This window comes from Salmo salar, chromosome ssa09, assembly GCF_905237065.1.
Source record: "Salmo salar chromosome ssa09, Ssal_v3.1, whole genome shotgun sequence".
Classification (NCBI taxonomy): Eukaryota; Metazoa; Chordata; class Actinopteri; order Salmoniformes; family Salmonidae; genus Salmo; species Salmo salar.
Window position 1 is genome coordinate 24,281,082 of NC_059450.1, and position 132,965 is coordinate 24,414,046.

Consider the following 132,965-nt stretch of genomic DNA (forward strand, 5'->3'; position numbering starts at 1 on the left):
TGTCCACTGGTTTCAAAAACAATGATTGATAGGCAGCTGAAACTTCTTGAATTCAATGATTATTGGGTTCAAATACACATTTAGATTTGTGAACAGCCATCCACAACAACCCCAATCCGTGAGGCACAAATAGCTAAATGAGAAAGCAGCAGTGTGATTCACAGCAATGCGCTATGTAGATATCAATAATAAGTGATATCCGTATATTAAATTTTAAAAAAAAACATCTTGGCAATCTACACACAATATCCCATAATGACAAAGCAAAAACAGGTTTTTAGAATTTTTTGCAAATGTATTATAAATAATAAACAGATACTTTATTTACATACGTATTCAGACCCTTTGCTATGAGACTCGAAATTGAGCTCAGGTGCATCCTGTTTCCATTGATCATCCTTGAGATGTTTCTATGACTTGATTGGAGTCCACCTGTGGTAAATGTAATTGATTGGACATGATCTGTCAACTCTGGGACCTGTCTATATAAAGTCCCACAGTTGACAGTGCATGTCAGAGCAAAAACCAAGCCATGAGGTCAAAGGAATTATCCGTAGAGTGCCGAGACAGGATTGTGTCAAGGCACAGATCTGGGGAAGGGTACCACAAAATGTTTGCAGCATTGAAGGTCCCCAAGAACACGGTGGCCTACATCCTTCTTAAAAGGAAGAAGTTTGGAATGACCAAGATTCTTCCTAGAGCTGGCTGCCCGGTCAAACTGAGTAATCGGCAGCGAAGGGCCTTGGTCAGGGAGGTGACCAAGAACCCGATGGTCACTCTGACAGAGCTCTGTAGAGTTTCTCTGTGGAGATGGGAGAACCTTCCAGTAGGACAACCATCTCGGCAGCGCTCCAACAATCAGGCCTTTATGGTTGTGTGGTCAGATGGTACCATGGACGCACAGGAAAATTGAAAGCATGCTTCAACCCTCGGCCAAAGATCAAATACATTTTCCTCTGCGGCGAGGCATATTGATGCAAGCGAAATATGTGGGCCTTATTGAATGTTTTGGGACACCCGCCCCACCTCGCCCAAAGTGCTTACACACTCACGATACACCAGCAGCCAGCCTAGGCTATCTCACTTGTCCCTCACATTGGTAAACACTCTCATCTATAGTCAGAGCTGCACATTACTTAGACGTGTAGTCTGAGTACACACACTACACCTCGCAATCCATTTGGAAAATCTGACCTTAACGCTATCCTCCTGATTCCTGCTTACGAGCAAAAACGAAATCAGGAAGTACCAGCGACGCGTTCAATATGGGGTTCAGAAGAGGTCAGATGAAGCGACTGCTAAGCTACAGGACTTTTTCGCTAGCACAGACTGGTATATGCTCCGGGACTCATCCGTCAGTCACCGGCTTCATTAATAAGTGCATCAATGACGTCATCCCCACTGTGACCGTTCGTACATATCCCAACCAGAAGCCATGGATTACAGACATCAACCACACTGAGCTAAAGGCTAGAGCTGCCGCTTTCAAGGAGCTGGACAATAACTCGGACACTTAAAAGAAATCCCACTACGCCTTCCGACAAAAAATCAAACAGGCAATACAGGGCTAAGATCGAATCCCACTACACCGGCACTGACACTTGTCAGATGTGGCAGGGCTTGCAAAAGCCACGAGCTGCCCAGTGACGCGAGCCTACCAGACAAGATTAATGCCTTCTATGCTAGCTTCGAGGAAAGCAACACTGACCATGCAAGAGAGCACCAGCTGTTCCGGATGACTGTGTCCGTAGCCGATGTGAGTAAGACCTTTAACCTCTATGGGCTAGGTGGGACGCAAGCGTCCCACCCGTGGTGCACTCCATCAACAGCAGGTGCATTTCAAGAGCGGCAAATTTGAATCCAAATAAATGTCAAAATTCAAATTTTTCAAACATACAACTATTTTACACCCTTTGAAAGATAAACATCTCCTTAATCTAACCACGTTTTACGATTTCAAAAAGGTTTTACAGCGAAAGCATAAATTTAGAGTATGTTAGGACTGTACATTTACAAGAGTTGTGTGTAATGTTTTGTCAATTCAAAGACAGGGTCACCAAAACCATAAAACCAGCTAAAATGATGCACTAACCTTTTACAATCTCCATCAGATGACACTCCTAGGACATTATGTTAGACAATGCATGCATTTTTAGTTCTATCAAGTTCATATTTATATCCAAAAACAGCGATTTACTATGGCATTGATGTTGAGGAAATCGTTTCCCTCCAATAACCGGCAGTCAAGTCAGCACCACAAATTAAATAATTAAAATTAGAAAACATTGGTAAAATATTATATTGTCATTTAAAGAATTATAGATTTACATCTCTTGAACGCAATCAACTTGCCAGATTTAAAAATAACCTTACTGGGAAATCACACTTTGCAATAATCTGAGCACTGCGCCCAGAAAAATACGCGTTGCGATACAGACTAGCCGTCATGTTGGGGAGATCTAAAATCTAGAATCTAAAATACTATGTAAATAATCCATTACCTTTGATTCTCTTCATCAGATGTCACTTCCAGGTATCACAGGTCCATAACGAATGTAGTTTTGTTCAAAAAAGCTCATTTATGTCCAAAAATCTCCGTCTTGTTAGCACATGATCTAAGCCCGCCGGACTTCACTTCATGAACGAGGGGAAAAAATATATTTACGTTCGTTCAAACATGTCAAACGTTGTATAGCATAAATCATTAGGGCCTTTTTTAACCAGAACATGAATAATATTCAAGGTGGACGAATGCATTCTCTTTTATAACGTATTGGAACGAGGGTACCCAACATGAACTCGCGCGCCAGGTGTCTAATGGGCCATCATCGTTCCATGGCTCTTGTTCGGTCAGATCTCCCTCCAGAAGACTCAAAACACTTTGTAAAGGCTGGTGACATCTAGTGGAAGCAATAGGAAGTGCCAAAATATTCCTCAGCCCCTGTGTTTTTCAATGGCATAGGTTTAAAGGTAATACAACACATCAGGTATCCACTTCCTGTCAGAAAATGTCTCAGGGTTTTGCCTGCCAAATGAGTTCTGTTATACTCACAGACACCATTCAAACAGTTTTAGAAACTTTAGGGTGTTTTCTATCCATATATAATAAGTATATGCATATTCTAGTTACTGGGTAGGATTAGTAACCAGATTAAATCGGGTACATTTTTTTATCCAGCCGTGCAAATACTGCCCCCTAGCCCTAACAGGTTAAAAGGGTTAATGCTAACAAGGCCGCAGGGCCAGACAAATTACCAGGACGCCTACTCAGACCATGCACTGACCAGCTGGCAAGTGTCTTTACTGACATTTTCAACTTCTCCCTGACCCAGTGTGTAATACCTATATGTTTCAAGCAGACCACCATAGTCCCTGTTCCCAGGAATGCCAAGGTAGCCTGTCTAATTGACGTTCGCCCTGTAGTACTCACATCTGTAGCCATGATATGCTTTGAAAGGCTGGTCAAGGTAAGAATTTTCATGAGCTATTCTAACTCAGGCAAGCAGAACCTAAATACTTTTTTAATATTAGAGATTGAGCACCAGCTGTTGTTAACAAAGTGACAAACAGCCCCTTCTGAGCTTCCCTGACGCAACCGTTCTGTCCTGCCAATGTATAGAAAATTCAGCTAGATTTATATTTACCATGTCCTTGTTCAGCCACGTCTTGGAGAAACATAGGATATCACAGTTCTTCTCATCATGTTGATAGGATAGTCTCGAATGGAGCTCATCCCATTTATTCTCCAATGACTACACGTTCACCAATATAGTACCACAGTATGAGTCATAATACCCATAAAACCTAGAGGTCAAACATGGAAATGGTTCCAATCATTTTTCCCATAGGGAATTTTAGAAACACTTCCAGTAAGGGCTGTGTTTTGTGTAGGCTTACCCTGGCATTACGTTTTGATAACCATGTAAATCTCAATCGGACAAGGTGACTTTATCAATATATTCGGCTCTATTTACTCTCAGATTCGAAAATGCTAATTATCATCAAAGTATACATCATGCAAAACTAGAAATCCCTGCAAGCTCATTGTCACGCCCTGACCTGAGAGAGCCTTTTTATGTCTCTATTTAGGTTTGGTCAGGGTGTGATTTGGGTGGGCATTCTATGTTCTATTTTCTATGTTTTGTATTTCTTTGTTTTAGCCGGGTATGGTTCTCAATCAGGGACAGCTGTCTATCGTTATCTCTGATTGGGAACCATACTTAGGCAGCCCTTTTTCCCACTTGTCCGTGTGGGTAGTTAACTTTGTTTGTGGCACTTTGCCCTGTAAGCTTCACGGTCGTTTTGTATTGTTTATTGGTTTTGCTGGCGACATTCAATAAAGAGGAAAATGTATGCTCAGCACGCTGCACCTTGGTCTACTTCATCCGACAGACGTGACACTCATGCACATCGTCTCTAGCTAACACCTTTGCTAACAGGTATTGTGTCAATTTAAAACTTGCACAAGACAGTTCATAGAATTGTCTATTTAAAGAAATGTTGCAAATTTATTCATCACTACATTTAGCTAAATTAGATAGTTAATCCAGAAATTCTTACCTTTGCCTCGATTAGGCAGTCTCGTCCAGATCATCATGGCATTTGTGTGCCTTCACTCTGTCTGCCTCATCCCTGGGCCTGCTGTTTCAACATAGCACCGAGAACCTGTCTGTCTCCTTGCCTGTGTCCCGCTTTTGTCGCACTCTTTACCCTTTGTAGTGTGTGAAACAATGTCTTGCGGGAACCTGCACAATGTTATTACAGTACATTATTTCGATTAAAAAAAAGGTAATTCTGTATTTTTCCACACTCTACCCCAGCCAGGTGAAAATTGGGGGAGGGACACAATAAATAAATAAATAAATAGCTTTGGAGTGTGGCTCCTTACAACAATCAATCAGTATGGTAAAAAATTATCTCTGTTCAGAAGGCCTTAGAAATAATTTTTGCAGAGAGAGAATCTAGTGCAGGAGTGTCTTCCACTTTGGAAGATGAAGGATTTTCCCAATATGAGGATCATGTCTCTGACAGTGAGTTGGAAGAAGAGGATGAGATTGACCCTCAGCCAGCCCCAGGACCAGCCTGTCAGCAACCAGCTCATCAGCAGCCTGCAGGAGGAGAAATATGGATGTCAAATTGTTTTGGAATTGAATGGTCTTCTTACCCAAGGAATGAGCCGCCCCACATGGCTACCAATGTGATAAGGATGCTACCAGGGCTGACGAGAATGGTGGTTCCTCATGTGCAGGACATAAAATCTTCCTTTGAACTGTTCATCCCAGACACCATCCAGAAAATCATTCTGGACTCCACTAATTTGGAGGGAAGGCGTGTTTATGGAGAGAGATGGAAGGAGATGGACCAAACTAATTTACATGCATACTTTGGGGTTCTTAACATTGCTGTTGTTTTCAGATCCAATGGGGAATCCACAGAATCCTTGTGGCATGCAGAAACTGGCAGAGAACTTTTCCGTGCAACAATGTCTCTGGAAAACTTCCACATTATTTTCAGGATTATCTGCTTCAATAACCGTGTCACCAGACCAGCTCGGCGGCAGAAAGACAAGCTAGCTGCAATCAGGTCAGTGTGGGACAAGTGGATGGACCGCCTTCCCCTGTTTTACAACCCTGCTTCAATGTTAATGTAGATGAGCAGCTTATGCCATTTAGGGGCTGCTGACCCTTCAGGAGGTACATACCGGAAAATATGGAATCAAGATGTGATCATATGCGTGGAACTTGCAAGTGTATACGGGAAGTCAGATGGAGAAGCCCCTGAGAAGAACCAAGGGATGCAGATTGTCCTGGACGTGACACAGGGAGTCTGTAGCCACAACATCACATGCAATAACTTTTTTACTTCGCACAAGCTGGGACGAGCTCCTCGAGGGATGGGAAAATCTGTGGCCAGGAACATCAAAAAAATGAAATATTAAGGGATTACAGTGCCACAAAAGGAGGGGTGGACAAATTAGACAATCTGGTGACTGGCTACAGCTACAAAAGAAAAATCCTTCGCTGGCCACTTGTGATTTTCTTCAACATCTTGGACATCTCTGCATACAACGCGTTTGTCATCTGTAAGGCGTTGAACCCAGATTGGAACGGAGGGAAGCTCCGGGGGAGACAGCTCTTTCTCGAGGAGCTGGGCAAGGCATTGGTAAGACCTCAAATCCAGAGGAGGCAGCATATCCCAAGGACCCCAGCTTCTGCAGCCATCGTGAGGAGGATTCACCAGGAGGATGCTGGTGCTCCAATACTGGAAGTAAGTTTGAGTGACGTTGTTGCATGTGTGTGTGTCTGACTCTCCTGCCTTGGCCTGCTGTAACTATATATGTGAGCGAGTGAGATGTTAGTAAAATTCCTGAACTAAGTGTTTTCATCATTCTAGATTACAGCCGGTAGCAACAAGAAGAAGCGCTGCGATGTGTGTGGACCCAAGAAGGACAGGAAGACATAGTACACATGCATCAAGTGCAAGAAATACATTTGCAACACACACACAGTAAAAACTCTATCCCTCATGTGGTGTGTAGACTGGCCTTAATTTGTGTTCAATGGGGCTCATTTATCCTTTCCATAAAATACTGTATGTAAAATGTCTCCTTCCAGTTTGTTCAGTTCAAAGCGATAAACATCAATAGTGATGAAAACCTTGTTTAATTTATATTTGTTCAAGATAATCATTATTTATTCGAGCCGTGTCTTGATTATATTTGATTTTGTTTACAAAAATCAAATTTTATCCCCAAAAAATGAATAGCAATTAAATTGATAAATGTGATCTAACAGAAGTAAATGGCAAAAATTAAACATGTATGCTGTCTATATTGCTTGTAATTTATATAAGTCAACATCTAAGTATTTTTTACGTAAATTGTTATTGCTGTATAGTTTCAAAAACCCAATAATGTTGTGGGTCCATCAGACCTGTGAACATTGGGTGAATAACAAAAACATGAACACCACACAAGGGTTAATATAACAACATTAGCGTTTCCTTTTTGGGGGGTAAATAGAGGTTAATATATTGGTAAAAGTAACTTTGTCCTAGAGAGATTTACACATTTATCAAAACATCACACAAGGGTCAGCCTACACGAAACACAGCACTTATTTTAAGTGTTTCTAAAATCTCCAATGGGAAAAGTAAATGGTGGAAAACGATTGGAACCATTTCCCGGTTTGACCGCTGGGTTTTATGGGTATTAAGACTCATACTGTGGTACTCTATCATGACACCTCCACCCTGGGGCTCTATAGAACGGAGGATGGAGGCGATTTAAACATTCTTCAATGTAGTTTCATGTGAAATTTGTCCAAACGTGTACAGATTTGTATTATTTTTTTACATCTCATCATCAGAAATAGTATTCATTGGTTGAGTTTATTGTATCAAAATCGCTTTACAGCAGAGGCAACCAGATTGCAGGCGTCTACTCCCACATAGTGGCCAAGTCCATGAAGATCACCAGTCACTAGAGGGCCACAAGTGGAATACTAACAGCTGGAGCACGTGCTGTATTTGTCGTTCATTAGGGGGGTATGGCTTTTTATATATATATATACAGTCATCGGGGTATGGTTAGTGACGGGTTAAGGTTAGTAGTGGCTAAGATACCCAGTTAGCGATGAGTACTTGGGAGACCGGTGTCCCTCCAAGGAGGTTGCGTCTCGCTCGCCGTGAGACTTTTTTTTGTCCATCGCCTCATTCCGGCCGTCACACAGCACACCCGCCTTCACCTTCCCTTCTCCCGACCCACATAAGACGGCTGCCAGTCTATGGCAAAAATATTTGGGGTGAAAAGTAGTGCACTGGGCGTTTGCTAGTCCTATATTAGCGGACCGATATAGACCGTAGCGCTGGCAAAAACAACAAAACATTCTGCATCTCTGCTTTGGCAAAAAAGGTATGATAGTTGTATAATTAACAACAGTATCTTGCAAGATTCAATGGATGGAATTGTAAGACTTGTTGCCCTGTCCCTTTCTCTGCGATCATCATTCTAAAGGAATCCAGAAAGAACCAAACCCTTTCCTCAAACATCTACATCAAAAGGTGCAAAGTTATGGGCAAAGACCCAACACATCGACATCAAATTGAATATTTTTCTTGATCAAATAACATGGACAACCACTTTTTGTGCAGTATTAATTTACCATCCTTACAAACCCCTTAATGTCAATGTACATTACTGTATTGTACATAGGCTGGTCATCTAGGTTTGTACCTGTAGACTTCCCATCACCATTAAGAAAAACAATGCACAATACAGTAATTATTGGTTCAGTTGGTAAAGCATGGCATTTGCAACACTAGGGTTGTGGGTTTGAATCCCATGGGGCACCAGTACGAAAATGTAGGACCAGTATGCAAATGTATGCACTTATGTTGCTTTGGATAAGAGCTTCTACTAAAATGTAAAAGGAATGAATGAACCGTTTCAGTTTTCACATAGAAAAAAGTTGCATTGTAAAGTATCTCAAGAAACTGGAAAACATATATCAAGTATTTTTATATTCCACAAGTATTATCAGATTAACTGTTTTATACAGAAAATGATCAGACTCAAGTCACAAATGCTGGCAAATACATTGAGTTTACATTTTTCCACAAAAGTAGTCCTGTATTTGCGGACCAATATAGACGTCTGTAGCCCAGGCATTTTTTTCTTTCTGCATCGTCGCCCAACAGGGTACACTCTAAAAATAAAAGGTTCCTGGTGTATCCAGGGGTTCTTGAAATTGAAACTGTGGGGGTAGCCCTTTTAATGGATCCCTGGATAACCTTTTGGGGTACATTTAACTACCCCCTTCTATTATTATTCATATTTTTAATAGTATGCATAACAATAACACAATATTTTAGTTGTCAGTGTTCATTATGATTTTAGTACCAAAGCATAATAAAATATCAAAATATGAGGCAAACTCCCAGCAGAGCACCAAGTCCAATGAATTTATCCTCTGGCGTGTTGATGTTAATGTGCCAATGTTCTCCGTATCCATAGCAGAATGATTTTACAGTGCATGATGATCGAACAGGTTTCCTGTTACAGTCATCAGAGGTGTAGGGAGGGTGAAGTCTGTGAATCCCAAAAATCGCAATTATACAGATGTTTAATAAAACATGTACACAACAGTATTCATACCTTGGTTTTTTTTATTTTTTTTATTTCACCTTTATTTAACTAGGTAGGCCAGTTGAGAACAAGTTCTCATTTACAACTGCGACCTGGCCAAGATAAAGCAAATCAGTGCGACAAAAACAAAACAAAGTTACTGTCACGATGCACTAGAAATGAAGGAGGGGTGAAGTCAGGCGCAGGAGACCAAAGGTACGTAGTACAACATTTATTTGTTACTGAGTCCAAAAATGCCAAACACTAGGCAGGGAACAAGGAAACCAAACTGGGCAAAATCCACCAGTACAGAGTTGGGACACAGCCCAGGATAAACGTCCTTTCAACAAAATATAGGAGAGGAAAAAGATCCCCAAAACCCCACGACAGGAAACACAAACAATCCCGCACAAACCTAAACCTAGAAAGCCAGACTAAATATCCCACTAACGAACTCAATTCAAAACAGGTGATGACACAAGACAGACAACACCAAACGAAAATAAAAAGGGGATCGGTGGCAGCTAGTAGGCCGGCGACGACGACCGCCGAGCGCCGCCCGAACAGGGAGATGAGCCACCTTCAGTAGACGTTGTGACAGTTACACATGGGATAAACAAGCAAACAGTCAATAACACAATAGAAAAATCTGTAAACAGTGTGTGAATTAAGTAAGGAGGTAAGGCAATAAATAGCCAATAGTGGCGAATTAATTACAATTTTGCAATTTACACTGGAGTGATAGATGTGCAGATGAGGATGTGCAAGTAGAAATACTGGTGTCAAAAGAGCAGAAAAACAAAAATGGGGATGAGGTAGGTAGTTGGTTGGATGGGCTATTTACAGATGGGCTGTGTACAGCTGCAGCGATCGGTAAGCTGCTCTAACTGCTGACGCTTAAAGTTAGTGAGGGAGATATGTCTCGAACTTCAGTGATTTTTGCAATTCGTTCCAGTCATTAGCAGCAGAGAACTGGACGGAAAGGCAGCCAAAGGAGGTGTTGGCTTTGGGGATGACCAGTGAAAGATACCTACTGGAACGTGTGCTACGGGTGGGTGTTGCTATGGTGACCCGTGAGCTGAGATAAGGCGGAGCTTTACCTAGCAAAGACTTATAGATGACCTGGAGCCAGTGGGTTTGGCGACGAATATGTAGCGAGGACCAGCCAACGAGGGCATACAGGTCGCATTGGTGGGTAGTATATGGGGCTTTGGTGACAAAACGGATGGCACGGTGATAGATTGCATCCAATTTGCTGAGTAGAGTGTTGGATGCTATTTTGTAAATGACATCGCCGAAGTCAAGGATCGGTAGGATAGTCAGTTTTACGAGGGTATGTTTGGCAGCATGAGTGAAGGAGGCTTTGTTGCGAAATAGGAAGCCGATTCTAGATTTAACTTTGGATTGGAGATGCTTAATGTGAGTCTGGAAGGAGAGTTTACAGTCTAGCCAGACACCTAGGTATTTCTAGTTGTCCACATATTCTATGTCGGAACCGTCCAGAGTAGTGATGCTAGTCGGGCGGGCAGGTGCGGGCAGAGATCGGTTGAAAAGCATGCATTTCGTTTTACTAGCATTTAAGAGCAGTTGGAGGCCATGGAAGGAGTGTTGTATGGTGAATTGAAGCTCGTTTGGAGGTTTGTTAACACAGTGTCCAAAGAAGGGCCAGATGTATACAGAATGGTGTCATCTGCGTAGAGGTGGATCAGGGAATCACCCGCAGCAAGAGCGACATCATTGATATATACAGAGAAGAGAGTCAGCCCGAGAAATGAACCCTGTGGCACCCCCATAGAGACTGCCAAAGGTCCGGACAACAGGCCGTCCGATTTGACACACTGAACTCTATCTGAGAAGTAGTTGGTGAACCAGGCGAGGCATTCATTACAGAAACCAAGGCTGTTGAGTCTGCCGATAAGAATACGTTGATTGACAGAGTTGAAAGCCTTGGCCAGGTCGATGAAGACGGCTGCACAGTACTGTCTTTTTTCGATGGCAGTTATGATATCGTTTAGGACCTTGAGCGTGGCTGAGGTGCACCTGTGATCAGCTCGGAAACCAGATTGCATAGTGGAGAAGGTACGGTGGGATTCGAAATGGTCGGTGATCTGTTTGTTAACTTGGCTTTCGAAGACTTTAGAAGGGCAGGGCAGGATGGATATATGTCTGTAACAGTTTGGGTCTAGATTGTCTCCCCCTTTGAAGAGGGGGATGACCGCGGCTGCCTTCCAATCTTTAGGAATCTCAGACGATACAAAAGAGAGGTTGAACAGACTGGTAATAGGGGTTGCAACAATTGCAGCGGATAATTTTAGGAAGAGAGGGTCCAGATTGTCTAGCCCAGCTGATTTGTAGGGATCCAGATTTTGCAGCTCTTTTAGACCGTCAGTTGTCTGGATTTGGGTGAAGGAGAAGCTGGGGGGGGGGCTTGGGCAAGTTGCTGCAGGGGGTGCAGAGCTGTTGGCCGGGGTTGCGGTAGCCAGGTGGAAAGCATGGCCAGCTTTAGAGAAATGCTTATTGACAGTGTTTCCTATTCTCAGTGCAGTGGGCAGCTGGGGGGAGGTACTCTCATTCTCCATGGACTTTACTGTGTCCCAAAACTTTTTGGAATTAGTGCTGCAGGATGCAAATTTCTGTTTGAAAAAGCTAGCCTTTGCTTTCCTAACTGACTGTGTGTATTGGTTCCTGACTTCCCTAAAAAGTTGCATGTCGTGGGGAGTATTCGAAGCTAGTGCAGTACACAACAGTGTTTTTGATTTGGTGAAGGGCAGTCAAGTCTGAAGTGAACCAAGGGCTGTATCTGTTCTTAGTTCTACATTTTTTGAAAAGGGGCATGCTTATTTAAGATGGTGAGGAAAGCACTTTTAAAGAACAACCAGGTATCCTCTACCGACGGGATGAGTTCAATAGCCTTCCAGGATACCCGGGCCAGGTCGATTAGAAAGGCCTGCTTGCAGAAGTGTTTTAGGGAGCGTTTGACAGTGATGAGGGGTGGTCAGACCCACAGACCCATAACGGACGCAGGCAATGAGGCAGTGATCGCTAAGATCCTGGTTGAAAACAGCAGATATGTATTTAGACTGCAAGTTGGTCAGGATGATATCAATGAGGGTGCCCATGTTTACGAATTTAGGGTTGTACCTGGTAGGTTCCTTGATAATTTGTGTGAGATTGAGGGCATCTAGCTTAGATTGTAGGATGGCCGGGGTGTTAAGCATATCCCAATTTAGGTCACCTAGCAGTACAAACTCTGACGATAGATGGGGGTCAATCAGTTCGGATATGGTGTCCAGGGCACAGCTAGGAGCTGAGGGGGGTCTATAACAGGCGGCAACAGTGAGGGACTTATTTCTGGAGAGATGGATCTTTAAAAGTAGAAGCTCGAACTGTTTGGGCATAGACCTGGATAGTATGACAGAACTCTGCAGGCTCTCTCTACAGTAGATTACAATTCTGCCCCCTTTAGCAGTTCTGTCTTGACGTAAAATGTTGTAATTGGGGATGGAAATTTGAGGGTTCCTAAGCCAGGATTCAGACACGGCTAGCACATCAGGGTTGGCAGTGTGCTAAAGCAGTGAATAAAGCAAACTTAGGGGGGAGGCTTCTGATGTTAACATGCATAAATCCAAGGCTTTTACAGTTGCAGAAGTCAACAAATGAGAGCGCCTGGGGACACACAGGGCCTGGGTTAACCTCTACATCACCAGAGGAACAGAGGAGAAGTAGGATGAGGTTACGGCTAAAGGCCATAAGAACTGGTCGTCTAGTGCGTTGGGAACAGAGAATAAAAGGAGCAGATTTCTGGGTGTGGTAGGATAGATTCAGGGCATAGTGTATAGACAAGGGTAAGGTAGGGTGCGAGTACAGTGGGGGTAAACCTAGGCATTGAGTGACGATGAGATAGGTTGCATCTCTGGAGGCGCCAGTTAAGCTGGGTGCAGTCTCCGCATGTGTGGGAGGTGGGACAAAGGAGCTATCTGAGGCATGTTGAGCAGGACTAGGGGATCCACAGTAAAATAAAACAATGAGAGCTGCTCTAAACAACAGTATACAAGGCATATTGACATTAGAGAAAGGCATAAGCAACCACAGGTGTTGATTGGGAGAGCTAAGTGTCACGTCCTGACCATAGTAAAATGTTATTTTCTATGGTAGAGTAGGTCAGGACGTGACAGGGGGTGTTTTGTGTTTTTCTATGTTTTGTATATCTATGTTGAGGTTCTAGTTTTTCTATTTCTGTTGTTGTTTTTTTGGGATGATCTCCAATTAGAGCCAGCTGGTCCTCGTTGTCTCTAATTGGAGATCATACTTAAGTAGGGCTTTTTTCCACCTGTGTTGGTGGGTAGTTGTCTTCTGTTTAGTTTATGTACCTGACAAAACTGTGCGCTTTCGCTTTGTTATTTTTTCTTTAGTGTTCTAAGTTAACAATAAATATTCATCATGAGCACTCAACACGCTGCGCTTTGGTCCCCTCTCTACGACAGCTGTAACAGAACTACCCACCACCAAAGGACCAAGCAGCGTGATCAGGAATGGACCTGGGAAGAAATTCTGGACGGCAAGGGATCCTATACGTGGGAGTAGATCCAAGCTGGATGGGATCGCCTCCCGTGGGAACAGGTGGAGGTAGCAAGAGCTAGCCCGGCAAGAGCTAGCCCGGAACTAGCCCGCCAACAAGGCAAGCACAAGAGGCAGCCCCCCCCAAAAAATGGGGGGGGGGGGGGGCACATGGGGAGATTGGCAGAGTCAGGTTGGAGACCTGAGCCAACTCTCCGTGCTTACCATGGGGGGCGAGTGATCGAGCAAGCACCGTGTTATGCAGGGATGCGCACTGTGTCTCCAGTGCGCAGCTACAGCTCGGTGCGCTCGATGCAAGCTTCCCACAGTTGCCGTGCTAGAGTTAGCATTCATCCAGGAAGGATTGTGGCTGCTCAGCGTTCCTAGTCTCCGGTGCGTCTCTTCGGCCCAGGTTATCCTGCGCCAGCTCTACACATGGTACCCCCAGTTCGCCAGCACAAACCTGTGCGACCTGTTACAACGCCCCGCGCTTGCCGAGCTACGGGGGTTATCCAGCCAGGACGGGTTGTGCCAGCCATAAGCTCCAGACCTCCAGTGCGCCTCCACGGCCCAGTATACCCTGTGCCTGCTCTGCGCACCCGGCCTCCAGCGACGTTCCCTAGTCCAGAACTCTCAGCGACGTTCCCTAGTCCGGTGAGACCTATTCCAGCTCCACGAAAGAAGCCTCCAGTGATGATCCATGGTCCGAAGCCTGTAGAGATGATCCATGGCACGAAGCCTCCAGTGATGATCCATGGCCCGGAGCCTGTAAGGATGATCCATGGCACGAAGCCTCCAGAGATAATCCATGGCCCGGAGCCTGTAGGGATAATCCATGGCCCGGAGCCTGTAGGGATAATCCATGGCAAGAAGCCTGTAGGGATGATCCATGGCACGAAGCCTCCAGTGATAATCCATGGTCCGGAGCCTCCAGTGATGATCCATGGCACGGAACCTGTAGTGACGATCCATGGCGAGGAGCCTGCAGCGACGGTCCCCAGTCCGGAACCTACAGCGACGCTCCCCAGTCCGGAGCCTCCAGCGACGCTCCCCAGTCCGGAGCCTCCAGCGACGCTCCCCAGTCCGGAGCCTCTAGCGACGGCCCGCAGCCCGGAGACTTCAGCGACGGCCCGCAGCCCGGAGTCTTCAGCGACGGCCCGCAGCCCGGAGTCTTCAGCGACGGCCCGCAGCCCGGAGTCTTCAGCGACGGCCCGCAGCCCGGAGTCTTCAGCGGCGGCCCGCAGCCCAGAACCTCCAGCGACGATCTGCAGTCCGGTTCCTTCGACGACGATCCACGGTCCGGTGGTACTAAAGCAGAGGGATCAGCGGGTGGAGCGGGGGTTACGCCCCAAACCGGAGCCGCCTCCTCTGCTGGAGGATAAGGTTATGTGGACTGCACTAGAGCTGCCATAAACAGGAGTTACCCACCCTACCCTCCCTTTTTTGTTTTTGTTTTTTAGGGGCATTCGGAGTCTGCACCTTTGGAGGGGGGTGCTGTCATGTCCTGACCATAGTAAGATGTTATTTTCTATGGTAGAGTAGGTCAGGGCGTGACAGGGGGTGTTTTGTGTTTTTCTATGTTTTGTATATCTATGTTGAGGTTCTAGTTTTTCTATGTTGTTCTTTTGGTTGGATGATCTCCAATTAGAGGCAGCTGGTTCTCATTGTCTCTAATTGGAGATCATACTTAAGTAGGGTTTTTTTCCACCTGTGTTGGTGGGTAGTTGTCTTCTGTTTAGTTTATCTACCTGACAGAACTGTGCGCTTTCGTTTTCTCTTTGTTATTTTTTTCTTTAGTGTTCTGAGTTAACAATAACTATTCCCTCTCTACGACAGCCGTTACACTAAGACAACAACGGGTGAGACAACGGGTAAACGGGTGAGACAACAACGGGTAAACAGTTGGGACAACAACAACGGGTATATGGCGATGAATGGCCAGAGAGGGTCAGTTAGCTACACACAGAGCCTGAGTTTGAGGCTGGGGCAGACAGATAAACAAAATGAAGTACCGTGTTAATGGACAGTCCAGCAAGCATCGGCTGTGTAGCCGAGTGATCATAGGGTCCAATGAGCAACACTAGATGAAACGGGGAACAGTTCAGTAGTCGATTACTATGTTGAGCGAGCGGGAGACACGGCGTTCAGGGAGCTAGCAGATGGATCATCACCAAACATCCACAACGCAGAGGCCGGTTGAGAGCACATCGGCCGAGTTACTTCAGCAGACCAGTCGTGATGGAGCGGCGGGGCTCCGTGTCGACAAAGGGTCCAGGCCAATTGGCAAGAGAAGTGTTGTAGTTGGTGTACTTTGTTTGCTAGCCGGGAAATGGGCCTAGCTCGGGGCTAACTGGTGCATGCTTCTGGACAAGGGTGTTAGCCACAATAGCTCCTCGGTAGCAACTAGCTAGCTGCGAAGGATCCGGTGTAATGGTCCAGAGTTTGCGGCAGGAATCCGGTGATGTAGTGGAAAAAAGCCGTCCGATATGCTCAGGGCTGGTATCATGCTGTGCAGACTGGCAGGTATTATCCGTCTATCCAGGCTAAAGCGGCAGGAGTCCGAGCTAAAGACCGCTAGCAGAGGCTAACAATGACTAAATAGCTAGTAGTTAACTAGTAGTTACCTCCATTGAATTGTCTATTTTCTGTTTTACAAATATTTGCACAAATATGAAAAGATAGATGGTATCATCATAAAACAATGTCAATTTAGATCATATAAGGGACTAACCTTACCTTAAATTGAGGAGATCTTTACATTTTTCAGTTAAGTGCCTGCACCTGCTGTCCTTTAAAATTCAAATCCAAATGTAACAGTTGGGCAGTTAGGTTCATGCAAGAACCCCCACCAATTTAGGAGGCTCCTCGATGAATCCCACCTCCTATCGGGTTCTTGGAAGAACCTTTTGTGGGCAATTTCCAATGCCAATAACCCTAAGGTTCTTCCAAGAACTTTGAGGATCTTGAATCCTTGACTGTTGAAGCTAGTGGTTTAAAGTACTTAAGTAAAAATACTTTAAAGTACAATTTGAGTAGTTTTTAGGGGTATCTGTACTTTACTTCACGATTTATATTTTTGACAACTTTGACTTTTACTTCACTACCTTATGTTTGAATCGCACATAGTATTACACATGAGTTTAAGAATGTAGTTTTCGATTTTCGGACAATTGAGGATGTTGCACATCCTTGGCTGAACTCGATGTGCCACATCCTAAATTGTCAGAAAAGACGAAAATTGTGCTGGAAAGTGGTGTTTCAAAAAGAAAGGAGTGCCTTTGACGGCATGCACATCCGCAGTTTGGCGCGAGAGGACCGTTAGACCCGTCGTCTCACGCTGACGTGTTTCTGCATATGTGTTTACTTGGCTAACGTCGCCATGACATCGCCTTCAAGTGTGATCGGTGATTTCTATTGGAGAAGCAATTTCTGCCTATCTTCATACTGTACTCTTTGACTGTAATTTATGCTCTGAAATTCAACAGCGGAACTCATGCATTGAGTAAATTGGTCCATCAACGGGCAGTAAATACAGTGACACCGTGTCACATCGTGCTCATGAAAATCAGATAAGGTCTATTTTGCCGGGTAAGTGAGTCGTTTACAAGGTTACAGATATTACAGATGTTTTTTTTTGTATTTGTGGTTCATACTGGGCATTGAATAAAAATGTTACTGGAACGTTAACGTACTTTCTTTGGTCCTTCAATAAGTGAACCAGTCAAGAACTTTCCACTTGCAAGCTAGCAGACGTTTAGCTAGCTAATTTAGCGAGTGTTTTTAGCTAGCTAAGTTAGTCACTTTATTTGCTACTACTATAGTGACTTCATACTCGCCACCTTCATTGGTGACTAATATTAGCTAGGTAGGTATCAGCTTTTTAGGTATCAATCCAGACAACAGCTATAAGCTAAATCTGTTTGGCAGTAACATAATACTAACATAGAGGATAGTATTCACAGTTAGTTGGCTAGTGTTTCTAACAAAATCTTTCACACACAGTACTACTAACTTTAGAGATAGCTGCCTGTCATTGCTGTTGGTGTATGTTGTCTAATAGCCTAGGCGTTGTTTTTTGCACACGGAGTGAGTGCAACAAGCCTCACAAATCACAGTGGACTCTATGGAAACTAAGTCCCTTGGTTCTTTCTTGTGTTAATTTAGCCATTACCAGCCCCACATTGAGTTAAGTGAGTAAGTAGGTGTATGTTTTGTGATTAGATGGAGTTTCTTCCATATTACACCTATATTCTGCACATCTTCTCTATCCAGCTGGGTGTAGTTGCAGGAAGTTGCCATGGAGAGTCTGGGGGAGAAGTTCAAAGCTCTGTCCATCACTCGGCGTGTCCAGCCAGATGAGCCCACCTACCTGCTGGACCTGTCCCACCAGACTGTCTCGGGCCCAGGGTTGGTGGCTGTATGCTGCTCCAACCTCTCCATCCGTTTGCACAGTGAGGACAGCCTCAGCCTGCTCAGGGAGTACCAGGGACATAGTGATGCAATTTGTGGGGTGTGCTTTGCCCACACCTCCCCTGACCTGCTCTTCTCAGGCTCTGCTGATGGGACAGTGAGGACGTGGGATGTCCGCTGCCCTGGTTCAGAGGCAGCACAGTTGTTCAGGAGTGACTCCTCCCACCACTTCTGCAGCTTTGATGTGAGCTGCAGCGATGTGGTCCTATGTGCAGGCACTGAGCAGGTCGATGAAGATGATAGCTTCTTGGTTTTCTGGGATGCCCGCATGGCAAAGGAGAAGGGAGGGGTTCTGGGTGTGTACTCTGAGTCCCACAGTGATGACATCACGCAGGTGCGTTTCCACCCCCGGAATGCCGACCACTTGGCGTCTGGCTCCACTGATGGCCTGGTGAATGTGTTTGACCTGAGCCTTGGTGCAGAGGAGGAGGCCCTGCTGGCCACCTGTAACTGTGGCTCCTCTGCTAGCTCAGTGTGCTGGGCAGGGAAGGACTTGAACCAGCTGCTGTGCCTCAGCCATGATGAGGGCCTCCATCTGTGGGACCTGGGTCAGCTGGACACAGACAAGCCCCTCACACTCTTCAGTGCCGCTGACGCCCGCAGCCTGACCCCTCTCTCTGATGAAGTGGCCCTGGATTACTTTGTTGGCGGGACTTGGCTGGAGGAGGCAGGGTGCTTACTAGTACTAGGTGGGACAAACAATGGAGACATCCACCTTCTGGAGTGCAGTGAGGAAGGCCTGTGTCTGCTGAGGTCCCTCCAAGGGGGCCACTCTTCAACAGTGCGCTGCTTCCTCTGGGATCCCGCAGGGGAGGCCCTGCTCACGGGAGGGGAGGATGCACAGCTGCTCTTGTGGAAGCCAGGGGCGGAGGAATTCACCTCAGGGAAGAGGGACACCCAGAAGAGTGCCTCTGCCTTAAAACTCAAATCTAGACCACACAAGAAGCATGGCTCCAAGAGGGATAAGAAGCTAGAAGTGTGAGTCGTATACAATAGAGGGCTCTCAAAGAAGGGCAAGACTGCAGTCCCTATTTAATCAATCAATATTCCTCTTGCACTCACAGAGTACTCGTTTGGATTCATGAAATCAACAGAATTATATTTTTTCTTTCTTGAAAGTAGTATTATACTTATCCCAGAAACGGATTAATGATCTCTTTAACCGCTAGGGTTAAAATGAGATTGAATCGCGGTATTCATTTTTCAAATGTGTTTCTCCCAACATGTTTGGTATTTTGTTTAGCTAAAACCAACTGGTATTTCTTTAGAAATACAATTAGAATTATATCTAGTTGATCTAATGCATGCTCTCCTGTATTTTAACTAACATACTCAGTGGGTCACAAAGGCCAGGGTTCAGAACCAGAGCATTCAGTTCTTCATCATACTTCATATTCAGAGGAGCAGCTTTAATTCCACTCAAATGGCACAGAGTGGAATAACATGACAGTTGCTATGCAGGGACTCTGCTGCATATGTCAACCTGGTCTCAGAGCATTTCGTATTATTCTGTATGTAAATCTAAGACACACCATTTACTACGATATGCTAAGTTTCGTATGATATGTATTAATTTGTGGATGTCCATCACCCATTTTGTATGATATGTTATGAATATGCTGAACGTACAATATTTTATGAATTTGCAAAACGAATGCTATGTTACAAATTCTAGCTAGGTGTTTAACAGAAACTAGCTGGCTAATTTTCGCAAGGCTAGGGGTTAAGGTTCAAAATCAAATCAATTTTTATTTGTCACATGTGCTGAATAGAACAGGTGTAGGCCTTACAGTGAAATGCTTACTTATAAGCCCTTAACCAACAATGCAGTTCTAAGAAAAAATACCTAAAGAAATAAAAGTAACAAATAATTAAAGAGCAGCAGTAAAATAACAAGGTTAAGAGCCCATGAAACAGCAGCCATCCTCTCTGGTTAGAGTTAAGTTTAGGAGTTAGGTTGACCCCCTAAGGTCGATGTCTGGGCCCCACTGAAATCTAATTAGCATAATGAACAAATCCCCCCCAAAATCTGTCAGTTTAAGCTAGAGAATGCATCCGCCTATGTCGCACTTCCACATCTGCGGTGATAGAGCAAGAGCGGTGTTTATCAGACCATGAGACATCCTGAAAATCAGTCTTCTCACAAAATCATCTGTAGGCCTACAAACTATTATGACCACTCTATGGAAAGATGACTCTCACAAACACGTACATTGTTTTGCTCTAGGACGCCCACAGGCCTCAAGACTCGTCTGAAGGTCCCCCAGTACCAGTTGAAAAAAATTAATGGAGACTGTTTTAGTGCCAAAAAAATAAGGGGTTCAATACATGTTAAATTCCTGATTTAAAAAAAAAAAAAAAAAAAAAATAAATGTTTTTATACTGTATCTCTCAGATATAGGACAGACACTTCAGAACAAAATTCCTTTAGATTTTTTTTTTTGGGGGGGACTATCGTTTGTTCCATGTAGTGAATCTGTTATGCGTTTTGTATGGGCTAATAGCAGTAAGGGCAAATAAACCATTTTATATACAATACCGTTCAAAAGTTTGAGGTCACTTAGAAATGTCTTTTGTTTTTGAAAGAAAAGCTAAAAAAAAATAAAAAAATAAAATAACATCAAATTGATCAGAAATACAGTGTAGACATTAAGGTTGTAAACGACTATTGTAGCTGAAAACAGCTGATTTTTGTAATGGAATGTCTACAGAGGCCCATTTATCAGCAACCATCACTCATGCGTTCCAATGGCACGTTGTTTTAGCTAATCCAAGTTTATCATTTTAAAAGGCTAATTGTCACAGCTGTCAAAAGGAGAGGCCCAAGGTGCAGCGTGTGTGTAGTTCCACATTTTATTTTATCTGTGAAACTATGCAATACATCCAATAACTGAATAGACAAAACAAACCGTGACACAGAGGAGAAACACACTATTCAAAAATAATCACCCACAAAACCCAGGAAGAAAAACCCCTACTTAAGTATGATCTCCAATTAGAGACAACGAGGACCAGCTGCCTCTAATTGGAGATAATACCAAACAAACCAACATAGAAATACAAAAACTAGAACCTAAGAACATAGAAATAGAATAAACCCCCCTGTCACACCCTGACCTACTCTACCATAGAAAATAACAGCTTACCATGGTCAGGACGTGACACTAATTGATCATTAGAAAGGCCTTTTGCAATTATGTTAGCACAGCTGAAAACTGTTCTGATTTAAAACACCAGTCTCAAAGTCAACAGTGAAGAGGCGACTCCGGGATGCTGGCCTTCTAGGCAGAGTTCCTCTGTCCAGTGTCTGTGCTCTTTTGCCCATCTTAATCTTTCATTTTTTTGGCCAGTCTGAGAAGGCCAGCATCCCGGAGTCATCTAGTCACTGTTGACGTTGATACTGGTGTTTTGCAAGTACTATTTAATGAAGCTGCCAGTCGAGGACTTGTTAGACATCTGTTTCTCAAACTAGACAGTCTAATGTACTTGACCTCTTGCTCAGTTGTGCACCGGGGCCTCCCACTCCTCTTTCTACTCTGGTTAGAGTCAGTTTGTGCTGTTCTGTGAAGGGAGTAGTACACAGTGTTGTAGGAGATCTTCAATTTCTTGCATTGAATAGCCTTCATTTTTCAGAACAAGAATAAACTGACAAGTTTCAGAAGAAAGTTCTTTGTTTCTGGCCATTTTGAGCCTGTAATCAAACCCACAAATGCTGATGCTCCAGATAGCTACTCAACTAGTCTAAAGGCCAGTTTTATTGCTTCTATAATCAGTACAACAGTTTTCAGCTGTGCTAACATAATTGCAAAAGGGCTTTTTAATGATCCTTTAAAATGATAAACTTGGATTAGCTAACACAACGTGCCATTGGAACACATGTGTGATGGTTTCTGATATTGGGCCTCTGTTTGACTATGTAGATATTCCATAAAAAATCTGCCATTTCCAGCTACAATAGTCATTTACAACATTAACAATGTCTACACTGTATTTCTGATCAATTTGATGTTATTTTAACGGACTACAAAATGTGCTTTTCTTTCAAAAAGAAGGACATTTCTAAGTGACTCAACTTTTGAACGGTAGTGTATATTTTTTTACAAATATTTTCTTGATACTTCAAGGGATCTTAAAACTCTAAATAAAATAGCAAAATTATCTCTTGTATGACCTTAAAACAATTCCATATAACTTAGTAGAACCCCCTGCCACGGCTTAGACAGGGCTTGGACTCTTACGGGTTAATGTTAGGGGAATGATTAGCTAAAAAGTTTTGGGGAAGAGTTGGCTAACATGCTAATTAGTTGAAAAGTTGCTAAAATGCTAAAGTTGTCTATGATGAGATTCAATCTCGCTACCTTTAGGTTATACGCCCACCCATCCCAACCAACCACCCCACTCTTGGTTTTGCCTTGAACCAGATGGTTAAGTTAAGGCTTATGTAACCATACCAAATGTAACATATCATACTAATTTGTGATCCCGGATTTACATTTACTATGTTATGTCTAGTCTATGAGAGCAGGCTGCGTATGTCCCCTCACATGCAGACCTGAGACAAATTTAGTGTTAATTCCTTTAACACTCAATTTAAACATCGTATCCGTGAGTTCATCTGACTGGGGAAATAGATCAAGGGCTTCATTGCCAAAATTCCGAAGTGTCCCTTTTCATATGGGTTAAATTTCAAAGTCTTCAGGGGAGAAATGAGCTCCCATTCCATAGGTTTACTGTGCCAGCTGCTTCCGGTGGTGTGCCAATGTTTCTATTTCATTGATTATACTTACTTTCACCCTGAGTTGGAAATTCAAGGTAGAGTAATATGCTAGCGTTATATTTATCAGTCAGCTAATATCAGTTTTATCTTAAGTATCCCATTTCAATTAGATTAGAAGTCAAGTATACTTGATCGGACACCCCCCACTCACATACTTTATGTAACAATGATTTAATAATGTTTAATCTTGTCATTTCATTTATTTTTCATTACTAAACAAAAAAATGCAATATTGGCCTGAACAGTTTCAATATTACCAAAACTGAAGGGGGAGAAAAAAATTGTAAAACAATATGGACTTGTTTTGATATTGTTTAGCTACTTTAATACTATAGCTACCAGACAGTATGTCACTTGAAAATCAACTTCGATAACAAATGCTTGTATATTTTGAAATTATTTGTTTTTTGATTTCCATCCATCTGTTTTGGGATATTATTCTTATCCATAATATTGTTGTATTGTAAAATTTGATGTGGTGTACTTGCTGAAAAAGATCAGTGCCACTCTGGGTCCCGAGTGGCACAGGGGTCTAAGGCACTGCATCTCAGTGCAAGAGGCGTTACTACAGTCCCTGGTTCAAATCCAGGCTGTATCACATCAGGTCGTGATTGGGAGTCCCATAGGGCGGCGCACAATTGGCCCAGCGTCGTCCGAGGTAGGCCGTCATTGTAAATAAGAATTTGTTCTTAACTGACTTGCCTAATTTAAATAAAGGTTATAAATAAATAGAGACAGCTGTTGATGTAAGTCCTCTCCTCCTATCCGTAATGTTGATGTGCTCTTTAAATAATAGAACTAATGGAGAAGTAGTAGTTGCCTGTTCAAGTTGCCTGATCCATCCTTCAGTGTGGATCAACAGTAAATCAGGGTTGGGCCTTAACAGGTTTAGCTTCATGCCATAAGGGGAGGATTCCCCACCCACTAGCCAGGGCTGCCCAACCCTCTTCCTGGAGATCTACTGGACAGTAGGTTTTCAGTCCAACTCTAATATAGCATATCTGATTCAGCTAGTTAAGGTCTTGTTGAGCAGCTAATTAGTAGAATTAGGTGTTAAATTAGGGTTGGACTGAATCCACAGGACGGTAGATCTCCAGGAAGAGGGTTAGGCAGCGACTAAAGTATAAAATTCCACCTCGTCTTCAACCCAATAAACTTCCTAGTCCCATACTCCTCAACCTACCTTTTTTTAAATATTATTATTCATCTCTAGGAGCGACTGTGTTAGCGGAATGATGGACGTTACCTAATGCCCAACCCCATCCATTACGTACTTCGAACAAACCAATCACCATCGTCTATAATGCCAAACCGAGCATCAGGGTTGGTTGTATCTCTTATGTGTGCCATGGACTCAGCCCAGTAATATTGACAAAAGGGTGAAAAGAGATGTCCCCAAATTAAATACTGTCTACAGAAATATAACAAAAAAAGAGGTGTGGTGTAAACAAGTTATTTTTTTTCTTCTTCTCATAAATAGGGAATGTGATTGACTCCACTTAATCTTTTTATACATCTGTATTTTGTTATTAATGGGACTCGGAGGATTATTTCGTTAGAAGGTAAATAGGCACTCGTTGGTTTGTCTGTCTTAAAAAAAAAGCCAAAATAGCCTTCCTGCTGTTTTGTCGCTACTTGGAGAGGCTACTCTTACGCGATTGGAAGCGTTTTAGTTTAATATCGTATAATAGAGGATAACAACTTGCCACCGTATTCGTTCCGGACAACAGAGGATCAAGGTAACACGTTACGGCTCATTGTCGTTAATCTGAAGATGGCTTGTTTCTGGGTACCTATGTGTGATTCTAGCCAGTTAGCAATAGTAGCTAGCTTGCTTCCATATCGAGAGATGTGGGATTAATTTTCAGCTCGTTTACACAGCTTGACGTCAGAATAAATATATATTTTTGCAAAGTGAAATATTTGTTGCAACGTTAACTAGCTAGTTATAAATCCATTTAACACACACGGAGTATTCCTGTAACATTTACGTAACTCGATAACATTACCTAGCTAGCCTCTGACTGGCTGACTATCTAGCTAGCTAGGAAGCTATAATATTAGCATGCAGGCAGCATCACAGCTAACCGTTAAATAGTTAACTTTCTGTCGTTACTTGCCATTAACGACCATTTTATATTTTGTCAACATAACGACCTACATTACCAGTATGAAATAATATTATGCTAAGATAAACAGTATATTGCAAATACAGCTAGATAACGATAAACACTGAAGAGGACTTGTTTTTGGTGGAAATATCGGATGGCTACTGTACTAGCTGGCTAACTCGTTAGCCTGCTAGTGCACCAGTTACTGTGATCGTATCTGACGTGTCTTCACTAGCTATTTGACGTGTTTGCTAATCATAATGTCAAACTAGATGGAGAACTAATTTGCTAAGCCCAGCACCAACTAGATGCTAGTCACTACACCACTATTAGCTAGTTAACATTGGCATTAACATTGTATAGGTGTTGACAGAATGTCCCAACAAAGCCAAAGGTCGGTAGCTATCTTTGAGATGTATAATTTGTGGATTAGCATATGTTTTCACGATCAGACTAGACGAAATTTACACTGCTGTTCGAGTTAACCTGCAAATGCAGTAATTTTGTAGTGTTTAGTTCAATTTGCTAGTTAGCCATATTCCACCAAAGAAGGCATGGGCCAATTGGCAGGTCCATATGAAATATTGCATTTTCCACGGAAGACATCGTTAGATATAGGTATCTAGTGAAGTACATGTTTTTGTTTGATTTATAGCTAGTTAGTTTGAGTTTACCAATTGTCAACAATCGTGGTTAACCTGGTTTTAATATAGGTCTGTGGGCTAACCAAGGGTTTCATAGTTTGTTTAATCCGTTTGTTCTTGTGGAGGCTGGCCCAGAATGTCAGGTTCAGAGTCAAACTCATAACTACATTGGCCCTGTTTGGCTGGGGAGTACTGAGTCTTTCCGTTTGGAATGAAGACGTTGACCACCAGTGTGTACTGTTAGTCTTGTTCTTATTCACCATTGCACTGTCCTATAGGTGTACATGATTCTGTGATCTAAGCATTCTGCCAATCTTGCTGGAGTGGAAGCGCAAGGTGTGTGCCATTGTGTGAGTGTGCCTTCGTACACACTTAAGTCTCACCTGCACATTCTCAAGGGTTTTGAATGTCACAATGAGCAAGGTAAGATTCATGTCCCAGTCAAGATAACCTAGCATCCAAAGTCCCCAGTATTTATGATGGGAATGAGGGCCCATGTGCCTGTAATATAGCCCAAGTCACTGTTCCCCACCTTATCAGCCTTCTCTTGGTGCCTGTCAGCATGGGCTTGGTGCATTGTTTTATCATCTGCCTGAGCTCTACAATTGTTATATACTAAACAGAACTGACAGGGTCATCTTATGTCACCTGTAAGTTGTCATGATTCAGAATGCATTTGTTACTAGGAAAAGTTGAAGGCACATTGGCACAAATCCGAATTACTGTTTATAAAGTAGTAGGCTAACACATCTTCAGTTTTAATGCAGCATTACAATTAAACCATTTTAGTAATTTTGAATGGCAAGCTATCAAAATGGTTTTCTGGGGAACGAGGTTTTGTGCTTTCTAGATTTTGGTTTTGTTTGCCGTTCTAACGGACCTGTGAGGCTATGCAGGTAAGTAGGGCTGACCCATGATGAGGGGATGGTGCATAAGGAGTTTGTAGTATGGCACATCTGCTTGATCCCCTCATCACTTCTGTCCATCTTTACCCTCCTGTGTTGCGCGAGCGCGCTCTCACCCCCTGTGTTGCGCGAGCGCGCTCTCACCCCCTGTGTTGCGCGAGCGCGCTCTCACCCCCTGTGTTGCGCGAGCGCGCTCTCACCCCCTGTGTTGCGCGAGCGCGCTCTCACCCCCTGTGTTGGGGGGGCGAGCGTGCGCGCGCTTATTCTCTGTCTCCCTCTGCCTGGCCCTTTACCAGTTATAATGCATTAGAGACATTGTATAAATTTGACCTGATCGATGGATTCTTGTTAACTCTGCTGCAAACCTTCTGTCAGTGCCGTCCCTCACGCTGCTAAACTGTGGTTTTCTTCTTACACACACGGACTCTGAGACCTGTAGTAAATAATCAAATTATGAATTGCCTTAATTGGTGGATAAATGTGGCGCATATGCGCTATTCGCTTTAGTTGTAGTTCAGTGCAGTTGGTATTCACCTCTTATGAACGTGAGCAGGCGGTTGGTTGTGTACAGTGTGACTTTCCGGCTTCCCCTCCAGGGACTCCTAATCAATGGCTATGAGGCATAATCAGCAGCACACACAACTGGACATTTCCTTAGCTTCCTCACAGCGGTGTCTGTACTGTCTTGTGTTCGTGTGTGTTGTGGTTAGATGTTAAGCTGAGACCTGTCCTTGTCTCACCTCCTATAGCAGGGCTATGTCCTCGGCAGCAACCACACCTCCATCTGTGGACAAAGTGGACGGATTTTCACGGAAGTCTGTCAGGAAGGCCAAGCAGAAGCGATCGCAGAGTTCGTCCCAATTCCGGTCTCAGGGCAAACCCATCGAGCTCACGCCGCTGCCCCTGCTCAAGGGTAAGGATTTAATATCAACTACCTCAACTCTACTACTTACTTAGTCTCTACTCCTAACCCTCCTCTCAACCCAACATCAAAACTAGTGCTAACCTGTGAGTGGTGTGTTTAGTAGTGAATGTCGATACCAGCATGGTGGGAAGAGAGCAGTCAGCCTAGTTCCTGCTCATCAGTTCTGCCAGGTCATTTCTTCATGAAAGCCTGGGCCAACGTCAGTGTGTATGCATGCTGTTGTTTGTGTGACATGCATGACTATGGAATTCAACATGTTTGTATTGCTGAAAGTAGAACCAACGCGTTTTGGAATTTATCAGGGTTTTTACAGAATGGGGTAGAAAGCCCTGTTCTGTTGTATTTCTGTAAAAACCCTGATGAATGCCAAAACGCATTGATTTTACTTTCAGCAATAAATATTTAATTTTTTTAAATTGAATTCCATTGTCCTCCAGGGGTTGTTCATTCATTCTCCTGTCCTTCAGTTTGCTCCTCAATTCATGCACCTTGTTTGGAAAGCGAGGTAGCGGCAGTGATCCCTTCCCTGTGTGACCTGCATGCCCAGACAGGGAGGAAGCCTGCTGATTCACAGGCACGTCAGTCCTCTGCTTCAGGCCTGGCTCTATACAGGCTGTTAGTGAGACTAGAGTGACGTGTGGAATGCTCCCCAACAGGAGCCAAAGCCTGTTGGGGAGCATGAAAAACCCAGCAGCGTTGCAGTTCTTGACACACTCAAACCGGTGTGCCTGGCACATACAACCATACCCCGTTCAAATGCACTTCAATCTTTTGTCTTGTCCATTTACCCTCTAAACGGCACACACACCATTTCTCAAGGCTTAAATATCCATCTTTAACAGGTCTCGTTACATTCATCGACGCTGATTTGAAGTGGATTTAACAAGTGACGTCAATAGGGGATCATAGCTTTCACCTGGTCAGTGTGTCAAGGAAAGCGCAGGGGTTCCTAATGTTTTCTACTCTTAGTGTATACCATCCATGTCCTTATATTAACACCTGCATGATAGAAGGTGCAAATATATTGGCTACAATAATTCTAAATGTTTAAATGTAAAGATTGTCATCTTTACGCGAGTGCCTTTTTTAAATAAATATATCGGATTCCATTTTAGTGACAGCTTTTTACCTCATCGCCTCGATTTATATAACTCCTCAAAGGAGCACACCAAGTAGATGCATATCTAGGAGTCCAGTGGTTTATTAACTTGCTGGAAGTGTCTCATATCATGGCCTTTAGGGCTGGTCCAGTTAAAGGGATGAGCACACCACCACAGTGAAACGCAGCAGCAGAGTTTAAATGCATTGAAATGGTATCTACCTTCCTCCATCCTGTGAAGTGATCACAGATCTGACATGACTGGATTGATGAAAGCATTGTGAAACTCTTTTTATTTCACCTATCCATTCATGTTAGATCATTGCACACTTTCAAGGAGTAGAGGAAGGAAGGATTCATTTTCAAAGCACTGTATTCTGGTCTGGGACCATGTAAACCATATGAGGAAGTAGCTTTTGTCTGGCTGTGAGGGGGTGTGTGTGTGTGTGTGTGTGTGTGTGTTGTGGCCTGTTAGCTCAGCTGCAGGGCCTGGGTTAATCTATCCAACTAGGTTGTGGTGACTGGTGATGCCTCGTCCCTCCACGCTGCGCCGCCACATGCCCTCTTTAATCATCCACTGACTGACCTTTGACCCATAGGGGCAGAGTGCTTTAGTATGTACTCTGGAGAGTGGTGAGACTGGGAAGGAGGCCTATCAGACTTCGCCTGCTAGTCACAGCCAGGGAAATGATATGATTTTCCTGGAACTTTATCAGAACCTCCTAATGTTTCAGTTCTTTTGAGTTTTCTTGAAAGTGGAAAGGGGACAGATTTTCACTCCGCATCAACAATGATACACATTTTTATTTTCTAGACTGCAGAGCCCATGGCCTCAACAAGAGCACCTTTTTATTCCTAGATGTTGTGTTCCCGTTAGTTGTTCCAGGCCTGCATGGATGCCTTCGTCAGTGTGCAAGTCAGGAGTTTTGTTGTGGTAGTTCTTTTTAAGAGCCTCTACACAGAGCGTTAGAGGGGTGGTGATAGTGACAGAGAAAGGAGTAGTAGGAGCCTAACATGGCGCCTGGAGAAAGGATTAATGTGTCCTAATGCTCCATGGCAGAGGGACCCCTGGTACACCCTATCAACAGCAGGTGAAATATCAAGAGCGCCAAATTTGAAAACAATTCAATGTCATAATTCAAATTTCTGAAACATACAACTATCTTACACCCTTTGAAAGATAAACATCTCCTTAATCTAACCACGTTGTCCGATTTCAAAAAGGCTTTACGGCGAAAGCATAAAGTTAGATTATGTTAGGACAGTACATTGAAAATAGCTGTGTAATGTTTTGTCAATGCAAAGACAGGCGTCACCAAAAGCAGAACCAGCTAAAATTATGCACTAACCTTTGACAATCTTCATCAGATGACACTCCTAGGACATTGTTAGATAATACATGCATTTTTTGTTCTATCAAGTTCATATTTATTTCCAAAAACAGCATTTTACAATGGCGTTGATGTTGAGAAAATATTTTCCCTCCAATACCGCCAGTCAATCAGCACAACAAATTAAATAATTACTATTCGAAACCATTGGTAAAATATTATATTGTCATTCAAAGAATTATAGATTAACATCTCGTGAACGCAACCGCATTGCCAGATTTAAAAATAACTTTACTGGGAAATCACACTTTGCAATAAACGAGGTGGTATGCTCAGAAAAATAGGCTTGGCGATACAGACTAGGCTATCTTGGAGAGATCTAAAATCAAAAATACTATGTAAATATTCCCTTACCTTTGATTATCTTCATCAGAAGGCACTTCCAGGAATCCCAGGTCCATAACAAATGTAGTTTTGTTCGAAAAAGCTCATAATTTATGTCCAAAAAGCTCTGTGTTGTTAGCGCGTCCTGTAGGCTACTCAAAAACATGAACGTCGCCTGCCGGACTTGTCTTCACCAAAGAGGGGGGAAAAAAATATTTACGTTCGTTCAAACATGTCAAATGTTGTATAGCATAAATCATTAGGGCCTTTTTCAATCTGAATTTCAATAATATTCAAGGTGGACGATTGCATTCTCTTTTAAAACGTATTGGAACGAGAGTACCCAAACATGCACTCGCGCGCCAGAGTCGTATAGGCCATCCGCTTATGACCAACTTTCCAAGTCTCTTGTTCGGTCAGTTTTCACAGTAGAAGACTCAAACCACTTTGTAAAGACTGGTGACATCTAGTGGATGGCGTAGGAAGTGCTCAATGTATGTTTCAATGGCATAGGCTTAAAAGCAATTCAACACATCAGATACCCACTTCCTGTTAGAAATTGTCTATGGGTTTTGACTGCCATATGAGTTCTGTTATACTTACAAACACCATTCAAACAGTTTTGGAAAATTCAGTGTTTTCTATCCAAATCTGTTAATAATATGCATATCCTAGCTGCTGAGTTGGTGTAGGAGGCAGTTAAAAATGGGCACATATTTTTTTCAACATTCTCAATACTGCCCCCTAGCCCCAACAGGTTAATGCAACCGCTGTGCCAGATTTCAAAAAAGCTTTACGGCGAAAGCACACCATGCGATAATCTGAGTACAGCGCTCAGTGACCAAAACAAGCCTTACAGATACCCGCCAAGTTGTGGAGTCAACAAAAGTCAGAAATAGCATTATAAATATTCACTTACCTTTGATCTTCATCGGAATGCACTCCCAGGAATTCCAGTTCCACAAATGTTTGTTTTGTTCGATAAAGTCCATCATTTATGTCGAAATGCCTCCTTTTTGTTCGCTTTTAGTTCACTAATCCAAATGCACAAAGCGCGGGCACTAAGTCCAGACGAAAAGTAAAAAAAGTTCCATTAAAGTTCATAGAAACATGTCAAACGATGTATATAATCAATCTTTAGGATGTTTTTATCATAAATCTTCAATAATATTCCAACTGGACAATTCCGTTGTCATTAGAAAGGAAACGGAGCGCGAGACTAAACTAAAGGCTTTCAGCCTGACCAATTGTTGAAACAGCTCTTATTCACTCCCCTTTCACAATAGAAGCCTGAAACAACTTTCTAAAGACTGTTGACATCTACTGGAAGCCTTAGGAAGTGCAATCTGACCCCATTTATACTGGATATTGGATAGGCAATCACTTGAAAAACTACAAACCTCAGATTTCCCACTTCCTGGTTGGATTTTTCTCAGGTTTTTGCCTGCCATATGAGTTCTGTTATACTCAGACATTATTTTAACCGTTTTGGAAACTTCAGTGTTTTCTATCCAAATCTTCTAATTATATGTATATTCTAGCTTCTGGGCCTGAGTAACTGTCAGTTTACTTTGGGCACGCTTTTCATCCGGAAGTGAAAATACTGCCCCCTAGCATAAGAGGTTAACTTCTCTAGGGCCAGTGGGACGATTTTTGTCCCACCTACGTAACAGCCAGTGGAATCCCGTGGCGCGTTATTCAAATACCTTAGAAATGATATTACTTCAATTTCTCAAACATATGACTATTTTACACCATTTTAAAGACAAGACTCTCGTTAATCTAACCACACTGTCCGATTTCAAAAAGGCTTTACAACGAAAGCAAAACATTAGATTATGTCAGCAGAGTACCCAGCCAGAAATAATCAGACACCCATTTTTCAAGCTAGCATATGTCACATAAACCCAAACCACAGCTAAATGCAGCACTAACCTTTGATGATCTTCATCAGATGACAATCTTAGGACATTATGTTATACAATACATGCATGTTTTGTTCAATCAAGTTCATATTTATATCAAAAAACAGCTTTTTACATTAGCATGTGACGTTCAGAACTAGCATACCCCCCGCAAACTTCCGGTGAATTTACTAAATTACTCACGATAAACGTTCACAATAAACATAACAATTATTTTAAGAATTATAGATACGGAACTCCTCTATGTACTCGCTATGTCCGATTTTAAAATAGCTTTTCGGTGAAAGCACATTTTGCAATATTCTAAGTAGATAGCCCGGCATCACAGGGCTAGCTATTTAGACACCCACCAAGTTTAGCCCTCACCAAAGTCAGATTTTCTATAAGAAAAATGTTATTACCTTTGCTGTTCTTCGTCAGAATGCACTCCCAGGACTTCTACTTCAATAACAAATGTTGGTTTGGTTCAAAATAATCGATAGTTATATCCAAATAGCGGCGTTTTGTTAGTGCGTTCAAGACACTATCCGAAAGGGTAAAGAAGGGTGACGCGCCCGTTGCGTTTCGTAACAAAACAATTCTAAATATTCCATTACCGTACTTCGAAGCATGTCAACCGCTGTTTAAAATCAATTTTATGCCATTTTTCTCGTAAAAAAGCGATAATATTCCGACCGGGAATCTGTGTTTTAGTACAAAGAGAGAAAATAAAAACATGGGGTCGCCTTGTGCACGCGCCTCAGTCTCATTGTCCTCTGATAGACCACTTACCAAAGGCGCTAATGTTTTTCAGCCAGGGGCTGCCTCGACATCATTCAGCTTTTTCCCAGGTTCTGAGAGCCTATGGGAGCCGTAGGAAGTGTCACGTTACAGCAAAGATCCTCAGTTTTCAATAAAAAGAGTCAAGAAGCCCAAGGAATGGTCAGACAGGGCACTTCCTGTACAGAATCTTCTCAGGTTTTTGCCTGCCATATGAGTTCTGTTATACTCACAGACACCATTCAAACAGTTTTAGAAACTTTAGGGTGTTTTCTATCCAAAGCCAATAATTATATGCATATTCTAGTTTCTGGGCAGTAGTAATAACCAGATTAAATCGGGTACGTTTTTTTAATCCGGCCGTGTAAATACTGCCCCCTAGCCCTAACAGGTTAATAGACGAATAAGAAAGAGTTCCAAACCACTCTGCCAATTTTTGTTTTCCCCTGCCCACTCAGACCATTGACATCTCCTAGCTTAATTTTTGCTTCAGAAATTGCTCTTTGCTAAGAAGCTAATTGTTTCTTTTTTTTTTTACCATTTTTAATTGAAAACAATCCCAGTAAGGTACTTAAATGTTACCCAGAAATGACTTTATATTGAGATAAAAGGCTGCATTGGACCTTTTTGAAGGAGGAGAGCTGGGGAGATGCTTGTTTTTAGGACCACGTCTCTGTGTAATACGTAAGCTGGATCGCTGTCTCTGACCTCGTGAGCAGAAATAGAATGAAGACTGGAACATGGTAAAGGGTGGGGTGGGTGTAAAGCACCGGCCGTAGAGCCCCCCTCTGCTGTTTCCTGGGCTCTGCCCCCTGCTCCCCTCCACACCCTCCCCTCAGGGGTAACCTGATCCACGAGGTGTTTCTTTAGACTTCCAGACCCACTCGCTCCAAACAAGCAGCACAGGGGAGCGTGGGCCCACTACAGCAACAAACTGATTTTTACACAGTCATGTTTTTATGTTTTGTGAAACATTTTTGGCTGATGGATTCTACAGCGGTACGGAAACCTGCTTGAGTGAGTGTCCGTGGTGCTGCTGGGGGTAAGAGTGTTATAGTTGGCCTGCTAGGTGCCCTCTCTATGACTTGGCCGGCAGGGCTGTGCTGGTCTGTCTGTGGGGCTGAGTGGAGAGAATGGAGTGGTAATGGCAGAGGGACATGGTTTACTGGGCTATAGTAGAGATGGCGAATGGAAAGAACGAAAGAGGGTTTGACTGAGCTTTTAAGTGGGCCGTAGGAGAAAGGTGGATCTGCCTGTGCAGCAAGCATCGCTAAGGAGTGCTGGTGTAGAGGTGTCGTACTGTGGATGGGCAGTAGCTTCTCTGTTTGCCACACAGCAACCTTCCTCTCCTGTTGGCTGTCTGCCAGAGGATGTTGTGGTAGCCAGGCAGGTGTTGCTGCAGGCAGGCAGGCGTTGCTGCAGGCAGGCAGGCGTTGCTGCAGGAAGGCAGGCGTTGCTGCAGGCAGGCAGGCGTTGCTGCTGCTGCAGGCAGGCAGGCGTTGCTGCTGCCGCAGGCAGGCAGGCGTTGCTGCTGCCGCAGGCAGGCAGGCGTTGCTGCTGCCGCAGGCAGGCAGGCGTTGCTGCTGCCGCAGGCAGGCAGGCGTTGCTGCTGCCGCAGGCAGGCAGGCAGGCGTTGCTGCTGCCGCGAGGCAGGCAGGCGTTGCTGCTGCCGCGGCAGGCAGGCAGGCAGGCGTTGCTGCTGCCGCGAGGCAGGCAGGCGTTGCTGCTGCCGCGGCAGGCAGGCAGGCGTTGCTGCTGCCGCGGCGCAGGCAGGCAGGCGTTGCTGCTGCCGCGGGCAGGCAGGCAGGCGGTGCTGCTGCCGGCAGGCAGGCAGGCAGGCGTTGCTGCTGCCGCAGGCAGGCAGGCAGGCAGGCAGGCAGGCGTTGCTGCTGCCGCAGGCAGGCAGGCAGGCAGGCAGGCAGGCGTTGCTGCTGCCGCAGGCAGGCAGGCAGGCAGGCAGGCAGGCGTTGCTGCTGCCGCAGGCAGGCAGGCAGGCAGGCAGGCAGGCGTTGCTGCTGCCGCAGGCAGGCAGGCAGGCAGGCGTTGCTGCTGCCGCAGGCAGGCAGGCAGGCAGGCGTTGCTGCTGCCGCAGGCAGGCAGGCAGGCAGGCAGGCGTTGCTGCCGCAGGCAGGCAGGCAGGCAGGCAGGCGTTGCTGCCGCAGGCAGGCAGGCAGGCAGGCAGGCGCTGCTGCCGCAGGCAGGCAGGCAGGCAGGCAGGCAGGCGTTGCTGCTGCGCGCAGGCAGGCAGGCAGGCAGGCAGGCGCTGCTGCTGCTGCAGGCAGGCAGGCGGCTGCTGCTGCTGCAGGCAGGCAGGCAGGCAGGCGCTGCTGCTGCTGCAGGCAGGCAGGCAGGCGCTGCTGCTGCAGGCAGGCAGGCAGGCAGGCGCTGCTGCTGCAGGCAGGCAGGCAGGCAGGCGCTGCTGCTGCAGGCAGGCAGGCAGGCGCTGCTGCTGCAGGCAGGCAGGCGTTGCTGCTGCAGGCATGCAGGCAGGCAGGCGTTGCTGCTGCTGCTGCAGGCAGGCAGGCAGGCAGGCGTTGCTGCTGCAGGCAGGCAGGCAGGCAGGCGTTGCTGCTGCTGCTGCTGCAGACAGGCAGGCGTTGCTGCTGCTGCAGGCAGGCAGGCAGGCAGGCAGGCAGGCGTTGCTGCTGCTGCTGCAGGCAGGCGTTGCTGCTGCTGCTGCAGGCAGGCAGGCAGGCGCTGCTGCAGGCAGGCGCTGCTGCTGCTGCAGGCAGGCAGGCGCTGCTGCTGCTGCAGGCAGGCAGGCGCTGCTGCTGCTGCAGGCAGGCAGGCGCTGCTGCTGCTGCTGCAGGCAGGCAGGCGCTGCTGCTGCTGCTGCAGGCAGGCAGGCGCTGCTGCTGCTGCAGGCAGGCAGGCAGGCGTTGCTGCTGCTGCAGGCAGGCATGCAGGCGTTGCTGCTGCTGCTGCTGCAGGCAGGCATGCAGGCGTTGCTGCTGCTGCAGGCAGGCATGCAGGCGTTGCTGCTGCTGCAGGCAGGCATGCAGGCAGGCGTTGCTGCTGCAGGCAGGCAGGCGTTGCTGCTGCAGGCAGGCAGGCGTTGCTGCTGCAGGCAGGCAGGCGTTGCTGCTGCAGGCAGGCAGGCGTTGCTGCAGGCAGGCAGGCAGGCGTTGCTGCTGCTGCAGGCAGGCAGGCAGGCGTTGCTGCTGCAGGCAGGCGTGGCGTGAAGCGTTGCTGCTGCAGGCAGGCGGGTGTGGGCGTTGCTGCTGCAGGCAGGCGGGCGGGCGTTGCTGCTGCAGGCAGGCAGGCGGGCGTTGCTGCTGCAGGCAGGCGGGCGGGCGTTGCTGCTGCTGCTGCAGGCAGGCGGGCGGGCGTTGCTGCTGCTGCAGGCGGGCGGGCGTTGCTGCTGCTGCAGGCGGGCGGGCGTTGCTGCTGCTGCAGGCAGGCGGGCGTTGCTGCTGCAGGCAGGCAGGCAGGCAGGCGTTGCTGCTGCTGCTGCTGGCAGGCAGGCAGGCAGGCAGGCGGTGCTGTTGCTGCAGGCAGGCAGGCGGGCGGGCGGCGTTGCTGCAGCTGCAGGCAGGCGGGCGGGCGTTGCTGCTGCGGGCAGGCAGGCGGGCAGGCGTTGCTGCTGCTGCAGGCGGCAGGCAGGCGGGCGTTGCTGCTGCTGCTGCTGCGGCGGCAGGCAGGCGGGCGTTGCTGCTGCTGCAGGCGGGCAGGCGTTGCTGCTGCAGGCAGGCGGGCGGGCGTTGCTGCTGCGGCAGGCAGGCAGGCGTTGCTGCTGCAGGCGGGCAGGCAGGCAGGCGTTGCTGCTGCTGCGGCAGGCAGGCAGGCAGGCGTTGCTGCTGCAGGCAGGCAGGCAGGCGTTGCTGCTGCAGGCAGGCAGGCGGGCGTTGCTGCGGGCAGGCAGGCAGGCAGGCGTTGCTGCTGCTGCAGGCAGGCAGGCAGGCAGGCGTTGCTGCTGCTGCAGGCAGGCAGGCAGGCAGGCGGGCGTTGCTGCTGCTGCAGGCAGGCAGGCAGGCAGGCGTTGCTGCTGCAGGCAGGCAGGCAGGCGTTGCTGCTGCAGGCAGGCAGGCAGGCAGGCGTTGCTGCTGCAGGCAGGCAGGCAGGCGTTGCTGCTGCAGGCAGGCAGGCAGGCAGGCGTTGCTGCTGCAGGCAGGCAGGCAGGCAGGCGTTGCTGCTGCAGGCAGGCAGGCAGGCAGGCGTTGCTGCTGCAGGCAGGCAGGCAGGCGTTGCTGCTGCAGGCAGGCAGGCAGGCAGGCGGCGTTGCTGCTGCTGCAGGCAGGCAGGCAGGCAGGCGTTGCTGCTGCTGCTGCAGGCAGGCAGGCAGGCAGGCGTTGCTGCTGCTGCTGCAGGCAGGCAGGCAGGCAGGCAGGCAGGCGTTGCTGCTGCTGCTGCAGGCAGGCGGGCAGGCGTTGCTGCTGCAGGCAGGCGGGCAGGCGCTGCTGCAGGCAGGCGGGCAGGCGCTGCTGCAGGCAGGCGGGCAGGCGTTGCTGCTGCTGCAGGCGGGCAGGCGCTGCTGCTGCAGGCAGGCAGGCAGGCAGGCGCTGCTGCTGCAGGCAGGCAGGCAGGCAGGCGCTGCTGCTGCTGCAGGCAGGCAGGCAGGCAGGCGCTGCTGCCGCTGCAGGCAGGCAGGCAGGCGCTGCTGCCGCTGCAGGCAGGCAGGCAGGCGCTGCTGCCGCTGCAGGCAGGCAGGCAGGCGCTGCTGCCGCTGCAGGCAGGCAGGCAGGCGCTGCTGCCGCTGCAGGCAGGCAGGCAGGCGTTGCTGCCGCTGCAGGCAGGCAGGCAGGCAGGCGTTGAATAGCAAGTTAAGTTTACAAACAACTTGTTCACGGTTGTGTTCAGGTTTGTGTGTGTGTGTGTGTTGAGAGAGAGTGTTTAACTCCTGGACTTTCAGACACAAAAATAATGCTGCAGGAAGGCAGGCAGGCAGGCAGGCAGGCAGGCAGGCGTTGCTGCTGCTGCTGCAGGCAGGCAGGCAGGCGTTGCTGCTGCAGGCAGGCAGGCAGGCGTTGCTGCTGCAGGCAGGCAGGCAGGCGTTGCTGCTGCAGGCAGGCAGGCAAGCGTTGCTGCTGCAGGCAGGCAGGCAGGCGTTGCTGCTGCAGGCAGGCAGGCAGGCGTTGCTGCTGCTGCAGGCAGGCAGGCAGGCGTTGCTGCTGCTGCTGCAGGCAGGCAGGCGTTGCTGCTGCTGCGGCAGGCAGGCAGGCGTTGCTGCTGCTGCTGCAGGCAGGCAGGCGTTGCTGCTGCTGCTGCAGGCAGGCAGGCGTTGCTGCTGCTGCTGCAGGCAGGCAGGCGTTGCTGCTGCTGCTGCAGGCAGGCAGGCGTTGCTGCTGCTGCTGCAGGCAGGCAGGCAGGCAGGCGTTGCTGCTGCAGGCAGGCAGGCAGGCGTTGCTGCTGCAGGCAGGCAGGCGTTGTTGCTGCTGCTGCTGCTGCAGGCAGGCAGGCGTTGCTGCTGCTGCTGCTGCTGCAGGCAGGCAGGCGTTGCTGCTGCTGCTGCTGCAGGCAGGCAGGCAGGCGTTGCTGCTGCTGCTGCTGCAGGCAGGCAGGCAGGCGTTGCTGCTGCGGCAGGCAGGCAGGCGTTGCTGCTGCAGGCAGGCGTTGCTGCTGCTGCAGGCAGGCAGGCAGGCGGTGCTGCTGCTGCGGGCAGGCAGGCAGGCGTTGCTGCTGCTGCTGCAGGCAGGCGTTGCTGCTGCTGCTGCTGCTGCAGGCAGGCGTTGCTGCTGCTGCTGCAGGCAGGCGTTGCTGCTGCTGCTGCAGGCAGGCAGGCGTTGCTGCTGCTGCTGCTGCAGGCAGGCAGGCGTTGCTGCTGCTGCTGCTGCAGGCAGGCAGGCGTTGCTGCTGCTGCTGCTGCAGGCAGGCAGGCGTTGCTGCTGCTGCTGCAGGCAGGCAGGCGTTGCTGCTGCTGCTGCGCCGGCAGGCAGGCGTTGCTGCTGCTGCTGCGGGCAGGCAGGCGTTGCTGCTGCTGCTGCAGGCAGGCAGGCGTTGCTGCTGCTGCTGCAGGCAGGCAGGCGTTGCTGCTGCTGCTGCAGGCAGGCAGGCAGGCAGGCGTTGCTGCTGCAGGGCAGGCGGGCGTTGCTGCTGCAGGCAGGCAGGCGTTGTTGCTGCTGCTGCTGCTGCAGGCAGGCAGGCGTTGCTGCTGCTGCTGCTGCTGCAGGCAGGCAGGCGTTGCTGCTGCTGCTGCGGCAGGCAGGCAGGCGTTGCTGCTGCTGCTGCAGGCAGGCAGGCAGGCGTTGCTGCTGCAGGCAGGCAGGCAGGCGTTGCTGCTGCAGGCAGGCGTTGCTGCTGCTGCAGGCAGGCAGGCAGGCAGGCGTTGCTGCTGCTGCAGGCAGGCAGGCAGGCGCTGCTGCTGCTGCAGGCAGGCAGGCAGGCAGGCGTTGCTGCTGCAGGCAGGCAGGCGTTGCTGCTGCAGGCAGGCAGGCGTTGCTGCTGCAGGCAGGCAGGCAGGCAGGCGTTGCTGCTGCAGGCAGGCAGGCAGGCAGGCAGGCGGCGCTGCTGCTGCAGGCAGGCAGGCAGGCGTCGCTGCTGCAGGCAGGCAGGCGTTTTGAGTTGTGCCTATGGCTCGTGGAATGTTTGCTATGTGATTTTCCCAGATCTCGCTGCCCCTCTCACCTGACGCTGTGTGTGAAGAGAACCTTTGTGTGGACAGCCCTAGATTAGCCAGAGTGCCTTTTTGAAAGGAGAGGAAACATATTTATCACATACACTGGATAGGTGTAGTAGGGCTGGACGATATGTCCAAAATATCATATCACCCTAGGGTGGCAACGCATACATTTTAAGTGATTTCAATGGGTCTGTCTCCATTCTGATTTGTTTTATTCTGTTCAATTAAACTTCAACTAAAAATAAATTATCCATTTCTCAACTTCCTGTATTCTTTTGAGGTTATTTCCACATTGCCACTTAAAGCTGCACAATATGCGCAAACAATCTAGGCCTTATTTTTAACCTCTCTCGGGTATGTGGGACGAAATCGTCCCACCTAGTCAACAGCCACTGTAATCCAGTGGCGCGAAATTCAAAAACCTTAAATGCTATAACTTCAATTTCTCAAACATATGACTATTTTACACCATTTTAAAGACAAGACTCTCGTTAATCTAACCACATTGTCCGATTTCAAAAAGGCTTTACAACGAAAGCAAAACATTAGATTGTCAGGAGAGTACCCAGCCAGAAATAATCACACACCCATTTTTCAAGCAAGCATATAATGTCACAAAAACCAAAACCACAGCTAAATGCAGCACTAACCTTTGATGATCTTCATCAGATGACACTCCTAGGACATTATGTTATACAATACATGCATGTTTTGTTCAATCAAGTTCATATTTATATCAAAAACCAGCTTTTTACATTAGCATGTGACGTTCAGAACTAGCAAACATACCGAAAACTTCCGGTGAATTTACTAAATTACTCACGAGAAACGTTCACAAAAAACATAATTATTTTAAGAAATATAGATACAGAACTCCTTTATGCAATCGCGGTGTCAGATTTTAAAATGGCTTTTCGGCAAAAGCACATTTTGCAATATTCTGAGTAGATAGCTCGCCATCACGGGCTAGCTAATTTGACACCCACTAAGTTTGGCGTTCACTAAACTCAGAATTACTATAAGAAAAATTGGATTACCTTTGCTGTTATTCGTCAGAATGCACTCCCAGGACTTCTACTTCAACCACAAACCACAAAATAATCCATAGTTATGTTCAAATATCCTCTGTTTTGTCCGTGCGTTCAGGTCCGTGTCATTGTTCTCAGATCGACCACTATCCAAAACTCCTACTGTTTTTCAGCCAGGGATTGCAGAGTCATCATTCCCCATTCCGGCGCCTTCTGAGAGCCTATGGGAGCCTTAGAAAATGTCACGTTACAGCAGAGATCCTCTGTTTTCGATAAAGAGGCTATAGAAGGCCAAGAAATGGTCAGAGAGGGCACTTCCTGTATGGAATCTTCTCAGGTTTTGGCCTGCCGTATGAGTTCTGTTATACTCACAGACACCATTCAAACAGTTTTAGAAACTTGAGGGTGTTTTCTATCCAAATCAAACTATATGCATATTATATACATATTCTAGTTTCTGGGCAGGAGTAATAACCAGATTAAATCGGGTACGTTTTTTATCCGGACGTGAAAATACTGCCCCCTACCCAAGAGAGGTTAAGCAAATGTTGCAATTACTATTTGACTCGCGATTTAGAGCAAAATACTTGTGTGAACTGTTGGAATCATGGAAATTGAATGATTGTTCAAATTCTATAGTTAGAATATAATAGTGTGCACTATGAATGTAGTAGTGTTTGACATGACAACGAATGAAAAATGCCAAGAAGAGTTATTGTGGAGGCGAAAGAAACACACACCTGTTCAGGCGCGGTGCTGGTTAGTGGAGTAGAACACTTGGAAAAAGAAAGGAGAGCCGCACACTGTAGGAGCTCAGATGCAATACTTTTATAACCAACATTTTGAAAGACAAGCTGTCATCAGGGTATAATGACAAACACTGAGGGTCACTAGTTTATATAGTTTCAAAGGACACACATAGGTGGCTGGTTGTGGCTTGATAGCAATGGTTAGTTACAGATATAAACTGAACATATAAAACACATGAATGGATATAAAACACATGAATGGATAGCATACAATCATAGATACAATTTGGCAACATAAGCTTGCAAACATTTACAATGAATAGCAAAATCACATTCGCAAGAATGGCTTTGGATCAAAGTCCACGTTGAGACCGAAGGGAGCAAGGCTCTTTTTTTAAAATTAAATATCCAGGCAGCCTCTCGTTTAAAAAAAATTAATTGTCAAGGTCACCCCCTCCTAGGGAGGGTGACGTGTTCAATGCCGATATAACGTAAGGACGAACTAGTGGTTTGCTTCCAAAAAGTGGGCTGCTACTGGGTACGTCGAGTTTTTGCACCTAATGGTACAACGATGCTACGAGAGGAGGAAGAGTTATTGTGACAGGGTACGAACAAGTGTTGTTTCCTAGGGCACCCTATAATCTTTGGCAAGATTGAATGTTTTCTCTTAGCTACTTCATGTAGCTGACACATTCATGCTTCACGTATTCTTCTTTGATTTAGAAGATACTATTGCACAAACATACTGATTTAGCTCTACACAATCACTGGTATTATCAGGTAGTATAGCTTGTTACGTTTGCTCTGACTCAGTACATTTATTAGCTAGCTAACTAGTGATTAGCATTAGTGGCCAAACCGATTTAGGCCCAACTTGCTAAGAAAAGACAAACTAGCCATTTGCAGATGTAAGAAACACAAACGAATAGTCTCATTTATAGAACGCTAGTGGATTTATATTAAGAAGCAAAGTGAAAATAGCATCGTTGTCATCAACGTTGTTGCACGTGCTGCATTGAGATTCCAAAAGATTGGAAAGCAGCTGCTGTCGTCCCCCTCTTCAAAGGAGGGGACACTCTTGACCCAAACTGCTACAGACCTATATCTATCCTACCCTGCCTTTTTTATGGTCTTTCGAAAGCCAAGTCAACAAACAGATTACCGACCATTTCGAATCCCACCGCACCTTCTCCGCTATGCAATCTGGTTTCAGAGCAGGTCATGGGTGCACCTCAGCCACGCTCAAGGTCCTAAACGATATCGTAACCGCCATCGATGATAAACAATACTGTGCTGCCGTATTCATTGACCTGGCCAAGTCTTTCGACTCTGTCAATCACCACATCCTCATCGGCAGACTCAATAGCCTTGGTTTCTCAAATGATTGCCTCGCCTGGTTCACCAACTACTTCTCTGATAGAGTTCAGTGTGTCAAATCGGATGGCCTGTTGTCCGGGCCTCTGGTATTCTCTATGGGGGTGCCACAGGGTTCAATTCTTGGGCCAACTCTTTTCTCTGTATACATCAATGATGTCGCTCTTGCTGCTGGTGAGTCTCTGATCCACCTCTACGCAGACGACACCATTCTGTATACTTCTGGCCCTTCTTTGGACACTGTGTTAACAACCCTCCAGATGCGCTTCAATGCCATACAACTCTCCTTCCGTGGCCTCCAACTGCTCTTAAATACAAGTAAAACTAAATGCATGCTCTTCAACCGATCGCTGCCCGCACCTGCCCGCCTGTCCAGCATCACTACTCTGGACGGTTCTGACTTAGAATATGTGGACAACTACAAATACCTAGGTGTCTGGTTAGACTGTAAGCTCTCCTTCCAGACTCACATCAAACATCTCCAATCCAAAGTTAAATCTAGAATTGGCTTCCTATTTCGCAACAAAGCATCCTTCACTCATGCTGCCAAACATACCCTCGTAAAACTGACCATCCTACCGATCCTTGACTTTGGCGATGTCATTTACAAAATAGCCTCCAATACCCTACTCAATAAACTGGATGCAGTCTATCACCGTGCCATCCGTTTTGTCACCAAAGCCCCATATACTACCCACCACTGCGACCTGTACACTCGTTGGCTGGCCCTCGCTTCATACTCGTCGCCAAACCCACTGGCTCCAGGTCATCTACAAGACCCTGCTAGGGAAAGTTCCCCCTTATCTCAGCTCACTGGTCACCATAGCAGCACCCACCTGTAGCACGTGCTCCAGCAGGTATATCGCTCTGGTCACCACCAAAGCCAATTCCTCCTTTGGCTGTCTCTCCTTCCAGTTCTCTGCTGCCAATGACTGGAACGAACTACAAAAATCTCTGAAACTGGAAACACTTATCTCCCTCACTAGCTTTAAGCACCAGCTGTCAGAGCAGCTCACAGATCACTGCACCTGTTACATAGCCCATCTATAATTTAGCCTAAACAACTACCTCTTCCCCTACTGTATTTATTTATTTATTTATTTATTTTGCTCCTTTGCACCCCATTATTTCTACTTTGCACTTTCTTCCACTACAAATCTACCATTCCAGTGTTTTACTTGCTATATTGTATTTACTTTGCCAACATGGCCTTTTTTGCCTTTACCTCCCTTATCTCACCTCATTTGCTCACATTGTATATAACTTATTTTTCTACTGTATTATTGACTGTAAGTTTGTTTTACTCCATGTGTAACTGTGTTGTTGTATGTGTCGAACTGCTTTGCTTTATCTTGGCCAGGTCGCAATTGTAAATGAGAACTTGTTCTCAACTTGGCTACCTGGTTAAATAAAGGTGAAATAAATAAATGCATAAATTGACTGTGCAAACTGTCAATGCGCTCCTTGAGTGACGGCGGGCCTACTGTAGTTCTGTGTGGAAAGTAGAATGGAGAGAGGGATGACTGAAGTAGCGGAGTAATCTATAAAAATGGTCGTTACACATGGCGTATCACATTTAACAAACCAAACATTCAAATACATTTTATAGAAGGTAACGTAAAAACCCAAACCAGTTTTTACGCAAAAACCCAAACCAATTTTTACGCATCAGGCGCATCAACACCGGTATATCGTAAAATACATTATACCGCCCAGCCCTAAGATGCAGTGAAATGTCTTGTTTTAGGCACACAGAGACTGCTCACCACTCTACTAAGAGGTGATGTGATTTTTATTAGTGATAACAAATGAACAGTTGCTTTACAATGCCTCAGATGCTTTCAATGGCCTAAGTTAAAACAAATTATATTGACAGGTCATATAGTGTTACCATAGTGGAGAGCCAAGTTTGCGTAGGATGGTTACATCAGTCAATGATTGACAGTAGTTCATAATGATACTTCAGGGAAACTGCCATATGAGAACAGATAAATGGGCAAATAGCTGAAAATATTACAAATATTTAGGCTTGTATCAACATTTACTCTAGTCATTCATTTGTATAGTGGTTGACTGAGTTGAACTTTTTTTTTCAATTCCAATCTGCTTTGGTATTTTATTATATGGAAAAGTCAATGTAGAGAGGAGATGAATACTAAGAGGGGCACACAGACAAAGGGCTCAGGTGAGAATTGAAATCCTGTTGCAAAGGGGATGTGTGGTTCAGAGTTGGGTGTTTCAACTAGGCCAGGGGTTGTTAAATCTTTCCAGCCTGCGACCCAAATGAGAAATTCTGTATTTTACTGGGACCCAAGCTTATAAAAACATAAATATCGGTACATTTCATAACCCTTATGCCTGAAACAAATGTAATATAGACAAAAACGAATAACAATGAAATTCCCATATAAATAGCAATTCATGTTTGTTTATTTTTCCCCATTTAAAAACGCATATCTGTCTAGGTTGGAACTGTTGCTGTTAAAATGCAATAAATCATTTTCATTCTGAACTGAAATAAACTGATCACACAGATGTAGACCAGAAAACACACACTCCTAATGAGAGATGGGTGTGGCTGGTTGAAGTTTTCAACAAGTCTATTCTGGGCTCAGTTTTTGACAGTGCAACCCTGAGGTCATGCTCAGCATTGTCTGTTTCTGTACTTGTTTTTTTTTTAAGTATGCCAATGTTGAGAGCCCTGACTCGCATAGTTATGTTGTGCCAAACAGGACCAGAACATCTACTGCTTTCTGTCAGGCAGGAGACCGCTTCCTGCTGTAGATGAGCAATCCAGAACTGTGTGAATGTGTTTGCTGCAAAACAGCATCTTGCTTCAATGCGTTCACTCCAGTTCAGAATTAAAATGTTTAGTTGTATTTTAACAGCAACAGTTCCAACCTAGACTTGTTTTCACCAATCATTTCTAGAGTAAGACGTATAATAGGCCTGATCATTTTTCATATGTGGCCCATTTCAGGAAACTAGGTGTATGTCGCGGGTCACTACTTCACAGGAGAGCCGTTTAAACGTAAACCTTTTTAAAAACCTTTTTAATCAAATGCGGGTTTTTTGTCAGAAATTCCTTCTGGAACATGTGAACTTTCATGTGTCTTAATAACATTTTGTATGCTGTCTGTAAATATGAATACAATTGTGAAATTACTAGCATAGTTGGTTTAGCCACAGAAAAAGGGAGCAACCTTCCCGCTATCCATGATTGGCTGAGATAATGAGTGGGCTGGACATGCCGAGAGATTGGATTGGTTTGCCATATAGCACTCTTCTGTCTATTTGAGCTGGTCAGTATGTGTAGGTAATCCTGTCTAACGCGACATTTTATTTTTTATATTTTTGCGTAGTAGAACTGCACATCTACTACTATGAGAGGGAGTACTCCCTCCTTTCTGCTTATCACCGGTTATAAAATGACAACGACAATGCCTTCCTTGCTAGCTGACTTACTCTTCCACTGTCGAAGCACTGTTTCCTGAAGCATTCCGTCCTGTTCTGAGAGAACTCCCTGGGTTTACCGTCATGCTGTGGATGTTTGGTCAGGATGTATTTTAATTTGTTAATTTTGAGAGACTCATTACTAAGCACTTCCCCGCACAAAACCCATTATGGGCGCTCCTCGTTATTTCTGTTTGTTTTAAGCCAAGAGAAACTCATCGCTGTATTTGCGATTCATCAAGATTGATCTCAGTCAGAACTTGTCCATTTGATGACAGCGGTGAGTGATGGCCAGTGGGAATGACAAGTCAGTGGCTGACAGCGCATCATCTGCTGCTGAAGAACAGCGCTGCAGCGTGTTGATCGCCGAGTGATCTTCAAGATAACTGCCGATTTAAGATCCAGTAAACCGCAAAGCACACAGGCATCTCCCACCCACTCGTGCAGCTGCCAAACTCAGCAGAGACACCGCTGCTAAGTAGAGAGCGCACTGAACAGAGTGCATTTGCACTTGGCCATATCAATTCCAGTAATTAATGAAATAATAATACATTTACTGACACGTCGCAACCCATACTTTAAGACTGGTCAGAACTAGACTCGGGCGCAATCCTCTCACTCAAACACACCTCCCTGACCCTTACCTGGCTGGTTGTCTTATCTGCAGCTCAGAAACTATGGAGACTGTGTGTGGTTCACCCACTGTGTTGTGATGGTCTGCCTCTCTGCGTATACATACAGTACATATCGACCTTCAGTCTCTGGCACGGTGTTGGCCTGGTCACCTGCTGAGCCCATCTGTTGGAGCCGCTCACTCTCTTTTGCAGCTGTAACTCAAGCTTGACCAGCCAGTCACACACACTGCTTTTATAGAGTGGCCCGGGACTTTGCGTGTCTCTGTGTGCGTCATTGTAGTGTATCCTTCTCATTTAACTTTTAATTCCATTTTCCATTGATAGTCTCCTGCCTTGCCTTCACATGGCGGCCCTGACTGTAATGCCCCGTTGATTACTTGTGATTGGCCGACAACAATTTACATGCGCCACTCTGTATAGGCTATTCTTAACAGTGGCAACATGCTGTAAACTTTTTATCCCCAACTCTCTTTCCATCGGTGTGGAAATCTGCTGTGAAGTCAGTGTTCCCAAACTGGAGATTTAAATGATGGAGGATCTAACAATTCTGGTTTATCGACTCCACCACTCGCCATCGTACAGAACTAGTTCCCGGCTGAGCTTCACAAAAGGATAGTTTGAAATACGGCAGTTACGATGAGAATTTTGATTACCACGCGAGCATAGGCTATAGTTGTTTTAACGAAGTGGCCTAATGTTTTTTTTCAGCTCAGATTTACTTGAGGCAATGGCATGCAACGCAGTGTAGGCATTAGAGGTCGCCCGATTAATCGGAATGGACGATTTTAGTTGGTGCCGATTTCACGGTTTCATAACAATCGGTAATCGGCATTTTTGACACCGATCATGGCCGATTACGTTGCACTCCACGAGGAGACTGAGTGGCAGGCTGACTACCTTTTATGCGAGTGCAGCAAGGAGCCAAGCTAGCATTAAACGTATCTTATAAAAAAAACGTTCAGTCTTAACATAATCACTATTTAACTTCTCATGGTTGATATTACTAGTTCATCTAGCGTGTCCTGCGTTGCATATAATCGATTCGGTGCCTGTTAATTTATCATTGAATCATAGCCTACTTTGCCAAACGGGTGATTTAACAAGCGCATTCGCGAAAAAAGCACTATCGTTGCACCAATGTGTACCTAACTATAAACATCAACGCCTTTCTTAAAATCAATACACAAGTATATATTTTTAAACCTGCATATTTAGTTAATATTGCCTGCAAACATGAATTTATTTTAACTCGGGAAATTGTCACATCTCTTGCGTTCTGTGCAACAGAGTCAGGGTATATGCAGCAGTTTGGGCCGCCTGGCTCTTTGCGAACTGTGGGAAGACTATTTCTTCCTAACAAAGACAGCCAACTTCGCCAAACGGGGGATGATTTAACAAAAGCGCAATCGTTGCACGAATGTACCTAACCATAAACATCAATGCCTTTCTTAAAATCAATACACAGAAGTATATTTTTATTAAACCTGCATATTAAGTTAAAAGAAATCCAGGTTAGCAGGCAATATTAAACATGGGAAATTGTGTCACTTCTCTTGCGTTCATTGCACGCAGTCAGTGTATATCCTCTCTGGGCTAGGCAGGACGAATTCGTCCCACCTACGCAACAGCCAGTTGAATCCCGTGGCGCGATTTTCAAATACCTTTAGAAATGCTATTACTTCAATTTCTCAAACATATGACTATTTTACAGCATTTTAAAGACAAGACTCTCGTTAATCTAACCACACTGTCCGATTTCAAAAAGGCTTTACAACGAAAGCAAAACATTAGATTATGTCAGCAGAGTACCCAGCCAGAAATAATCAGACACCCATTTTTCAAGCTAGCATATAATGTCACAAAAACCCAAACCACAGCTAAATGCAGCACTAACCTTTGATCTTCATCAGATGACAACCCTAGGACATTATGTTATACAATACATGCATGTTTTGTTCAATCAAGTTCATATTTATATCAAAAACCAGCTTTTTACATTAGCATGTGACGTTCAGAACTAGCATACCCCCGCAAACTTCCGGGGAATTTACTAACAATTTACTAAATTACTCACGATAAACGTTCACAAAAAGCATAACAATTATTTTAAGAATTATAGATACAGAACTCCTCTATGCACTCGATATGTCCGATTTTAAAATAGCTTTTTGGTGAAAGCACATTTTGCAATATTCTAAGTACATAGCCCAGCCATCACGGGCTAGCTATTTAGACACCCAGCAAGTTTAGCCTTCACCAAAATCAGATTTACTATTACAAAAGTTTGATTACCTTTGTTGTCTTCGTCAGAATGCACTCCCAGGACTGCTACTTCAATAACAAATGTTGGTTTGGTCCAAAATAATCCATCGTTATATCCAAATAGCGGCGTTTTGTTCGTGCGTTCCAGACACTATCCGAAATGGTAAATCAGGGTCGCGAGCATGGCGCAATTCGTGACTAAAAAAATCTAAATATTCCATTACCATACTTCGAAGCATGTCAACCGCTGTTTAAAATCCATTTTTATGCCATTTTTCTCGTAAAAAAGCAATAATATTCCGACCGGGAATCTCCGTTTAGGTAAACAGAGGAAAGAAAACAAAGCATGGGGTCGACGCAGGCACGAGCCTGAGTCTCACAGTACTGTAACCAGCCACTATCCAAACGCGCTACTTTTTTTCAACCAGAGCCTGCAAAGCCACGATTCAGCTTTTTGCCGCCTTCTGAGAGACCATGTGAGCCGTAGGAAGTGTCACGTAACAGCAGAGATCCTTTGTAATGGATAGAGATGGCAAAGGCCAAGAAATGGTCAGACAGGGTACTTCCTGTACAGAATCTTCTCAGGTTTTGACCTGCCATTTGAGTTCTGTTATATTCACAGACACCATTCAAACAGTTTTAGAAACTTTGGAGTGTTTTCTATCCAAAGCCAATAATTATATGCATATTCTAGTTACTGGGCAGGAGTAGTAACCAGATTTAAATCGGGTACGTTTTTTATCCAGCCGTGTCAATACTGCCCCCTAGCCCTAACAGGTTAAGCAACCATTTGGGCCGCCTGGCTCGTTGCGAACTAATTGGCCAGAATTGTACGTAATTATGACATAACATTGAAGGTTGTGCAATGTAACAGGAATATTTAGGCTTATGGATGCCACCCGTTAGATAAAATACGGAACGGTTCCGTATTTCACTGAAATAATAAATGTTTTGTTTTCGAAATGATAGTTTCCGGATTTGACCATATAAATGACCTATGGCTCGTATTTCTGTGTGTTATGTTATAATTAAGTCTATGATTTGATAGAGCAGTCTGACTGACCGGTGGTAGGCAGCAGCAGGCTCGTAAGCATTCATTCAAACAGCACTTTCGTGCGTTTGCCAGCAGCTCTTCGCTGTGCTTTAAGCATTGAGCTGTTTATGACTTCAAGCCTATCAACTCCCGAGATTAGGCTGGTGTAACCGATGTGAAATGGCTAGCTAGTTAGCGGGGTGCGCGCTAATAGCGTTTCAATCGGTGACGTCACTCGCTCTGAGACCTTGAAATCGTTATTCCCCTTGCTCTGCAAGGGCCGCGGCTTTTGTGGAGCCATGGGCAACGGTGCTTCAAGGGTTGCTGTTGTCGACGTGTTCCTGGTTTCAGCCCAGGTAGGAGCGAGGAGAGGGACGGAAGCTATACTGTTACACTGGCAATACTAAAGTGCCTATAAGAACATCCAATAGTCAAAGGTATATGAAATACAAATGGTATAGAGAGAAATAGTGCTATAATTCCTATAATACTTACAACCTAAAACTTCTTACCTGGGAATATTGAAGACTCATGTTAAAAGGAACCACCAGCTTTCATATGTTCTCATGTTCTGAGCAAGGAACTTAAACGTTAGCTTTTTTACATGGCACATATTGCACTTTTACTTTCTTCTCCAACACTTTGTTTTTGCATTATTTAAACCAAATGTAACATATTTCATTATTTATTTGAGGCTAAATTGATTTTATTGATGTATTATATTAAGTGTTCATGCAGTATTGTTGTAATTGTCATTATTACAAATAAATAAAAAATTGTCCGATTGAATCGCTATCGGCGTTGAAAAATCACAATAGGTCGACCTCTAGTAGGCATAGCCTATAGGCTTAGTGTTTTTATCTTTTACATTTTTTAAACGTATTCATTCGGGTTCACAGTGCGGACCGAACCGGGGTCCCCGTACCGAACAGTTCAGTATGAGTACTTTTACCTTTACTTAGCAATGTTGCTTCTGCTTTTTGCTTCTAGCTTTTCTCAGCCTGCAGGTCTCTCTGTTTAACCCATCTTTTTTAGTCAGGTTAAAAAGTAAAGGTGAGGAGTAAGGAAATGGCAGACAGCGTGCTGAGTTGGAGTCATATCACCATGCAGTGGAGTTGCATCTTACAGTGAGTCCATGTCTCTGAGACAACTTCTAGTACATGATGTCCCTGAGGCTCCAGTCTCATCAGTAGATGTGTCCTATGAAAGGACCCTGTTATGTGGCGATGATGACTGAGCTCTCTGTATAGGCTTGCACTCTGCTCAATAGCTTTAAGTGACTATCACGTTAACTTTGAACATTTCCTGTGAACTGTTAAACTACTCTCGTTGTCCATCTTTGAGAAGCTCAGCTTTCTCCACATTAATTAAATACAAGTGTCTTCATTTAGTCTGCAACGGGAGCTAAGATGATGCTCCCATCCCTGTGCTGGGGCTTGTCAGATTTCTAGAGTTCACTGCACTGGATTGAGCTCAACTCCTTGTGCTGACCTGTCGGGGCTGGGCTATGGGCAGGGTGCTGTGGATTGCTCTGCTCTGCTGGTATGGGCTTGGCATCTGAAAAATGGCAGTCATTTTAAACGAAAGATTCACCGTATTTGTGCAAATGCTGAGCAATGTTCTATCGATTCGGTTTTCAATGTGTATCGAAGCCATTTGCTGTTCAAGCACAGTTTGACTACTTTTGCATCATCATACCAGCTGTATTGCTGGCTGCTTGAATAGCTCCAATACACATCAAAACAATGAAGGACCCCAGGAATCGGTAGAACGTCGCTCAGAGATGCACAAATAGGATATAACATAAATGGGTGAATTGTTAAATGTTTACATGGCGCTGATCTTTCCTATGTAGTTTATTGGGGAAAATTGGGATTGAAACATGCTGAATGCTTTATCTTCAGTGGTGTGAATCTGGGCCCAGCCCAGGTTTGTGTTAGGATAGTCTTGAAGGGATGGGTTAGACTTGGACTCTCACCTATTTTCCACTACTAGACTATATATACTTTCTTACACATTGGAATCCTGGATTGTACTGTGTTGGGCTGTGTGTCCTGGGCAGAGAAACATACTCAGTATTGTAATAAACTGAGATGGTAGCGCTGGTATCTCAATGGTGCTGCTTGCCAAGTCAGGGTGTTCCATGCCGTTCGAGGCTGTGCTCCCTGTCATGTGCAGGACCACTGTTGTGGTCAGCTGAGCGGTGTTCCCACTGCTGGGTTGACAATGTGTGTTGTGGGCAGGGCTGTCATGTGTAGGGTTGTTCAGTGTGGTTTGGTGTACTACATCAGAGGGGTATCCTACGAATCATGCTAGCTCTACTCAGGGTTTTCTAAAGCTAACTCGCTTCACATTCCAGCTCAGGCTTCATTTGTACTACGACAGTGGATATTGCTCGTCCGTGTGCCTCTAACTCTAGCAGGCTTGTAACTGTGTGTGCATGTCGCACATGGCTAGTCCAACTCTGAACTCTTCATTGAGACAATGCTGAAGCATCAATCCATGGGCGAGTGCCACATTTTCATTTGTGCTGAACTTTTCTTTCATTGAGAGAGCTTCCAAATTCAGCAGGGCTATGGTGTGAAATAGGCATTTAGAAGTGCCTTTTATTTTATTACTTATCGTTAATGCGGTCTTTGGTGTGCTTATCAGTGCACGCACTAGCCACTTTTCCCCATTCCTATCGCTCCTTCTATTTGTGGAATAGCTTGTTGCGTTCTGGCTGTAGACATATAATCCATAGAAGGGTTCTGTAACCTCGAACCCTCATAATTTGACTGTTAAACTTGTATGCTCGCAATGGCTGCCAGTCTTTACTTGAATGGGAACTACCATCTATGGATTGTCTACAGTTTGGAAAAACAAATGCTGTCATTACTAAATGTCAAGTGAAGGGTTTTTTAACATTATAGAAAAAACATTTAATCAGTTGTCTTCCAACAATGAAGGGAAATGGTATACCTAATCAGTTGTACAACTGAATGCATTTAACCCAGCCCCTAAGGACAATGACACAATCTTTGCAAGAGGGAGGGTATCTGATTTCATTGATCATCAGCTCCCACTTCATTCAAGATAAATTGAGTTAGCCTGCCCTGGAGCAAGTTAGTTCTGAAGGATTTGTTGCCATAGAAATATATAACTGACTTTTGTTTGACTGGTTGTCCTGATTTGTTCCTATTATGCCTGGCGAAAACCAAACACTGCATTCCACAGTAAGAACCTCATACCAACGGTCAAGCATGGTGGTGGTAGTGGGATGGTTTGGGGATGCTTTGCTACCTCAGGACCTGGATGACTTGCCTTAATAAAAGGAACCATGAATTCTGCTCTGTATCAGAATTCTACAGGAGAATGTCAGGCCATCCATCTGTAAACTGAAGCGCAGCTGTGTCATGCAGCAAGTAAATGATCCGAAACACAATCAAGTCTACATGAAAATGTTTAAAAAGCAACCCATTTGAAGTTTTTGAATGGCCTAGTCAAAGTTCAGACCTAATCCCAATTGAGATGTGGGAGGACTTGAAACGAGCAGTTCATGCTTGATAATCCACAAATGTCGCTGAGTTAAAGCACCTCTACGTGCAAGTGTGGGACAAAATTCCTCCAAAGCAATGTGAGAGACTGATCAACAACTACAGTAAGAATTTGGTTGCAGTCATTGCAGCTTAAGGTGGCACAACCAGTTATTGAGTGTAAGGGGGCAATTACTTTTTCACATGAGATTTGGGTGTTGCATAACTGTTAATTAAATAAGTAAAATAAGTATCCCTTTTGTTATTTGTATACTCAGGTTCCCCTTTATCTAATATTAGGTTTTGGTTTAAGATCTGATACCATTCAGTTCCAAAAATAGAGAGAATCAGAAATGGGGCAAATACTTTTTCATGGCACTGTAAAAATCTCAATTTAATCCAATTTAAATTCAGGCTGTAACACCAAAATTTGGATTTCTTTCCAAATGTTGTTGTTAGTCAATTTAAAATGGATTACGTTTAGATTTTTTGTCACTGACCTACACACAGTACCACATAATGTAAGTGGAATTATGTGTTTAGACATTTTTACAAATTAATTGAAAATGAAAAGTTAATGTCAGGAGTCAAGTATTCAACAGAGTGAAAAGGAAGCCTGTACAGAATACAAATATTCCAAAACATGCATCTTGTTTGCAACAATTCACTAAAGTAATACTGCATAAAATGTGGCAAAGCAATACATTTCTTTGTCCTGAATACAAAGTGTTATGTTTGGGCCAAATACAACACATTACTGAGTACCATTCTCTATATTTTCAAGCATAGTTGTGGCTGCATCATGTCATGGGTATGCTTGTAATCGTTAAGGATTGGAGGTTTTTTTCAGGATAAAAAAACGATGGCGCTAAGCACAGGCAAAATCCTATTTGAAAACCTGGTTGTCTGCTTTCCACTACACTGGGAGATTAATTCACCTTTCAGCCGGGCAATAACCTAAAACACAAGGACAAATCTACACGAGATGCTTACCAAGAAGACGGTGAATGTTCCTGAGTGGCCGAGTTCATTTTGACTTAAATCCACCCAAAAATCTAAAACAAGACCTGAAAATGGTTGTCAAGCAATGATCAACAAGCTATTTGACAGCACTTGAAGAATTTTGAAAAGGATAAGGGGAATTGTTGCACGATCCAGGTGTGGAAAGCTCTTAGACTTACCAAGAAATACTCTCAGCTGTAATCGCTGCCAAAGGTGCTTCTATAGAGTATTCATTCAGGGGTGTGAATACTGATGTAAATGAGATTTCTGTATTTCATTTCCAATAAATGTGCAAAAATATCTTAAAGCATGTTTTCACTTTGTAGATGGGTAGAACAAATCTATTTAATCAATTTTTAATTCAGGCTAACACAATGTGGAATAGGTCCAGGGGTTTGAATACTTTGAAATCACTGTATGGTAGTGTGTGTGTTGTGGCAGACCAGGGGGTTTGGTCAAGACGTTTACACAGATCAGACACGGACAGAGTAGGATTAGCTCGGTTTCAAGGGTGTTTATTTAAATAATAAATCAAAAGAAAAGGATAGGTCTCCCCCGTGAGACCCTCTCCGGGATACCGTCTTCTGGGCTCCGGGTCTTGCTGTATCCTGTCGGGCACAAAAACAAAACCTCGTAATGTAGACTCCGTCTGCCACCAGGCCTCAGAGTCTTCCCCTGGTGGCTGACCTGCTGTACACCGCAGTGTATAGACATGGAAGGTATATGAATAGAAAAGGTGTAGAGCAGTAGGGTTTGGTGGTTTCCTGATTTTATTATTACTTATTTATATATGTTTTAATACCGTCCTCTCATCCTGGGACTTACGATATGACCGGCATAATGCAAAAAATACCATTGGGCATCTGTTACCAGAATGCTAACAAAATTAACACAACTAATAGTGCAATTCCATGTAGGCTGCTAGCTAATGTGCTAATGAGCGTAAACAAATTGGCGAAGACAGGCAATCCAGCTCATAAAGTTATACATAAACTCAGCAAAAAAAGAAACGTCCCTTTTTCAGGACCCTGTCGTTAAAAGATCATTCATAAAAACCCAAATAACTTTACCGATCTTCATTGTAAAGGGTTTAAACACTGTTTCCTATGCTTGTTTAATGCACATGCGTAACGGTCGTTAAGACACTAACACTAACAGACGTTAGGCAATTAAGGTCACAGTTAGCCTTCCCTGTAGCTCAGTTGGTAGAGCATGGTGTTTGCAACGCCAGGGTTGTGGGTTCGATTCCCACGGGGGGCCAGTACGGAGAGAAAAAATAAATAAAAATGTATGCATTCACTACTGTAAGTCGCTCTGGATAAGAGCGTCTGCTAAATGACTAAAATGTAAATGTAGTTATAAAAACGTAGGACACTAAAGAGGCCTTTCTACTGACTCTGAAAAACACTAAAAGAAAGATTCCCAGGTTCCCTGCTCATCTTTGTGAACGTGCCTTAGACATGCTGCAAGGAGGCATGAGGACTGCAGATGTGGCCAGGGCAATGTCCGTACTGTGAGACGCCTGAGACAGGATGGACAGCTGTCCTCGCAGTGGCAGACCACGTGTAACAACACCTGCACAGGATCGGTATCCGAACATCACACCTGCGGGACAGGTACAGGATGGCAACAACAACTGCCTGAGTTACACCAGGAACGCACAATCTCTCCATCAGTGCTCAGACTGTCCGCAATAGGCTGAGAGAGGCTGGACTGAGGGCTTGTAGGCTTGTTGTAATTCAGGTCCTCACCAGACATCACCGGCTACAACGTCGCATATGGGCACAAACCCATCGTCGCTGGACCAGACAGGACTGGCAAAAAGTGATCTTCATTGACGAGTCGTGGTTTTGTCTCGCCAGGGGTGATGGTCGGATTGCCGTTTATCGTTGGAAGGAATGAGCGTTACACCGAGGCCTGTACTCTGGAGCGGGATCGATTTGGAGGTGGAGGGTCCGTCATGGTCTGGGGCGGTGTGTCACGGCATCATCAGACTGAGCTTGTTGTCATTGCAATCTCAACGCTGTGCGTTACAGGGAACACATCCTCCTCCCTCATGTGGTCCCCTTCCTGCAGGCTCATCCTGACATGACCCTCCAGCATGACATTGCCAACAGCCATACTGCTTGTTCTGTGCATGATTTCCTGCAAGACAGGAATGTCAGTGTTCTGCCATGGCCAGCAAAGAGCCCGGAACTCAATCCCATTGAGCACGCTTGGGACCTGTTGGAATGGCGGGTGATGGATAAGGCCATTCCTCCCCTGAAATGTCAGAGAACTTTCAGGTGCCTTGGTGGAAGAGTGGGGTTACATCTCCCAGCAAGAACTGGCAATCTGGTGCAATCCATAAGGAGATGCACTGCAGTACTTAAAGCAGCTGGTGGCCACACCAGATACTGACTGTTGCTTTTGATTTTGACCCCACCCCCCCTTTGTTCAAAGACACATGATTCCATTTGTTAGTCACATGTCTGTGGAACTTCTTCAGTTGGTCTGTTGAATCTTATGTTCATAGACATATTTACACATGTTTGCTGAAAATAAATGGCGTTGACAGTGAGAGGCTTTTTTTTTGGGGGGGGCTGAGTTTATATATAGGTAAAAGCTACCGAATGTAATTTTTGGTGAGTTTGGACATTTTACAGATGAAAGTGAACAAGAGACGTGCAAATGAACAAAATTTGGACGCATGCTTGTCTGAAGGAAGAACGGTACTGGCTCTGAAACAGCATGTTAAGGCTATAGGCTGTGTTGAGTCTGGAGTCGGTAGGGCAAGGTGCCTGCCTGCTCTGCTTGGAGAAAATGGGAGAGGAGCAGACGGACCGAGGAGAGAAAGGAAATCAAGATGGCAGTGACAGCTGTACAGAACTCATCCAAAGGGCTTTGACTTCTCAAACACGGCAAAGCTTACAAAATATGGTGCCCCGTCACCTTATCAATTTATTAACTTACTTCGATGACTACCAAGTTAAACCAAAAAAATAAAAGCAAATCTCTTGCTGCTTTTTGTAAACACAGATCTAAAATGCTTATTGTAATTTCTGCTCGGCATCAGACTAAATTTTGCGCTTCAGTTGCACTTCTCCACTTGGATGAGAATTGATGAATTGGCATTCTATCAGCAGACAGCACTCTGACTGTGTAGCAACTTTTTGGCAATTTTCTCGGTGTACCAGCATTCTTTACTCAGGTGAAATGAAAGATAACTTTAAGCAAAGCATTAGCAAATGTAGCTGATTACATTCTTTCTTTGGCCGTGCATCATTTTTGCAAGAAAGACCTTGCTTTTTCATTGTAAGCTCATTTACTTGTGGCTGCCAGCCAAATAGTGTTGCACTACTGTTGTCATCTGATTAAAAATGAGTATTTTCGGCCGAATGTGTTGCACTAATGTATTTTCTGTGAAGGAAAACTATAGTTGCACGTTCATCGTCACTCTATTGAAGCCCCAACAAACATATTGACCCCTGTCAATGCATAGCTGGACTCACCTGCTCCCGTTTTCTCCCATTTGTGTTATTTACAAACAAGTGACTGGCTCTACTGTTCTGGGGAACTATGGTAAGCTTCTTAATGTGACAGGTAATATGAAGAACGCAATCTGCTTTATCTCCTAATGTATTGCACAAGCTGACTGCAGGTATTTACTTAAGTAGTTAATATTTAACAGAATTTACGATATTGAAAAACCATTCTGTGGCTATTTCCAAATACCCCGGTATATACGGTATACAGTGGGGGGGAGTATTTGATCCCCTGCTGATTTTGTATGTTTGCCCACTTACAAAGAAATGATCAGTCTATAATTTTAATGGTAGGTTTATTTGAACAGTGAGAGACAGAATAACAACAAAAAAATCCAGAACAACGCATGTCAAAAATGTTATAAAAGGATTTGCATTTTAATGAGGGAAATAAGTATTTGACCCCTCTGCAAAACATGACTTAATACTTGGTGGCAAAACCCTTGTTGGCAATCAGAGGTCAGATGTTTCTTGTTGTTGGCCACCAGGTTTGCACACATCTCAGGAGGGATTTTGTCCCACTCCTTTTGCAGATCTTCTCCAAGTCATTAAGGTTTCGAGGCTGACGTTTGGCAACTCGAACCTTCAGCTCCCTCCACAGATTTTCTATGGGATTAAGGTCTGGAGACTGGCTAGGCCTCTCCAGGACCTTAATGTGCTTCTTCTTGAGCCACTCCTTTGTGGCCTTGGCCATGTGTTTTGGGTCATTGTCATGCTGGAATACCCATCCACAACCCATTTTCAATGCCCTGGCTGAGGGAAGGAGGTTCTCACCCAAGATTTAACAGTCCATGGCCCCGTTAAATGATGCGGTGAAGTTGTCCTGTCCCCTTAGCAGAAAAACACCCCCAAAGCATAATGTTTCCACCTCTGTATTTGATGGTGGAGATGGTGTTGTTGGGGTCATAGGCAGCATTCCTCCTCCTCCAAACACGGCGAGTTGAGTTGATGCCAAAGAGCTCAATTTTGGTCTCATCTGACCACAACACTTTCACCAGTTGGCCTCTGAATCATTCAGATGTTCATTGGCAAACTTCAGACGGGCATGTATATGTGCTTTCTTGAGCAGGGGGACCTTGCGGGCGCTGCAGGAGTTCAGTCCTTCACGGCGTAGTGTGTTACCAATTGTTTTCTTGGTGACTATGGTCCCAGCTGCCTTGATCATTGACAAGATCCTCCCGTGTAGTTCTGGACTGATTCCTAACCGTTCTCATGATCATTGCAACTCCACGAGGTGAGATCTTGCATGGAGCCCCAGGCCGAGGGATGTTGACAGTTCTTTTGTGTTTCTTCCATTTGCGAATAATCGCACCAAATGTTGTCACCTTCTCACCAGGCTGCTTGGCGATGGTCTTGTAGCCCATTCCAGCCTTATGTAGGTCTACAATCTTGTCCCTGACATCCTTGGAGAGCTCTTTGGTCTTGGCCATGGTGGAGAGTTTGGAATCTGATTGATTGATTGCTTCTGTGGACAGGTGTCTTTTTTACAGGTAACAAGCTGCGGTTAGGAGCACTCCCTTTAAGAGTGTGCTCCTAATCTCAGCTCGTTACCTGTATAAAAGACACCTGGGAGCCAGACATCTTTCTGATTTGAGAGGGGGTCAAATACTTATTTCCCTCATTAAAATGCAAATCCTTTTATAACATTTTTGACATGCGTTTTTCTGGATATCTTTGTTATTCTGTCTCTCACTGTTCAAATAAACCTACCATTAAAATTATAGACTGATCCTTTCTTTATCAGTGGGCAAACGTACAAAATCAGCATGGGATCAAATACTTTTTTCCCCCCACTGTACTGCCCAAGCCTATACAGCAGTAGTTATATAGGATGAGCCTTGACTATAGTACAGTATACAAGTAGTAGACAAAACATTAAGAGCACCTGCTCTTTCCATGAGACTGACCAGGTGATAGCTATGATCCCTTACTGATGTCACTTGTCAAATCCACTTTAATCAGTGTAGATGAATGGGACGAGACGGGTTAAAGTATTTTTAATCCTTCAAACAATTTGAGACATGGATTGTGTATGTGTGCCATTCAGAGGCTGAATGGGCAAGACAAAATATTTAAGTGCCTTTTGAATAGGGTATGGTAGTAGGTACCAAGAACTGCTACGCTGCTAGGTTTCTCACGATCAACAGTTTCCTGTGTCTATCAAGAATGGTCTACCACCCAAAGGACGTCCAGCCAAGTTGACACAACTGTGGGAAGCATTGGAGTCAACATGGGCCAGCATCCCTGTGGAATGCTTTCGACACCTTGTAGAGTCCATGTCCCAATGACTTGAGGCTGTTCTGAGGGCAAAAGGGAGGGGGGGTGCAACTCAATATTAGAAAGGTGTTCCTAGTGTTTGGTTTTCTCAGTGTAAATACACTACATGGCCAAAAGTAGTGGAATTTAGTGGATTCGACTCTTAGAGCCACACCCGTTGCTGACGGGTGTATAAAATCCAGCACACAGCCATGCAATTTCCATAGATCATCATTGGCAGTAGGATGGCCCGTACTGAAGAGCCCAGTGACTTTCTACATGGCACCGTCATAGGATGCCACCTTTCCAACAAGTCAGATCGTAAAATTTCTGCCCTGCTAGAGCTGCCTCAGTCGACTGTAAGTGCTGTTATTGTGACGTGTAAACGTCTAGGAACAACAACGGCTCATCAGAACGGACTGCAGAGTGCTGTATCACGTAAAAATCGTCTGTCCTTGGTTGCAACATTCACTACCGAGTTCCAAACTGCCTCTGGAAACGTCAGCACAATAACTGTTCGTCGGGAGCTTCATGTAATGGGTTTCCATGGCCGAGCAGCCGCACACAAGCCTAAGATCACCAATCGCAATGCTAAGCGTTAGCTGAAGTGGTGTAAGGCTTGCAGCCATTGGACTCTGGAACAGTGGAAACGCCTTCTCAGGCATGATGAATTGCGCTTCACCATCTGGCAGTCTGACGGACAAATCTTGGTTTGTCGGATGCCAAGAAAACGCTACCTGCCCCAATGCATAGTGCCAACTGTGAAGTTTGGTTGAGGAGGAATAATGGTCTGGGGCTGTTTTTCATGGTTTGGGCTAGAACTCTTTGCCTTACACTGGAACAATCGTAACGCTACATCATACAATGACATTCTAGCTTATTCTTTGGTTCCAACTTTGTGGCAACAGTTTGGGGAAGGCCCTTTCTTGTTTCAGCATGACACTGCCCCTGTGCACAAAGTGAGGTCCATACAGAATTGGTTTGTACTGATCGGTGTGGAAGAACTTGACTGGCCTGCACACACCCCTGACCTCAACCCAATAGAAACACCTTTGGGATAAATTGGAATGGCACACAAATGGCGCCGACAGACATGGCAGCTCTGCTTCTAGCTCCTAAGTAACTTCACAGTTTTTTGTTTTCTTGTTAGTTCTTTCATTATTAGCACAAAACATTTTTTGTGTTAATACATACTGCCGGAAATAACTTTTGGATATCAGAGTGGCGGTAACTCAACAGCATTACAAACAGAAATACAACCTTCCTTTTAATTGGTTCCTTTGTTCTTAACCCCCAGGGCAATTAAACTTTTCCCAGAGGCTGCCCCAAGACACCGCCGGCAGTGAGGTATTCTGAGTGGACTTCTTGTCCGACTCAGGAGGCGTGCACACCATCCACCGCTTCCGTGTATATTGCTCACTAATGTTCAGTCCCTTGAAAATAAAGTTTATGAGCTGACTGCGAGGACCTCCTTCCAGAGACATCAGGGGATGTAATACACTGCATTTCACGGAATCATGGCTCTCCAGATATACTGTCCCCGTCCATACAGCCAGCTGGGTTCTCAGTACGCCGCGCAAACAGGATTAAAGAACTTCCCGGGAAGAAGGCGTGCATGTTTCATGATTAACTACTTATGGTTTGATTGTGGTAACGTACAGGAACTTGAGTCCTTTTGTTCACCTGACCTAGGATACCTCGCAATCAAATGCCAACCGTATTACCGCCCAAGAGCGATCTCTTCGGTTATAGTCACAGCCGTGAATATTCCCCATCAAGCAGATACCACGACGGCCCTCAAGGAACTACACTGGACTTTGTGCAAACTGGAAACCACATCCTGAGTCCGCATTTACTGTAGCTGGGTATTTTAACAAAACAAATGCTCTTAGCAAAATGCATCAACACATTGCCTGTAGTACTCGTGCTTCAAAAACTCTCAACTATTGTTTCTCTCCCTTCCAGGATGGCTACAAGGCCCTCCCTTTGGCAAATCAGATCACAACTCCATTCTGCTCTTACCTTCCTGTAAGCAGAAACTGAAACAGGAAGTAGCCGTGCTAAGGTCTATTCAACGCTGGTCTGACCAACCAGAATCTATGCTTCGATTTTCATCATGCGGACTGGGATATGTTCTGGGTTGCCTCTGGCAATAACAATGACGTATACATGGACAAGGTGACAGAGTTAATCAGGAAGTGTATAGGGGATGTTCCCACTGTGACCTATTAACCTACCAAAAACGTGGATAGATGGCAGCATTCACGCAAAACTGAAAGTGCGAACCACCTCAGTTAACAACGGCAAGGTGACTGGGAATATGGTTGAATACAAACAGTGTAGTTAGTCCCTCCGTAAGGCAATCAAACAGGCAAAACGTTAGTACAACGGCTCAGACACGACATATGTAGCAGGGTCTACAGACAATCACGGGTTACAAAGGGAAAACCATCCACATCAAGGACACCGTCGTCTTGCTCCCCAACAAGCTAAACATCATCTTCGCCCGCTTTGAGGATAACACATTGCCAGTGATGCGACCTGCTACCAAGCATTGTGAGGCCTCCTTCTTCGTATCCGACTTAAATAAGACATTTTAAGCGTGTTAACCCTCGCAAGTCTGTCAGCCCAGACTGCATCCGTAGCCCCTATTCACTTACTGATGAACCAGCTGGCTGGAGTGTTTACGGACATATTCAATATCTCCCTATTCCAGTCTGCTGTCCCCACATGCTTCAATATGTCCACTTCTGTTCCTGTACCCAAGAAGGCAAAGGTAACTGAACTAAATTACTATTGCCCCGTGTCATCAGGAAGTGCTAAGAGAGACTAGTCAAGGATCATATCACCTCCACCTTACCTGACACCCTAGGCCCACTTCAATTTGCATACCGCCCCAATAGATCCACAGACGATGCCATCGCACTGCACACTGCCCTATCCCATCTGGACAAGAGGAATACCTCATGTAAGAATGTTGTTCATTGACTATAGCTCAGCTTTTAACACCGTAGTACCCTCCAAGCTCATCATTAAGCTCGGGGCCCTGGGTCTGATCCCAACCCTGGGCAACTGGGTCCTGGACTTCCAGACAGGTCGCCCCCAGGTAGTGAAGGTAGGAAACAACCCCTCCACTATGCTGATCCTCAACACTGGGGCCCCACAAAGGGGTGTGTGTGTGTGTGTGTGCTCAACCCCCTCCTGTACTCCCTGTTCACCCATGACTGCGTGGCCACGCACACCTCAAACATCAAATTTGCAGACACAACAGTAGTAGGCCTGATTACCAACAATGACAAGATAGCCTACAGGGAGGAGGTAAGGCCCTGGCAGAGTGGTGCCAGGAAAATAACCTCTCCCTCAATGTCAACAAAATGAAGGAGCTTATCTTGGACTTCAGGAGACAGCAGAGGGAGCACGCCCACATCCGCATTGACAGGACTGCAGTGGAGAAGGTGAAGAGCTTCAAGTTTCTCGGCGTACACATCACTGACAAACTGAAATGGTCCACCCTCACAGACAGTGTGGTGAAGGCGCAACAGCACCTCAACTGCCGGAGGCTGAAGAAATTCTGTTTGTCTCCTAAGACCCTCACGCACTTTTACAAGCAATTTGCTACACCCGCAATAAAAAAATTCTAAATATGTGTATGTGACCAATACAATTTGAATTGAAAATGCACAAAATGAGAGCATCCTGTCGGGCTGTATAACCGCCTGGTACGGCAACTGCACTGCCCGCAGCGCAGGGCTCTACAGAGGGTGTTGCGCCCAATGCATCACTGGGGGCAAACTACCTGCCCTTCAGGACACCTACAGCACCTGATGTCACAGGAAGGCAAAAAGATCGTCAAGGACATCAACCACTCGAGCAAAGGCTTGTTCACCCTGCTGTCACCCAGAAGGTGAGGTCAGTACACGTACTTCAAAGCTGGGACTAAGAAGCTGTTTTAGTCTATCTCAAGGTCAACATACTGTTAAAAGCCATCCCTAGCCGGCTTCCACCAGGTTACTCAACACTGCACCCTAGAGGCTGCTGCCATATGTATATAGACATGGAATCGCTGGTCACTTTAACGTTTACATACTGTTTTAATTCATATGTATATACTGTATTCTACTGTATTTTGGTCAATACCACTCCGACATTGCTCGTCCTAATATTTCTTAATTTCATTCTTTTAAATTGTTGTTTTGTTGTGAATTGTTAGATCCACTGTTGGAGCTAGGAACACAAGCATTTTGCTACACCCGCAATAACATCTGCTAAATATGTTATGTGAAAATAATATTTGATTTGAATGCCAACTGCAAGCCTAATCGCCCAACATCAGTGCCCAACCTGACAGAATGGCGCCGAAGGAGATGGCTGCTATTTTAGGGGCTCCTAACCAATTGTGCCATTTTGTGTTTTTTCACGTTGTTTGTAACTTATTGTGTACATAATTTTTCTGCCACCGTCTCTGGACAAATATATATATTTTTCTTTATTGAGTCGGACGCGAATGATATACTCCAGAAACCGTATGCGAATGATGTACTCCAGACAAGGCCTAAATCCCCATGAAGAAAAGACGCAGATACAGGGGCCGCAGATCCGCGTGCCTTCTGAGATTTCATCGGCGAGTGGGTAACTTGCCACTACCATCTGTTCTATTGGCAAACGTGCAATCATTGGAGAATAAACTGGATGAGCTCTATACAAGACTATCCTACCAACGGGACATTAACTGTAATATCTTATGTTTCACTGAGACGTGGCTGAACGACGACATGGATAATATACCGTTGGCTGTTTTTTTTTCGTGCATCGGCAAGACAGAACAGCTGCCTCTGGTAAGACCAGAGTCAATCACAGCTGGTGCGTGAAATGAAATATTAAGGAAGTCTGAAGGTTTTGCTCGCCTGAAGTAGAGTATCTCATGATAAGCTGTAGACCACACTATTTTCCAAGAGTTCTTGTAGCTGTCTATTTACCACCACAAACCGATGCTGGTACTAAGACCAGACTCAACGCGGTGTATAAGGCCATAAGCAAACAAGAAAATGCTCATCCAGAGGTGGCGCTCCTTGTGGCCTTGGACTATAATGCAGGTCAACTTCAATCCATTTGACGTAGTTTCTACCAGCATGTTACATGTGCAACCAGAGGAGGAAAAAAACTCTAGACCACCTTTACTCCACACACAGAGACGCGTTCAAAGCTCTCCCTTGCCCTCCATTCGGCAAATCTGACCATAATTCTGTCCTGCTTACAAGCAAAAACTAAAGCAGGAAGTACCAGTGACTCGCTCAATACGGAAGTGGTCAAATGCTAAGCTACATGACTGTTTTGCTAGCACAGACTGGAATATGTTCTGGGATTCTTCCGATGGAATTGAGGAGTACACCACATCAGTCACCGGCTTCATCAATAAGTGCATCGATGACGTTGTCCCCACAGTCACCGTACGTACATACCCCGACCAGAAGCCATGGATTACAGGCAACATCTGCACTGAGCTAAAGGGTAGAGCTGCCGCTTTCAAATTCCGCTATGCCCTCAGACAAACCATCAAACAGGCAAAGTGTAAATACAGGACTAAGATTGAATCCTACTACACCGGCTCCGACGCTTGTCGGTTGTGGCAGGGCTTGCAAACTATTACGGACAACAATGGGAAGCACAGCCGTGAGCTACCTAGTGACACAAGCCTACCAGACAAGCTAAATGACTTCTATGCGCGCTTCGAGGCAAGCAACACTGAGGCATGCATGAGAGCATCAGCTGTTCCGGGGACAACTGTGATCACGCTCTCCGTAGCCGATGTAAGACCATTAAACAGGTCAACATTCACAAGGTCGCAGGGCCAGACGAATTACCAGGACATGTACTGCGAGCAAGCGCTGACCAACTGGCAAGTGTCTTCACTGACGTTTTCAACCTCTCCCTGTCTGAGTCTGTAATACCTAATGTTTCAAGCAAACCACCATAGACCCTGTGCCCAAGAACACCAAGGTAATCTGCCTAAATGACTACTGAACCGTAGTACTCATGTCTGTAGCCATGAAGTGCTTTGAAAGGCTGGTCATGGCTCACAGCAACACCATCATCCCAGAAACCCTAGACCCACTCCAATTTGCATACCACGCCAACAGATCCACAGATGACAGAATATCTTTTGCACTCAACACTGCCCTTTCCCACCTGGACAAAAGGAACACCTATGTGAGTATTATGTTCATTGACTGCAGCGCAGCCTTCAACACCATTGTGCCCACAAATTTCATCAATAAGCTAAGGACCCTGAGACTAAACACCTCCCTCTGCAACTGGATCCTGGACTTCCTGACGGGCTGCCACCAGGTGGTAAGGGTAGGCAACACATCTGCCACCCTCATCCTCAACGAGGGGTCCCTCATGGGTGCGTGCTTAGTCTCCTTCTGTACTCCCTGTTCACCCATGGCTGCGTGGCCAAACACGACTCCAATGCCATTATTAAGTTTGCCGACAACACAACGGTGGTAGGCCTGATCACTGACGCCAGGACAACAACCTCTCCCTAACCTCTCTGGGATGCTAGCGTCCCACCCGCGGTACACACTATCAACAGCCAGTGAAGTAGCAGGGCGCAAATTCAAAACAACAAAAATCTCATAATTTAAATTTCTCAAACATGCAAGTATTATACACCATTTTAAAGATAAGATTCTCCTTAATCCAACCACAGTGTCCGATTTAAAAAAAAGCTTTACGGTGAAAGCATAACATTAGATTATGTTAGGACAGCGCCTAAACAAGAAAAACCACACAGCCATTTTCCAAGCAAGGAGAGGCGTCACAAAAACCAGAACTACAGCTAAAATTAATCACTAACCTTCGATCTTCATCAGATGACACTTCCAGGACTCAATGTTACACAATACATGTATGTTTTGTTCGATAAAGTTCATATTTATATCCATAAATCCTCCAAAACTTCCGGTGAATGAGCACATCAATTTACAAAAATACTCAAAAACGTTGATAAAACTTACAACAGTTATTGAAAGAATTATAGATGCACTTCTCCTTAATGCAACCGCTGTCAGATTTCAAAATAGCTTTATGGCGAAAGCACATTTTTCGATATTCTGAGTGCAGAGCTCAGCCATCAAAGCAAGCTATACAGTTACCCGCCAAGTTCTGGAGTCAACTAAACTCAGAAATAGTATTATAAATCTTCACTTGCCTTTGCTGATTTTGTCGGAATGCACTCCCACTTCCACAAGAAATGTTTGTTTTGTTCGATAAACTCCATATTTATGTCCAAATACCTCCGTTTGTTCGCACGTTCAGATCACTAATCCAAAGGCATAACGCACGAGTGCAAAACCAAAGTCAAATAGTTCCATTACCGCTCGTAGAAACATGTCAAACGATGTTTACAATCAATCCTTCGGGTCATTTTAACAAATCTTCGATAATATTCCAACCGAACAATAGTGTATTCATTACAGAGGAAATAGAAGGAGCGGCGCGCCTATGTGCTCGCGCAGTAAACAACTCGTTGGTCCCAGGCTTGAGTGAGCTCCTCTTCTCTGCCCTGTAACAGTAGAAGCATAAAACAAGGTTCTAAAGACTGTTGACATCTGGTGGCAGCCTTAGGAAGTGCAAAATGACCCCACAGACACTGTAGTTTGAGTAGGGATTAGATTGAAAAACTACAAGCCACTTCCTGGTTGGATTTTTTTCTCAGGTTTTTGCCTGCCATATGAGTTCTGTTATACTCACAGATATCATTCAAACAGTTTTAGAAACTTGAGTGTTTTCTATCCAAATCTACTAATAATATGCATATCCTACCTTCTGGGCCCGAGTAGCAGGCAGTTTAATTTGGGCATGTTATTCATCTGAATTTCTGAATACTGCCCCGTCACCAAGACGGAGATGATCGTGGACTACAGGAAAAGGATGGCCGAGCACTCCCCCATTCTCATCGACGGGGCTGTAGTGGAGCAGGTTGAGATCTTCAAGTTCCTTGGTGTCCACATCACCAACATGGTCCAAACACACCAAGAAAATTGTGAAGAGGGCACGACAATGCCTATTCCCCCTCAGGATCTTGAAGATTTGGCATGGGTCCTCAGATCCTTATTGTTCTTCAGCTGCACCATCGAGAACATCCAGACTGGTTGCATCACCGCCTGGTATGGCAACTGCTTGGCCTCCGACCGCATGGTGCTACAGAGGGTAGTGGGTACGACTCTGTACATAACTGGGGCCAAGCTTCCTGCGATCCAGGACCTCTATACCAGGCAGTGTCAGAGGAAGGCTGTAAAAATTGTCAGACTCCAGCCACCCTAGTCATAGACTGTTCTCTCTGCTACCACACGGCAAGTGGAACCGGAGCTCCAAGTCAAGGTCCAAAAGGCTTCTTAACAGCTTCTATCCTCAAGCCATAGAACTGCTGAACATGTAATCAAATGCCTACCGGACTATTTATGTTGCCCCCCCCCCTTACGCTGCTGCTAATCGCTGTTTTATCTATGCATAGTTACTTTACCCCTACCTACATGTACATATTACCTCGACTAACCTGTACCCCCGCACATTGACTTGGTACCGGTCCCCCCCCCCCTGTATATAGCCTCATTATTGTTATTTTATTGTTGCTCTTTTTCACTTTAGTTTATTTAGTAAATATTTTTTTCTTAACCAACAATGCCGTTTTAAGAAAAATAGGAGTTAAGGGCTTGTAAGCATTTCACAGTAATGTCTACACCTGTTGTATCTGCCGCATGTGACAATTTTTTGGGGGATTTTGCTCTTGTGGCTGAGTGGAAGCAAATCCCCGCAGCAATGCTCTAACATCAAGTGGAAAGCCTTCACAGAAGAGTGGATTCTGTTATAGCAGCTAAGGGGTACCAACTCCATATGAATGCCCGTGATTTTGGAATGAAATGTTCGATGAGCAGGTGTCCACATACGTTTGGACATGTAGTGGGTAAAACTGTATGTAAACATTAGTTTACCAGTGTTCAATGACTATGTACATAGGGCAGCCGTCTCTAAAGTGCAGGGTTGAGTACCGGGTGGTAGCTGGCTAGTGGTGACTATTTAAGTCTGATGGCCTGAGATATAAACTGTTTTCCAGTGTCTCCATCCTAGCTTTGATGCACCTGTACTGTCTCTGCCTTTTAGATGGTAGATGGGTGAAGAGGCTGTGGCTCGGGAGGCTGAGGTCCTTGATGATCTTCTTGGTCTTCCTGTGACACCAGGTGCTGTGGATTTCCTGGGGGCAGGAAGTGTGCCCCTGTGGGATGCGTTGTGCTGACTGCACTACCCTCTGGAGAGCCCTGCAGTTGTGGAGTGTGCTTGTGTGTGTTTTTGTGTATATTATGGATCCCCATTAGCTGCTGCCACGGCCATAAGGTGTATTTTTATCTTTTTTTTTTTTTATCTAATTCTACTGCTGGCATGAGTTATGTGGAATAGAGTTCCATGTATTCATGGCTCTATCTAGTACTGTGTGCCTCCCATAGTCTGTTCTGGACAGTGAAGAGACCTCTAGTGGCATGTCTTGAGGGGTGTGCATGTGTGTGGTTCCGGGCTTTCTCTCCTCCCTGGAGGGATTACTCTGTCCTGTGGGATTACATGCTCTGTTAATTGCTTCCTTTTAAAGGGAAAGTCTACTCAAACTATCTTTTTGGTATTTTTTTTCATTAGTCCACCCAAAAATGTTTTGCATGTCAGGAGTCAAGTTTTGCACTTTCAAGAAGGAAAGTGTCACCGGCCATATCATCATGATGATGCTGGATAGATGGATGGATGGAGGAAGACCATCACTGGCTGGACTGGCGCACAAATTACATTAATCAACCAGGAACGGGACAGGGACCATTTAGCTGACACAAACACTGGGGCTGGTCTAATCGCAGGCATGGTACTAGCCTTGGCTAACCACACGCTCATCCTGACGGTCTCCGTTATCTGTGCTGCTTTAAACAGGGATGTGTATAGAGAGTCAGATTCCTGTGGACCTGGCCTCTGTACTTCTTTATCTCTGTTGGCTGGCCGTCTAGCTGAGATGCAGGTTAAAGGAGCACACTTACCGGGACCAGTTTCCAGTAACAGCAGGTGGAACACTGCAATACAGAAGCGAGGGTTGTGAGAGAGGAGAAGAGGGAGATTTAGAAATGTTTTAGAAGTGTGTGTGGTAAAATATTCACAAACAATGTTCCCTCCCGAGAGTAAATCACCTTTCTCCCGGGTAACCCTGTATTTCCCGCCAAAACCGGTAGTGTCATTCTAAAGCATATAAATAGGCCCATGTCTGGATTTGATTAGAACTTTGATCGTAAATTCAAGACTGACGCTACCTGAGCCCTATATTGAATGAGCCCAAGCCCAAATGATTGCCGTTATCCAATACATATATGGTATAGCCTACTGCACATGAACTGTAATACTGTATTGAATTATGGGCTGGAATTACGCACAGCGTTGAAACCATGTTAAAACAGGGAGAGAACATGGGATTCTGGTGCAGCACTTGCGGCCTACAAAGTTACAAGTATAGGCTAGTGAATTACATTTACATTTTGAAATATAGGGCCTATTTGTATAATTGGTAGGCTAACATATTTACCTTTTTCATAATATTTACCCTAATGTTATAAGCCTAGTAGCCTCTTTGCTCTCTATTGTTGCTTCATTCCTTCCTCGCTTTCAACAGTTAAATTATATACATTTTGCCGTTAATCATTCTAATGATATCCAGTAAACTTATTTCATTTTTGTCCATAATCATTCTACTGACATCCATATTATAGTACTAGAATTAGATGCAGAAGGCTTTCACTTCTCTTCACGAAGATTGAATGGTTATGGGTCTGAAAATAACTGCTATAGCCTACTGCCATTGTGAGTTCGCTCTTCTTTCAAACTGCCTGTGATATCTACAGTGAGGGGGGGGGAAGTATTTGATCCCCTGCTGATTTTGTACGTTTGCCCACTGACAAATGATCGGTCTATAATTTTAATGGTAGGTTTATTTGAACAGTGAGAGACAGAAGAACAACAAAAAAATACAGAAAGACGCATGTCAAAAATGTTATAAATTGATTTGCATTTTAATGAGGGAAATAAGTATTTGACCCCCTCTCAATCAGAAAGATTTCTGGCTCCCAGGTGTCTTTTTTATACAGGTGACGAGCTGAGATTAGGAGCACACTCTTAAAGGGAGTGTTTGTTTGTTACCTGTATTAAAGACACCTGTCCACAGAAGCAATCAATCAATCAGATTCCAAACTCTCCACCATGGCCAAGACCAAAGAGCTCTCCAAGGATGTCAGGGACAAGATTGTAGACCTACACAAGGCTGGAATGGGCTACAAGACCATCGCCAAGCAGCTTGGTAAGAAGGTGACAACAGTTGGTGCGATTATTCGCAAATGGAAGAAACACAAAAGAACTGTCATTCTCCCTCGGCCTGGGGCTCCATGCAAGATCTCACCTCGTGGAGTTGCAATGATCATGAGAACGGTGAGGAATCAGCCCAGGACTACACGGGAGGATCTTGTCAATGATCACAAGGCAGCTGGGACCATAGTCACCAAGAAAACAATTGGTAACACACTACGCCGTGAAGGACTGAAATCCTGCAGTGCCCGCAAGGTCCCCCTGCTCAAGAAAGCACATATACATGCCCATCTGAAGTTTGCCAATGAACATCTGAATGATTCAGAGGACAACTGGGTGAAAGTGTTGTGGTCAGATGAGACCAGAATGGAGCTCTTTGGCATCAACTTAACTCGCCGTGTTTGGAGGAGGAGGAATGCTGCCTATGACCCCAAGAACACCATCCCCACCGTCAAACATGGAGGTGGAAACATTATGCTTTGGGGGTGTTTTTCTGCTATGGGGACAGGACAACTTCCCCACATCATAGGGACGATGGATGGGGCCATGTATCGTCAAATCTTGGTTGAGAACCTCCTTCCCTCAGCCAGGGCATTGAAAATGGGTCGTGGATTGGTATTCCAGCATGACAATGACCCAAAACACATGGCCAAGGCAACAAAGGAGTGGCTCAAGAAGAAGCACATTAAGGTCCTGGAGAGGCCTAGCCAGTCTCCAGACCTTAATCCCATAGAAAATCTGTGGAGGGAGCTGAAGGTTCGAGTTCCCAAACGTCAGCCTCGAAACCTTAATGACTTGGAGAAGAGGAGTGGGACAAAATCCCTCCTGAGCTGTGTGCAAACCTGGTGGCCAACTACAAGAAACATCTGACCTCAGTACTTGGTGGCAAAACCCTTGTTGGCAATCACAAAGTCATGTTTTGCAGAGGGGTCAAATACTTATTTCCCTCATTATAATGCAAATCATTTTATAACATTTTTGACTTGCGTTTTTCTGGATTTTTTTTGTTCTGTCTCTCACTGTTCAAATAAACCTACCATTTAAAATTATAGACTGATCATTTCTTTGTCAGTGGGCAAATGTACAAAATCAGCAGGGGATCAAATACTTTTTTCCCTCACTGTATATTTAAAATTCCACAAACAAGAGATTGGGTACCTCTTCAAATAGTCTAAGAAATACATTTTAAAAAATGTCCAGAGATGCTGTTCTAGTCTAACTTTTAATGCTTGGTACTCCAAGAGCTAAGGATTATTTTTATTTTTTTAAGGAGAGGCCAGTGGAGCATATTACGCAAGGGCTATAAGTTCGATTTTTATGCATAACCCATCATTAATTAGCTAAATATTTTACCTTTTATTTATCTAGGCAAGTCAGTGAAGAACAAATTCTTATTTTATATGACGGGCCTAGGAACAGTGGGTTTAACTGCCTTGTTCAGGGGCAGAACGACAGCTCGGGGATTCGAACTTGCATCCTTTCGGTTACTAGTCCAACGCACTAACCACTAGGCTACACTGCATTGAATGTATTACCTGAAAGAGGTAGGCCAGGACATCAATCTAAAAACATTAATTATAACACACACACACACACACACACACACACACACACACAGTACCAGTCAAAAGTTTGGACACACCTACTCATTCAAGTTTTTAATTTTTTACAATTTTCTACATTGTAGAATAATAGTGAAGACATCAACTATGAAATAACACATGGAATCATGTAGTAACAAAGTGTTACAACATCTGATTATATGTTATATTTGAGATTCTTCAAAGTAGCCACCCTTTGCCTTGATGACAGCTTTGCACACTCTTGGCATTCAATTAACAGAATGCATTTCAATGAACAGGTGTGCCTTGTTAAAGTTAATTTGGGATTTCTTTCCTTCTTAAAGCGTTTGAGCCAATCAGTTGTGTTGTGAAAAGGTAGGGGTGGTATACAGAAGATGGGCCTATTTGGTAAAAGACCAAGTCTATATTATGGCAAGAACAGCTCAAATAAGCAAAGAGAAACAACAGTCCATTACTGTAAGACATGAAGGTTAGTCAATCCAGAAAATTAGAAATTTTCTTCAAGTGCAGTTGAAAAAAATCAAGCGCAATGATGAAACTGGCTCTCATGGGGACCGCCACAGGAAAGGAACACCCAGCGTTACCTCTGCTGCAGAGGATAAGTTCATTAGAATTAACTGCACCTCAGAACTTGCAGCCCAAATAAATGCTTCAGAGTTCAAGTAACAGACATCTCAACATCAACTGTTCAGAAGAGACTGCTTCAATCAGGCCTTCATGGTCAAATTTCTGCAAAAAAACTAAAGGACACCAATAATAAGACTTGCTTGGGCCAAGAAACATGAGCAATGGACATTAGACTGGTGGAAAACTGTCCTTTGGTCTGATGAATCCAACTATGAGAGATTTGTTTCCAACTGTTGTGTCTTTGTGATGCAGAGTAGGTGAACGGATCTCCGCATATGTGGTTCCCACTGTGAAGCATGGAAGAGGTGTGGGGGTGCTTTGCTTTGGTTTGGGATGAGTTGGACTGCAGAGGGAAGGAAAAGCAGCCAACAAGTGCTCAGCATATGTGGGAACTCCAATAAGGTTGGAAAAGCATTCCTCATGAAGCTGGTTGAGAGACTGCCAAGTGAGTGAAAAGCTGTCATTAAGGCAAAGGGTGGCTACTTTGAAGAATCTTATATAAAATATTTTTAGATTTGTTTAACACTTTTTTACTTACTACATGATTCCATATGTTATTTCATAGTTTTTATGTCTTTATTCAAAAATGTAGAAAATGGTAAAAATAAAGAAACCCATGAATGAGTAGTGTCCAAACTTTTGACTGTGTTAATCTAGAACAGGATTATCTTTTTTGTAATCTGAATGGAATTGAGGGGGAGTGCTTGCGCGTGCACTGATTTTAAAGCAACGATATTCGAGTGAGGCTGTGTTAAAAATCTCTTTACAATTAAAAAAATAAGGTGACCCCCTCAAGCCAGATGGAGATGGGTAAATTAGACGTGCATTCAGTCTTTATATTATAGACTATGCTGCAGCAAATGTAGGCCTACCTATGACACGAAAAAAAGTTACCATGATATGATAGATCTACATGCGTTGTGAACTGCGCTCCAATTTGAGATGGGCTGTCTGTTCCCACCCTGAGCGTTGATGGTTCATCACGCAGAGGCCGCAGAGAAGCCATATTTAAACATTGCGTGTCATTTCACGCCATGCTGTTCTTATATCCTGAACAAAAATATAAACGCAACAGCGTTGTTGGTTTTATGAGCTGAAATAAGAGCTCAAATGTTCCATATGCAGAAAAGGGATTTCTCATTTTTTGCTAATTTGTTTACATCCCTGTTCGTGAGCATTTCTCCTTTGTCAAGATAATCCATCCACCTGACCGGTGAGGCATATCAAGAAGCTGATTAAACAGCAGGATCATTGCACAGGTGCACCTTGTGCTGGGGACAATAAAAGGCCACTCTCAAATGTGCAGTTTTGTTACACAACATAATGCCACAGATGTTTAAAGTTTTGAGGGAGTATGCAATTGGCATGCTGATTGCAGGAATGTCCACCACAGCTCTTACCAGGGATTTTAATGTTAATTTCTTTTCCATAAGCCGCATCCAACGTCTTATTAGAGAATTTGTCAGTATTTCCAACCGGCCACACAATTGCAGACCACGTGTAACCACGCCAGCCCAGGGACCTCCACATCCGGGCTTCTTCACCTGCGGGATTGTCTGAGACCAGCCACCCAGACAGCTGATCAAATCAAATCAAATGTATTTATATAGCCCTTCATACATCAGCTGATATCTCAAAGTGCTGTACAGAAACCCAGCCTAAAACCCCAAACAGCAAGCAATGCATGTGAAAGAAGCACGGTGGCTAGGAAAAACTCCCTAGGAAAAACTCCCTAGAAAGGCCAAAAACCTAGGAAGAAACCTAGAGAGGAACCAGGCTATGATGGGTGGCCAGTCCTCTTCTGGCTGTGCCGGGTGGATATTATAACAGAACATGGTCAAGATGTTAAAATGTTCATAAATGACCAGCATGGTCAAATAATAATAATCATAGTATGATGAAACTGAGGAGTTTTTCTGCTTGTAATAAAGCCCTTTTGGGGGGGGGGGATGAATTCTCATTGGCTGGGCCTGGCTCCCCAGTGGGTGGGCCTATGCCCTCAGACCCAGCCATGGCTGTGCCCCTGCCTAGTCATGTGAAATCCATAGATCAGTGTCTAATGAATTTATTTCAATTGATTTCCTTATATGAACTGTAACTCAGTAAAGTTAGTTGTGGTGTTTATTTTTGTTCGGTATGACAAATTATTTACAGGTTTCTCGCAGTTATTTATCCTGGGAAAAGGGACTGGTTTTGGGCGGTAAATCTCAGTAACCGGGTTAAAAAATCACATTGTCAACAGTACGATGGTCGTAATCTACAATGACCTGGCTGTGCTCTAGAATGTTCTAGAATGACCTGGTTGTGCTCTGGTCTTACCTGATTAACCCAATAGAGGGCGTTATTCCATGGAGCCCCGCCCCCCCATCTGCTCCACCTCCGCTGCCATCTTCACCTTGCCAACAGTCTCCATGGCAGCCAGTGACATCAGCGTGTCAATCAGGACCAAGTGGACCTTCTCTAGACCAATCAGACCGAGTGAAGCCGACCATGAGCCAATCATGAGAGAGCAAAGGATCAATGATAGGAGTAATGTTAGGGTTATAAGAATGCGCGCACAGACTAACGCATAGTCTTTGTGTGTCAGTCACCAGATCAACCCATTTGAACTCATGGGAGATTCTGTAGCGTTTTCCAACACCATCACCAAATTATGGAATTTCCCGTTGAAGAATGGTGTCTCACACCTCCAATAGAGTTCCAGACACTCTTAGAATCTATGCCAAGGCACATTGAAGCTGTTCTGGTGGCTCGTGGTGGCCCAACGCCCTATTAAGACACTATGTTGGTTTTGCCTTTATTTTGGCAGATACCTGTATTGCCCTGTGTAATGCCATGTTGACAGATGCTTGGCTGAGAAGACCGTAGGAAGTTTAGTGTAGATACTTAGTCTTAGGGATGGCCTGTGATGAGGTCACTTTTATCCACATTTTATACCACCTGTTTAAACTGCAGGCACTGACTGACTATATAGATATACCGTAAGTACAAGTACATATAGCCTGGATTTAAAAGTCTTGTGCAAACTGGTCTCTGATGGAAGCAATTTCATGTCTGGAGCAGGTTCCTCTGATTTGTACTGTATGTATGGTCTTTTTTCTCCCTGTTAACAGCATAGTACAGGTAGAAACACAACATCCACAGTAATCTGTTGACTACAGTGACATGCTGCAGTAATGAGTGACCTGTAGGTTTGCATGGCGTGTGGGCGCAGACACTGGTCCGTTCCCTCTATAGCAGCTCATCTCTTACGTAATCATGGAAGACTGAGTTAGTTGGATTGGTTCATCAGGGCTGCATTCAGCATTGGAGAGAGACTGAACATTAGCAATGGGTTTCCCAGAGGACCAATTCCTGTTCTGACCTCTAACCTTCCATCTACTGTGATCCCTTAACGGAAACTTCTGTGATTTTGCATGTAAATAACTTAGCTGACTGTTGGGCATACAACTGTACATTTATGGTCCACCTGTACATGTATGAATAAATACAGATGGCTTATGTGCAACTTCAAATTATTCTATGGAGGGTTTAGTGTATATATAAACAATTAACAAGTGAAGGTCCTTTATAATTCACATCTTTGCCTTTTCCTTATAATTCACATCTTTTCCTTTTCCTCCATTCACTCTCCATCTCTACTCCAATGTTGTCCTCCCCCTCTCCACTTGAAGTCTCCCTATACTAGTAGGCCTCTACTGACCGTTTCTCGTTCTCTCCCTGTTTGTGTAGACGTGCCAGCGCCGGAGCAGCCGGAGCTGTTCCTGAAGAAGCTGCAGCAGTGCTGTACTGTTTTTGACTTCATGGACACGCTGTCTGACCTAAAGATGAAAGAGTACAAGCGCTCCACGCTCAACGAGCTGGTGGACTATGTCACCGTCAGCAGGGGCTACCTGACAGAACAGGCCTACCCGGAGGTTGTCAAAATGGTGAGGCCACAACGCATTGTGCCTTAACGTAAACTAACTCCTAGCCACACTACAATTTTAGTTTGTAAAATACTGGAGGGTTTCTGGTTCTTTCAGACTACTCAGCTTCAGAGTAGTCTGTAAGAACACTAGGACCCATCTCCTAGTTTACCATTTATTTATAAAAGGGATGTAATCGGATATGATGGTTGCTAGCCTAGGATTCTGGGAGAAAACAATAAGGAATAGATGTCAGTTCAACATCAAATATGTACAAAGGATAACTACACTGAAGAAAAATAAATGCAACAATTTCAAACATTTTACTGAGTTACAGTTCATAAGGAAATCAGTCAGTTGAATCTTCTAAGGGAAGATGGTGCCGACAGAGAGGGTCACCTCGCTTCTAGTCCTTAAGAAACTATGCAGTATTTAGTTGATGTATTATTTCTTAAATTGTTAGCTCAGATAATCTTAAGTGTTATTACATACAGCCGGGAAGAACTATTGGATATCATAGCGACGTCAACTTACCAGGAATACGACTTTCCCGAAACGGATCCTTTCTTCAAACCACCCTAGGCATTCTAACTGATTCCAGAGGCTGACCCAAAACAACGTCGCCGCAGTAGAGGTAGACGGAGCGGCCTTCTGGTCAGACTTTGGAGGCGCGCACACCACCCACCGCTTCTGAGTATATTATTTGCTAATGTCCAGTGTCTAGATTACAAGGTAGACTAAATTAGGGCAAGGGTTGCTTTCCTGAAAGACATCCAGGATTGTAACATACTCTGTTTCACAGAAACATGGCTCTCTGGGGACATGCTGTCAGTCTGTACAGCCACCAGGATTCTTTGTGTGTCGCGCCGACAGGAGTAAACATTTCTCCGGGAAGAAGAAGGGCGGGGGTGTATGTTTCATGATTAACGACTCATGGTGTAATTTTAACATACAGGAACTCAAGTCCTTTTGTTCACCTGACCTAGAATTCCTTACGATCAAATGCCGACCGTATTATCTCCCAAGACAATTCTCGTCGGTTATTGTCACAGCCGTGTATATCCCTCAAGCCGATACCACGACAGCCCTCAAGGAACTCCACTGGACTCTATGCAAACTGGAAACAATATATCCTGAGGTTGCATTTATTGTAGCTGGGGATTTTAACAAAGAAAATTTGAGAACAAGGCTACTTAAATTCTATCAGCATATTGATTGTAGTACCCGGGCTAGCAAACCACGATCAATGCTACTCAAACTTCCGCGATGCATACAAGGCCCTCCCCCACCCTCCATTCAGCAAATCTGACCACGACTCCATTTTGCTTCTCCCCTCCTATAGGCAGAAACTCAAACATGATGCACCTGTGACAAGGACCATTCAATGCTGGTCTGACCAATCGGAATCCACGCTTCAAGATTGTTTTGATTACGCGGACTGGGATATGTTCCTGGTAGCCTCAGAGAATAATAGATTTATACGCTGATTCGGTGAGTGAGTTTGAGGAAGTTCATCAGAGATGATGTACCCACTGTGACTATTAAAATCTACCCTAATCAGAAAACGTGAATAGATGGTGGCATTGGCAAATCTGAAATCGCAAACCACCACATTTAACCATGGAAAGACGACCCGGGAATATGGCCTCATACAAACAGTGTAGTTATTAATTCCGCAAGGCAATCAAACAAGTGAAATGTCAGTATAGGGACAAAATGGAGTAGAAATGCAACGGCTCAGACACGTATGTGGCAGGGTCTACAGACAATCACGGACTACAAAAAGAAAATCAGCCACGTCATGGACACCGCCATGCTTCCAGACAAACTAAACACCTTTGCCCACTTTGAGGATAACACAATGCCACCGAAGCGGCCCACTACCAAGGACTGTGGGCTCTCCTCATTCGTGGCCGACGTGAGTAAGACATTTAAACATGTTAACTCTCGCAAGGCTGCCTGCCCAGACGGCATCCCTAGCCGCGTCCTCAGAGCATGCGCAGACCAGCTGGCTGGTGTGTTTACGGACATTCAATCTGTCCCTATCCCAGTCTGCTGTCCCCACATGCTTCAAGATGGCCACCATTTTTGTTCCTGTACCCAAGAAGGCAAAGGTAAAGGTAACTGAACTGAATGACTATTGCCCCGTAGCACTCACTTCTGTTAGCATAAAGTGCTTTGAGAGACTAGTCAAGGATAATTTAAACTCCAACTTACCTGCCACCCTAGACCCACTGCAATTTACATACCGCCCCAATAGGTCCACAGACAATGCAATCGCCATCACACTGTCCTATCCCATCTGGACAAGAGGAATACCTATGTAAGAATGCTGTTCATTGACTACAGCTCAGCATTCAACACCATAGTACCCTCCAAGCTCATCATTAAGCTGGAGGCCCTGGGTCTCAACCCCACCCTGTGCGATTCGGTCCTGGACTTCCTGACAAGCCGCCCCCAGATGGTGAAGGTAGGAAACAACAACAAGGGTGCATGCTCAGCCCCCTCCTGTACTCCGTTCACCCATGACTGCGTGGCCATACACACCTCCAACTCAATCATAAAATTTGCAGACGCAGTGGGAGGCTTGATCACCAACAACGACGAGACAGCCTATAGGGAGGAGGTGACATCACTCGGAGTGTGGTGTCAGGAAAACAACCTCACTCAACGTCAACAAAACAAAGGAGAGGATCGTGGACTTCAGGAAACAGCAGAGGGAGCACCCCCCCCCCATCCACATCGACGGGGCAGCAGTGGAAAGTTAAGTTCCTCAGCATACACATCACGGACAAGCTGAAATAGTCCACCCACACAGACAGTGTGGTGAAGGCACAACAGCGCCTCTTCAACCTCAGGAGGCTGAAGAAATTTGGCTTGGCACCCAAAACCCTCACTAACTTTTACAGATGCACAATTGAGAGCGTCCTGTCCGGTACGGCAACTGCACCGCCCACAATCGCAGGGCTCTCCAGAGGGTGGTGCGGTCTGCACAACGCATCACTGGGGGCAAACTACCTGCCCTCCAGGACACCTATAGCACCCGATGTCACAGGAAGGCCATAAAGATCATCAAGGACAACAACCACCCGAGCCACTGCCTGTTCACCCCACTATCATCCAGAAGTGAGGTCAGTACAGGTGCATCAAAGAGACTGAGAAACAGCCATCACTAACACAGAGAGGCTGCTTCCTACATAGACTTGAAATGATTAGCCACTCTAACAAATGGATCACTAGTCACTTCTTCATTAATGACACTTTAATTATGTTTATGTATCTTGCATTACTCATCCCATATTTATATACTGTATTTTATACCATCTATTGCATCTTGCCTATGCCGCTCGGTCATTGCTCATCCATATATTATATGTACATATTCTTATTCCATCCCTTTACTTAGGTGTGTATTAGGTAGTTGTGGAATTGTTAGATTACTTGTTGATATTGCTGCACTGTCGGAACTAGAAGCACAAGCATTTTGCTACACTTGAATAACATCTGCATGTGACCAATAAAATTAGATTTTGGATTTGATTTGGAAATAAATTAATTATGCCCTAATTTATGGATTTCACATCACTGGGAATACGGATATGTTTCTGTTGGTCACAGATACCTTAAATAAAAAGGTAGGGGAGTGGAGCAGAACTTGTCAATATCTGATGGGATGACCATTTGCCTCATTCAGTTTGACATCTCCTTTGCATAGAGTTGATCAGGCTGTTGATTGTGGTCTGTGGAATGTTGTACCACACGTCAATGGGTAGCATGTCTGGTGAGTATGCAAGGCTCTAAAACAATGTTGGAGGTGGCTTATGTAGAGAAATTAACATTTCGTTCTCTGGCAACAGTTCTGGTGGACATTCCTGCAGTCAGCATGCCAATTGGACCCTTTAACTTGACACATCTGTGACATTGTTTTTTTGTGACAAAACTGCGCATTTTAGTGACCTTTTATTGTCCCCAGCACAAGGTGCACCTGTGTAATGCTCATGCTGTTTTATCTGGTGGATGGAATATCTTGGCAAAGGAGAAATGCTCACTAACAGGGATGTAAACAAATTTGTGCACAAGATTTTAGCGAACATTTCCGGGATATTTTATTTGAGGTCAAGAAACTTGGGACCAACACTTTACACGTTGCGTTTATATTTTTGATCAGTATAGTCAAGAACCAAGGACTACAAAAAAATATAAGGCTCGGCTAGTGGCTAACACATGGCAAACCATGTAACACTCTATACAAAGAAAGTCAACACCAAATGCGTAGGTATAAAGGAGAAAGGATAAACTAACTTAGTCAATAACACATCCAATGAAGGGAGATATACTTCAAAGGAGAGGACTATAAACTACATAACAAAAAACTTCTCAAAACAATTCAATCAGGTAACCACCTTGATTGGAATCAGGTGAGCCTACTTAAGGTGTGGGGGAAGGAAGTCCCGTTCTTCAGGAAGTGGGAGTGACGAGTGGTAGGTGGAGAGTGGAAGAGAGTAGGGAATTTTCTGCTGTTTGTATTTAATTTCATTTAGCTAGTTGACAAGAACAATGCTCATTAGTCAACATTTTGGTTTCACATCAGTATTGAAGTGCCTGAGTTGTCTATAAAACTGATTGTTATATTACTCTGTGTCAATTGCCTTACTTTCCAGTGAAATCAGTTGATTTTGAAATCTTTTGATTTACCCCTTTACCCTGTCTTCCAGGTGTCTTACAACATATTCCGGACCCTTCCGCCCACGGACAGTAATGAGTTTGACCCAGAGGAGGATGAACCCACACTCGAGGCCTCATGGCCGCACTTACAGGTAACAGCATAGGCTAGAATTGATGTATACGTTTCTGTGGGTATTCGTTCTGTCTTCTTTTGGAGACTGAGTTTCGCCCCCCCCCTTGAGAACCTTCCTGGTGTCATTGCTATTTTTGATATAATATTCTTCTGTATGTGGACATTTGAGCTGGTGTTAAGCATGTTCTGTTTGTTGGTCCCTGATTTAGTAAGATATTATTACGGGTCTAGTGTCAGGTGCTCATTCTCTCACCCCCGTTTCTTTGTACCTACTGCTCTGCCTTCTTAAGAAATTAGATTCATATCTCAAGGAAATTCTTCCTGGTAAAAGTTATATTTTCTTTATTACATTTCCAAAGCAACAGCCAAGTTCATTTGACCACATTTTGAGATTAACCCACCTAGTCATAAGCCCTTCCCCATGGCCTTCTTGGAACCCTGGTTACCACTTAAGGTACTAGTGACCTTACCCATGTTGTGCCTCTTTGACCTCCCAGTCGCTTTCCTCTGCTCCATAGCCTTACCTTTGTTTTATGAAACTCCATCCCTTAACATCTCCATCTCGCTCTTTCTTTCACTGTATCATAGCTTGTGTATGAGTTCTTCATACGATTCTTGGAGAGTCAAGAATTCCAGCCCAGCATTGCCAAAAAGTACATAGACCAGAAATTTGTTCTACAGGTGAGTCAGACTGTTACATTGGAGATGCGCTTAAAAAATGTAGACTAGTGTTGTACAAGTTTGAGGAGTTTGTAGTTGTTTCATATATTTTTCTTCCCCTTTTTGTTCCTTCTCCTTGGCTCTCTGTAGCTCTTGGAGCTCTTTGACAGTGAGGACCCTCGGGAGAGAGATTACCTGAAAACAGTCTTACACAGAATCTATGGGAAATTCCTGGGGCTGAGGGCTTTTATACGAAAACAGATAAATAATATTTTTCTACGGTAAGACGGCGCTCCTCATTCTCCTCTACTCAGACCGTCGTGATACTTTCACTGATGTTTCACTAACGTTTATCCACTCTCTCCTCTCTCGTAAAGTTTTGTTTATGAGACTGAGCACTTTAACGGGGTTGCTGAGTTGCTGGAGATCTTGGGAAGGTATGTCACCCTGGTTTGACTTACGGTTAGTTCTGACGCCTTTTGTTCTCAGGCGCTGTCTTAACCCTTTACACTTGTGGGAATTGGACTATATGGATACGAATAAATTTAAATGTTTCTTACAAAATAAATATGAAAGGCATATGCCTAAGCATCGTAGCAATTGAAAAGGAACAGTTCGGAGATTATGGGAAACGTATTAGACCAAAGTTGAGGACGTAACAGGTTCACCTGACACGAGACTGAATCCAAACATTACACTGTGTATTTTACATTCACTGTACTTTTCGTTGCATTTATTGATAACGAAATCTAGAAATACTCTGGATACATTCACTAACATGATAAGAATATTCTTGAAAAATGTGGGTTAGGTGCAACGCAAGACAAATAAATGACAAGGATTTGAGTGAGAGGACTAACTGGTGTCTCAGTCGCCACAATGTGCACAGTTCCTAAGTAATTTCAATGCACTTTTATGACTCAGTATTCAATTTAAAGGTGATTTTATTTTTTATTTTGCTCTCCTACAGTGGTTCTTCCTTTAAAAGTTACGAGTTTATGCTGCGACCGTTTGTGGTAGATGGTGGCATTCTGTCATTGCACCACACTATCACAAGGGGGAGGTAGGACTCTGCTCTATCGGTAGTCAAAACTGTGGCAATTAATGGAGGCGTTTTCCATCTGAGAGTCTCTCCTGGCACTAGGGTCCTGCAACAACAACAAAAACTATCGGTGGTCCTGGAGTTAAGAGAGAACTTGGGTAAATAACATGGGGGAATTTCACTTGACATTTGGACTGACGATTTTCCGAAAAATAGGCACGGTAAGCTTTTGGTTTCTCTCCCTCTAAAAATAGAAATTAATCATTCTAAATAACAAACTGGCTTTATTTACAAATTAGCAAGAATGTCTCACCCCATGTTCAAGAATGGCCCTTTTCCCTTTATATTCAGACTATAATCGCTCACGTTCGCTTATTTGAAACAATCATCTCCAAAATATATATTTTTTAAAACAAACATATTATTATTATTATTAACCCTGCATTATAATTATATAAAAGCCCCTTAGATATTCTCACAGATCAGATTTGCCGCTTAGATTTTAATTTAGAATCCTCCAATCCTCTAAATGTTGGAGAGCGCGAGGATCGAGATGGTCACAATCCATGCCAGGCAAACATGTTGATCATTTCAACTACATTTTAGTTGCAACAAGTTTGATCGAGTTTAAATCAGGAGACCTACATGTAGACATGAAAAAATATTTATGGATATACTGTAGGTCTACCGTAGGCGACATGAGACTCACTTGTGTTGAGTAATGTGCTGTTGTAGGTCTTATTTTTAATGAACCTTTATTTTACTACTTAACGGTCTACTTACTCTGCTGGTGTCTTGACCCAGTTTATTCCTTCATTTGTAATGCAAACCAAAATGAATTACTATGGGAATAAATGGAAGGGGGGGGGGGGGAGTAAAGAACTTCTCTGTCGGCCCTGGAGGCCTTTTGAAAACAATTAATGAACATGCACCTGTGGAACGGTCGTTAACAGCTTACAGATGGTAGGCAATTAAGGTCACAGTTATGAAAACTTAGGACACTAAAGAGGCCTTTCTACTGACTCTGAAAAACACCAAAAGAAAGATCCCCAGGGTCCCTGCTCATCTGCGTGAACGTGCCTTAGGCATGCTGCAAGGAGACATGAGGACTGCGGATGTGGTCAGGGCAATAAATTGCAATGTCCGTACTGTGAGACGCCTAAGACAGCGCTACAGGGAGACAGGACGGACAGCTGATCGTCCTCGCAGTGGCAGGCCACGTGTAGCAACACCTGCACAGGAGCGGTACATCCAAACATCTCACCTGCGGGACAGGTACAGGATGGCAACAACGGCCTGAGTTACACCAGGAACGCACAATCCCTCCATCAGTGCTCAGACTGTCTGTAATAGGCTGAGAGAGGCTGGACTGAGGGCTTGTAGGCATGTTGTCCGTGGTACTGTAACACATCAGTGCGCTGTTGAATAGGTGCCTTTTCCTAGACCATATTGCTATGTGCACAGTAGCAAAGTTAACCAGCTTATTGGTGTTGAGAACAAAGTGGCGGAGGCAGCAGCAAAATGAGGAGACAAGAAAACAGCCCTTGCCTTATTGTCTAAGAAAAGTGAGGAGGAAGGAAACCCCAACTTAATTAGCTCTATAATCAATAGACTAATTGTTAAACGTTGCTGGCTTTATAAATAATCTACAGTGCCTTCAGAAAGTATTCAGTGTTGTTACTTTACAGCCTTTTTCTAAAATGGAATAAATACTTTTTCCCCCTCACCAATCTACGCACAATACCCTATAATGACAAAGCGAAAACAGGATATTAGAGATGTTTGCAATTGAGCTCAGGTGCATCCTTTTCCCACTGATCATCCTTGAGATGTTTCTACAACTTGAGTGGAGTCCACCTGTGGTAAATTCAATTGATTGGACATGATTTGGAAAGGCACACACCTGTCTATATAAGGTCCCACAGTTGACGGTGCATGTCAGAGCAAAGACCAAGCCATGAGGTTGAAGGAATTGTCCATAGAGCTCCAGGACAGGATGGGGAAGGGTACCAAAAATGTCTGCAGCATTGAAGGTCCCCAAGAACACAGTTGCTTCCATCGTTTTTAAATTGAAAATGTTTGGAACCACCAAGACTCTTCCTAGAGCTGGCCCCTGGGCCAAACTGAGCAATCGTGGGAGAAGGGCCTTCGTCAGGGAGGTGACCAAGAACCCGATGTTCACTCTGACAGAGCTCTGGAGTTCCTCTGTAGAGATGGTTGTCCTTTTGGGAGGTTCTCCCATCTCTGCAGCACTCCAGCAATCAGGCCTTTATGGTAGTGCCCAGATGGAAGCCACTCCTCAGTAAAAAAACACATGACAGCCCGCTTGTAATTTGCCAAAAGGCACCCAAAGACTCTGACCATAAGAAACAAGATTCTCCGGTCTGATGAAACCAAGATTGAACTATTTGGCCTGAATGCCAAGCGTCACGTATGGAGGAAACCTGGCACCATCCCTATGGTGAAACGTGGTGGGAGCATCATGCTGTAAGAATGTTTTTCAGCAGCAGGGGCTTAGAAAACTAGTCAGGATCGAGGCAAAGATGAATGGAGAAAAGTACAGCGAGAGCCTTGATGAAAACCTGCTCCAGAACGCTCAGGACCTCAGACTGGGGTGAAGGTTCACCTTACAACAGGACAACGACCCTAAGCATACAACCAAGACAACGCAGGAGTGGCTTCGGGACAAGTCTCTAAATGTTCTTGAGTGGCCCAGCCGGAGCCCGAACTTGAACCTGATTTAAACATATCTGGAGAGACCTGAAAATAGCTGTGGTGCAACGCTCCCCATCCAACATGGCAGAGCCTGAGAGGATCTGCAGAGAAGAATGGGAGAAACTCCCCAAGTACAAGTGTGCCAAGCTGATGTGTTTCAGAGACTTAAGGCTGTAATCGCTGCCGGAGGTGTTTCAACAAAGTACTGAGTAAAGGTCCTGAATACTTTCCGTTTTACATTTTTGATAAATTGGCAAACATTTCTAAAAACCTGTTTTTTGCTTTGTCATTATGGGTTATTGTGTGTAGATTGAGAGGAAAAAACTATTTCTAATTTTATTTGTCACATGCGCCGAATACAACAGGTGTAGAACTTCGTGAAATACTTACTTACAAGCCCTTAACCAACAATGCAGTTTTTAGAAAAAATGTAATTAAGGCCAAAATAATTCAAGAGCAGCAGTAAATAACAATAGCAAGACTATATAAAGGGGGTACCGGTACAGAGTCAATGTGCGGGGGCACCGGTTAGTCGAGGTAATTGAGGTAACATATACATGTAGGTAGAGTTATTAAAGTGACTATGCATAGATAATGGCTTCCCTGTGGCTCAGTTGGTAGAGCATGGTGTTTGCAATGGTGTTTGCAACGCCTGGGTTGTGGGTTCGATTCCCACGGGGGGCCAGTATGGGGGAGAAAAAAAAAAAAAAAAATATAAATAATGTATGAAATGTATGCATTCACTACTGTAAGTCGCTCTGGATAAGAGTGTCTGCTAAATGACTAAAATGTAAAATGTAAATAATAAGAGAGAGTAGTAGTAGTAGTAGTAGCAGCAGCGTTGAAGGGGGGGTGTAATGCAAATAGTCTTGGTAGCCATTTGATTAGATGTTCGGGAGTCTTATGGCTTGGGGGTGGAAGCTGTTTAGAAGCCTCTTGGACCTAGAATTGGCGCTCCGGTACCGCTTGCCGTGCGGTAGCAGAGAGAACAGTCTGACTAGGGTGGCTGGAGTCTTTGACAATTTTTAGGGCCTTCCTCTGACACCGCCGATTTAATCAATTTCAGAATATGGCTGTAACGTAACAAATGTGGAAAAAGTTAAGGGGTCTGAATACTTTCCGAATGCACTGTATATCTACAGAAATAAGACAGATCCTGCTTCTGTTGCTGGTTTGAGTGTTTAATAGCCTGCTGATTCCATGAGCACCAAGCCTCGCAACAACATGTTAATAAGTAAACAATTTGACAAATTCTGCTGTTTTTATCTTTGCTGTAATAAAGGCTTTATACTTTTTTTCATTAGAACAGCCTCTGGTATTATAAAATGTATTTAGTGTTTACACTGTTCCAATCGTCCAAAAAGTTATATTCATAATAATAATGCTCTTTTTTTTCTTGATCTACTTCTTATTGTTATTATTACTATTATGATCATTATCATAATAAGCATCTCTTAAATATTTATGAATAGATCCCTCATTGAGCACAAAATCAACACTTGTTACAGAATATTTTACATAGAAATAACATCTGTCAGACAAACCATGCCTTAGTAGGCTTAGTATAGCAGCCTCGTATAACCACCATTGAGCTGTAGGCCTAAGAGTGCATCCTGTTTAGTCTCTATACCGTAACTGACTTAGGCCTGCCTATATTTCAATATTTGTATAGGCTACTGTATCAATCAGTCATTCATTTGTTCATGTCATCACACGGTATGCGAGTCATTCAAGAGTTGAAATGCAATCAAGCATTTTAGTTTTAAAATAAAGCTAGCCTTGTATAATTAACTTAAACAATAAATAAACCGTTCTATTACGGACATTGCGTTCACAATGGGGCTGTTTTTAGTCTTTGCTGTAATAAAGGCTTAACAAAAAAGTTAAAACAGACTCTGAAACGCTTAGAATTTAGTGTTTACATTCTTCCCAACGGTCAGAAAAATTATTAACTGCACCTGTTTGGCACACATAATATGCACCCGGTGCTTGCTCCTTACCTTATTTTTCTTGAGTTCCAGTCTTTTCCACAATTAATCAAATTTCACATATCTGACTTCCCCTTTACCTCATGAGCAACGAGTAAACATTCCCCCATTTCGAGTTTTTGTCATGTCCTCTGCATCCATTTTGCTCTTAGTGTTCGGAGTTTGTTATAACCAATTTATTGATGTGCTTATGCTATAGGTCAGGCCCTATTGGTAAAGTGCATTTAATGCATACATATGTCACGTAAAGAGATCAAGGGTTGAGGGAATAGTGAATGTTTTTATCTAAACAAATGAGGGCTTTCGTTAACAGAACTTTTCAATCAGAATTCTGTAATTATATTGCAGTTTCAGCAACACGAACAGCGCGATGAACACTGTGGTGGTCGCTACAGCATGGAAGAGAGAGCGGTGCTTGTCACACAATTACCCAGTCTTTTTATTTTAACGCAGCATAGCAAGTCTGAGGCCAGCACAATCAAATCAATTGCTGGTCGCACTCCCTCTAGTCATTTGTTTGTCTTAATTATTTAATCAAACCGTGTGCTTAAAGCATCAGTCAAGCTCAGTGAATATAGTTAATTTGATTAAAACACATAGGATGTGTCTATGGAAAATGACATGTTTAAACATTTTGACCAATCGATTGGTCTAAAGAACAGATGAGGCTTGGTTGACCTAGATTTTTTGGGGTTGGGGACAGACAACCCTAGACTTGCTTGTGTTTGACTTGCTTGTATGACGTCCAAAGCGCTATTTATTATAATCCTCAACGTCGCATCTTTCAAAAATGGATTGATTCCTCTTAATTTACAGCATTTTCCTCACTCGGACAACAAAAAATGTGCGCAAGTTGCCCAATTAGCAGGAGGGTTGGGAGCAACATCTTGCCACGTGCGGTGCTAAACTTCCGAACGTCTGTCAGTCAAAAACCCATACAGTAATGTGAAGCTCAGAGCCTGAGCTCTGATGTAGTTTATAGCATTTTACTGTACAGCCACTGCGATCCAATTTAGGTGCTTATTAGTGTCCAAATCTGCCATGTTCAAACCGTATACGGGTGTAAAGGGTTAAAGGAGTTACCACTTCATCCTCCGTGTGTCTTAGTTCTGTAGCCCAGGCTAAAGCTTGTTGGTAACTTTGCATAAAGTAGCTACAGTACCTATGTAATTTCCATTGGCCCATGTAAAAGCTATTGACCCTTAATGTATCTTTGCCTCAGTCTTGTTAACATTGATTCTCCAGTAAGCTTTATACTAAATTCTTGTCTCTTTGTACTGACATGTGTAATTTGCCCTCCTGGCTTAGCGATGCGTTTCTCCTCTCCCACTCTCTTACAGCATAATCAATGGTTTTGCCCTGCCGCTCAAAGCAGAGCACAAACAGTTTCTGGTCAAAGTGTTGATCCCCCTCCACACTGTCAGGAGTCTGTCCCTCTTCCACGCACAGGTACTGTGTGTATGACTGTGTGCAATCATCATTTTGTTGATGTTCTACATCCGGGTTTGGTTCTCCAACCCTGTTCCTGGAAAACTACCCTCCTGTAGGTTTTCGGTCCAACCTCAGTTGGAACTTATCAACCAGCTAAATATTAGAATCGGGTGCACTAGATTAGGGTTGGAGAGAACTGACAGGACGGTAGCTCTCCAGAAACAGGGTTGGAGAGCCCTGTTCTACATGATTGAGTCTGTCCAGTGAGTCGATCCTAATTGTTGTTACACATTTTCCAACCATAACATTGACAATGTGTTATGTTTTTCTTTATTGCGACTTATTTTTCCAGTTGGCATATTGCATTGTACAGTTCCTAGAGAAAGACCCAGCGTTAACAGAACCAGTAAGTGTTATCTCCCCATGGTCACGCCACTTTGTAATCAGAAGGGTCTTTTAATCAGTCATCGTCTCCGTTCAGTCACACATTTCTGTCTCATGTCTATCTCACATCTATCCCTCTCTCACATCTATTAATCAAATCTATCTATAGGTCATCAGGGGCTTACTGAAGTTCTGGCCAAAAACCTGCAGTCAAAAAGAGGTAAGAGCACTGGAAGTTGCCCTTCCTTGGTCTGGAGCATTGAGCAGCTAATGTTGATGGGAGTTTAGATCTGTTACCTGGATAGTAACGACCTGATGTGTTGTCCTGCTCAGGTGTTTGTAACTGTGTTCTTAGGTGATGTACCTCCGGAGTGTTCTCAGGTGGTGTACCTGGGTTAGGGTGTGTTAATAACTAATTCAGGGCAGCCCGCTGACCCGGCAACATCTGCCAAACTAACCTGGCCAGTTAATCAAGCTTTCATATGGCCCGCTTGGGTCAGTACATTTTCACACTCCAAAACAGAAAAATTCATATTTTTATTTCATCTTTCACTATCTAACTGACGTCTTGCTATCACCCAGCATTCGGTTTTCAAGCTGAGGCAAGAATGTCAAAGCCTCAGTATGGTCAGCGTACAGTGGCAAGAAAAAGTAGGTGAACCCTTTGGAATTGCCTGGATTTCTGCATAAATTGGTCATCAAATTTGATCTGATCTTCATCTAAGTCACAACAATAGACATAGTGTTTCAACTAATAACACAAATTAATATATTTTTCTTGTCTATATTGAATACATCATTTTAACCTCCGCTAACCTGGAGTCCAATGAGACGAGATTGGAGATGTTGGTTAGAGCTTCCTTGCCCTATAAAAAACACTCACGAAATTTGAGTTTGCTATTCACAAGAGGCATTGCCTGATGTGAACCATGCCTCGAACAAAAGAGATCTCAGAAGACCTAAGATTAAGAATTGTTCACTTGCATAAAGCTGTAAAAGGTTAGAAAAGTATCTCTAAAAGCCTTGATGTTCATCAGTCCACTGATGAACAAATTGTCTATAAATGGATGAAGTTCAGCATTGTTGCTACTCTCCCTATGAGTGGCTGTCCTGCAATGATAACTGCAAGACCACAGAGCAGAATGCTCAATGAGGTTAAGAAGAATCCTAGTGTCAGCCAAAGACTTACAGAAATCTCTGGAACATGCTAACATCTCTGTTGACGAGTCTACGATACGTTAAAAAAAAACTAAACAAGAATGGTACCAATGGGAGGACACCACGAAAGAAGCCACTGCTGTCCAAAAAAAACCAAAAAAAACATTTCTGCACGTCTGAAGTTCACATAAGAGCACCTGGATGTTCCACAGCGCTACTGGCAAAATAGTCTGTGGACAGATGAAACTACAGTTGAGTTGTTTGGAAGGAACACACAACACTGTGTAGAGAAAAAAAGGCACAGCACACCAACATCAAAACCTCATCCCAACTGTAAAGTATGGTGGAGGGAGCATCATGGTTTGGGGCTGCTTTGCTGCCTCAGGGCCTGGACAGCTTGCTATCATCAACGGAAAAATGAATTCCCAAGTTTATCAAGACATTTTGCAGGAGAATGTAAGGCTCTCTGTCCGCCAATTGAAGCTCAACAGAAGTTGGGTGAGGCAACAGGACAATGACCCAAAACACAGAAGTAAATCAACAACCGAATGGCTTCAACAGATGAAAATACGCCTTCTGGAGTGGCCCAATCAGAGCCCTGACCTCAACCCGATTGAGATGTTGTGGCATGACCTCGAGAGCAGTTCACACCAGACATCCCAAAAATATTGCTGAACTGAAACCGTTTTGTAAAGAGGAATGGTCCGAAATTCCTCCTGACCATTGTGCAGGTCTGATCCGCAACTACAAAAAAAACGTTTGGTTGAGGTTATCGCTGCCAAAGGGGAGGGTCAACCAGTTATTAAATCCAAGGGTTCACATACTTTTCCCACCCTGCACTGTGAATGTTTCCACGGTGTGTTCAATAAAGACATGAAAACGTATAAATGTGTGTTATTAGTTTAAGCAGACTGTGTTTGTCTATTGTTGTGACCTAGATGAAGATCAAATTGTATGACCAATGTATGCAGAAATCCAGGTATTTCCGAAGGGTTCACATACTTTTTCTTGCCACAGTACTTTCCCCAGACCCGTCTCACCTGCCTTTTCTTATATCAGACATCCTACACGGCAATGCCATAATTGCAAACAAAGGTTTATATAGGCCTACGCTATGGAGCTGCTTGCTTGTTAAAACATAATTTACACATCACTTGTGTAAATAATAAGATTTAGTTTTATAATCTGAGTGTCTAGCATGACAAAAAATAAGCATTTTGTGTTTACAGTTACATACCTGCCATTCGAGTGCATAAACAGTAGGCCTATATTCACTGAAATTCGCACAATAACTCTGTATTTATAAACACGGTACAAATCACAATTTTATTAGGCTAGTGGCAGTTCTTAGGACATTAAACAAGCAGCAAGGACATATCAAGTCTGTGATCTAGCTAATGATTATGCCATTGGGGTAAACAATGCAGATGAGCATTCAGCCATGTAGCCATGATGCTGCGTCAGGCTACAGGTGATAATGTTTATTGTTAAAATAGCACACCTGCCTGCAATATGGACCATGTTTAGGCCCTAAAGATATTACTTTTCTTCAATATGCTATTGGGCTCCTTTCTAGGGGGGGGAATATTACATTTTATGAAGTCTCATATGTTAAGTCTATTCACTGAGTGTACAAAATATTAGTAACGGCTTCCTAATATTGAGTTGCACCTCAGAACTGCCTCAATTTGTCGGGGCATGGACTAAAATGTGTCAAGCGTTCCACAGGGATGTTGGACCATGTTGATTCCAATGCTTCCCACAGTTGTCAAGTTGGCAGGATGTCCTTTGGGTGGTGGACCATTCTTTATACACACAGGAAACTGTTGAGTGGAAAAACCCAGCAGCTTTGCAGTTCTTGACACACTCAAACCGGTTCGCTTGGCACCTACTACCATAGTCTTTTCAAAGGAACTTAAATATTTTGGCTCCCGAGTGGCGCAGTGGTGTAAGGTACCGCATCTCAGTGCTGGAGGTGTCACTTCAGACCCTGGTACGATCCCGGGCTATATCACAACCAGCCGTGATCGGTGGTCCCATAGGGCGGCGCACAATTGGCCCAGCGTTGTCCGGGTTTGGCCGTCATTGTAAAATAAGAATTTGTTTTAACTGACTTGCCTAGTTAAATAAAATACAAAATAAAAATTCACCATCTGAATGGCGCACATGCACTATCCATGTCGCAAGGCTTAAAAATCATTCTTTAACCTGTCTCCCCCCCTTCATCTATACTGAAGTGGATTTAACAGGTGGCGTAGCTGGTCAGTCTGTCATGGAAAGAGGTGTTCCTAATGTGTTGTGCACTCAGTGTATGTCCTCATTGAGAGTTGGCATGGTTTTATTTTTGTTTTCCAAACAATCAGTGTAAATATCAGATTGTATGGTTGGCTATAATAGCCTATAAGGTACTTGCCCAGACTGCAAATAAATCCCCCTATGGTTGAAATTATGCGTGCATGACTTGCTTTCCTGTGATCTTGGCCCAGGCCAGTAATTTTGTCATTCGGGACAGTAGTTTTTACTTGTTACTGGCCCGGTGTTCCACAATCTAATTTACCTGAATGTCAAACCCTGTCAGGTGATGTACCTCGGGTGTGTTTTCTAACTGTGTGTGTTCTCAGGTGATGTACCTGGGGGAGCTGGAGGAGATCCTAGACGTGATCGAGCCGACACAGTTCATCAAGATCCAGGAGCCGCTTTTCAAACAGATCTCCAGATGCGTATCCAGCCCACACTTCCAGGTCAGTCTATAGAGAAGGACACACATCCTGGCGGATTTTTAGGTCAATGCTATCTGAGATCCTTGGGATGTCCCTACTCTAAACCCTAATCTTAACCCATACTCTTACCATAACCTGTCCCTTACCTACCACGTCCCTTATTTAATCTTCAAAGGGGTAGGGACATCCCAAGGATCCCGGATAGCACGGACCCTGGTTTTTAGCGGTAATCTCAGCATATCTATGGTGCTCTTATAAGTACATGGTTGTTGTTGGAGGGTTTAGCCTGGTCCCAGATCTGTTTGTGCTGTATAGCTAACTTCTATGTTCATTGTCATGACAAAAAACCATAGGATCACAAAATAAATCTGAAAGGAGGCTAGTGCATATGGGTGTAGGTATTGTGTATTAAATCTCTGTGTCCCTGGCAGGTGGCAGAGAGGGCCCTGTACTACTGGAACAACGAGTACATCATGAGTCTGATTGAGGAGAACTCCAGCGTTATCTTACCCATCATGTTCGCCAGCCTGTACAGGATCTCCAAAGAACACTGGAACCCGTGAGTCCACCTCAACACAGCCTCACACATAGATTGGTCCTATCAGGAAACTTGATTTATCATCTTGTATTTGTTTTCATTAGAGAAAAAATAAGTTGTGAAAGAGTTGAAATTGGCTGTTTTTTACATGTTTTTTTTTTATTTTGCCTTGAAGGGCGATAGTGGCGTTGGTGTACAACGTACTGAAAGCCTTCATGGAGATGAACAGTACCTTGTTTGATGAGCTCACAGCTACTTACAAGTCAGACCGCCAACGGTAAGATATGCTGCATCATTAATGGTGCCTCTGTGGTGTGGTCCTGCATAGTGCTGTTGTAGTTAGCCTGTATAGTTTTAGACACCTATTCAAATAGGCCCATGCTCAATACACGGAAAATTACTATACAGAAAAATTACTGTTTGTTTGTATACAGAATCACACTTTTTTTCTCATACACTGTGCGGTGTGTGTGTGTGTGTGTGTGTGTGTGTGTGTGTGTGTAATATTGTGATTCTTGACTCTAGCAGGATAAGAATGTGTACTTGGTGGTGGTAAACCCAGTAGTAATATCTCAGTAATCTGCAGCTAGTCCTGCCTTGCCCGCCCCCCCATACTGTCTGCAGTGAGAAGAAGAAGGAGAAGGAGAGGGAGGAGCTTTGGAAGAAGCTGGAGGACCTGGAGCTGAAGAGGAGCCTTAGGTGTGACGGGATAATTCCCACTTAACGAAGCGCCACACTCCTCTCCCATCCATGACCACCGGCCCCGCGGATCCTGTACGGCCATCTGGAACGGCATGGAACGACCGTGGGTTTTTTTTCCTTGTTTTTTGTTTTTTTTTCTCTGTATTGTGCGACTTACTTTATGGTAGATTCACACGTTGTTTCATTATTTCAACAGCACTGTAAATAACTTTTATCCTTAAACTGCTATTATTGCGAAATAAAAATTGTAAAAAAAAAACACGATAAGGAACTTGTGTGGGGGTAAAAATATACTTTGGACATTAAGACTTGAAATGAACAGCAAAAATAACAGATTGTTTTAACTTCCCTCCTATTTGAGAACCCCACCCACTCTCCCTGAATACAAACCCATTTTCCATCTCTGGTTCTACTCTTTGCTTTTTCTCTCTCCTCTCTGTCCCTCTCACACTTTGGTGCTTTTGTACCTCTCTCCCTTTGTGGGACGTCCTGACTGAGTGAGATACCTGGGAGGCCCCGCCCTGACCAAGAGGGCACCCCTTCCCTCTGTAAGGACCACCCTCTGACCCCTCCTGACCTGACTCTCATGCTGAAGCTATGCTGATATTATATTATGGACCCATTAGCCATGAGGAAATTAATTTAACCCCTCGTCCCTCTCAACCCTTCCTCCAAGAGGCGAACATGTTAAGGTCCTGTATGTACAGGGACTAAATTATAAAAACAAGGGAAGATCTCCATACACACACTTACATTCATCCTCTCGCACCATTTTTCTCTCCACTTCCACATTTGTTTCTTTTCACTTGTGTGTGCATCTGTCTCCTCAATGATTGATTGGTTTGTCAGTTCAGTTGTCTCTTTGACCCTGCAGTACCAGGTAGCCTGGTATCAGTCTGGTACTGGTACCCTCCAGCCACACAGAAAATATAAAAAATGTTTTAAAAAACGATTGTGAGCTATAGAGGAGCACCAAACTCTCCTATTGTGAAAAGGAGTGTCACTCCCAAGTGTGCTTTACACAGTATTACAAACCTGTATATTATTATTAAACTCAGTACACTGAAATATTGTATCTTGTAGTAATTTTGCATATATTTTTGCTTAGGAACAGCCAAGAAGAATTCAGTATATGAGTTAATATGGAACAAGACTATCTGGTATTTATGATAGTTTTTTCTCTGTTTCCTTCTTGGTTTTTAATCTCTCATTTGGAATTTTTATTGTTTCTTTGACCATCAGATGTTTTTTTATTGTGTAGTGGAAGAGGGAATGGCAGAGAGAGGGAAGGCTTGGACCAGTTCATATCCCGTTTAAATTTACAGTAAGTTCAGCATTGTTGACACAAATGATTTGTGTGCTTTAGGGTGGCTCAGATATAATATGAATGAAAAGAAGGGTTGAAGAAATAAACGTTTATTTAAAAAATATATAGAAATTAATTTAAACCTGTTTTGTGATAAAAGCTCAGATGCTGGATTGCTTTATTGTCAGACAGCATACCACTGTTTACTTTGTGTATGTGATGGAGAGGTGAAAAACACATGAAGACATCATGGGTTTTTGATTGTTGCTTAGCTACTCTATGTATTTCATGACTAATTGATTCTGCTTGTCACTTGGCTAGTCAAGCAAGTCAGCAACAGCTGTAAAGTAGTCTGCAGTCAACATAGACCCGTCTCAATATCCTTTGGTTTGATGAATGATTGATTACAGGAGTTTACTCATTGTTTAATTGCTTTGGTTCACCAATAATTAGCAGAACGTGAGTTTTGTTTTTCAGTTAAGTAAAGCTAATTTTACAATACCACAAATGTAATGCTACCTTGAAGTGCCACAGGAGGGCAGCAAGACTTCAAATCTGACGGACCCCAAAGCAGCCGTTGACTCACCATGTAGTTGATATGTATCTGATGTCATTTGTGAGCTTTTATTCAGCACTGTTACAATATCAATGAAGAATATATCTGGACCAAATTTATGAAAACCCTTCCTTTACTAGATCTGTATTCCATTTGTCACTCAGGGTGTGATGTGATCTGACCTGTGTGACGCCTTTGAAGGTGGGTGTAATGTTGACCTGACACACACACTTTTGCCAGAAGATACTGACCCTACAGTTACGCTTGTTTACACCGAGCTGCACTGGTGTAGGGTACATTGGGTACATTAAGACACAGTGGAGCCGGTGTGAGATATGGGTCAGAAAACATACCTAAATGCAGGGATGGGATATTCCACTACTCCCAACTTTTAGCTTTATCTGCACTTCTCCATCAAAGATTAAAATAGTGCTAGTTTTCCCAGAAACTGCCCTTTTTGTCCTCATGCTAGCTAGCAGTGGCCACTGCATCCATTTTGGAATGGTAGTGTCAGCCAATCAGCTCCTATGTTGTTCAACGCAACCTGCTATTCCTTAATGGCTACTGCTAGCATGAGGACAAATAGGAAAATTTGCAGTATTTCAATCTTCTCCATGAAGCAGTGTGGATAAAGTTACAATTTGGAGTACGGTGGCATATCTCATCCCTGCATTGAGTTACTTTTTATGACCCATATCTCACCCTGGCTGCATGTGTGTCAATGTAACCATGATTGCATTGACCAGCTCTCTCTTAATATATGACATAAAATGTTGTGTAAAATAGCTAAAAGGCTATATGAACAGTTAAGCTATCAGTCACTAGTGGAAACATTCAAAACTGCAATTAAGTTACTTTATCTTTTTAATGTATTTTATCTCAGACGATCTGGTAGGAAGGTTTCTAGCTAGCACTCCTAGCAGCTTATGCTTAGCTGGCTAGCATTTACTGCTAGTGAATTTGCTAGCTTGCAAGATAGCATATGCTATCGCTAACTGGGCTAGTCATTGTCTTAATGACAGGTAGAAACACATTCATAACCAAAAAGGGGTAACAAGCCCTCAGGGGCCAGTTGCCCCCAACACACTCATCCAACATATTACTACTTTACAAAGTGATTATGTAAATTGTTCTCTCTAAACAAGTGGATTATTTATCTTAAGGCTTTCCTACTTGCATATTTAAAAAAAAAAAAAAAAATTATAGATCTAACTTCATCAGAACATTTTGAGAACTTTTTCAATTTACCACAAAATTGTTTTGTTGAAATATCTCAAGGCTGTGAAGACACAGATTACTTTTTTGTTGTTGAGCAAGAGCAGTGGCAGCCAGGGTAAGTGTTGGGAAAATAATTTGGTGACATCTTGTGGTCTTAATGTGAATTTCAGTTTGGGGGGGCAGTTACCCCCTAGTACCCTAAAAAAAATGTATTCAGCCCTTTCACTGTTTTTATTCAACACTTACAAAACATAAAAACGCTTCTCCCTAATTCCTCACGCTGCAATGAATGAATAGCGAGGTGTATACACTACCAGTCAAAAGTTTTAGAACACCTACTCATTCAAGGGTTTTTCTTTATTTTTACAATTGTCTACCTTGTAGAATAATAGTGAAGACATCAAAACTATGAAATAACACATATGGAATCATGTAGTAACTAAAAAGTGTTAAACAAATCTACAAATATTTTAGATTTGAGATTCTTCAAATAGCCACCCTTTGCCTCTGACAGCTTTGCACACTCTTGGCATTCTCTCAACCAGCTTCACCTGGAATACTTTTCCAACAGTCTTGAATGAGTTCCCACATATGCTGAGCACTTGTTGGCTGCTTTTCCTTCACTCTGCGGTTCGACTCATCCCAAACCATCTCAATTTGGTTGAGGTCGAGGGATTGAGGAGGCCAGGTTATCTGATGCAGCTCTCCATCACTCTCCTTCTTAGAGGTGTGTTGGGTCATTGTCCTGTTGTCCCACTAAGCCCAACCCAGATGGGATCGCGTATCGCTGCAGAAAACTGTGGTAGCCATGGTAGTTAAGTGTGCCTTGAATTCTAAATAAATCACAGACAGTGTCACCAGCAAAGCACCATAACACCACATCCTCCATGCTTTACGGTGGGAAATACATATGCGGAGATCATCTGTTCACCCACACTGCGTTTCACAAAGACATGGCGGTTGGAACCAAAAATCTCCAATTTGGACTCCAGACCAAAGGACAAATTTCCACCGATCTAATGTCCATTGGCTCGTGTTTCTTGGCCCAAGCAAGTCTCTTATTATTGGTGTCCTTTAGTACTGGTTTTGTTGCAGCAATTCGACCATGAAGGCCTGATTCACACAGTCTCCTCTGAACAGTTGATGTTGAGATGTGTCTGTTACTTGAACTCTGTGAAGCCTTTATTTGGGCTGCAATTTCTGAGGCTGGTAACTCTAATGAACTTATCCTCTGCAGCAGAGGTACTGTAACCCTGGGTCTTCCATTCATGTGGCGGTCCTCATGAGAGCCAATTTCATCATGGTGCTTGTTGGTTTTTGCAACTGCACCTGAGGAAACTTTCAAAGTTCTTGAAATGTTCCGTATTGACTGACCTTCATGTCTTAAAGTAATGATGGACTGTCGTTTCTTTTTGCTTATTTGAGCTGTTCTTGCCATAATATGGACTTGGTCTTTTACCAAATAGGGCTACTTTGTCCCAACACAACTGATTGGCTCAAAAGCATTAAGAAGGAAAGAAATTCCACAAATTAACTTTTAACAAGGCACACCTGTTAATTGAAATGCATTCCAGGTGACTACCTCATGAAGCTGCTTGAGAGAATGCCAAGAATCTCAAATATATAATATCTAGGAATACAGACGGTACACAACGATTGCCCATGAATGTGTAATAGCAATTTCATCTGTCTCTCACAGACAATACCACTTGGATACAAAGAAGTTGATGACTCAAGAGGATATGTGAAAGGTCTCAAATTTGGACTTTCCACTGATCTAATGTCCATTCCTCGTGTTTCTTGGCCCAAGCAAGTCTATTCTTCTTATTGGTGTCCTTTAGTAGTGGTTTCTTTGCAGCAATTCAACCATGAAGGCCTGATTTACTCAGTCTCCTCTGAACAGTTGATATTGAGATGTGTCTGTTACTTGAACTCTGTGAAGCATTTATTTGGGCTGCAATCTGAGGTGCAGTTAACTCAAATGAACTTATCCTCTGCAGCATAGGTAACTCTGGGTCTTCTTTTCCTGTGCGATCCTCACAAGAGCCAGTATCATCATAGCGCTCGATGGTTTTTGCAATTGCACTTGAAGAAACTTTCAAAGTTCTTGAAATTATCCGGATTGACTGACCTTCATGTCTTAAAGTAATGATGGACTGTCGTTTCTCTTTGCTCATTTGAGCTGTTCTTGCCATCATATGGACTTGGTCTTTTCCCAAATAGGGCTTTCTGTATGCCGCTCCTACCTTTTCTAACGCATTAAGTAGGAAAGAAATTCCACAAATTAACTTTTTAACAAGGCACACCTGTTAATTGAAATGCATTCCAGGTGACTACCTCATGAAGCTGCTTGAGAGAATGCCAAGAATGTGCAAAGCTGTCATTGAGGCAAAGGGTGGCTACTTTGAAGAATCTCAAATATCAAATATATTTTGATTTGTTTAACCATTTTTAGGTTACTACATGATTCCATATGTGTTATTTCATAGTTTTGATGTCTTCACTATTATTCTACAATGTAGAACATCGTAAGTGAATGAGTAGGTGTCTTCAACTTTTGACTGGTACTGCATGTATACTGCTCAAAAAAATAAAGGGAACACTTAAACAACACATCCTAGCGTTCATTCAGATGAAAGAAATAATCTTATTAAATACTTTTTTCTTTACATAGTTGAATGTGCTGACAACAAAATCACACAAAAATAATCAATGGAAATCCAATTTATCAACCCATGGAGGTCTGGATTTGGAGTCACACTCAAAATTAAAGTGGAAAACCACACTACAGGCTGATCCAACTTTGATGTAATGTCATTAAAGCAAGTCAAAATGAGGCACAGTAGTGTGTGTGGCCTCCACGTGCCTGTATGACCTCCCTACAACGCCTGGGCATGCTCCTGATGAGGTGGTGGATGGTCTCCTGAGGGATCTCCTCCCAGACCTGGACTAAAGCATCCGCCAACTCCTGGACAGTCTGTGGTGCAACGTGGCGTTGGTGGATGGAGCGAGACATGATGTCCCAGATGTGCTCAATTGGATTCAGGTCTGGGGAACGGGCGGGCCAGTCCATAGCATCAATGCCTTCCTCTTGCAGGAACTGCAGACACACTCCAGCCACATGAGGTCTAGCATTGTCTTGCATTAGGAGGAACCCAGGGTCAACCGCACCAGCATATGGTCTCACAAGGGGTCTGAGGATCTCATCTCGGTACCTAATGGCAGTCAGGCTACCTCTGGCGAGCACATGGAGGGCTGAAAGAAATGCCACCCCACACCATGACTGACCCACCACCAAACCGGTCATGCTGGAGGATGTTGCAGGCAGCAGAACGTTCTCCACGGCGTCTCCAGACTCTGTCACGTCTGTCATGTGCTCAGTGTGAACCTGCTTTCATCTGTGAAGAGCACAGGGCGCCAGTGGCGAATTTGCCAATCTTGGTGTTCTCTGGCAAATGCCAAACGTCCTGCACGGTGTTGGGCTGTAAGCACAACCCCCACCTGTGGACGTCGGGCCCTCATACCACCCTCATGGAGTCTGTTTCTGACCGTTTGAGCAGACACATGCACATTTGTGGCCTGCTGGAGGTCATTTTGCAGGGCTCTGGCAGTGCTTCTCCTGCTCCTCCTTGCACAAAGGCGGTGGTAGCGGTCCTGCTGCTGGGTTGTTGCCCTCCTACGGCCTCCTCCACATCTCCTGATGTACTGGCCTGTCTCCTGGTAGTGCCTCCATGCTCTGGACCCTACGCTGACAGACACAGCAAACCTTCTTGCCACAGCTCGCATTGATGTGCCATCCTGGATGAGCTGCACTACCTGAGCCACTTGTGTGGGTTGTAGACTCTGTCTCATGCTACCACTAGAGTGAAAGCACCGCCAGCATTCAAAAGTGACCAAAACATCAGCCAGGAAGCATAGGAACTGAGAAGTGGTCTGTGGTCCCCACCTGCAGAACCACTCCTTTATTGGGGGTGTCTTGCTAATTCCCTATAATTTCCACCTGTTGTATCTTCCATTTGCACAACAGCATGTGAAATTTATTGTCAATCAGTGTTGCTTCCTAAGTGGACAGTTTGATTTCACAGAAGTGTGATTGACTTGGAGTTACATTGTGTTGTTTAAGTGTTCCCTTTATTTTTTGGAGCAGTGTATAACAGCTAACAATATATTTACCACAATGCAGTTGTGAGCATATGAGGCGTTCTATATTATACTACATCAGTCTAACTGAATATGGATGTTGTGTTGGTTGAATGTTCCAGGCGGTTTCAGAATATTCTTAATCTGGTGAACCGCTTCTTGTGTTGGTTAATGGCAGCTGGTTTAGCAGGCTTTGGTGATGTTGGCAGGGATGTTAGGTTTGGGGGCTGTGACTCTGGCTCATTGAAGACAACCATCTGGTCCTTTCTGCGCTCCACAGCCAGGTGGACAAGCCTCGTACACTTTCTTCAGCACCCACTGCTTTGACCTCTTGCAGAGGATTTGTTTGTACTGCAAGACTCCTGCAAAAACATGAATACTGATGATGAGGATGTGAAACCATACAATAAACCATGTTCTTCTGTAAATAATAAAAGGGTACAGTAGACTGGTATGTGTTTTGTTGCACACAGTCAGTAACGGGGCATTGAGATGGGCTGTTAGCAAAGATGTGAAAATGTTGAGGGGGGCTTGACATGTAGACAGTCTAGTCATCTATTGTTGTGTATGAGAACCTACAGTTGCACTGTTGAGTAGACCTACACTGCCAACAATAGCGTGAATAGGCTAGAAGAGTATACTAACAGCCCCTCTCCCCAATGCCAAAGTACTGACTGCAATGGTGTGAAAATTGAGGAGCACTTGTCTTGTAGACAGTTTAGTGTATTAGTGATTCCCCCCACGCCCAACAGACACCAGTCAATCACCCACACCATCCCCTCCTTACTAATACCTAATTTTCTCAAATTTAGACTGCATGAACAATCAACTAAGCCTCCATAATAATGACAAACTACAGCAGAAGTTGTAGCGTACTTGTAAACACAGCAACAATGACAACCAGACACAGACCATGTTTATGCTTAGCTCCAGTATATTTATTTGCTCATCATGGACTCATGGTTAGATTTAGTAGATTTTAGAAGATGACTTACACTAGTTCCTGGTGCTGATCTTGATGTTGAGGCACTGCAGATGTTGATGGGATCAGTCTCTAAATAGAACACATATAGTCACGTTAGCCTCTACGGTAGTTAGTTAGATAACTAATGGTTAGCTAATGTTAGCTTGCAAAGTTACAAATCACATAGCCAGATAGCAGCTAGCTAATTACATTGATATGCTTTGGAATGTCTAGCCAGTGTATTATGAAAGCTAGCTAGCAAAATGTTGGCGTCATGCACGGAAGCACGCAATTCTTGGCGGCAGTAAGAAAGCCATCGCCATAGCCTATATGTCACGCCCTGACCATAGAGAGCCCTTGGTTCTCTATGGTGTAGTAGGTCAGGGCGTGACTAGGGGGTGTTCTAGTTTATATTTTCTATGTTGGTGTTTTGTATGGTTCCCAATTAGAGGCAGCTGGTAATCGTTGCCTCTAATTGGGGATCATATTTAGGTAGCCATTTTTCCACCTGTGTTATGTGGTGTGAGTTTACGCGCTATACTTTTATGTTCCGTTTTTTGAGCGCGTTTCATGTATGTAGTGCTCTCGTTTTTTTGGAACAATAATAAAAGTGCGGCTGTTCATTATACTCTGCTCTCCTGCACCTGACTTCACCTCCAATACACCTATGACAGAATATCCCACCTAGAAAGGACCAAGCAGCGTGTTCACAAGGTAAAGGAGTTTTGGACATGGGAGGAAGTCATGGGAGGATGTGAAACCCTTCCTTGGCGGCCTACGGAAGGTGATAATGCAGGACAGCGATGACGCCAGGGTTCCCAGCACAGAAAGCCCAAGGACAACCCCAAGATTTTTTTGGGGGGGGCACAAGGGGTGGCCGGTTCGAGCCGAGGAGAGAGCCAGAGACCGTCAGGGAGGCAATGGAGAAGTTGGGAGAGATGAGAGATGTTATGCAAGTGTTTTCTGCTCAACATTCGACCAAAGGATCCGGTTACGAGTCTGGTGAAACCTGTGCCAACTCCACACATCAGATCTCCAGTGCGCCTCCCCAGCCCGGTACGTCCTGTGCCTGCTCCCTGCACTCGCCCTGAAGAGCCAGAGACCGTGAGGGAGGAGATGGAGAAGTTGGGAGAGAGAGAGATGTTGGTTTGGTGTGTTCGGCACCGCATTGGCCCTGAAGACCGTGTTACCAGTCTGGTACAACCTGTGCTGGCTCCACGCACCAGGTCTCCACTGCGCCTCCCCAGTCTGGTACGTCCTGTGCCTGCTCTCTGCACTCGCCCTGAAGAGCCAGAGACCGTGAGGGAGGAGATGGAGAAGTTGGGAGAGAGAGAGATGTTGGTTTGGTGTGTTCGGCACCGCATTGGCCCTGAAGACCGTGTTACCAGTCTGGTACAACCTGTGCTGGCTCCACGCACCAGGTCTCCACTGCGCCTCCCCAGTCTGGTACGTCCTGTGCCTGCTCTCTGCACTCGTCCTGAAGAGCATGTCACCAGTCCGGTGCAACCTGTGCTGGCCCCACGCATCAGGCCTCCAGTGCGCCTCCCCAGTCCGGTACGTCCTGTGCCTGCTCCCAGCACTCGCCCTGAAGTGCATGTCACCAGTTCGGTGCCACCTGTACCGGCTCCACGCACTAGGCCTCCAGTGCGCATTCACAGTCCAGAGCTTCCAGCGACGGTCCCCGGTCCGGAGAGTCCAGGCACGGTGTCCAGTCCCGCTCCATGGCCGGAGCCGCCTTCTGCGCCGGTGCCCAGTCCAGGCACGGCAGCCAACCCAGCTCCATGGCCAGAGCCCTCCTTTGCGCCGGTGCCCAGTCCAGGCACGGCGTCCAGTCCCGCTCCAAGGCCGGAGCCTTCCTCTGCGCCGGTGCCCAGTCCAGGCACGGCGTCCAGTCCCGCTCCATGGCCGGAGCCGCCTTCTGCGCCGGTGCCCAGTCCAGGCACGGCAGCCAACCCAGCTCCATGGCCAGAGCCCTCCTTTGCACCGGTGCCCAGTCCAGGCATGGCGTCCAGGCACGGCGTTCAGCCCGGCGCGATGGCTGGATCCGGGGTCTGGGCGGGGGCTACGACCTGCACCGGAGCCGCCACCGACACTAATCACCCCCCCCCACCCTCCCCATTTTTGCACCTTTTGGGGGGGGGTACTGTCACACCCTGACCATAGAGAGCCCTTGGTTCTCTATGGTGTAGTAGGTCAGGGTGTGACTAGGGGGTGTTCTAGTTTATATTTTCTATGTTGTTGTTTTTTATGGTTCCCAATTAGAGGCAGCTGGTAATCGTTGCCTCTAATTGGGGATCATATTTAGGTAGCCGTTTTTTCACCTGTGTTTGTGGGATATTGTTTTGAGTTAGCGCATGTAGCACCACTGATGTCATGGTTCGTTGTTTGTTTCTTGTTTTGTTTGGAAGTTTCGCTTTATTAAAAGATATGGAACTTTAATCACGCTGCGCCTTGGTCCGTCTCTCCACACGACCGTGACACTATATTTACGCTTTCATTACTTCTAAACAAAATAACTTTTTGTTGGTTCTTATACGCTTACAATTATGTTTTGATTCTTTCTTGAACAGTCGCTAAGATTATATTTGGTTATGATCTTTGCTAAATAACTATTTTGGATGCTGCAGTTGTGAACTAGAATGCTAACGCTCATTGATATAGGCTGTAGCAAAAGCTAGCCAAAGAGCCATTTTACTGGTTGAAGTGTTTTTTGTCTATAATGCAGTTGATTTGCGATGATGACACAAACATTATATTGAGCAGGACATTCATACGAGCCTTAAAATCCTGTTATAATCAAAAGTACTGTTAAATGCACTCATAAGCAACATGTAAATAGAGGCTTTTTTGCTGTCGTTCTATAAGAACTTCCCATTGTTCTGCCACCAACGTGCGTGCATCACCCTCATGCGGCATCGTTTGTAAACACAGAAAGGGGTCTATGCTGTAGCGTTGAACTAAAGGGCCTAGCCCCAACCATGAAAAACAGCCCCAGACCATTATTCCTCCTCCACCAAACTTTACAGTTGGCACTATGCAATCGGGCAGGTAGCGTTCTCCTGCCATCTGCCAAACCCAGATTCGTCCACCAGACTGCCAGATGGTGAAGTGTAATTCATCACTCCATTGAACTCGTTTCCGCTGCTCCAGAGTCCATTGTTGTCAAGCTTTACACCACTCCAGCTGACATTTGGTGTTGCGCATGGTGATCTTAGGCTTGTGTGTGGCTGCTTGTCTATGCAAACTCATTTCATGAAGCTCCCAATTAACAGTTATTGTGCTGATGTTGCTTCCAGAGGCAGTTGCTTCCAGAGGCAGTTTGGAACTCGGTAGTGAGTATTGCAACCGAGGACAGGTGATTATTACGTTCTACAGCACTTTGATTTTCCCGTTCTGTGAGCTTGTGTGGCCTACCACTTCTGCTGAACCATTGTTTCTCCAAGATTTTTCCTCTGCACAATAAACAGCACTTACAGTTGACCGGGGCAGCTCTAGCAGGGCAGGAATTTGATGAACTGACTTGTTGGAAAAGTGGCATCCTATGACGGTGCCACGTTGAAAGTCACTGAGCTCTTCAGTAAGGCCATTCTACTGCCAATATTTGTCTATGGAGATTGCACGGCTGTGTGCTAGATTTTATACACCTGTCAGCAACAGGTGTGGCTGAAATAGCCAATCTTCTAATTTGAAGGGGTGTCCATACTATTTCTCACAAACACCTCCACGGGGCTGTCCTCCACATCCTGAAATCACTATGCATTCTGGATTTTGTGATTTGCTTACAACCAAGAAATGTAGTTGGCCCATTTCCACAGGTGAAATGCAGAATCTTGGTATTTTTTATGACACATATGATATATTAATAACATATTCATGGAGATATAAAGTGAAATGGAGCAGCAGTGAAATTTCATTTTAAGTCAAAACTGTAACTAGGACACTCAGGATCATTTAATGTCATCTTGGTAAGCAACTCCAGTGTATATTTGGTGTTTTGTTTTAAGTTATTGTCCTGCTGAAAGGGGAATTTGTCTCCCAGTGTCTGTTGGAAAGCAGACTGAACCAGGTTTTTCTCTAGGATTTTGCCTGTACTTATCTCTATTCCATTTATTTTTATCCTAAAAAACTCCCCAGTACTTGCTGATGACAAGCATACTCATAACATGATGCAGCCACCATCATGCTTGAAAATATGACGAATGGTACTTAGTTATGTGTTGGATTTGCCCCAAACATAACGCATTCATTGTGAAGTAACTACAATGTGGTTCCATCCTCAGTTTTCTCCTATCACAGCCATTAAACTCTGTAACTGTTTTAAATTAGCATCATGGTGAAATCCCTGAGCGGTTTGCTTGTACACGTGTATCTTTGTAGTGACTGGGTGTATTGATGCATCATCCAAAGTATAATAACTTCACCATGCTCAAAGGGATATTCAATGTCTGATTTTTTTTCACCCATCTACCAATGGGTGCGGTTTGCGAATCATTAGAAAACCTCACTTGTCTTTGAATCTGTGTTTGAAATTCACTGCTCGACTGGGGGACCTTACAGATACATTCATGTGTGGTGTACGGAGATGAGGTAGTCATTAAAAAATCATGCTAAAACACTATTACTGCACAGAGTCCATGCAACATATTATGTGACATGTTAAGCACATTTTTGCTCCTGAACAAAATGTAGCTTGGTTGAATACTTATTGACTCAAGACATTTCAGACTTTCATTTTGAATGAATTTGTAAAAATGTGTAAAAGCATAATTCCACTTTGACATTATGGTGTATTGTGTGTAGGTCAGTGACACAAAATATACATTTAATCCATTTTAAATTCATGCTGTAACACAACAAAATGTGGAAATTGTTAAATTGTTTTGTTTAATTAACCAGCAATCATACCAGACACACAAACATTCAAATCTGAACCGATTTTCAATAAAAGGAAAGGAAATGAAATAAAGGAATAGCTGATAGGCAGAGGAGAAGCCATGTGCGCCATAGCACATGAAAGAACAGTCAAGACATGAGACACGCAGCTCAAAAAGCTATCCTATTGATCTTAAGCCATACTCATTTAATTGACTGCATAACAGATTCCCCTCATCATATTTCTCAAAATAGTAAAAAATAAAATGGTGGATCATTTATGTCATATTAATTTATTATTTTTGACTAATTGAACGATGTGCTTCGCCATTGTAGAAGTTGGGGTTCAGTTAAATCACTGTGAATCGAATCATGGGAATCAGTAAAACATATTTTTTTTTGCTGTAGCCTTCCTTTTGAATTGTGTTCCTGCAAAACTCGTTTTGTAGATACTTTAAGTTGATTTGGACACTCGGTTTATGGGACAATGCATCTCAATAGATGCTAGCAGTCACCCTGAAGTTAACACTTCTAAAGGAAAGATACACTGAGTGTACAAAACATTAGGAACACCTTTTGCCATCAGAACAGCCTCATTTCGTTTTTTTGAAAACGAAATAACCTCCAAAATATCGTTATATATTATCAAGTTGACGGCACAGTCATATAGACGGCACCTACAGTGCATAAAGCTGAGCGACTCACTCATTCATGGCTTTGGATCAAAATAAATAAGTATCAACATTCATTATGGGCTAATAGCAGGACAATATACCTTTACCAACACCTCTCTGTATTTTGAAACTTTTTGGATTGGGGATCCGGAGTGGATGGTGGCTCACGCAGAACAAACAGATGAAGGTTCACAGATGCAGGTTCGATACCCGTGCCGGCTTCCACCGGGAGACCCATGAGGCGGCTTCTGGTTTTAATTTAGAATCCTCCAATCCTCTAAATGTAAATATTTGCAAGGAGTCACGTCATATTTTTCGATATACTGTAGGCCTACCGTAGACGATATGAGTCTCACTAGTGTTGAGTAATGTGCTGTTAAAAGTGGTGTAGGTCTTGTTTATTTTAGAGCATATTGAAGTTAGAAGCAATAGGATTTGAAGCAATAGCCTACAACTATTTTAGCACCGTTTCGCACTGCTCTAAGACAAGCATGTCAGTTAAGAACAAATTCTTATTTACAAGACAGTCTACTCCATCCTCCCCATCGGTGAATTTAACCCCTGTCGCGCGCAATGACTCGGGCACGCGGGAGACCGGGGTTCAATTCCTGAGGGGGAGGGAGGAGTAGGCTGTCCTTGTAAATAAGAATTTGTTATTAACTGATTCCATATGTGTTATTTCATAGTTGTGATGTCTTCGCTATTATTCTACAATGTAGAAAATAGTACAAATAAAGAAAAACCCTGGAATGAGTAGGTGTGTCCAAACTTTTGACTGGTTCTTGCTTAATTAATTTGATTAATATTATGGTGTTTCTATTCCAAGAAAAACGTAAAAAGCCTGTTGTTCATTCATTGGTTGTTTCTTTGGAGCTAGCTAAGCTATCATTAGCTAGCTAGGTGGATAATAATGTGATGCACAGTAGGCTACAGTAACGTTACAGTATTACTGAATGACAACAATATAGCCTAACAATATAGAGGTTTGTAACTTTACATGATTTAGCCTTCTTGTCAATCCAGATCTGAATATTTGATATCCTTTTTACTGTACACTGTTGATAGTAGAGGTCGACTGATTATGATTTTTCAACGCCGATACCAATTATTGGAGGACCCCCAAAAAAGCCGATACCTATTAATCAGCCAATTTTTTTTATTTATTTGTAATAATGACAATTACAACAATACTGAATGAACACTTATTTTAACTTAATATAATACATCAATTTAACCTCAAATAAATAAGGAAACATGTTTAATTTGGTTTAAATAATGCAAAAACAAAGTGTTGGAGAAGAAAGTAAAAGTGCAATATGTGCCATGTAAGAAAGCTAACGTTTAAGTGCCTTGCTCAGAACATGGGAACATATGAAAGCTGGTGGTTCCTTTTAACATGAGTCTTCAATATTCCCAGGTAAGAAGTTTTAGGTTGTAGTTATTATAGGAATTATTGGACTATTTCTCTCTATACGATTTGTATTTCATATACCTTTGACTATTGGATGTCCTTATAGGCACTTTAGTATTGCCAGTGTAACAGTATAGCTTCCGTCCCTCTCCTTGCTCCTACCTGGGCTCGAACCAGGAACACATCGACAACAGCCACCCTCGAAGCAGCGTTACCCATGTAGAGCAAGGGGAACAACTACTCCAAGTCTCAGAGCGAGTGACGTTTGAAACGCTATTAGCGCGCACCCGCTAACAGCTAGCCATTTCACATCAGTTACACCAGCCTAATCTTGGGAGTTGACAGGCTTGAAGTCATAAACAGCGCAATGCATTGCGAAGGGCTGCTGGCAAATGTACGAAAGTGCTGTTTGAGTGAACGCTTATGAGCCTGCTGCTGCCTACGATCGCTCAGTCAGACTGCTCTATCAAATCATAGACTTAATTATAACATAATAACACACAGAAATACTAGCCTTAGGTCATTAATATGGTCGAATCCGGAAACGATCTTTTCAAAAACAAAATGTTTTTCCTGTCAGTGAAATGCGGAACCGGCTAGGGGGCAGTATTGAGAAATGTTGAAAAAAATATGTGCCCATTTTTAACTGCCTCCTACACCAACTCAGAAGCTAGGATATGCATATTATTAACACATTCGGATAGAAAACACTCTGAATTTTCTAAAACAGTTTGAATGGTGTCTGTAAGTATAACAAAACTCATATTGCAGGCAAAAACCTGTGAAAAATAGATCAAAAAAAATGTGAATTTTGTGACTGTACTATTTAGTGTCATTGTTTTATAGATACCATAGTGAGAAAGGATTCATTTCGCAACTCCTACGGCATCCACTAGATGTCAACAATCTTTATAAAGTTGTTTGAAGCGTCTATGATAAACAGAGAGCAAATTAGAATGCAAGGAAGTTGACATGTCGTCACTTCATTTTTTTGCGCCTGCGCATAAATCTGAGAAGCGTGAGTTTGTCATAATTGTTTATCTAGACATAGGATAGGTTGTGTGAAAATATTACTGATGTTTAACGTTAAAAATGGACCAAAAGATTAATGCTAAACAACGTTTGACATGTTTGAACGAACGTAAATAGATTATTTACTAGGTTTTTTTAGCTTTTCGGCGTGATTTTACACCCCCCCCACCACGTTTTGTTGGAGCATAATGAACGCTAACTACTTGGTGTTATTTGGACATAAATTATGAACTTTGTCAAAAGAAACCACATTTGTTCTGGAACTGGGATTCCTGGCAGTGCCTTCTGATGGAGATAATCAAAGGTAAGGGGATATTTACAATGTTATTATCGATATTAGATGATGCTAACTGTATAGCATAGCTTATTGTTCTTAGCATAGCACCCCGTTTATTGCAAAATGTGATTTCCCAGTAAAGTTATTTTGAGATCTGGCCATTCGGTAGCAATTACGAGATGATAATATATTATTCTTTGAATGACAATATTATAATTTACCAATGTTTTCGAATAGTAATTTTGTTATGTTCACCGGAAGCATTTCAGAGAAGAAAAAAATCTGAATTTCACGCTACTGTAAAATGCTGTTTTTGGATATAAATATGAACTTGATGGAACAAAAAATGCATGTATTGTATAACATAATGTCCTAGGAGTGTCATCTGATGGAGATTGACAAAGGTTAGTGCATAATTCTAGCTGGTTTCTGCTTTTGTTGCACAACCTTCAATGTTATGTCATAATTACGTAAAATTCTGGCAAATTAGTTCGCAACGAGCCAGGCGGCCCAAATTGTTGCATATACCCTGACTCTGCATACAATGAACGCAAAATGACCCAATTTCACCTGGTCAATATTGCCTGCTAACCTGAATTTCTTTTAGCTAAATATACATGTTTAAAAATACACTGCTCCAAAAAATAAAGGGAACACTTAAGCAACACAATGTAACTCCAAGTCAATCACACTTCTGTGAAATCAAACTGTCCACTTAGGAAGCAACACTGATTGACAATAAATTTCACATGCTGTTGTGCAAATGGAATATACAACAGGTGGAAATTATAGGCAATTAGCAAGACACCCCCAATAAAGGAGTGGTTCTGCAGGTGGTAACCACAGACCACTTCTCAGTTCCTATGCTTCCTGGCTGATGTTTTGGTCACTTTTGAATGCTGGCGGTTCTTTCACTCTAGCGGTAGCATGAGACGGAGTCTACAACCCACACAAGTGGCTCAGGTAGTGCAGCTCATCCAGGATGGCACATCAATGCGAGCTGTGGCAAGAAGGTTTGCTGTGTCTGTCAGCGTAGTGTCCAGAGCATGGAGGCGCTACCAGGAGACAGGCCAGTACATCAGGAGACGTGGAGGAGGGCGTAGGAGGGCAACAACCCAGCAGCAGGACCGCTACCTCCGCCTTTGTGCAAGGAGGAGCAGGAGAAGCACTGCCAGAGCCCTGCAAAATGACCTCCAGCAAGCCACAAATGTGCATGTGTCTGCTCAAACGGTCAGAAACAGACTCCATGAGGGTGGTATGAGGGCCCGACGTCCACAGGTGGGGGTCGTGCTTACAGCCCAACACCGTGCAGGACGTTTGGCATTTGCCAGAGAACACCAAGATTGGCAAATTCGCCACTGGCGCCCTGTGCTCTTCACAGATGAAAGCAGGTTCACACTGAACACGTGACAGACGTGACAGAGTCTGGAGACGCCGTGGAGAACGTTCTGCTGCCTGCAACATCCTCCAGCATGACCGGTTTGGCGGTGGGTCAGTCATGGTGTGGGGTGGCATTTCTTTGGGGGGCCGCACAGCCCTCCATGTGCTCGCCAGAGGTAGCCTGACTGCCATTGTGAGACCATATGCTGGTGCGGTTGGCCCTGGGTTCCTCCTAATGCAAGACAATGCTAGACCTCATGTGGCTGGAGTGTGTCACCAGTTCCTGCAAGAGGAAGGCATTGATGCTATGGACTGGCCCGCCCGTTCCCCAGACCTGAATCCAATTGAGCACATCTGGGACATCATGTCTCGCTCCATCCACCAACGCCACGTTGCACCACAGACTGTCCAGGAGTTGGCGGATGCTTTAGTCCAGGTCTTGGAGGAGATCCTTCAGGAGACCATCCGCCACATCATCAGGAGCATGCCCAGGCGTTGTAGGGAGGTCATACAGGCACGTGGAGGCCACACACACTACTGTGCCTCATTTTGACTTGCTTTAATGACATTACATCAAAGTTGGATCAGCCTGTAGTGTGGTTTTCCACTTTAATTTTGAGTGTGACTCCAAATCCAGACCTACATGGGTTGATAAATTGGATTTCCATTGATTATTTTAGTGTGATTTTGTTTTCAGCACATTCAACTATGTAAAGAAAAAAAATGTAAAAAGATTATTTCTTTCATTCAGATCTAGGATGTGTTGTTTAAGTGTTCCCTTTTTTTAGCAGTATATATATTGATTGCTATAGATAATACAAATCGAGGTGAGGGTGATGGAAATGCATCTGGTGGTTGAGCTGATTCTGTTCTGTAAATGGCACTGTGCGCTCTTTTCGAAGGATGGATCCCAGTCTCTTCAGGGCTATGGGATACGGGGGTCGGGGTTGGTCTGCCGGGCAATGGGATGACAACCCAACTCGGGATGAGGAGGGCTTTTATCGGGTGGAATAGTGGGGACCAATTGGAGGCTTATTTAGTAGCAATACAAATATCATGGTACAGCTATATAGACACTCAATCATCATGTTACTTTTCAATGGTACGTTTACAAACATATATTTTGATAAATAGAATTGAAGGTTGTGTCTCATTATGGTAAGTGGTGAAATAAGTATAGCCAGTTACAACTGTAATGGCTTAGCAGGTAATAAGAAAAGTATTTATCAGAAAAGTATTTATCAGTATTTACCTGGCTAAAAGAGAAGGAATATAATATCTATTGTTTACAGGAAACTCATTCAACAATTTTAGATGAAGTTTTGTGGAAAAAGGGCTGGGGGGATGAAATATATTTCTCCCATGGGCAAAGAAATTCAAAAGGGGTGATGGTTTTTATTAACAGTAATTTTGATCCAAATGTGCAAATTGTCCAAACGGATCATAAAGGTAGATGGATTATTTTAACTATGTTATTGGACCATTAACAGATGGCTTATTAACCTATACGGTCCAAATAATGATGATCCAAGCTTCTTTGAAAACATATATATGAATTGATCAACTCTAAAAGCAACACTAGACTCTATTATTATGGTGGGATATTTTAATACGGTCTTAAATACCTTCTTAAATCAACCTCAGGCACTTAAGGAAATCATGAATGTCATGGATATATTGGAATTAGCGAATATATGGAGACTAAAATACCCTGACCTAGTGAGTTATACATGGCGGAGGCTTAATCAAGCTAGTCGTCTTGACTACTTCCTTATGCCATTCTCTCTGGCACCAAAAGTTTAAAAAGTGATCGTAGGGGACAGAATGCGGTTGGATCATCACATAATTGGCATATATATTACTCTTACAGGATTTCTACGTGGGCAAGGATATTGGAAATTTCATCAAAGCCTACTAGATGATAAATTGTTTACAACTAGGACAGAAGAATTTATAACTGACTTTTTTAGACATAACATAGGTACAGCAGATCCCCTTATTGTATGGGACACTTTTAAACGTGCCATGCAATTCAGTATTCATCTATAAAACAAAAGCAATTCAGATCAAAAGAGTCCATATTAACAAAGGAAATTGAAGGTCTAACAGTACAGTTAGATAGCAATAAAAACTGTATCGTAGAGGCACAGAATAAGTTAGAGGAAAAACAAAAAGAAATGGAGGAACTTATTCAAGAAAGATCCAGTGTAATATATTATAAAAATAAAGCGAACTGGCTGGAATATGGGGAAAAATGCACCAAATTATTTTTCAATCTTCAATATAGAAATGCTACCAAAACAAATGTGTTGAAAGTTGTTACAAATGGAGTCACGCATGATTCACCAAATTATATTTTGAAAGAGGAAGTACTTTAAGAATATGTTTTCGTTTCAGTCTCCTCCATCTCCACTAACTGAAACTAATTATATGGATTTTTTTCCTAATACAAATGTAAAATTAACATCTGTACAGAAAGACTCATGTGAAGGAGGAACTTATTACAGAGGAGGAACTTATTGATGTAATTAAAGCCTTTAAGGCTGAGAAAACTCCAGGGCTGGATGGCATACCAGTGGAAGTATACAAAAGTGTTTTGATATACTCAGAGGACCATTATAAGCATGTTTTAACCACTCCTATATAAATGGTAGATTATCAGACAAGCAACAAGAAGGTTTGATATCATTATTACTGAAACAGGACCCAAGTGGTGTATATATAAAGATCCAGTCCATGTAAAAAATTGTAGACCTCTTACTCTTCAGTGTTGTGATGCAAAAATCCTAGCAAAATGCTTGGCGCATAGAATTAAAAAAGTATTGTCAGATGTTATTCATCCTAATCAGACAGGTTTTTTACATGGACGATACATTGGAGATGATATAAGACAAGTACTGGAAACAATACAATACTATGAAATATCAGGGACACCAGGCCTGGTTTTCATAGCTGATTTTGAAAAGGCTTTTGATAAAGTACGACTGCACTTTATATATAAATGCGTAGAATATTTCAATTTTGGGGAATCTCTTATAAAATGGGTTAAAGTTATGTACAGTAACCCTAGGTGTAAAATAATAAATAATGGCTACATCTCAGAAAGTGTTAAACTATCTAGAGGAGTAAAACAAGATTGTCCACTATCGGCATATCTATTTATTATTGCCATCGAAATGTTAGCTGTTAAAATTAGATCAAACAATAATATTAAGGGATTAGAAATCCGTGGCTTAAAAACTAAGGTGTCATTGTACGCTGATGATTCATGTTTTCTTTTAAAACCACAATTAGAATCTCTCCATGGCCTCATAGAGGATCTAGATACTTTTGCTATCCTCTCTGGATTAAAACCAAATTATGATAAGTGTACAATATATTACCTATTGGATCACAAAAATAATGCACATTTTACATTACTGTGTAGTTTACCAATTACAGTGAGGGGAAAAAAGTATTTGATCCCCAGCTGATTTTGTACGTTTGCCCACTTACAAAGAAATGGTTAGTCTATCATTTTAATGGTAGGTTTATTTGAACAGTGAGAGACAGAATAACAACAAAAAAATCCAGAAAAACGCATGTCAAAAATGTTAGAAAATGATTTGCATTTTAATGAGGGAAATAAGTATTTGACCCCTCTGCAAAACATGACTTAGTACTTGGTGGCAAAACCCTTGTTGGCAATCACAGAGGTCAGACGTTTCTTGTAGTTGGCCACCAGGTTTGCACACATCTCAGGAGGGATTTTGTCCCACTCCTCTTTGCAGATCTTCTCCAAGTCATTAAGGTTGAGGCTGACGTTTGGCAACTCGAACCTTCAGCTCCCTCCACAGATTTTCTATGGGATTAAGGTCTGGAGACTGGCTAGGCCACTCCAGGACCTTAATGTGCTTCTTCTTGAGCCACTCCTTTGTTGCCTTGGCCGTGTGTTTTGGGTAATTGTCATGCTGGAATACCCATCCACGACCCATTTTCAATGCCCTGGCTGAGGGAAGGAGGTTCTCACCCAAGATTTGATGGTACATGGCCCCGTCCATTGTCCCTTTGATGCGGTGAAGTTGTCCTATACCCTTAGCAGAAAAACACCCCCAAAGCATAATGTTTCCACCTCCATGTTTGACGGTGGAGATGGTGTTCTTGGGGTCATAGGCAACATTCCTCCTCCTCCAAACACGGCGAGTTGAGTTGATGTCAAAGAGCTCCATTTTGGTCTCATCTGACCACAACACTTTCACCCAGTTGTCCTCTGAGTCATTCAGATGTTCATTGGCAGACTTCAGACGGGCCTGTAAATGTATTCTTGAGCAGGGGGACCTTGCAGGATTTCAGGCCTTCACGGCGTAGTGTGTTATCAATTGTTTTCTTGGTGACTATGGTCCCAGCTGCCTTGAGATCATTGACAAGATCCTCCCGTGTAGTTCTGGGCTGATTCCTCACCGTTCTCATGATCATTGCAACTCCACGAGGTGAGATCTTGCATGGAGCCCAAGGCCGAGGGATATTGACAGTTCTTTTGTGTTTCTCCCATTTGCGAATAATCGCACCAACTGTTGTCACCTTCTCACGAAGCTGCTTGGCGATGGTCTTGTAGCCCATTCCAGCCTTGTGTAGGTCTACAATCTTGTCCCTGACATCCTTGGAGAGCTCTTTGGTCTTGGCCATGGTGGAGAGTTTCGAATCTGATTGATTGATTGCTTCTGTGGACAGGTGTCTTTTTTACAGGTAACAAACTGAGATTAGGAGCACTCCCTTTAAGAGTGTGCTCCTAATCTCAGCTCGTTACCTGTATAAAAGACACCTGGGAGACAGAAATCGTTCTGATTGAGAGGGGGTCAAATACTTATTTCCCTCATTAAAATGCAAATCAATTTCTAACATTTTTGACATGCGTTTTTCTGGATATTTTTGTTGTTATTCTGTCTCTCACTGTTCAAATAAACCTACCATTAAAATGATAGTGATCCTTTCTTTGTCAGTGGGCAAACGTACAAAATCAGCAGGGGATCAAATACTTTTTTCCCCCCACTTTGTGTGTATATATATATATATATATCTGGCAACCCACGCAGCAGACTTCATTTTCCCAACTGCTCATTGTACTTGCCCTTGCAATCTGATGTGTGTGTGTTCTGTGTTATTATGACGTTGAAGTCTCAACCTGACCACATCCTTGTAGTAGGCCATTCAGTGACTAGTTTAGGAAAAATTACTATCAACTAGAGGTCGACCGATTAATCGGAATGGCCGTTTAATTAGGGCCGATTTCAAGTTTTCATAACAATCGGTAATCGGTATTTTTGGACACCAATTTGTCGATTATTAAAAAGAAAAAAAAAATGTACACCTTTATTTAACTAGGCAAGTCAGTTAAGAACACATTCTTATTTTCAATGATGGCCTAGGAACGGTGGGTTAACTGCCTTGTTCAGGGGCAGAACGACAGATTTTTACCTTGTCAACTCGGGGATTCAATCTTGCAACCTTACGGTTAACTAGTCCAACGCTCTAACCACCTGCTTTACATTGCACTCCACGAGGAGCCTGCCTGTTATGCAAATGCAGTAAGAAGCCAAGGTAAGTTGCTAGCTAGCATTAAACTTATCTTATAAAAAACAATCAATCAATCATAATCACTAGTTAACTACACATGGTTGATGATATTACTAGTTTATCTAGCCTGTCCTGCATTGCAAATAATCGATGCGGTGTGCATTCGTGAAAAAGGACTGTCGTTGCTCCAACGTGCACCTAACCTGTCAGAATGCTCAAGGAAGCAGGAGGGTTGAAGTCAGGCACAGGAGACACAAGTCCGTGAACACTCGTTTCTTTTTAATAAATAATCCACGCTTGCCAAAAACAGGTAGGGCAGGGCAAGGTAAAACAAATACCCATAAACAGCCCGAACACAGCGTAGGGACGCAGCCCAAAACACACTGCCACAAAACCTACAGGCAGAAGGGAAAAATCACCTGTTCCCCAGACGTACAACCTGACGAAAATAATCACGCACAAACACAGACATACCTTGCTAGACTAAATAACCCCCCTTGCTAATAACTAAAGGTGCGTGCCTACCTAGACCTAACCAACAGAAAGTGAATCAAAAAGGATCGATGGCAGCTAGTAGGCCGGCGACGACGACCGCCGAGCGCCGCCCGGTCGAGGAGGGGCGCCACCATCCGTCGGTGTCATGACAGTACTCCCCCCCTGACGCGCGGCTCCCGCAGCGCGCCGACGCCGGCCTCGAGGACGCCCCAGAGGGCGAGGCGCAGGGCGATCCGGATGGAGGCTGTGGAACTCCCGGATGAGCGCTGGGTCCAATATGTCCTCCACCGGTACCCAGCACCTCTCCTCCGGGCCGTACCCCTCCCAGTCCACGAGGTACTGCAGGCCCCTCGCCCGGCGTCTGGAGTCCAAGATGGACCGGACTGTGTACACCGGGGCCCCCCCGATATCCAGGGGGGGTGGAGGGACCTCCCGCACCTCATTTTCCTGCAGCGGACCAGCTACCACTGGCCTGAGGAGTGACACATGAAACGAGGGGTTAATGCGATAATAAGAAGGAAGTTGTAATCTGTAACACACCTCGTTTATTCTCCTCAGGACTTTAAATGGCCCCACAAACCGCGGACCCAGCTTCCGGCAGGGCAGGCGGAGGGGCAGGTTCCGGGTCGAGAGCCAGACTCTCTCCCCTGGGGTAAACACGGGGGCCTCACTGCGGCGCCGGTCAGCGCTCTCCTTTTGTCGTTCCCTGGCTCGTTCCAGGGATTCCTGAACAGTGTCCCAGGTCTCCCTAGAGCGCTGAACCCATTCCTCTACTGCAGGGGCTTCCGTCTGGCTCTGATGCCATGGCCCCAGGACCGGCTGATAACCCAACACACATTGGAACGGCGACATGTTGGTAGATGAGTGGCGCAAAGAGTTCTGCGCCATTTCGGCCCATTGCACGAACCTTGCCCACTCCCCTGGCCGGTCCTGGCAGTAGGACCGCAGGAACCTGCCCACTTCCTGATTTACCCTTTCTACCTGCCCATTACTTTCGGGGTGAAACCCTGGGGTCAAACTGACCGAAACCCCCAGTCACTCCATAAACGCCCGCCACACTCGGGACGTGAACTGGGGGCCTCGATCTGAGACGATATCCTCGGGCACCTCATAGTGCCGGAAGACGTGGGTGAATAAGGCTTCCACGGTCTGCAGGGCCGTAGGAAGACCGGGTAAAGGAAGCAGACGGTAGGACTTAGAGAACCGGTCCACAACGACCAGGATCGTGGTGTTGCCCTGAGACGGCGGGAGATCGGTCAGGAAATCCACCGCCAGGTGGGACCATGGTCGCTGTGGAACCGGGAGGGGCTGTAATTTCCCTCTAGGCAGGTGCCTGGGAGCCTTACTCTGGGCGCACACCGAACAGGAAGAGACATAGTGCCTCACGTCCTTCACCAAGGTGGGCCACCAGTATCTCCCACTAAGACCACACACTGTCCGCTCAACCCCTGGGTGACCCGAGGAGGGAAGCATGTGCGCCCACCGAATCAGACGATCGCGAACACCGAGCGGAACGTACTTACGACCCACTGGACACTGAGGAGGAGTAGGCTCCATCCGTAACGCCCGCTCGATGTCCGCGTCCACCTCCCAGACCACCGGTTCACAAGGCAGGAGGCTGGAAGTATGGGAGTTGGATCGGTGGACCGTTCCTCGGCGTCATGGAGACGAGACAGTGAGTCGGCCTTAGTGTTCCGGGAACCTGGCATATACGAGATGTTAAACTGAAAACGAGTAAAGAACATCGCCCACCTGGCTTGACGCGGGTTCAGTCTCCTCGCCGCCCGGATGTACTCCAGATTGCGGTGGTCAGTCCAGATGAGAAAAGGGTGACACGCCCCCTCAAGCCAATGTCTCCACACCTTCAGGGCTCTGACCACAGCCAACAACTCCCTGTCCCCCACATCATAGTTACGCTCCGCCGGACTCAACTTCCTAGAGAAGAAGGCGCAGGGGCGGAGCTTGGGGGGGTGCCCGAGCGCTGGGATAGCACGGCTCCTACCCCAGCCTCGGACGCATCCACCTCCACTATGAAGGGCAAAGAGGGATCCGGAGGAGCCAGCACTGGAGCGTCGGTGAACAAAACCTTCAGACGACTAAAGGCCCTGTCCGCCTCCGCTGACCACCGCAACCGCACCGGGCCCCCCTTCATCAGTGAGGTAATGGGAGCCGCCACCTGCCCAAAGCCCCGGATAAACCTCCGGTAGTAATTGGCAAATCCCAAAAACCGCTGCACCTCCTTCACCGTGGTGGGAGTCGGCCAATTACGCACGGCTGATATGCGGTCACATTCCATCACTACCCTTGATGTGGAAATGCGATACCCCAAGAAAGAGACGGCTTGTTTGGAAAACTCACATTTCTCAGCCTTGACGTATAGGTCATGCTCCACCAGTCGCCCAAGCACTTTATGCACCAGAGACACATGCTCGGCGCGTTTAGCGGAGTAGACCAGAATGTCATCGATGTACACCACTACACCCTGACCGAGCAGGTCCCGGAGAATCTCGTCCACAAAGGATTGGAAGACTGCGGGAGCATTCTTTAACCCATACGGCATGATGAGGTACTCATAATGGCCAGATGTGGTACTAAATGCAGTTTTCCACTCGTCCCCTCCTCGGATACGCACCAAATTATATGCACTCCTGAGATCCAATTTCGTGAAGAAGCGCGCCCCGTGAAATGACTCTATCGCCGATGCGATGAGAGGTAGTGGGTAACTGAAACCCACTGTGATGGCATTTAGACCGCTATAGTCAATGCACGGGCGCAGACCTCCCTCCTTCTTCTTCACAAAAAAGAAGCTCGAGGAGACGGGTGAGTTAGATGGCTGAATGTATCCCTGCCTCAAAGACTCAGTGACGTATGTTTCCATAGCCGCTGTTTCTTCCTGAGACAGGGGATAAACGTGACTACGAGGAAGTGCAGCGCCCACCTGGAAGTTTATCGCACAGTCTCCTCATCGATGAGGTGGTAATTGGGTCACCTTCGTTTTACTGAAGGCGATAGCCAAATCGGCATGCTATGAGGGAATGTGCACGGTGGAGACTTGGTCTGGACTCTCCACCGTAGTCGCACCGATGGAAACTCCTATGCACCTGCCCGAGCACTCATTTGACCACCCCTTAAGAGCCCTCTGTCCCCACGAAATCTTAGGGTTGTGAGTGGCTAGCCAGGGAATCCCTAGAACCACTGGAAACGCTGGGGAATCAATGAGGAAAAGACTAATCCGCTCCTCATGACCCCCCCGCATTACCATGACCAGTGGCACAGTGACCTCCCTGACCAGCCCTGACCCTAGTGGTCGACTGTCTAGGGCGTGCACGGGGAAGGGTTGGTCCAACTGAACCAGGGGAATCCCTAACTTAGCCGCGACCCCACGGTCCATAAAACTCCCCGCCGCGCCTGAATCGACTAGCGCCTTAAGCCGGGAGTGAGGGGAGAAACAAGGAAAAGACACTGACACATACATGTGACGGACAGGGGGCTCTGGGTGAGGCTGGTGCTGACTCACCTGAGGTGTCAAAGGAGCGCTCTGCCTGCCTTCTGGACTCCCGGGTGAGTCTCTCCAGCACCGGTCCACAGTGTGCCCTCTGCGACCACATGAGGTGCAGGAGCGAACTCCCCCTCCAGTCTTCCTGGCTGCTGCCCCCCCTATCTCCATAGGCGTGGGAGCAGGAGGGCTGGAGGGTGGAATGAGCAGGGCCCGGGTCGGACGTCCGCGGGCGGCCAGCAGATTGTCCAGTCGGATGGACAGGTCAACCAGTTGGTCCAGGGTGATGGTCGTGTCCCGACAGGCTAATTCCTGGCAGACGTCCTCCCTCAAACTACATCGGTAGTGATCTATAAGGGCCCTCTCATTCCACCCTGCTCCCGCGGCCAGGGTCCGGAACTCGAGAGCAAAGTCCTGCGCGCTCCTCGTCTCCTGTCTCAGGTTAAATAGCCGCTCACCCGCCTCTCTCCCCTACGGGGGATGATCAAACACTGCCCGAAAACGGCGGGTGAACTCTGGGTAGTTGTCCCTGGCTGAGTCCGGACTGTCCCACATGGCGTTTGACCATTCCAGGGCCCTACCCGTGAGACAGGAGACGAGGACGCTGACGCTCTCCCCCCCCCGAGGGAGAGGGACGAACGGTCGCCAGGTATAACTCCAACTGGAGTAAGAAGCCCTTACACCCAGCGGCCGTCCCATCGTACTCCCTGGGGGGAGCGAGTTTCACCCCACTGGTACTGGGTGCTGTGGGTGCTGGTTGGGGCGCAGGCTGTTGACCTGCCGCGTTCGTGGGGCCGAGAGCGCTTCGGTCCCAGCTCTCCAATGCGCGCCAACACCTGATCCATGGCGGTACCCAGACGGTGGAGTGTTGGGCAACTCTTTCCTCCATGGACGGGGTTGGCACTGAAACTCCTGCTGACTCCATCAGTTGGTGCGTGATTCTGTCAGAATGCTCAAGGAAGCAGGAGGGTTGAAGTCAGGCGCAGGAGACAAGTCCGTGAACACTCGTTTCTTTTTAATAAGTAATCCACGCTTGCCAAAAACAGGTAGGGCAGGGCAAGGTAAAACAAATACCCATAAACAGCCCGAACATAGCGTAGGGACGCAGCCCAAAACACACTACCACAAAACCTACAGGCAGAAGGGAAAAAACACCTGTTCCCCAGACGTACAACCTGACGAAAATAAACACGCACAAACACAGACATACCTTGCTAGACTAAATAACCCCCCTTACTAATAACTAAACCAAAACAGGTGCGTGCCTACCTAGACCTAACCAACAGAAAGTGAAACAAAAAAGATCGATGGCAGCTAGTAGGCCGGCGACGACGACCGCCGAGCGCCGCCCGGTCGAGGAGGGGCGCCACCATCCGTCGGTGTCGTGACATAACCATAAACATCAATCTCTTTCTTAAAATCAATACAGAAGTATATATTTTTTTTACCTGCATATTTAGCTAATATTGCTTGCTAACATGAATTTCTTTTAACTAGGGAAAATGTGTCACCTCTTGCAACAGAGTCAGGGTATATGCAGTGTGAAGACTATTTCTTCCTAACAAAGACAGCCAACTTCGCCAAACGGGGGATGATTTAACTTAACAGAAGCGCATTTGCGAAAAAAGCACAATCATTACACGACTGTACCCAACCATAAACATCAATGCCTTTCTTAAAATCAATACACAGAAGTATATATTTTTAAACCTGCATAGTTAGCTAAAAGAAATTCAGGTTAGCAGGCAATAACCAGGTGAAATTGTGTCACTTCTCTTGCCTTCATTGCACGGAGAGTCAGGGTATATGCAAGATTTTGTGCCGCCTGACTCGTTGCGAACTAATTTGCCAGAATTTTACGTAATTATGACATAACATTGAAGGTTGTGCAATGTAACAGGAATATTTAGACTTAGGGATGCCACCTGTTAGATAAAATACGGAACGGTTCCGTATTTCACTGAAAGAAAAAACGTTTTGTTTCCGAGATGATAGTTTCCGGATTCGACCATATTAATGACCTAAGGCTCTTATTTCTGTGTGCTTATTATATTATAATTAAGTCTATGATTTGATAGAGCAGTCTGACTGAAAAGTGGTAGGCACCAGCAGGCTCGTAAACATTCATTCAAACAGCACTTTCGTGCGCTTTGCCAGCAGCTCTTCGCAATGCTTCAAGCGTTGTGCTGTTTATGACTTCAAGCCTATCTACTCCCAAGATTAGGCCGGTGTAACCGATGTGAAATTGCTAGCTAGTTTGTGGGGTGCGCGCTAATAGCGTTTCAAACGTCACTCGCTCAGAGACTTGGAGTAGTTGTTCCCCTTGCTCTACATGGGTAACGCTGCTTCGAGGGTGGCTGTTGTCGATGTGTTCCTGGTTTGAGCCCAGGTAGGAGCGAGGAGAGGGACGGAAGCTATACTGTTACACTGGCAATACTAAAGTGCCTATAAGATAGTATCTAATAGTCAAAGGTATATGAAATACAAATCGTATAGAGAGAAATAGTCCTATAATTCCTATAATAACTACAACCTAAAACTTCTTAACTGGGAATATTGAAGACTCATGTTAAAAGGAACCACCAGCTTTCATATGTTCCCATGTTCTGAGCAAGGCACTTAAACGTTAGCTTTCTTACATGGCACATATTGCACTTTTACTTTCTTCTCCAACACTTTGTTTTTGCATTATTTAAACCAAATTGAACATGTTTCATTATTTATTTGAGGCTAAATTGATTTTATTGATGTATTATATTAAGTTAAAATAAGTGTTCATTCGGCTTTTTTGGGGTCCTCCAATAATCGGTATCGGCGTTGAAAAATCATAATCAGTCGACCTCTACTATCAACAGTGTGCAGTAAAAAGGATATCAAATATTCAGATCTGGATTGACAAGAAGGCTAAATCATGTAAAGTTACAAACCTCTATATTGTTAGGCTATATTGTTGTCATTCAATAATACTGTAACGTTACTGTAGCCTACTGTGCATCACATTATTATCCACCTAGCTAGCTAATGATAGCTGAGCTAGCTCCAAAGAAACAACCAATGAATGACAACAGGCTTTTTACGTTTTTCTTGGAATAGAAACACCATAATATTAATCAAATTAATTAAGCAAGTACCAGTCAAAAGTTTGGACACACCTACTCATTCCAGGGTTTTTCTTTATTTGTACTATTTTCTACATTGTAGAATAATAGCGAAGACATCACAACTATGAAATAACACATATGGAATCAGTTAATAACAAATTCTTATTTACAAGGACAGCCTACTCCTCCCTCCCCCTCAGGAATTGAACCCCGGTCTCCCGCGTGCCCGAGTCATTGCGCGCGACAGGGGTTAAATTCACCGATGGGGAGGATGGAGTAGACTGTCTTGTAAATAAGAATTTGTTCTTAACTGACATGCTTGTCTTAGAGCAGTGCGAAACGGTGCTAAAATAGTTGTAGGCTATTGCTTCAAATCCTATTGCTTCTAACTTCAATATGCTCTAAAATAAACAAGACCTACACCACTTTTAACAGCACATTACTCAACACTAGTGAGACTCATATCGTCTACGGTAGGCCTACAGTATATCGAAAAATATGACGTGACTCCTTGCAAATATTTACATATAGTGGATTGGAGGATTCTAAATTAAAACCAGAAGCCGCCTCATGGGTCTCCCGGTGGAAGCCGGCACGGGTATCGAACCTGCATCTGTGAACCTTCATCTGTTTGTTCTGCGTGAGCCACCATCCACTCCGGATCCCCAATCCAAAAAGTTTCAAAATACAGAGAGGTGTTGGTAAAGGTATATTGTCCTGCTATTAGCCCATAATGAATGTTGATACTTATTTATTTTGATCCAAAGCCATGAATGAGTGAGTCGCTCAGCTTTATGCACTGTAGGTGCCGTCTATATGACTGTGCCGTCAACTTGATAATATATAACGATATTTTGGAGGTTATTTCGTTTTCAAAAAAACGTAAGTGAGCGATTGTACACTGAAAAGGCCAAAATAATATTTGTAAAGGTCAAAACATTTATTTTTGTTTTTAGTGGGAGAGAAAGGCTGGGCCAATTGTGCGCTATGGGACTCCCAATCACGCTTGGATGTGATACATAATACTTTTTGTGGTATTATTTATTTTGTCTTTCTGGTGGATTAAATTGAATTTGCATCCAATCACGGCCGGTTGTAATACAGCCAACCTAACTTAGAAATACATTCGACGATAGAATTCTCCCCCTACCCTCCTTCTAGGCAAGTATATTGTCCAGCTACCTGCTAATAGCCATAATGGCGCTGTACAACTTGACCGTGTGTGTTTGAAATAGTATTTTCCAGTAAGCAACAATTTGTTTACCTTCATTAGACAACTTTGTTCCAATATTTCTATAATTCAGTGATATTTATTCCCATAGTAATGGAGTAATAACTAAATAAACATCGGCATTTTGAAATAGTATTTTCATCATTATTTTATTAACGAAAGCATAAAGATGCCATTATTAGTTACATTGTTTTAGTTTGAACGTGCAGACTGGCACTAAGAACAGCGGGAACGTTTCCCTAGTCAGCGCCATTATTAGTGCAATGCCCCTTAAAGTGTTGCTCTGTGCTAGCCAGTGCGGCGGGGTGGGGGTCCACCCCCCCTCCCCCATGGTACTAGGTCTGTCTAATTGTGCGCGGCTCTGCGGCCCATCGCGTGCTCTCTGCCCTTATGCCTTGAACCTTGCACGTTTTCAGTGGATACAGCTGGAGAACTGCAAAGGAAATCTCATCGGGAGCCATGACCAATATATATTGTCCTGCTAATAACAGGGTTAATAATATATATGTGAGAATATCCAAGGGACTTTTATATCATTCTAAATTAATAATAATAATAATAATCGCTTTGTTTAAAAAAAATATTTTGGAGATTATGTTGTTTTCAAATAACGTAAAATGAGCGATAAATAGGCCATTCTTGAACATGGGGTGAGACATTCTTACTAATTTGGAAATAAAGCGTGTTTGGTCTGGTCTTCCCTGTGGCTCAGTTGGTAGAGCATGGGTTGTGGGTTCGATTCCCACGGTGGTCCAGTATGGAGAAGAAAAAACATTTATGAAATGTATGCGTTCACTACTGTAAGTTGCTCTGGATAAGAGCGTCTGCTAAATGACTAGAAATATAGAATCATTTATTTATGTTTTTAGAGGGAGAGAAACCAAAAACCTACAGTCATCTCATGGGTCTCCCAGTCAAGGCCAGCATGTGTATTGAACCAGCATCTGCAGTGTCTTAGACCATTGCGCCACTCAGGCACTGTACAATGTAACCGGTCAGGAGTGGGATACAGTAAATGATAAATAATCCTAACAAAATAAAATAAAAACCTTAGTGTAACAACAGTTTTGGTAAGTAATAATGAAGTCGTGCACAATTATCAGTTTCTATTTAGGTTTAAAAAAAAATAATAATAAAAAAAATATAAAAAAAAATAAAAAATAATAATAATAATATGAAATGAAATATATGCATTAGCTACTGTAAGTCGCTCTGGATAAGAGCGTCTGCTAAATGACTAAAATGTAAATGTCGCCCATTCATTGTCAGGTGGAGACACAGTAGGACCCAAAAGCATAAGCAGTGCTCTAACTCCCCCTTGCGCTGGTTTGGAGCAATGAAGTGTAACACAGAGTACCATACTAAACCACAAATGACCTCTAAATCCTGCAGCAAACACTGTACACAACCTTCCCAAGTTCTCTCACGTCAGACCATGGTGCTTGCCTACGGAGCTGTGAGGGGAACGGCACCTCCGTACCTTCACCCAAACAAGGGCACTGCGTTCATCCACCTCTGGCCTGCTCGCCTCCCTACCTCTGAGGAAGCACAGTACTCGTTCAGCCCAGTCAAAACTGTTCGCTGCTCTGGCACCCCAATGGTGGAACAAGCTCCCTCACGACGCCAGGACAGCGGAGTCAATCACCACCTTCCGGAGACACCTGAAACCCCACCTCTTTAAGGAATACCTAGGATAGGATAAAGTAATCCTTCTAACCCCCCCCCCCCCTTAAAAGATTTAGATGCACTATTGTAAAGTGGTTGTTCCACTGGATATTATAAGGTGAATGCACCAATTTGTAAGTCGCTCTGGATAAGACCGTCTTCTAAATGACTTAAATGTAAATGTAAATGTCAAGGCTTAAAAATATTTGTTTAACCTGTCTCATCCCCTTGATCCACACTGATTGAAGTGGATTTAACAAGTGACGTCAATAACGGTTCATAGCTTTCACATGGATTCATCTGGTCAGTCTATGTCATGCCGCCATCATTACACGCACCTGAGCTTCATGAGATTCACCTGGACTCCATCACCTTCCTGATTATCTCCCCTATATCTGTCACTCCCTTTGGTTCCTTCCCTAGGCGTTATTGTTTCTGTGTTTTATGTCTGTAGCGACTCGTGGTTTGTGACATGTTCGTTTATTTATTAAATTCACTCCCTGTATTTACTTGCCGACTCCTAGCATACACGTTACAACAAGGCAATGAATATTTGCATTATTGTTTTCAAGTAAGTACAATTCTACTCTAGGCTGTACACTGCAGTGAAAATGTCACTTGAATAATTGTATATTTTGCTCCATTTGGATCAGTTGTGCGTCTACTCTCAACAGATTGAAAGGCACGGGACTGTCTGGCTTTTTCTTCTTTTTTGTAACTTCTGATAGTGATGTTCTGTCTGTTGCCGATCATCCAACTACCTCATCCCCATATTATTTTTTTGCTCCTTTGCACCCCAGTATCTCTACTTGCACATCATCTTCTGCACATCTATCACTCCAGTGTTTTTAATTGCTAAATTGTAATTACTTCGTCACTACAGCCTATTGCCTTACCTCCCTAATCTTACCTCATTTGCACACACTGTATATATATTTATTTCTATTGTATTGACTGTACGTTTGTTTATTCAACGTGTAACTGTGTTTGTGTTTGTCGCTTTATCTTGGCCAGGTCGCAGTTGTAAATGAGAACATGTTCTCAACTGGCCTACCTGGTTAAAGGTGAAATAAAATGAATTATTCTCAAGTCATTCTATATAGTGTGGCCACGTAGGCCTATGTTCCTAGCAGGCCCAGTTATTCAGGAAAGCTTAACTGTCGTTCTGCCTCCTTTCTGATCCATGCGGCTATTCCTCGAACATTACGCTTCAATATACCCTGAATATTTGTAATTTTACTTTTAAGATGTATGTGCTGTTATGTGGAGCATAAACACAACCAGTCACAATGTTTTAATCTGATCAGTCTACTTCACACGTCTCCTGTAGGCTACCTGCGCACATTCATCCACTCCACGCTAATATAATTCCAACATCCAATCAGCGCACCGGCCATTCCTTGAATGGAATGAGACTGTTACAAAACACGTTTACTGACATTGTCAAGCCAACCCTTCGATACTGAATAGGGAGGTATGCATCGTCTGTGTCGAGAGACATATTTGATTGTAATGTTAACTCAAACCATGATGAAGCGCTCGTAGTTGGTAAAGCGTTACTTATTGGTTGTGTGTGGCGCATTGGCACAGAAACCTGTAGGTGGAAAACCAGACTGAAGTAGTCAAGTCGATATCCACATTTACACTGAGTATACAAAACAGACTGACCAGGTGAAAGATATGACCCCTTATTGATGTCACTTGTTAAATACACTTCAATCAGTGTAGATGAACGGGAGGAGACGTTAAATAATGATTTTTAAGCCTTGAGACAATTGAGACATGGATTTTGTATGTGTACCATTCAGAGGGTGAATTAGACAAGACAAAATATTTAACTGCCTTTGAACAGGGTATAGGTGCCAGGCACATCGGTTTGTATCAAGAACTGCAACGCTGCTGGGTCTTTCACTCAACAGTTTCCCGTGTGCATCAAGAATGATCCAGCCAACTTGACAACTGTGGGAAGCATTAGAGTCAACCTGGGCCAGCATCCCTGTGGAACACTTTCAACACTTTAAAGTCCATGCCTTGAAGAATTGAGGCTGTTCTCATGGCGAAAGGGGGCCGTGCAACTCAATATTAGGAAGGTGTTCCAAATGTTTGGTATACTCCTTGTATAAACACAGGGTTGCTACAGTTATTTGGTGTTAATCATCTTTTCTTTTTTTATTATTTGCAGTACAAGGGGAGGGTAATGTGAAAATATTTTTTTTACATTGGGGAGGTTCATTTACACCTGCATTTCTAGCTGTTTGGGGTTTTAGGCTGGGTTTCTGTACAGCACTGTGAGATATCAGCTGATGTAAGAAGGGCTATATAAATACATTTGATTTGATTTTTCAATGACACCGCCTATTATCATCTGCTTTGTGGACTCAAATATATACTTCTGTGTTTTCTGCATTCACCAGAGATGACGGTCTGCACAGTCAATACAATCCAATTTCTTTTGAGATCATCTTTATGAACCTAATTAAATGTTGGTGATTATACATGTCTAGTAATTTACCTATGTTATCTAACGTTCTCTTATGCGCAGGCACATTGTTTTGTGGATAGGCTCCAGTAATTGTTTTAAAAAGTGTCATTGAAAACCTCTACACAAAAAGCGAGTGCGTAAACGTTTCCGCCAAAAAGAGGTAGGAAATCTAGAGACCCACCGACACCTGTCTCTAGGAGCGTGTTGTGTGTGGCGATAAAAAGAAGGCAGCGCATCTCGGGAGGAGCGAGTCTCTGCCACAGTGTGCTCTGAGCAGTTGAAGCAAATTTTTTACAATAAGCTTCTATCTCACCGGCTGTTAAATCAATTTTTATTTTATTAGGCAAGTCAGTTAAGAACACATTCTTATTTTCAATGAACAGTGGGTTAAGTGCAGAACGACAGATTTTTACTTTGCAACCTTTCGGTCCAACGCTCTAACCACTAGGCTGCCCTGCCGCCGCACGGTGGTCCTATAAGAAGCCTCAAAGATTTCCACCACCCTGACCATCACCTGGCCCCAGGATGCCCGGGGGAAAGAGAGGGCTTGTGGAACCAAAAAATACTTTCTTGGGAAACCTTGTCCAGTGTACAAATGGTAAGCAATGAAACCAAAAGAGAAAGCTAGTTTTGATGATTGTGTTCCTTTTTTATGTCAAAATTATAGTTTTTTTTCATTTTCTTTTATACGACTTGTATGAAGTTTGTACAAATTATATAGTTTGTTTTCAAAGTTTATTCCACAATGTGTATATATTGTTTTAGTGATGATATGTAACTATTTACAGTTCATACATACAGTACCAGTCAAACGTTTGGACACCTACTCATTCCAGGGTTTTTCTATATTTTTACTATTTTCTACATCAGCCTTTCTTAAAGTATAGGACGCGTCCCAAAGTGTAGCTGCCAAACAGCAGAGGACGCTGCTAAGCAGAGAGTGCACTGAACAGTGAGGGCAAAAGGAAAACAATTATACATTTACTCTTGACATGTCGCGACCCACCACTTACAGGCCCGTGACATGTCAGAGTACATGTATAATTATTGAATTCATTGATTTGGCCAAGTGCAACTG

At 44.2% G+C, this 132,965-nt stretch overlaps 2 protein-coding genes across 6 annotated transcripts; both read left to right on the top strand.

Annotated features, from left to right (window-relative positions):
• The first annotated feature begins 16,994 nt into the window (after positions 1 to 16,994).
• wdr89 (WD repeat domain 89) lies at positions 16,995 to 21,047 on the top strand. Its single transcript, XM_014210713.2, has 2 exons — positions 16,995 to 17,269; positions 17,954 to 21,047. The coding sequence occupies exon 2, from the start codon at positions 17,979 to 17,981 to the stop codon at positions 19,131 to 19,133; it is 1,155 nt and encodes a 384-aa protein (XP_014066188.2). The 5' UTR covers positions 16,995 to 17,269; positions 17,954 to 17,978; the 3' UTR covers positions 19,134 to 21,047.
• 2a5e (Serine/threonine-protein phosphatase 2A 56 kDa regulatory subunit) lies at positions 17,025 to 97,102 on the top strand. 5 transcript variants are annotated; one of them, XM_014210585.2, is made up of 14 exons: positions 17,025 to 17,269; positions 27,338 to 27,501; positions 77,723 to 77,919; positions 82,614 to 82,715; positions 83,285 to 83,377; positions 83,507 to 83,637; positions 83,734 to 83,793; positions 90,442 to 90,550; positions 90,885 to 90,938; positions 91,086 to 91,136; positions 94,696 to 94,815; positions 95,226 to 95,353; positions 95,508 to 95,609; positions 95,957 to 97,102. In XM_014210585.2, exons 2-14 carry the CDS (start codon positions 27,345 to 27,347, stop codon positions 96,054 to 96,056), a joined length of 1,404 nt encoding a protein of 467 aa, XP_014066060.1. In that variant the 5' UTR covers positions 17,025 to 17,269; positions 27,338 to 27,344; the 3' UTR covers positions 96,057 to 97,102.
• The last annotated feature ends 35,863 nt before the right edge of the window (positions 97,103 to 132,965 follow it).

What these genes read in the sequence shown, in the direction of transcription:
- wdr89 (XM_014210713.2), top strand. Translation starts at nt 17,979, where the DNA reads ATGGAGAGTCTGGGGGAGAAGTTCAAAGCTCTGTCCATCACTCGGCGT.
- 2a5e (XM_014210585.2), top strand. Translation starts at nt 27,345, where the DNA reads ATGTCCTCGGCAGCAACCACACCTCCATCTGTGGACAAAGTGGACGGA. An exon ending in ACCCGGAGGTTGTCAAAATG is followed by an intron (nt 77,920 to 82,613) that starts GTGAGGCCACAA and finishes CCTGTCTTCCAG; the next exon opens with GTGTCTTACAACATATTCCG. An exon ending in AAACCTGCAGTCAAAAAGAG is followed by an intron (nt 91,137 to 94,695) that starts GTAAGAGCACTG and finishes GTGTGTTCTCAG; the next exon opens with GTGATGTACCTGGGGGAGCT.